The 110,659-nt window shown below is 36.7% G+C and overlaps 3 protein-coding genes across 11 annotated transcripts in view; all 3 read right to left on the bottom strand.

Annotated features, from left to right (window-relative positions):
• Nucleotides 1-10,883: 10,883 nt before the first annotated feature.
• Nucleotides 10,884-52,258, bottom strand: LOC310893462 (macrophage mannose receptor 1-like). 6 transcript variants are annotated; one of them, XM_083822497.1, is made up of 31 exons: nt 52,025-52,257; nt 49,586-49,984; nt 48,665-48,838; nt 46,914-47,078; nt 45,996-46,109; nt 43,539-43,685; nt 42,436-42,618; nt 41,710-41,867; nt 41,222-41,332; nt 39,517-39,632; nt 38,937-39,085; nt 36,794-36,993; nt 36,350-36,477; nt 35,465-35,552; nt 34,761-34,896; nt 33,610-33,648; nt 33,347-33,510; nt 32,154-32,221; nt 31,588-31,688; nt 30,796-30,938; nt 29,524-29,629; nt 28,524-28,720; nt 26,520-26,622; nt 25,617-25,849; nt 24,262-24,427; nt 22,492-22,644; nt 20,957-21,073; nt 20,549-20,713; nt 19,303-19,338; nt 17,151-17,286; nt 10,887-15,559 (listed from the first exon to the last, which is right to left on the bottom strand). In XM_083822497.1, the coding sequence occupies exons 1-30, from the start codon at nt 52,092-52,094 to the stop codon at nt 17,165-17,167; spliced, it is 4,251 nt and encodes a 1,416-aa protein (XP_083678623.1). In that variant the 5' UTR covers nt 52,095-52,257; the 3' UTR covers nt 10,887-15,559; nt 17,151-17,164. The 6 variants fall into 6 exon arrangements, with proteins under 6 accessions (XP_083678622.1, XP_083678623.1, XP_083678625.1 ...); XM_083822496.1 differs by having other exon boundaries at nt 10,884-17,286; XM_083822495.1 differs by lacking the exons at nt 10,887-15,559; nt 17,151-17,286 and adding an exon at nt 17,302-18,956 and having other exon boundaries at nt 52,025-52,247.
• Nucleotides 52,259-53,899: 1,641 nt separating this feature from the next.
• LOC310893464 (macrophage mannose receptor 1-like) lies at nt 53,900-89,635 on the bottom strand. Of its 3 annotated transcripts, none has more exons than XM_083822504.1 (29): nt 89,453-89,635; nt 88,182-88,355; nt 86,831-86,992; nt 85,803-85,916; nt 84,537-84,683; nt 83,539-83,721; nt 82,534-82,688; nt 81,171-81,284; nt 79,917-80,032; nt 78,904-79,052; nt 77,854-78,053; nt 76,406-76,533; nt 74,961-75,048; nt 74,219-74,363; nt 71,627-71,662; nt 71,363-71,517; nt 70,548-70,630; nt 69,544-69,644; nt 69,066-69,205; nt 67,576-67,690; nt 66,043-66,224; nt 65,169-65,271; nt 63,436-63,665; nt 61,884-62,049; nt 60,318-60,464; nt 58,980-59,096; nt 57,404-57,571; nt 55,608-55,637; nt 53,900-54,995 (listed from the first exon to the last, which is right to left on the bottom strand). In XM_083822504.1, the coding sequence occupies exons 1-29, from the start codon at nt 89,511-89,513 to the stop codon at nt 54,754-54,756; spliced, it is 3,951 nt and encodes a 1,316-aa protein (XP_083678630.1). In that variant the 5' UTR covers nt 89,514-89,635; the 3' UTR covers nt 53,900-54,753. The 3 variants fall into 3 exon arrangements, with proteins under 3 accessions (XP_083678630.1, XP_083678629.1, XP_083678631.1); XM_083822503.1 differs by having other exon boundaries at nt 71,363-71,526; nt 89,453-89,634; XM_083822505.1 differs by lacking the exon at nt 85,803-85,916 and having other exon boundaries at nt 71,363-71,526.
• A 2,633-nt stretch (nt 89,636-92,268) lies between these two features.
• LOC310893463 (macrophage mannose receptor 1-like) overlaps nt 92,269-110,659 on the bottom strand; it is a 37,267-nt gene continuing 18,876 nt past the window's right edge. For both annotated transcript variants that reach the window (XM_083822501.1, XM_083822502.1), the window contains exons 16-30: nt 110,327-110,362; nt 110,032-110,207; nt 109,395-109,462; nt 107,103-107,203; nt 105,372-105,508; nt 104,168-104,282; nt 103,361-103,557; nt 102,026-102,116; nt 100,549-100,781; nt 99,755-99,920; nt 98,959-99,111; nt 98,415-98,531; nt 96,117-96,278; nt 93,966-93,998; nt 92,269-93,206 (exon numbers count right to left, since the gene is read on the bottom strand). In XM_083822501.1, the coding sequence (XP_083678627.1) occupies nt 93,052-93,206; nt 93,966-93,998; nt 96,117-96,278; nt 98,415-98,531; nt 98,959-99,111; nt 99,755-99,920; nt 100,549-100,781; nt 102,026-102,116; nt 103,361-103,557; nt 104,168-104,282; nt 105,372-105,508; nt 107,103-107,203; nt 109,395-109,462; nt 110,032-110,207; nt 110,327-110,362 (1,940 nt within the window). In that variant the 3' untranslated portion in view covers nt 92,269-93,051. The remainder of the gene's footprint in view (nt 93,207-93,965; nt 93,999-96,116; nt 96,279-98,414; nt 98,532-98,958; nt 99,112-99,754; nt 99,921-100,548; nt 100,782-102,025; nt 102,117-103,360; nt 103,558-104,167; nt 104,283-105,371; nt 105,509-107,102; nt 107,204-109,394; nt 109,463-110,031; nt 110,208-110,326; nt 110,363-110,659) is intronic.

Raw genomic sequence — 110,659 nt, 5'->3', positions numbered from 1 at the left:
ATTCATATACATAACTTCCTTCAAAGTTAACAGAGCCTGTAGGATTGTCTCTGTTCTAGACATCTGTACCATGAAACTACATTTTGCCAGCTGAACCCCTCCATGCCTCTTTATGAATTCCCTCTCTTCTTCCACTACAGTAAGTCTTGAACAATTTTGCCCATTTCAAATATATTTGACAGAGTAGTAGAATGCTCAAAGATATTTCATTTCTGCAAGTTTTGTGCAAAACCAAGGGCTAGACAGAACATTTTACTAAAGTCTGCATATCTGAAAGCTGCAAACTCAGCTATAAACATGAAAGAAATGTAAGAACAGTGTTATGAATGCCAGAAACCAGCTTATTCAAACCAAAGAATCCAAAGAAAAGATGCCATTTGGCAAAATCAATATTCATTAGATTTGGTACTTGATTAATTTTTAATGGATTTCTGATCATTTTTATACTTATGAGAAATACTTCCTTTAAATTAGTGAATTCTAATGGGATATTGCCTACTGGAATACTGGAATAAAACCTACTGGAATAAAACAATCTTGGAACTGTGGAACTAGCAATTATATTAAAGATGATAAAAGTAGACATACAGTAATCGCTACTTGACATGCCATTTTACCACTGCTGCCCTCTGCTGTATAGAACAATTTCCAAATGCTTGTATTTCCTACAAAGCTGGTGACTGATTAGTTTTAGAGGCAGATATTCAAACATATATGACAAGATTGCTTTTGTTCATTCCTTTAACATTCAATGAAAGTTCAGGCAACCGAAGAATGTGAATTTTAAGTATGATTTAAAATTATTACCAAAGTCAATATTAGTTTTGTTATGTAGAAGAAATATATTCTCACATTTGTTTTGTAAAGAAGAATGACTTACCTCATGAGGTAATGTACCTTTGGAAGGACACCCTCAAATGGGTACACATCAAACTACCTTTGTATTTAGCAATGAAAGCCATAGACACCTACATGATGCTTGTCACATATTTTTAACAGAAACAAAAAACTATAAAGTGTTTTGGTTTTCCAGCATGAAGCTTAGCTTAGCCTCATCAGTAAGTTAGCCACAATCACAAATATGAGACAGTTTTTGAGCAAATTATCTTTCTACCCTTTGATTTTCAGAAGGATTTATGGTTTTGTTGAAAACCCTGCTAAAGCCCATGACATTAGTTAATTTTATTCTGCTTAATAAATGACTTTTTGGCTGGATTGAGAATCAAAATGTGAGGTGAACCTTGTGAAGAGAAGGATGGGAAGTGAAATGAAAGAAATAACCAAAAAGACACCTAGAAATAGAACCATAAAGGCTAAGAAATGCCCCACTGGCTCTGAGGAAAAGTTTTATCTGTTTCACTATTCTGTATCAACAGTAGACGATGTTATTAGTGCATGCAAGCCTAGCACCGTGGTCTGTTCCCTTTAAATCCCCTTTTAACCACAATCTCCTACTAGTTTCAGTTAGTATATTATAAAATTGGAACAGTAACAGTTGTGTATCCATTTTATCCACAACCTTCATAGGTTTTTAGCCACCACCAATACCCCTCATCAGTTTTTTCCAGGCTAGAATTATGTATTTTTCTTTCAGTTTCTTAAGACACTTGCTCTATCCCTTAATCTTTGTACCTATTTTAAGCCCATGTACTTCCAAGATGTGGAGACCAACCACAACTTCAGAAAATACTCAAGATGAGGGTAGTACCCCAGTCTTGCACAGCTGAATCAGAATGTTCTTGAGTAGATTTTAGCAGAACTAGCAGAACCCTTTCTTTTCCTTATGTATTTCTTAGTGACTACTGGTAGCTGGCATTTGATTTAGTTAGCTCCTGACATCATTATATTGTTTTGTAGGTCATCTTAACTTTGGTAGTGATGCATAAAGGCAGTAGTCTGCAACAGTTTTTGCCATTCTCACATACATTCTTCAAGGTACTTGCTTCTAAAAACGAACACAAGGAAAATGTGTTTTGAGGTTGGGGTGGTAAATGAATATAGTATGACTTACACTGAAACTTATTACTAGAGAAGCTGAGGGCAGGAAAAAACATACCTTTATTTCCAAGAGTGGAGTCCTACAGCCAGTTCATTGCAATAGAAGCTAAAGGGAGCTGCCTCTTGCTGCTGACATGACAGTAACGTATAAATATTGCTACATCTGTTGACTAGTTAAACATTTTAAAGGAATTAAATGATGAATTCCTACCAAATCTCACCAACTACAAATAAATGATGCTTGGATTCACCACAGTTTTATATGAATAATGCATCCTGTATTCCTGCAGAAAATCTTGTTTCTTAGCATTTTGTTAGTGTCTTAGGACACATTATCTGCAAGCTACTATCAGTTCCACATAGCTCTCAGTTAGCTTGGAAATATTAGAATTGTTATTGCCTCCTGTTGAGTGTACCTGTGGAAAATTACCGAAATTCTTTTGTAAAAATAATTATGTATAATCCAGATATTTTTACAGGACTTCTTGATTTTTAAAAAATAAAATATGATCTTAGACGGAGTGAGAACATATTCATTTCTAAGGGGTAATGTTGACAACTATCAGGTTTTACTTGACAGTGCTCTTTCCAAATTTCCTAAGGAACTGATGCTTGTTTCTTAGGATTTCTAGACTTCTCTCTTTCTTCCCTCACAAAAGAACTGAAGTACTTAATCCTTCCTCCTTCCCGAACTTCCAATTTTTCCACATGCTCCATATTAATATCTAACCTCCTAAATGCAGTCCTTGGTGCACTTAAGAAAAAGTCATGTCCCTAGATTGAAACTATTACATTAATTTGCTTACTTTCAAGCTGTTTACAGAGAAGTAATTTTCCTTGTAAGCTGTTGTCTACCAGGTTTCAGCTAGCTCTATATAAACACAGGATACAGTCTGCTTTTGTTTCTTCTGGCTTTTTTGCATTGTCTTGCATTTTTGACATGCAAGTCACTCAGAAACACCAATAGTCTAAAAGGAAAAGGAATTAAAACAGTGTATGTGTTGACTCATAGGAAACATGAGTACATTGTCTTAAATTGTAGTGACTGCTTCCAGTTGTCATTAGCATACCAATAATAACATAGGAATAATTTAGTGACACTTCTTATATATAAGACATAGCACATCATGCTGACCTAGGGTTGAGGAAAGCTTCACAGATAAGGGAGTCACTACCCAGTGGAGCTGAGAGATGTTACTCATTGCCTCAAGAGCACATTAAAACCTCTTTAGGTATGACTAGTCTTATACTCTTCATGATCTTTGAGTTTGTACCTGAGCAGGAATGGCTGAAGCTAGTACATAGACACATCCTACCTTAGCCATCCTGGCCGATTCCATTGGCTAGTGGTGTGCTAGGGTAATATATCCAATATATTACTTATACTATTAAAATAGTTCAGGAAAGAGCTTCTCTGGAGTGATACAATGTGAGAGAAGACTAGCCAAATATATTAACCTCCTTCATTGACTTATATTTTCTTACTTATCGGCATAAATCTCAGTCGCTATTTACTAGATAGGGGGTAGTTGAACTGCCAGGCACCAAGACATTCAATTCACAGACACAGGCCAGGCTGAGAGCCTTTGAAGCAGTGCATAAGATGGCACATGCCCTACCATGGGGATTTGCAGAAGTGTGACAGTAAATATAGTTCTACATGCTAGAACAGGTGGAAATGCTAGCAGTAGGTAAAGCCCAGCTGCTTGAGGATGCTAAATTTGAGTGTATACATCAACAAAGCCAATGTTTGCTCTGTTAGCCTGCCTAAAACATAATCTTTGCCTCTGTGAAGACACTGGCTGATAGTTTCCTTACCAGTATTCATGTTCTCCATATAAAATACAATATTCTATTGTTTGATAGGGATGCACTGGAGTCATCACTGATGCAATTTTTAAGGTTCATCAAAAAATGGCCATTCATGCTTTTAATTCTGATGGTCCCCTTACAGTGGCTATAAACTTAAAAAATATGTAATAGCATACAGCAGCTCAAAGTCAAATCCTGGCCTCACCCACAGGCAGGAAACTGGAGAGAACAGTGGCAAACCTGGGCATTTTTCCCATTATATTTTCTTTAAACGTTCATATGAAGCATTTCTGAAATTCAATTCCTAGCCTTGGCTATAACTCAAATTGAGAATTTATCCAGGATAATATAACCCAGGACTAAGAATCTTAAACAGAATGTAAAACATCTTCATAAGTAGTTAGTTTAATAAAGAATCCATTCAATTTTGTAAGAATGGAGTTTTTAAATGACGTTTCACAGAGGGCCATACAAAACATTAAGGATGACAACAGCATAATCAAAATTTATCATCAAGACAAAGAATTCATTTAGAGTTTGATTACATACTATTGTACAAAAATGGAAGACAGCTGCAACACTATCACTAAAAACTACCAAGCTTTCATTTTTAATTTGCTAATTGAGCAAATGAATATTCATGATCTCAAACTTGTAGCAGTTCTGCAGTTCATTTCTCAGCGACATGGTTTGCAACACTACCATAAAAATCCAGACTAGCAGAAAATCTCAAAGAAAACTAGCAGACTGTTTAAATTTCCCTTCTCCACACATTGCCTCATACTCCCTATGCAATATAACACTATACTGATGACCCTACTCAGACTTAAATTCATGTCCTTTTTAACAGGGAATGCTACTGACCACAAAATAAATTTATCCTTTAGAGCTCTGGATTAATTTTATCTTTTTCTGATTCCCCACAGCCAGGATAACTGACTTTGTATTTTTTTTTGCTTGAGAGGATGGCACTTGGAGTTGCCCACTATTTTTCTACTACAAGCAGAAAACAAAAACAGTAAAATTACTGAACGTAGCAAAGCTGCAATGATAATTCTGTCTAATGATTGCTTTAGATTGGAAATAATTCTAGATTACATTCTTAATGGATTCAAAACAAAGCATTGGATTAAGGTTTACTATCAAAACCACTTCTAAGAAAAAAAATGTGCAACAAAAAATGAGTGCTTTGAACTGTGTAATTTGAAAAGATTTTTTTTTGTCTGTAAGTTACTCAACTGTCAAATATAATGTTATAGGTATTTATTACCATAGCTTTTTAACCACAAGTTTGTTTTGTTTAATAAAATGTTGTGGGACATGCCAAAAAGACAAAATTACCAAAATCTCTGCTGAATTTGTAAGACTGTGATGAATTTCACTGACAAAAGGGCTTGCATAAGTACAATTTATGCTATTCCAAAACCAATTTAAATATAGAGAATAACTCATTGGTTGGGATTGACATTTGCTGTGCAAAATTCATCACAGCAGATGTCTCAATTCCCTGAGACATTTTCTTCAGGGAAGACAGATAAAGTACACCAGCTAGATACTCACAAACTATTGAACTTGAATTAATTCAGTATACCTCATCTATCGTATTTACATAAGGCTCCAGTCCTGTCAGTCACTGCATGATGTACAGAAAAGAGCACTTGACTAGAGTGAGCAGAGCCTACACAGGAGCACAGAAGAACCCTACTTTCATTAGACAAACCTCCACTTTTGGCAGCAGTGAATTTCAAGTAAACTTCTTAGGGAGCAGCTGTACATGGTTACAGGCTTGTTTACATGTAGGTTTCTCATTTCACTTTTGAATGTGATTTTTAAATTGTTTTTGCTTAAACTGGAAAAAAAGGTTACAGATTAATTTATTGTGATACAAAGGAACTTTGCATTTTTCATTTTAAACGAAAAGTCAAGCTACATTTCAATGAATATAGGCATGTCTATGCAGTCGACCAAACCAATGTAATGATTGATTCAATCTTCTGTACAAACAAGGATAAAATCTGAAACTAATTATGCCTGGCTATAGTCAGCATTCCTCGACTTATTTAGTTCCCAGACAGCAAAAGTATGGCAACCAAAGAGTGAGAGAGTGTATCGCTACAGGAATTTCCGTTTGGTCCAAAGATATTTCTATTGTATTTACAAACAAACAAACAAACAAACAAAAGAATGTTGATGGCTACAGAGCACATAATGAAATATCTACCCACAGAAATATATTCATACCAAACAGAATCCTAAAATCCTGCCCTGTGATTCACTAGTATATTCATGTACAAGCATAATTTTCTCTAGCAACATAATAGATGGGCTCAACTACTTTTTCAATTGCATCATGACTTGTGTTTCACAGCCAGGCATACCAAGAAACCAGCAGTTATGGAGGAGGGAGGTTGTGAGATATGAGGGACTGAGGGTCCAGTATTTTTTCCATGATCTTGCACTGAACAGCAAGTCAGAACTCCTGTCCTGCAATCTTCTAACTCGACTCAGAGATTCCAGTTGTCCAACAGGTTTCTCCAACTCTCCTGCCATTCTAAACCTTCTCTACTTTCCTGCAAGATCCTTCTTCTAGCTAAAGTAATTACCTCCACAAGTTCAGCTGCAAATTTCCCCTCCTTGAGTTTATGTACTTATCTCATAACTAAACACCTTCATAAATCAAACTATTATGCAATACAGCCAGTATTAAATATTTTGGACAATTTAACTACATGAAAATTAGAAATGCTGTGGTGCTGCCCCTGTGGTGTGCATAGTCCCCTTAGCACAGTAAAAACCTGATTCTTCTGTCCCGATTTCAAACCTTTGTCCTAACTTAGAGACAAACTAAAGACACTAACAGAGAAACTGTTATGAGACTAACATTAGCTGTTTAGGAAGCTGTATATTTAGTTCTGAATACCTTAAATACCTTAGCACATATCTTTGGTATAATGTCCAGCTCAAAATTTTTATAACAGATGCACACCTCTTTACACATACGGTTGTGCAGTAGAAAAGCAAAGCCATAGACCTTTCAGTTAGAATAGGAGCTCATGAGATTTCTGATGCTCCTTAGCTTTATATGGGAGTTTATCCTACAATCTTTTGAAAGCCATATGAAAATAGTTCTTAACAAAAGGATACTTAGATGAGCTTTGTTCTTGAGGGAAGTTCTTTTGTACCAAGAAAATGAGGTCAGCTTTTTTTTTTTTTTTTTTTTTTTTTTTTTTTTTTTTTTTGTGGCAGTTCTGTCAATCTCCTGGAAACTGTGGGGACAATACCAACAGAACCTGCCAAAATCCACATGATATGCTGAGAGAAGCCAGTATAGAAAACAGAATAAATGTTTGCAAAATTTCTTTAGGAGTTACGCTACAACTTTCAGTGCAGGTTTCTCTTTACCAGCTGATGAAGGCTTCAGACTTAGCACTGGCATAATCCAGCCAAGAGAAGACAAAAATTGGAGGGATGAGTATCAGGTGCATGGTCACTATCTACTTGTGCTGTGTTAAACACCACAGCAAGCAGGAGGCAGGAAAGATTGGTTGCAGGTATGAACCTTCACTTACAGAAAGGCTACCCAGTTGATTGAATTAATTTACAAGTGTATGTGCATGTATGCACATGTGTTTCCACAAAAAAATGAAGTATGGCTGTGAACCCCTTTTAGATAGATTTCTCTGCATTCAGCAGTTCATCACTCCTATATTGGTATAATTCAATCACTAAGATTTTTTGAATGTAAAGGTGTGATCATACAGATAGAGGTTAAATAGGTTTGCATTTTTTAGACTATCATTTTTCAGATTAAGGCTTTTTCAGGACACTTAAATTATATTGAACTCCAGGAACCTTTTTCAATAGTGGTCACTTGCAAAGTGGGCCCAAATTACCTGGAAGGATTTCCTGACAGGCCATTATCTAACCAGTAAATATACAATCATGTTAGTAACCCTGCAAAGTGTATCCTAATATATATGTTAGAGGATAAAACCCACAAACATTTATGGGAATAATAATAAGAAAAAATATTATGAAATAACCAGTTTATTCTAATCCCATTGAAACCTTTAGATGCAGTATTATAGTTTATTTTACTCTATAGAGTAGGAAACAATTTCTTTAGTGGCTCGCTGCCCTTTGACTGTGGTAAAAAAAAAAAAAAGTAAAAAATAAAAGCATTGAGCTGACAAGCTGACAATCAGTATTCCTGATGACACAGACAACTTCTAGATATCTCTCATTCCCACAACACTAGAAGAAGAGCATTTGTGGTCACATAGCTAGACACAGAGTACACTTTATTTCAGGCAGCTGTAGGTTTATCAGTTAATGAAAGCTGAAGTTGATTTCCTCTTGAAAAGACTGTTAATTTAACAGGACAGCTGGCTTCCTCCTGTAAACCCTGAGAAATGACAGAGATGACAGAACAGCAGAAAACAAAAGAAATCAGCGGATCAACTAATCAAAAGACATATCTCTGAATAAGATGTTTGAATGGCTGCTATGAAGGCTGCTATGCAGAAAAGCATTATTTCTTGCCCTGTGCTTGGTCTTTATAGGTTAAGCAATGGGCATCCTGAGTATCCTTTGATTTGAAGGATAAATTAACTATGCTGCTCTGTATTTCCAGCATAGTTCAAAAGTAAAGATGGTGCTGAACATTCATTATTTAGTCCTAAAAGCAAAGATTAAAGGATGTTTTAAAAGTAAGTCAGGAGCAGTTAAAGGCACAGAAAGGAAATCTTGCAGGAATTATACTTCAGCATATTTCTGAAACAAAGCTGACACTACAAAAACAAAGTTGGGAAATTGTTAAATATTTGTTTCATTTGTTGATGGTAGAGGGAAAATATGTAATCTCTTTATAAAATAATTAAGAGATACAGTAGAAGAATAGGTAAGTTTTACCATGTCTGGGCTCTGATTAAAGTAGGCAATTACTATGGTGCTTTTTGGCTTTTCAATGTATGCATTACCTGTACCATACAAATATTTCTTTGAATACAAACTATTTGTCATAGCCCTACATACCTGCTAATCACCTGAATCAATGCAAAAGCAGTATCTTGAAGTATAACAAAGTCAAACACCCAACATCTTTCAGAACACTCGTCTGTATTGCCTTCTACTCATGTTCTGAGCTCCAATTATAACACTAATATGGAAATTCTCAACATAGTGTATTAGTAAATAGAGCTAGAAGTCACTCCTGATGAAGTGGCTTTCAGTGTTACAGGAAGTGTTTTCTGTTTGGTCAGTAAATTCTATCTCCATAAATGATTTCATACAAATAAACAGATCGTATTTCAGGTTTGTGCTTCTAATACTGGAAAATCATTAAGTAAACAAGCATGGAATATGAGAGTGTATTTTCTTCAGTAGAATACACATGGCAAGATCTTATAAAAAGCTAAATTTTCTTTTCCAAGACAAAATTAAACGTTGCTATAAGCTTTCAGAATTCTTTAGTGACAGACAAATGAAAGCTGGCTATTTTAGACAGTAAAAAAAATGCTTTGAAGGAACTAAATCAGTGGACTCATGCAAGAGAGAAGCACATTTTAAAGACCTCCTGAGCCAGCAGTCACATTTGGATAATTGTATTCTACAGCCACATGTGGACTTATCCTCCAGAAACATGGGAAATCCATTTTTGATGCTATGATATCCCATGGCAATTAAAAAGCTCATGATTTTATATGCTTCCATAATATTTGCCCTTTATCACCTTGTTTTATAACTGAAAGCTCCTAGTGCATTTAACCTCATTGCATGCTATAACCCAGTCACAACACTGATTACTCTGATAACCTTTCTCTTCACCTTTTATAGAGATCCTCTGTCTTCTTTTTGACTCAAGAGACCTACACAGCATAAAGATATAGTTGCATATTTCCTAATGCTCTTGATTGTTTTGTGAATGTTACAGGGGACTGACCAAATGCTTCTTAAATGCCTGTCACTGCACATGTTTTTGATATATTTTTTTTTAGGATTATTTTTCCCTCACATACATCATTTTGATTTTCATAGCTGTGCTTTAGCTTCCATGTAATTATCTCATATTTTAGCAGTGGACAAATCTTCTGCAGGTCTTAACAGTCAGGGTCTAATTTTGACAAATATGTATAATTTTGAGTCATTGCTAAATGTCCCCATTAACTCTTTCTTCCAGGTGAGATGCAATAGCACATGACCTATGATCTCCTCCACATGTGTACCAGGTCCTTACGATTCTAGCAGAGTTGTGGGGCATGATTTTCTAATACAAAAAAAAAAAAAAAGTATTTATTCTTCTATAAACTATCATATACTTTTCCTAATTTTCTTATTAATTTATTTACCTCAGAGAAAGTCAGTTTACCTTGGAGAAAGTTAGACTATCTATTTTGTAGTGTTCAGGAAACACAGATGGTTTTACAGACTGATGAAGTATTTGTCACATTCTTTCCTCTGGCACTGAAGATTTTTTTAGGAATAGATTACGTACTAGAGCAAATAGTAACTTCAAAGTTCTTTCTTTCTTATGTGATCTGTATTACTGTGACCTTCCTTCCTTTACCCTGACAAGGTCTTTTGTTCCTGGGATTAAGCTTCTGTTGTGAGTTTTCACTCCAAAAAGCAGTAATTTATTAAATCTTATATACCTGCTGTCTGCATGTTTGCCAATAGGATAAGTACAAGTCTATTTGCAGGCAACTGGAGTTTTCCATTATTCCTGCTTTCTGTGTCTGAAGTCTCTCATCTGTTGCAGTCTCTAGTCTAGAGCATATGAAAAGGCAACAAAAATAGAAAAAAAAAGAGAGAAGTACTGTTAGCAATTACACTGATGATCTCTGATGTGTCAACGTCATTGCCTCTAAGTGCAATCCCATTTCACGTTTTTGAAAAATCTGCAAAGAAACTAATGTACCTAATGAAAGTCTGGAAAAATATGAAAACACCAAAATGGGCATTTACTGAAAGACAATAAAGAACAATTACTGAAAGACTAGTGATGAAGTGAGATATCTTCATCCTGACAGTGAGAAATAAAAAGAAAGTTGGAAATAAAAGTGGCCATTAAGTATTCCCCAGTGGGCCAAGTTTGGTGTGTAAATAAGTTTCTGAAATTGAGCCAGAAGAATTCCTGACAGTTCTGTGTCACTAATAAGTTAATGTACTTTACATTTTTGTGGACTTTTCAGTTTTAAGATTCAAAAGCAATTAACTGTTCTCTAGAATGCTTCTGAGAGCTAAAAACACTTTATCACTGAAGGAGAAGCTAAGGAAAATGGTTTTTGATTTGTCACATAATGCACAAATGCCACCTGGAACATTAAAGTGAAGGTCCAGGTCACACAAGACTTGCAAGGGGGAGAAAAAAAGAAATAGAACCAAGAAAATTATTAATATTTTACAGTGTTTGCTTTATTTAAAAGTTACACATAAGAGCTACGTGAAAAGATAAAAAATAAAAAATAAATCCTAAACAATTCTTTAGGCTAGTAAGAGTACTCCAACTGGAAGAAGATGGCCAGCACATTATCTCATTCACCAGCTAAAAAATTAATTCGGAAATCAGAACCAATTCCCTCTCATCATCTCCGTAACGGTTCATTTATTTGCCTCGAGGTTCTGCTTCTCAGTGATGCTCAGGGCCACATCTGGTTTGCTCAAAGCAAACCCTGTGTCTGTGAGCGCAGCCTGCCTGTCCGTGGGAGTAAAACCTGGACAACTCCAGCTGAGGTAATTCACTCCCCAGCAGGGATGAAAGTCCGCTGTTATGTCACAGATGTCATCGATGGCTCCTGAGCTTCCGTCATCGTTTACTATAGGTGAAACTGAATAAAGAACAGAACCTAGAGCTCCCTGCCGGCCGCAGCCTGCCGCTCGCTCGCTAGATGTCGCCGCCGGCTGCCGCGGAACATGGCGCTCCTGGCGCCGGCCGCCATGTTGGGCGCGAAGCCGGCAGCGCGGTTTCGCGGGGAGCCCAGCCGCTCCCTGGGAGCTGACTCGCTCCCTTTTTTCTGCCTCCCGCTGCTCTGCTCTCATCGCCACCATCTCGTCTCATGCACCCCACCTTCGATCTGCGAAAAAACAGATACACACAGAGGCCGGGTGGGGGCCCGAGCAGCTCCCATGCAGGCAACTTAACCAGGTGTAGGGCAGCAGGCAGTTGCTCCTCATGAGAAGGGGCCGTGCCCGACGGGGAGGAGTGAGGTGCAGATGGAGGATTATGGAAGTCCCCCTCCACTTTTGGGCACTGTTGTTTTGTGAGGTTTGGCCTGCCACATTGAACGCAGTCATGGCAGCCACTGTGATGGCCAAGTCACAGAGGCACTGGAGGGTTTTAGTAGCTCCCAGCCTGGAGACTCCACTTACATAAATTAAATTAAATTCTGGCCAGATTTAGCTGAACTAAAAATTGAAATTTGGGGATTAGACTGGACTGGACTTTTGTAAACGTTTTTCCTCAGCTATATGCATCTCTCAGGAGCATCACAGCCCTCATTTCTGATACTCAGCACAACTTAAACTTATCAGGGGTTCACTGGTATATTGTACACATCAGCTCAGGGCAACTTTGAATAAAAAGACTGCATCAGGACTGTAGGCAAGCACACTTCACTGATTTCTCACCCATTCTGGCAATGAGCTGGAAAGTGTGCGTGAGAATACAAAGGCAGGTGGGCGCTTATTGAGACTGATTTTAATAGTTGTTTTGTGGAGTATCCTGGAGTTCTTTCATGAATTAACATTAGATATGATCAAAAAAAAAAAAAAAAAAGATCAGCATGGGCCATGCCAGGCATTGCATAATATATCAGTTAAGAACTGGATTCTTAGGTATTCATTTTTTCTCATGGAATATGTGCAGTATTTCCAACACCACATTCCTGCACTAGTTTTTGAATCTGCCATGCTGTCTTTTTAAAAATGCCTCCTTAAAACCCTGACAGAAGAGCTAGTCACTGTATTCACCAGTAGTCATTCAGTTTTCTTGTATCTCTTTTTCATCCCAAGCCATAGGCCATGAGCTTTGGGACAAGAACTAATAAAACACACAAAATAACAACAATAAAAATTCCCTTTTATTACCACTAATTTAATCACACTCTCCCTGGATTTTGTTTGTCCACAATGATTCTTCACAGTGTCATTGGATGTGTCATAGCATTGTCATTACTCAATTCAAATATATGTGAATCTTTCATTTGTTTAAACTTCAAACTCATTGATTGGCACCGTGGATGTATGTAGGTTATTAAATCTACACAGGCAAATAGCTAAGTCATATTGTATAATGAATTTATCATAACAGTGGAAACTGTTATGCATATTTAAATACTGTTTTGTGTTTGCTCCAATATGTCCTAAAGAAATAAAGGTAAGAAACACCAACAAGAAGTTAAACCATTTGAATGTATCTGTAGTAGCTACATTTGAAATAATTGGTGTAGGTTTTCTCTGTTTCGGTGAGAGTCTAGTTCTCATGATTCTCTAGAGCAGATCAAGTAGTTGTACCCTGATGTACCTATTTCTCTGTATTGATCACAATGGGGACTGTGGGTGAGTAGTTTAGCTACTACATAGATATTTACATATCTAAATTATGTGGGATGAATTCATTCCATTCAGTTGTCTTAGGTGATTGAGCCTGTGCATGAAAGAGATTATGTTGTCATTGCAAATTATTATAATGAAAAATGAGGGAAAGATTATGTGAAAATGATTTTTTTTTCCGGAATTTTTCTTTTTGTGACAGTTGTTGCTGGCCTAAAACCATTTCCACAAAACATGTTTGCCTGTTTCTTCTTAAGACATGCTAGGTTTATTTGTAAGTATGTTGTAAAGATTACAAGATTGTCTTAATAACCAATTTACTACCTGGATTAAGTCTTCATACTTTGCCCAAGTCTAAAGCTTTAAAATATATAAATAGGAAAAAATAAATAAAGGGCACACTTCTCTTTACATTCTGTTTAAAATGCTTGAAATAAGCAAAAGGCTGAAAATATTTTTATAATTGTAATGAATGAATTTGCATGGTACAAATTCATATTATTAATAAAGGCAATGAGTAAACCACATGGCCCAGGAGTGATCCAGCCTGTTACGTATTAGATGTTTATAAAGGTCAGCAAAAATAAAAGTAGGCTCGCTGATACCTTCTGAAGGCTATTATAAACAAAGAGGTAGCAGAATATAAAATAATTAAAACTAGTTTGTGTATAATTGATGGGAAAAATAACAAGATGAATTGTTTCATCACTCCTTTTGTGGTCTGCTGTTAGACGGATACCAGAAGGGTGGAGGGAGAGAAGACTGAATTTGATCATCCTGGGCACTGTATTTACTGTCTCCAACAGCTCATGATTCACTGTGATGCTACTGGTACTGCTTGTCTTTCTCCTGCAATGCATGAACATGACAGTCTCTGCTGGCCTCAATTGAGCAACCAGGAAAGTGAAATTACTGCCCTTATTGTCATCTCTTTCCCTATAATTCTTTTTTCTTCTACATCATACTTCTTCTGTTTCCTAGTATTGAAATGATCCATCTGTTTAAAAATTATCTACTTAAGTGAATCAAGACAGCATCTCTGAAGCATTGCTATAAGGAAAGTAGAAGCAAAAGTTTAAACTGCTGAATGGTATTGTAGATTTGTTGGCTCCTGGAGTAGCTACAGTGATTATATGCAGTAACATTTTTCGTCTTTCATCTTCTCTGCTTTTCTTTTGTGGGCATGTTTTTCTCTTATATTAAAGCAGTTAGGAATGCAGTTGAATAGCAGCAGCTGCAGCACATCTCAGATAACTTCCTGATTTCCCAGAAAGGAAATCTGTGATCATCTTTAATACCATATAAAGTCTTGACAAGCTATTTTTTTTTCCTCCCTATAAAAAATTGTTCTAAGAAGAGGAGTAGAGAACAAGGGGAGCTGTTAAAAAGTCTTACTTAAAATTTGTAATAACAATTGTTTGTGAAGGGATCTCAGTCCATTAAAATCCTAAACATTTTTAATTGTTGTGCAGTGAAAATAATAATAATGATAATAATTCTGTAACTGCTATTTATTCTGCAAGCATTATCATACTGGGATAGATTTATTTTTTTTTTCGGTCACCTGTGATTAATTTTACTGACAACATTAAAACAATTGTATGTCCATTTGATCCCAACTTCAGAACTTAAAAGCAATGTAATGTCATAAAAGGCACAGACATACTGAGACTGCATGCTGCTGTTTCTGGATACATCCTGTCACTATTCTTTTTCCTGTAGTTACAGTAGCATATCGTGCCTTTCATCATCAGTGTTCATGATTTGACACAACTCTTTCCTTCATGTTCTTTTACAGATAAAACCTACCACGTCCAGCAGTGCCACTCCAATTGTCTGTACAAAATTTTTCCATTGTGTCAACAGTTTAGTCTATATGCAACAGCAGTCTTAGATACATGAAAATGTTCCAACAGGTGCAAAGCCAAACTAGCACAGAAAACTGAAAATATTAATTCTCAGAATTCTGCCATTGTAATTTTGAGACAACAAATGAGTTGTAATTCCATACTCACCCCTGTTTTTGCTCTGATATTTTGAATACCATATAATTTCAGCTCTTCTGCAGCCACAGTTACATAATAAAACATCTCTGGCTGCAAGAAGACTAAGAGTTCTGTATTTCCATTGTTGAATGATATTTTCCTGTCACGAAATGATCACGATCTAGTTGCAGAGGAGGTTATGTATCCTTCAGAAACTAGTGGGAAAAATCAAGCATTATTTATTTATAAAAATAAGGTAAGCAATCATACACAAATACACATACACACATAGCAGTATAAATGCTTATATTTAACAGCAGTGGTGAAGTGTCTTATGTTCCCCACTCTGAAGCTAATTTAACTGAAACATTCGTAATAAACAGTTTTTTTCTTATCCCAAGATCTGAACTGACAGTGTGTTTTTTAGTATACAGGTCTTTTTGACAAGAAACATGCAGACATCTGACTTGGACACAAGCAGTAGGATAAAGCATTGACAGGGGTAAGAGTCTCCTCTGCCCTGTGCAGCCCAGCCCCCTTCTGTGTCTGAGCCTTGGATGAGGTGCATGGCCAATACAACATTCATCTCCAATAACCAGTCTGAAAGACAAGTGTAGAGGAGTCAGAGGGCTTGGGCACAAAGATCTCTGTCCAGTGGCTTGTCTCATTTGATTGAATGACCTTTTTCTTTGCTATAATGATGCTGTCCCACACTGCAGTAAATGGGTAAGGATGACAGTGCCTGCTTCACATGAGCAGGTCTGGGGCAGGGCTTTGGCCTTCCTCTCAGACCCTTACGCAGGTATGGGTACTGCTGCACTAGCTCACTCTGCCCTGTTTTCACTGCTGTTCTCACCAGGGTGCTTTCTGTCTTTCCCTTTTCTGTAAGTCAGGGATCAGCCTTTGCAGTTTCTTGGTTTCTTGCAGAGGTATCAGCAACATACATTATGCCTAGCGCCATGATCATGTCCATTTCTTGTTCAGACATGATGCTGAACTGAACTACAAAATATCTGTACATAAAAATGTATAAAAATCTATATCAAAAGATATTCATGTGAATACACAGATAGCTGGCATAAGCAGAGCAGCATGTCTATCAAGCTCTTCTTTCTTCCCACGTGGTGGTGATACCAGCCAGACTCCTTCCCTGGAGCTCCCAGGCTGTGCTGAATTTGATCACCAGAACACCACTACTATGAGCTCCTAATTTTCACAGGTACAGACCATAAAACCTGCAAATAACTTAAAAAAAAAAATATAGCCCTATAATATACATTTCTTAAAAACGCTTTCTGTCTTTTGAGAAAGATAATTTAAATTATGGGGCTCATTGAGATGGACATATATACTGTAAGACCCAGCAGCCTATATTGTTTTTAACTATAGAATAGGAAAAGCACTTTCCCTATTTGCTCATCCAAAAAGGCAAGTGTAACTGTATTCCCAGATTGCTGTAGCACATACCAGGAAACAATTTAATCTTCAGTCATCTAAATGGGAAGCAGGTGGTGTTTTTCTCATTCCAGTTTTATCCAAAGTTCTCTGAGCTATTTCCTATTTCCTCCTGAGAACAGCAGTGAGTTGGTATTATGGGATTTGCTGTAGTAATTTAGGGAGTTTGTTATTATTTTTTTAAGGGTTTTTATCTCAGAGTTTTACAAAGTGTTCAGAGGGTTTTAATTGTAAAATTTACTTTTTATTTACTGCATTTTTATCTTTACTTTAAATAACCTATAGTTTTGGTGGTTGTGGTGGCAGTTTTTTTATCATGTCTCTTGGTTAAGTAATGTCATGCAGACGTACCAGAAAGGGAAGAGTCATACAGTCTTGAGATGTCCTTCAATATCTGTGATTGGAAAGACCCCTTTACAAACGTAGCCAAAGCTGTAGAGTAACGTGTGTCCATCCAGCAAAGGAGTGCAGGGGGAAGAAATGAAAGCTGAGAAGGAAACAAGTTAGCAGGGGCACCCCATGTTTTAAGACTACTCATGATAAAACAACTCAAGGAAGTATTCCTGATGGAGCTACTTCCACTCTAAGTTGCTAACAATAATATTTTTACTTAGGGGACTTTATTGTTTACTGGCTATCTAGAGAAAAGGTAAATAATAGAGGTAATAAAATGTGTTCTCAAGCCAATCACACATAGGCACGTATGTCCTGGTGTAGAAACCTATTCCACATATACAACTTATTCTCTTTAAAAGAGAGCCTTCATTGCATCATCTTTTTGTCAGTCAGAGACTTTAGGCATAAGAAATCCTGACAACAGCTCTTACAGATGGGCCTAGGAGAGCATCTGTTTCCCCTTATACATACTTGGTAGAAGCTCCTGTGCTCTAGCCCTCTTCCTCCAGACACTTCTTTGCTGAGGCTGCTAGTGCCAGTTGTCCCCTAAAGCTAGGAGCAAGGTGTTTCCTTATCTCAGCAGAGATGTTGCATGTCTTAAAATATGACATAATAGACTGCCCCTGAGGAAAATGCTGCTATTGTGTACAGTTGAAGAAACTCTGAATCTTGTAGAGCACATTATCAAATCATATTACAACAAAAATTTAAGAATTTAGTTTCAAGAAATACACAAGTTATTTTATTTCTCTAAACTGGAGAGTTCTGTAATGCAGTATAAGATAGCCATTTATTATACATTCTTAGATTTAAAAAGGTGCATCTTCATTGCATACTGCAAGCATCATTACCAAAATAATACTCAACAGATAGAATCATCTAATATTGTATTTTTGTTATTAAGTTGAACCAGCTGGAAAAATGCATATATTTACAGAAAGCTGCAAAAATGCAAGGCTGTAGAAAATGACATAATTGTTCTCAAAGTTCAGACTAGAATTAGGAATACAGGAGCCTTTTCAATTATTTTCCATATATATATTTATTTTCTGGTAACAAAGTAATATTGAATTAATCGAGGCAGGTATTATAGTGGGTTTTACATGAATGAAAAAATAGTATAAACTGAAGCTGCAAGTCTGAAATGAGCATTTTCTCATCATATCTGAAGCAATACAGCAGGAAAATATCACGTAAAGATATGAGTAATGATTTCCTCTGTGTACAAAAAGGAGAAATGAGTTAAAGAAAGCAATTTCATATATTAAACATCAGTCAGAGTTTTGCCCTGACACCTCTGGAGCCAGCTTTTTAACCATGCTCATTTATGTGAAAAATGTATTTGTACTCCCGCTTAAAGAAACAGCAGAAACTCTAACACTTTGGAGGGCATTTTGGAGGGAATGTATATATGTGTGAGTGTGTTTAAATAAATCCATGAATTTTATATCTGTGATGGGAGAAGACTATTATTTGGGTAGGAAAATACAAAGTTGGCCTAAGATTCCACTGGGAAGCACAGATTGCTTTTCGTTAGTTGGAACATATGGGTATTTTGTCAGACTACGTCGGTATGTGCATCTTTTCCTTGGATATCCACAGTTGGTTCTGATCCACCCAGTCTGGTTAAAATATATAGTTGGTTTTGTCTTTTTTTCCTCAAGTAGAAATAAACTATAATTCCAGCTACAACTATAGAAAGGGCTAGTACAACAAGCAGCCATATAATGCCAGTGGAAAGTGCTTTCTCTGTTTTCTCTCCTGTAAGTGGATGAAATAGAATCAACACCTTTGATTTTAAGAGACTTCAGAATCCAGAAAAAAAAATATTTATTTAACTAAAAGTCAGAAGAATGCAATAAGTTTGTAGAATTTCCCTTCAACGAGTTGTTGTTACCAACAAAACTGAATAAAATATAATTAAACAAGTCTAATCATAAAACAATTTAATTCAGAATCTCTTGTATTTCCTGTACCAAGATACAGATAAAGTTTATGAACTTTTTATTTTTAAATACTCTCAAAAACAATATTTAGAAACTATATAATTATTTTCTTGTTATATTTGAGTTTCTCCTTAGTTCTACTTACAAGGAAGTTTACTTACCTGTGTTTTCTGGTGACATCTCTGTCTTTTCAGGAGCTTTTGGAAAGAAAAGAAAATGTTTATTCTGAATGCTTTAGAAAAAAGTGAGGCAATTTAAAATTTCAAAGTCTGGATGCTCCTGAGAATTCCCCCTAAATCCACCTGCTTTCCCAGGGCAATGGAGCTAAGCATGTGTAACCTCTAATACAATGCTCTTCTAAGAGCATCTGAACTCCTCAGTCAAGATACCCAATAAGAAATGAAATTATAGTCAGTTTTCTGTTACTTCCAAAAGTGTTTTCAAATATGTTTGTTTCCAAGAAACTGCACGTGAGATCTATATTAAATTTTAGGTGTTTTCTGGAACAGGAAATATTTCCTGAATGAAGGTGTTATAAGTTAGAAATGTATCATGAGGATCTTTACATGAGCTGAAAAGGATCTGTGAGTTTAGTTTCTTCTGTTGGAAACAACCACTCCTTGTGGATTTGGTTCCCATTGCAATTGTACTTCCTAAATGCATCAAGTAGGGGAAAGATGAACAGAAATATGTAGTTTACCAAACAAAATGTTCATGTTCTCGAACACTTCCATTTAGTCTCATTAGGTAATCAAACCCTTGAATTTTCTTGCAGGTGATCATTTTGGTATCAATATATTATTAGCATTTTATTAAACATGATTATTAAACTGATAAGTGTCACATATAATTCTACCACGTGATAAGTGCCACAAGAAGGTATTTAATCATAGTCCTCTAATCATCAGTTCAAACGATAGTAATGAAAGTAAGCACCAAATCCGGCATTTATTATCAGACAGAGTTTTTGTTGCACTCATCAGAACAAGATTTTTCTGAGAATATGGTCAGTTGAAATGAAACAAAACTTGCTGCTTTTGAACTTAGACTACATGATAATTAATGGAAAATTCTAAGGAAAACTGTCTTTTTATTAAAAATGAGTGGTCTCCTTCCATTCTTTTGGCTAAACATAGATACCTGAGGTACGCATGAGAGTAGCACGGGGCTGATGGTGATTTTATAGGACTTGCAGGAGCTGCAGCCTTGTGAGGAGGCAGTCAGATGCCACATGGGATATCCAGCTGTTCCCAAGGCCTCAGTATTTGACAACTGAATGCTGCTATTGTAGTTTATTGTTTTTGCACATAAAGCTGTAATATTTTACATTTTTACATGTTCTACAATATACAATTTAAATATATTATGAGACATTAATAGCCACGGTGTATTAGAAATGTTACTTACTTTTTGCTTTTTTACAGATATATCCTTTTCTGAAAGAACACACATTGCTTTTCCAGTGCCCAGTCAATGCACAGACTTCTCCACAGTCTTTATACCTTTCATTTACAGGCTCTCCCGTTTGCCAGTTGACAAAATCCGCTGCAGACTTTGTCCATACCCATTGTCCTGATGTTTAAAATGAGCATATTAACAATGTTTTAGACAGAACAGGTTTTGATAGGAAAAACAAAAAATTATAGTATGAATAGATTAAATGTTTCAGTTACAGTTCTAAGTGTATGTAAACATGCTTTGAAATAAACATATATTTGATATATATTTATATTTTCAAATACACAAGTTTGCTTTCTTAATATGAAGCATAGTCATTTTGTATGAAATAACATGATTAAGTATTGAAGATACTACCTATGTCATTTTTCTTTAGCCCTATCCAAAAGTTCGGAGATTTTCCATGAAGTATCTTAATGGTGTCTGCCAGAAAGTTTGCTTCAGTATAGTCTCCTACTGATACCAAATCAGCAACTGAAAAGTATTAACAGAAAACATCACAATGTCTCATTTTATTGCAGCTTAAGTCAAAAACTCTTAAAAGATATTACTGATTCTTGCACATAATGTTCAATAATCTTATGGTTATTGTATCCCTATAATTGTATTTTGAGCAGTACTCTGAACTGTGTGGATGCCAGTCAGTATGAAGAGAAGAATTTTTGTTTAGCCTTTAGGTAATTCAGAGAAGACAAATTGCTCTCCTACAACACTTTTGGACAGATCCAACCACACCACAAACTGCAGGTAGGCTGAAAGTGATATGTATGATGTTGTCAGCACCATGCATCCTGCTGTCACACTACAGCTGTCACCTGCCAGTGACTGGGCAGCATTTTAGCAGCACCGTGCTATTAGAATTGTGAAGATGTCCAGAAGTTAAGTTATACTTGTCATATATCCTAACAGCACAAAGCTGTGTTGTAGTCATCAGAAAATAATCACCTTCCTGGCCTGCCCCAGCTAGTGTGTAGGCAAAAGCATAGGAATCTAGAATATGGACCAACATCCAACTACGATCTTTTATTCTGGTTATCAGGGTACTTGCAATTAAAAGAATATCACTCAGAAATACGTTGTTGATATATGGGATGTTTCCTATTCTTACTCACACTGAAATGTATTCTGTTCCACAGTAATTCTCAGTTAACAGTGAAATCAGAGATGTGGAGTAAAGTGTCATCTCTCCTCTAATCTACATCTCTTCTCCCCAGATCACAGATAGCAGTGGGGACTCTTCCAGAGAAGGAGCTGAACAGCTGAATGTGTTTTACTGGTTCATGGAAGCCAAGTGATTCTTCTATCTCATTTGTTGTTCAGCCAGTCAAATCCAATTAATAAACTGTGGCCTGGAACTAACAAGGAAAACTTTCCTGGTTTGTATCCTAGTTCACTCTGTGTGTGGATTCCCTCTTGTTTAGGGAAAGGGAAGATAACTGCAGTCTGTGCCTCTGTGGGATATTAAAAGAGTTTCTCTCTACCCAATCCCTGATTCTCATAAAACTAGTAGGAATTTTTCTTTTCTTTTCTTTTCTTTTCTTTTCTTTTCTTTTCTTTTCTTTTCTTTTCTTTTCTTTTCTTTTCTTTTCTTTTCTTTTCTTTTCTTTTCTTTTCTTTTCTTTTCTTTTCTTTTCTTTTCTTTTCTTTTCTTTTCTTTTCTTTTCTTTTCTTTTCAATATTAATATCTTATCTGGTAATTGAGATATCAAAGATGCCTCTATATCTGACAAAGTTTAGTTCTGTTGCGAGACAACATAAATATAGTTTTCTCAGAAAAGCAAGCTAAAAGCATTGTTTGAAGTTTTAAAGTAATCTAAGACTTTCCTAGCAATGTCACCCATTATTTCATCTATTTCATTGCATCTTCAATCTTTCTAAAACACAATACTCACCTAGTCGCATGCATTCCTGATGAGCTTGAGACCAGCTTTTTTTCCTGGTGGCCTCAAAGTAATAGCAGTGACCGTGGAAAGGTACCCAAGATTTGTGTCCTTTTGATTCAGGGCATTTTCCAGGAAGCTGAGGGGGCTCAGTTGGAGCCATTACTGGTAAGAGATCAGGTAGTTGGAATCCAACAATTTTGTAGGATTTCTTTTTTCCCATTATACAAGTATATGTATAATGTATATATGTATATGTATACAAGTAATATACAATTATACAAAACTAAAAAGATTACATTGTTTGTCATCAGAGAAGAAGTGAAGCATGTTGGGTTCATATGGCTTTGTTTGTGAACATATTTTACTTCATATTTATTAATCAAGGTGATTAGGAAGATGCACTAGTCTATAAGAAATATGGTTTCTCTCGTGATAATTTTATAGTGACAGTAATCAATATAATATCCATCTGGTTTTCTGGCATAAATATTTGCCTAATTAGTTAAAACTGCTATTTTTAAAATGGCTTTTGATACTTCGGTCTCATTTTTTGACAGCATCAAAACCTTATAACAGAAACTATGATTATGAAAGAAAGAAAGTGTTGATATGACTTAACATGGCTTGCAGGATTTTTCATTAAACTGCATCCTGAATAAGTTCCATAGTGACTGATATAATAGGAAGATTTTGGATGAGAAGATAAATGCAGATGGAATGAAAATTAAATGTTCTGCCAAATTACATTTTCTTCCTGTGAGTCTTCCACAGTCTATTTCTTTCCCCATTAAGGAACATTCAGCTCTCAAATTAGATTTCCAGAATATTGAAGTAGACAGAGATATTATATATCAACTCTGATGATTTTTGTCAAATTACAGCTTCTTGGGATGTAATTTGGCATGTAATTTTAATGTTTCTAATGGCTCAAGATCTTTCATAGTATTGAAGAAAACATAAGAATACTTAGATGAATTGTGAAATCGTATTTATACTAACTTCCACAGAACTTTTGGGTGTTTGTACTTGAAAGTTCCTCAAAGGTTTATTTAATTCATCCTTGTGCTAACAGGTGACAAGAAGTTGATATATAATACCATCATTTCTAGCAGGTGTTTGTCATGGCTGTTCTTAACAACCTCTAGTCATGGAGACTCCCTGATCTGTTTTTATTTTGTGTTATGTGTATTTTTGTCCTGTGTTAAAGGCTTTTGTACTGTTAAAATCTGAAGGCTTTCCTTCCTGTCTGTTTCCTTTAAGTCTGTCACTCATTTTCCTACTCATATCAGACATAGGGAATAATTTAAATCCATTTCTTTAGGGCTCATTTTCAATAATTAAAATTGATTATCTGGTTGAATTAATTATTCCCAACAATTAATTATCTGGTTTCTCTTAGTCTTTTGTTCCTTAGTCTTTTGCACAAACCCAGTTATAATCTTTCCTTATAATTCTTGTTTCCAAGTCATCTGAAAACCCTACTTTCAAACTTTTCTGTATCCTAAACTGGATACAGAATTTCGTGAAGGACTTTTCCTAGACTGAATAGTTAAGAAATCATTGAGTATTCAATCCTCACTTTCTTAAATTTTTGGTAATGATCAGTATGGGTTGATTTACTTCTGGAAAGAATTCCAGACAATTTTTAGATCTAGTTAGTTAGCTGCTTATGTCTTCCTATAAACTAGTGCAAAACAATTATTTTTTGCAGTGGTTAATTATATGAGCACAGTTGATAAATCTCCACACCCTATAGTTAAAACATATAAAATTGCTTACCATTTGATTTTTTACAGACAGAAAAGAATTTTTCTCTGCACGAAGCTGTCTTCCAGGTTCCATCAGTATCTAGGTAGACACATGCTAATGCCTGTTTTGGTTCTCCGCTGGACCACTTGCTGTAAACTAATCTCCATCTGTCAGTCCATTGATACGTGCCCTTTGTCTAGAAGTAAAATCCATGTCATAATTTCAAGGTTGCTGATGGTGACATATCCACTACACAAGATCCTCAGAGGACTGTCATATAACCAGCATGTAATCATATGCTTACTATTGCCACCTTTTTGTGCTTGTAAATGCTAATTGCAAGAAGATGTGCAGGGTCTGTTATACACAAATATGAACACAAACAAATTTTCTTTCTGCCCTCCAAAAAGTATCTAACATTAATTCAGAACACTTTTTCAAGTTTGGGGAAATGGAAGTGAATAAAAAGGGGACATGAGTAAAGGCATAAATTAGTTTTATGTTCCATTTACCACCGTCATGTTGGTACCACCATGAAAAGGCCTGGATGCTGTGGGTGGAAGTGTTCTTAATAAGCAGTGAAGATCACCATTGCTTTGGTTGTAGTTATCGTGACTGTGATTCATGGGGAAGAGTGTAGCATGACAAAAAAACCACCTACCATCCAAATGTTCACCTCCCCTGTCATACAGCTGGTCTATACGTCTCAAAGATGGAAAAGTTTGATGTTCTCTTTTTTTCCCGTAATATTCTAAATTTTTCGTGGGAGCAATTACACCATGAAAAAATATATCCATTGCTTAATATGTGCAGTTATATCATATAGGCTAAAGATTCCCTTAATTAATTTTGCCTTTGATTCTGTCCAGAACTGTATTTTTCTATTGCGACTAGAAATAATGCTACTCTAGGAGAATTATTTGTGAACATATATACACATATCAAAACCATTCCTTCACAGATCTCTCATATGCAACCAGAGATATTATGTCACTAATGACTCAGGTAAATAAACACATGAGAAGAGGGCAGGATGTACTCATACATGTTGTTCCTGGTATATCTTTTAGATTAAAATAAACTGATAATGTTGGAGTTTTCACTATTTATCATCAAGACCCTCTAAATGACTACAAACCATACAAGCATACAAATACCAGATTGAAGGAGTATTGCCTTGTGCTAAAGCACTTAAAGAGTTCTTAGTTTGTTAAAATCTCCACTGTATGTATCCTTTTTGGTGAATGCCAGCGTAGATGGGTACTGCACTGATACGCTGCTTTCAGCAGTATGGTGGCAGAAATTCCTATAGGTTTCAAGATGAAAGCATACAGTAAGACCAGCCCCTGTGTCAGCTTGACTATCTGTATTACATGCGTTCTTACCACATTGCTGTTAAGACCAATCCACAGAGGTTCTCCATATTCCTGTGCAATTAAGAACATCAGTGACTGGCTATATGCATCTAAAATGCTAGCAAGTTCTGAGGCATTGTTATTGCAGGATTTTTGTGCTTCCTCCCAGTTCATTCTAGAACGAGTGACAGAATAGCTAATGCCATCTGAATGGTCAAAAGCAAAGTCCAACACTGTTGCTGAAGACTTAAAGAGTTTAGGGTCTGGAGGAATAAAGGAAAAGAAAAACGAAACACAAGAACAGTTATATCTGGAGAATATATATTTGACTTGAGCAACTGAATAACAATATTATTTATGAACCTATTAGAAAATTGCTAATTTGAATAGAACACCTCATGAATTCTTTATAAGAAACAGATAACTTCAAAACAGCAATGAGATTTCTGGATGAAAGAAATACATTTTCAGCTTTTGGGAACTTCGTACTGTTGTAAATTCTCAGAATTTTACATAGCAGAGGTAACTCCATACCATGAGTCAAAAATAGCCCACCTACTCTGCTTTTTCAAAATACTCTTTGTGACTTAGCGTCTTCATGACTGTCAGTTTTATTTGGATAAACGTAAAACTTACTTACCACGTACATATCCGTAGATTATTAATAAATTGTGTAATTATGTTCATGGTTTTTAGCTATTTAATTGCACTATTTAAAATAAGAGCATTTTGCTTTCCTAACTTCTGATTTGCTTTCCTAAATTCCCTTTTCCACAACATTGCTAAGTAGCACTGAGGTGCAAGAGGGGCTCTTGTTTTATTGATATTTTACCTAAAAACAAACAAACAAACTGTAACATAAAATATGTTAAATAAGACAAGTAATTTTAATCTTTGTGATATAAATCCCACGTTTAGTGTTACAGAACTCACCACTATTCTTCTGGCATATATACCCACTGGATTTATAACATGGCTCATCGCTCCATTTTCCTGTATCATCAGGAGGACCTCTCTTCAGAGCACCACAATCATACTGTTGGAGAAAGGGGAGGAGTATGAGCATACATTGATATTAGAAGTTATAAAACAAAGTACTCTAACCCTGTGAAGTTTCATCCTTTTTTTTTTCTTTGAATTCTGACATTGTGGGTTTTTTATTACAGCTCTGGAAACACCCTCCTTTTTTCCCTTTCTCTCCTTTCTGGCCTCCTCTGTGGTGGCCAGCTCCACCTTGGTACTGTCTTGCAAATCTTTTCAACCAGCTTGTTCATATAATCATTTTCAAGAAGACATATTTGAAAGATGCTGTTATTTTCAATAACTTTGTCACACTTTCTGTCTCAATGAGCAGCTCTAATATTTTTAATAAAAATGAAAAAATAAAATAAAAATGGAGGCCATGATTTGTATTTGGCTTGCAAAGCCAAATAGTGGTTATTCTTTACAGATGTATCTAATTGATGATCCTTGACAGAGAGAGTTATCATCAGCTTTAGTTCTTAGAATATCTCTTTTATTTATAGCAGATCAGGTGCTGAGTGCTTTAGAAGCTGGAACTTCAAATTAGTTACAATCTGCAACAGCCTGCTATGCTGCCATATAAAAAGTTTAGGAATGCCTGATTTAGTGGGTTTTGTGGTCTTACTCTGAAGAAGATTAGGTAGAAGAAAAGAAGCCAATCATGAAACAGTAGAGAAGATGGGCAATTGCTTTTTAAGCTTGAGCAACTTTTTCAATAATATTTCATTCCTTTGGAAATCATAGAATGAAAGAATAACCTAAGTTGGAAGGGACACAAAAGGAGTCCAACTCTTGGCTCTACACAGGACCACTCCAAAATCAGACCATATGTCCAAACACTTCTTGAACTCCAGCAAGCTTGGTGCCATGACCGCTTCCCTGGGGAGCCTGTTCCAGGCTTTTTCAGGATTCACTGAAGGAGATAATATGTTCAAGCTGAAGAAGAGAATTAGAATGTAACTTCATGTTTTCTGTTTGGTGGTGGTGGTGGTGTTTGGTTGGTTTGTTTATTTGTGTGTGTGTGTGTGTTTTTCTGGATGTTTCCCAGGAGCATTATTAGAGCTGTAGTGAAGTTGAGTCAATGTATTGTGCTGTATCGTATTGTCTTTCTGAACACCTTTGACTAGAACATAATGGGCAGGAGCAGAATTAATTGGCTGAGGTGCAGATTTAGCTGCTTCTCTAGATGTATTATTTCTGACTTCTCTGCAGGAGTGAATAACAAAATGAAGGATGGTTGGACTGCAAGTAGAATAGTGATATAGAAAGTGAAAGGTAAGTTTTGAAAGGAAGGTATGGAAAAAAATGTAGTTCAAATATGTACAAGGCTATTTTGTTTACAACATTATGGGTTTAATTTCAGTGGTAGCAGTGAAGAGGCTTTGATTGCTTTAGAAAGTTGTTGATACCTATTACCTAGGTAATACTTGCTTTAGAAAGTTGTTGATACCTAAAAATAGTTGATACCTATTAACCCTTCACAATTCAGTTACAATTTTAAATATGAAAGGAATAGAAAAAAAAATTGAACTTTTGCATGCTCTCCTTTTTCAAACATGATTTAACTTATCAAACGTGAAAATGTTTCTAACATGCTAACTTCTAAAATTTGAATTCTACATTTACATTTTCTCCAAAATGAACAGAAAATTACTATGGAAAAGAAAACTATCTGTCATTCTGTCCCAGAATACTTACAAATTTTTGGCAATCTTGCAGCAATATCTTATTCTCTTGTGCTCTGAGTTAGCTCGTAGACTCCAACATTAAAACACTGTATTCCTAATCCCAGTTTAAAGATAAACATATAATTTGGAGAAAAGGCTGAGGCAAAGTCTGAAGCAACATGAGATGTTTACTTGAAGTGATATTGCTCTCCAGATTTAACTTCATGGTAAACTGAGTGATATTTACCTGTAACCGATTGTGGCCATCTTCTGGATGTAGGCTGTCAAACAAAATGGGTTCTACAAGTTTTGGAGAACCTGGAGCCCAGTTTGTATAGGAGACAGTACTTCCATCAGCCCAAACAAAGTTGAGTTCACTGAGTACATCATTCAAGCCAATCCAGGGATCATAAAAAACACCCTTCAAATGGTAAGTGAGAAAAGCTGGAAAAAAAAAATAGAAAAAAGGTGAACATGTCATGTCACCAGTCAAGACATCAGCTCATAAACAAATCTTTAAGTATTTTGTTTGTTTTGTTGAAGTCATTTAAATGCATTTAAATTAGCATTTGATCAGAAATGTACCCAATTTGATTAAGTCAAATGTATTATGTCAAGATTATACTAGTCCTTTGCCCATGTAAAATCTCAAAGAGTCAAAGTATTTGGAACCATAAAGCAAGATCAGAAAGACGTAAGATACAAAAAGCTGCCCGACCGCCATTTTGTCTAATGAGTTCACTTATTTCAACCCTCAGGATGAGCTGACTGACTGACAGAACTGCAAATGGAAGCCCAGAAACGCAGTTAAGGTGAAAAAGTGCCCTCATTTGACATTGTACTGCTGAATTAATTTGCAGAATTTAGGCAGTCATTTCAGAGAGGTATAATAAAGTATCCCTTTCTGTTTCTGGCAAAAGCGGACTGTGGGTACCTTTCTTTTTCTCTGTGTCAAACCCTAAAAGCACTACGTCTGGATCTTTTATTTTGTGGTAATTAATACCCTACAAATAATGTAAAGCAGTTTGCATGGAATGGGAGGAAGCAACCTTTAGCATCACTGGAATGAAATAGTTCTAGTTCTTCAAAAAAATGTTTTGTGCTGTGTCTATATAACCCATGTTAAGTATGTGTATTATAAAATACTTATATTTACATGCTGTCTCTTTTTGCCATGTTCTTCTTTGCAGAAAATGACCAGTGTCTACAGAATAAATGCTATTACCTAAAGGGTCATTGTACTATACCTTGTACTTGTTCATTTGTTATGGTAGCCAGGTGTCCTCCAAGGCTGATACAAGTTCTACTTGCAGCATGCCAATATTTATAGGAAGAACCAAAGAATTTGTAACACTAGGGAAAAATAAGTTAGGCCATCAATGAGCGACACCAAAAGGAATTTAGGTTTGCATTACACCAGTTTAAGTAGAAATTAGCCCCATCAGAACAGAAGAGAATTTTGTAGAGCTAGCAGGGACTCAGATCTATAACCGGGTCAAAACCATTCACAATTTTTAAATTTACTCTGTATCTTTCTGAAAGGAACTGTGAATGTCACAACAAAATTCAAACAGAACTTTATAAAGTTTATAAACTATAAACTGTAAACTAAACTTTATAAACTATAGTTCACAGTAGGAGCTTGATGAGCTTAATGTGTTAACTGACTCAGTTCTGGAGAAGCCCAGCCCAGGATTCCATGCGAAATCTTCGGAACTTTCTGAAAAGTAGTTTTGGCCTATAGTGTTCTCATGTGTGTATTCAGCCTTTCCCATTTACTAGCTCTTTTATAAATGGAGATATATGATGGCTTCTTAAAAATATATGTATAGCATGATTTCTTTAAAAGTGCATAGTCACATAGTCACCACACTACCAATACACATTCACCCTGGTATAGTTTTTTGGCAATTATGAGTGTGCCCCATGTGCCCTCTCCTCTCTATGCAGTACCAGTAGCACTCTCAGAAAATGCCATACTCAGTTTGTGGAAAATAACTCTGACAACTGTTATAAAAACAACAACAACAACAACAAAAAAAAACGTACTGTACTGGCATATGGGTGCTTTCAACACAATATTCTTTATGTTAGAAAATAGAACCCTTGCTTAGTAAGCTCATCAGAGTTTGTCCCTTTTGGGAAGAGGAAAGTATATTACATTGAAGCTAGTTTGGAAAAATCAGGCACTATTTCTGATTTGGCCCAGCTCAAATGACTGACTGTACACTACAATTGCTGCTTTCAGTTGAATTCAGTTGTGGGATTTTTTGTTTTTTGTTTGTTTAGTATATACTATGTAACAGTTTTCTAGTGTATCTCAAATTAATACTCTTCAAAAAAAATAAAAATCTATAATTATGATTTAATTTTGTAAGAATTAGGTAGCTGGTTAAATTTTTAATGTGACTTTGGATAATCACTGTCAAAAGATATTTGGGAGACAAAAGGCCCCTTGTGTAGCTTTAGGTACCTTCTCAAGGACAAATATCTTTGCACTTAGATGCATGTTACGATACCTGATTTTTAAATAAAAGCCAGTCTTCGGAACATCCTCCTGGAGGTGAAGTTACTGCTGGAGCAAGTGTTGCATTTATAAAACTCCTATGCCTCTCACAGATAAAGCCATTTGAAAAACCACAATTGACATCATTCCACAAACCTGAAATCAGTTTAAATATAGATAATAAGACATTGATTCAAAGACAGAAATTTGTGGAAAACTGAACAGGCTTCCATGGTTGTAGCATGGAAGGCACTCTGCCTGGGAAGGTAAGACTGTGTGCTTCAGCTAGACTCTAATCATTGCTTGCAAGAGGACTTTGATCCTGCTGTGACTGTAGGAGTAGTAGCCATAAGATATGGCTGACATGGCGACTCTGAGTGAACCCACAAACAGCCTTGTTATATTCAAACCTGCTAGTGTAAAGTAACACTTTCACAGTGAAAGCACAACTAAATGTGAAACTCCATATGTCTGTTAGGTCCTTGCTTATATGTTCTATTCCTTTGCTAAATACTCCCTGATTATTTTTTTTGAAAGAAAAATTTGCTATTGATTTGAACAGAATATACTGCTCCTACAGCTGAAAAATTAATTACCATTTTATCCTTGCATCCCCATCAACGTCAATCTCTTATGGCAAACGTTATCCCTGAACTAACCTCAGTTATAATGACTACACTTTATTATGTATATTTTGCCTCAGATTACTGGGAAAGAATGGATTAAAGTTGACAAAATATACTTAGCAAACAGGGGAAGAATGATACCCATAAAAAATATATTTTTTAAAAGTTGTGTAACTCACCACTTTTTTTATTTAAGACTACACAATTTTCTTGATGAAGAGCAAAGTTGGGCTCCTCTGCTTCCCAAGCTGCATAGTACACTGGGCTCCCATCCATCCAACTGAAAAAAAAAATAAAAAAATCCACACAGTAGCTGTTGATCAATGTTCATAGGCAGTTCAGGAAAAACAAAAACAGACAAAAAAACCTATTACTATTTTTATATGCTAAAAATATATATTTTAAAATATTTACAGCTGAGTCTGTCTGTAATTTGATTTTAAACTAGGATTAAAAGAATTTAGATTAAAAAAAATCCTGCATGCCAAATCCAAGAACGAAATTACCTTCATATTTAACAGATCTTATCTATGTATTTGTAGCATGGATATTCCTTATAAAAATGTCATTTAAACCTGTGATTTTACAAAGTAGTTAAACCAAGGGGGAGCACACATTTCAATATGCAATATATATCTCCGGAACTGCTTTTAACTCCCTTGCAGGTGTCCCTGAAGGAGGAACTCTGGCAGGACAAAACTTCTGCTCTGCTTTTTATGAATCATGATGTAACTTGATTACCTACCTAAACTGCTGATCAGCATTCCGAATTAATCCTATGAGATATGACTCCAATTTGCCATTTTTTAAGATCTAAACGTAAAAATGTACTTTTTGTTAGTGCTTTCTCTTACTTAGTTATCTGGTATTTAAAAGTGTATATTTTGTGCTATTGAAGCAAATAGATGAATACGTGTTTTGTGAACGATCATGCCTAGTCACCGGAGAGGACTCCTGTTGAAATAAATATAATAAATCACATACTTCTGCTTTGTTGCTTTTACTGCTGATTCCCTAGTTTATGCTGCTGTACTGGTGGTATGATCAAAGCTTTCAAAGTGTGTTTGTGCTTTCAATTTTGAAAGACACACAGAAGACTTGAGAAAATAAATAAATAAATAAAAAGTATAAAATAATTTGGCACTTAGCAGTAAGTAAATGTACATTTTCCTGTACTTAGGCAGCTGTGTAATTCCTGTGTCTCAAGCTGTCTGTCCCCTACTCCTTTCATATCCTTTCCCACACATAATAAAAGAAAACATCTAATTACGTGACACAGAGAGGAGGTTGTGGGACTACTTTGGTATTAATAAACCAAACAGAGTTATGGCAGAAGTCTGAACCAATGTCTGTGCTACCTGATTGTTAGCATGACCCTGCCATGGCCCACCATGTGCCCACCAGCATCATCTCAGCTAATGCTCTTGAAATACATAGGTGGTTTTGATATGTTTTGCATGAAAATTAATTCATGAAGTTACAGATTCTTCTACAAGTCAGTCCCTGACATGACAGATAAATCTTTCTTTGGTATGTAACCATCAGAATGACCCTGGCAGTAGCCTTAAATCTGCACTTAACACTGCACTTGAGAATATGGTATTCAGATGAGAAGCAACTATCCTGGCAAAAGGACAGTTTTGTCAACATCTGCCTGTTCATTGCTCCTTATACACATTTGGTCATGGGCAAAACTCTGTTTAGATTAGAATATATAAAAATATGCCCACCCTAACAAAAGGTAAATTCTTTTCTATTTATTTTCCTAAAGAGAAGCTCTGTTCTGTAGTGTAAAAGGTTTTTTTCACTGAACATTGAAATCTACTGCTGATAAAATATAGTAATATTATGCAAGCATGTCCTTCTGTACTTCACAAGCATATGCAGTAGGGTGCATATATGATGTATATGGTAAAATATAACTAAATTTCTCCTTACATATTTCCACAAAAATTTTCTTTGATTATTATCCCCAATAGTAGCAAGTTCTCCATGATTGTTTCTGCAGAATGTTCTGGCTTTTTCCATAGAGCTACTTTCTGTGCTGAAGAAATACTGTTTGACTCCTTTTATAATCCATCCATCCTCTGTGACTTCATACACTGCAACACAGAAGAGGAGTCTCTGTATTCTGCACAGTCCTTACAAAAGTTGCTGTTGTTAGCACCCTTTGGACGCAAGGAAATAAAACAGAAGCTTACTGGCAGAAGGGCCCACAGGTTCTGGCTTTAAGGGTGTCCCTGTAATGAAATGGGAAAGAAATGACGATGTAAAATGTTTCCCAAATGTTGATCCGGTGTTAAGTGTTCAATTAGTGGAAATGATCTCAATGACATTCAAATTTCTATCAATACAGAATATATTTATTCAGTAACTTTGGTTCAAAGTAAGAAGGAATGTTTAGGATGTATTACAGCCCTACGTCTCTGTCTTGGTAGAATTTTGGTAAGTGCCTTTTGAACGTTGACTAAACTTTCTTGTTTCTGAAATAAAACAAGTAAAAATACTTTACTTCAGTGTTGGTGTACTCTGCACAACAATAAAAGATTCTGTATAGATGCTGTCAAATTTGAGCAAGAAAATCAAACACTAAACAAATTTATCCTTCAAAATGGTTTTGTTTTGTTAGTTTGTTTTTGTTTTTGTTTTTGTTTTACTATTCATAAGTTGGTGAAACATTTTTTTCAGTGACATTACTTTGTGGAGAATCACATTTGACTGAAAACCCACGAACCATTGAGAAATTATTTAAATGGAAAAATCAAATATAACATTGAATGGGACACTGGAGCAATGTATCTAAACATGCAAGGCCAGGAGTTACACAAATGTAAAACAAATATCATCTTTGTAATTTTTTTTTTCCACAGAAGTTCATCATAGTTTTTGTGTTGCTCTATCTGTAATTGTTTTAAATGAAGTGTGTGACATATATGCTTGGGTAAAAAACATCATGTCACCTTATAAAAATATTCTTTTGCTGGTTGGTTAAAAGATTTAAATGATAATAACTACATAAAATCTGCAAGTACAAGGAAATTCTCTCCAAGTAAAAGAGCCAAGAAAAATACAGTTTAATGCTAAAACAAAATTGATAGTTATCAGTTGAAGCATTGCATTCTGAAAAATATTGATATATTTTGGTCTATTTTTCCTTATGTAAAATTTCTGTGAAAACAATCGAATTTTCTACAAGCATGCAACTTGCAAAATTTCCTATTTTGATACAGCATGATGCAACTTAAATTCTTTTTCTAAGGTGAACTTAGAGTAAAAAATAGGAGTTGGACTCGATGATCCTTGTGGGTCCCTTCCAACTCAGGATATTCTATGGTTCTGTGAAATAGCCTACCTTTCTTTATTTCACAAATCCAGTCATGACTGTATTCACAGTGCATGTTAATCCATAACCTGAAAGACTCTTCATGGATTACTCCACAATGTTCAAATCCAGTTTTGTAAAAAGAAAGTTTTTCTGTATAATTCACCTACAATAGAAACACAGCTTTGATTTTTATTCTTATCTTACAGGTAAAAGAGCTGAACTCTGGAAGGAAAAAGAGGTAGCACCAATGTTTCAAACCACTCCTTACTTTCCTCATGTGACTTCACATGAGTTCATGTGGGCTATTAAATCAATATAACATTTTGTAAGAAAAAAAGTGTCTCATCTTACACAGCATTTAATAGACTCCAGCAGTCACATGAAACCTCTTTGCTGTGGTGTGGAATTGAATGAGATTATAAATCAAACACAGGGGAAAGGAACATGGCAATATATCACCACAGACAAATAAAACCATTCTCATATATTTGTCACCTAGAAAATTGTCTCTGTAACTAGTGCTCCATGTTAACACTGTTTTGATGGTTTTACCTCAGTGTTTATTGGTCTTTTTCTTTTCCAAACCGGTATGAAGAGTAATGACTGTGAGTTACCCAATGGTAAGGCAGCCATTTCTGGGAATTCTTATACAGCCTTCATCTGTGCCAGTAATGTAAACAACTCCAACAGTGAAAAAGCCAGAAGAGAAACTGGAAAGTCTGATCACTCACCGGGGATCTGTCACTCCAGGAGTACCCTCCATCAGGATCCAAATGATGTAAACCTATCCAGAAAGGCTGAGATGATGGAGATTTTTTTCTAGAGTGTGAAAAAATATATTATGGAAGAAAAGGACACATTAGCTGTGTTAAGTTTTGCAAGTTGCATGGGACAATAACTCACACTTACTGAAGGTTTTGGGAAGTAGTCAAAACTTTGAAACCAAGAGTATAAATGTATGTAGTAGCCACAAGTATTGGCTGATAAGAACTCGGTCTGTAATGGTGAGGTAGGATAAGTGCTTCTGAGGATTTTAAGACTAAACTGTTGAATTACTAAAAGGAAATTATAGTTGAAATTTTAAAAAGAAAAAAAATGCTGTTGGTCAGCAAACTCTCATTAGCAAGTAAGTGCTTACCACTTAATATTTTCCACTTTGCAAATGGGTTTGTTGAATATACAGCATATTGATTTTATTCATTGATGCTGCAATTATTGTGTTCTTTGAAGAATGAAATGTTTCGGTTTACTTGAAGTGACAATTTATTTTCAAAATGGTTCCATGAATAAACTTACAAATGAGTCTGAAGGAGAAACTTTCAACTGATTTGTTTTTTTATTTTATTTTTTTTCTGTTGGTTTTGTTGGTTTTGTTTGTTGTTTCTTTTTTTAATTTTAATAGTTTATGGATTTTGATGAATTTTAGGAACTCCAAAGATGTCTTTGGAAATGGTACCTATACAATTTTTTTTCTCAGCTCTTTTTCTTATGGCTATGACTATAAACAGATATAGATTTTCATCTAATTATCTCATGAGCAACTCAAGAATATATTTAATTCTGTACAATATATTGTTACACCAAAATATCAATTATTAGATATTTATTTTACTCACATTATTAAGTTTTCTATCACTCTTTGCTCTTCTTCACTATTAATGGCAGCCAAGTCTCCTCCTATTTCTCTGCAAAAATCTCGGGCTTCAAACCATGTTTTCTTTTGGTTGTTTTCTCTAACAAAAAGCTGTAGATAAATTTTGTTTAGATAAACATTATGTTTACAGTGTGTTAAAAATAAATCTGCTGACTGCCATGTATGACAAAAGTAGGGAAAACATTCAATTAAAAAGATCATATATAACATTAGTCAAACAATATGCTACTTGGATAACCCTACTGATGCAGTGATACGGTGATCATTGCAGTGATTTCCATGAGTAGTCTGTGTAAAAGCTTACTACATTTGTACAATAATGTGCCATTCTCTGAAGTTCAGACTTTCTATGAATTTGGAACTCTTCTATCTCATGAGCAGGATTATTGGAAAAAGTAGTACTTACTCTGAAGCACGAATTAGTGCTATTGCTTGTATCCCAACCCAAGGGACATTTGGAATAAGAAACTCTTTCAGGAGCAAGAGGAAGAGCCATTTTTTCAGCTAGTTTTTTGCAGATAAATTTTGCCTTTATTTCACAGTTCTGAACATCCCACAGTCCAGCTGCATTTCCAGTCCTTAGGGCAACACAACCTGCTTCATTCCCTTTGTGAGATATGAAAGAAAATTAAAATGTGTTTTAAAGTGCTTCCCCTGCCATTTTTACAGCTCATGCAATTCATCTACAAAAATCTTTGAAATATTATATGTAGTGTCTGCTTTTTAAAGAAGAAACCAGCAAGCAGAGTCCTTCACCATCTTCACTGCCCCTTGAAAAGCTTTGTAGCCCAAGTGCATGAACACTCGCTTGTCTAGCTTTTTCCTATGCCACTCACTGCAAGGATTTGGCAGCCTGTTCCACCAAGGAGCACGCGTCCTTCTGAAATGCTATCTCCATGACCTGATGAGTTTCATTCTCTGCTCTCAGAATCAGTGGAACAATAGTCTGTGATTCTCCACAAAGCAACTGTGGAGCTGCTATTAGTGTATTACTTTCAATCTTAATATCTAAGATCACTGCATACACCTCAGTGTTAAACTCCTAGCCTAACCAAACTGCTAGATTCCCTACCTCTGTATTCCCCAAATGTGCACATACAGAGAACTCATCCCACTTCCACTTGGGTGGAAGTTTTGGAGTGGAGAAAAGAGCAGGTAGACCTGAGAGAGTTAGCAGGTGTCCAAGGCTGCCACATCAACAGGGGAACACATATTAGCCATGTGTCAGGTATTATGAAAACAAGGAGAGCTTTTCAGGGGCCCAGCGGGCAGGGAATTAGTTGCAAGTGAGAAAGTCCTTACATTGCTGGGTTCAGAGCCAGAGAACAACAATCTGCCTGCCAGCATGTGGGGAGCAGGGGGACATCTGACTGCCAAGCCGTCCTGTCACATTCTTCATTTTCTCTATTAAAAATTGGTCCTTATAATGTAGATTAAATAAAGCTAATTGCAATGAAAAAGGAAAAAAAATGAAAAGGAAAGAGAGAGAGAGAGAGAGAGAGAAAGAGAGAGAGAGAGAGAGAGAAAGGGAAGGAAGGAAGGAAGGAAGGAAGGAAGGAAGGAAGGAAGGAAGGAAGGAAGGAAGGAAGGAAGGAAGGAAGGAAAGAAACCTATGCAACTAATCCTCTGGTGCTTAAAGTGCTTACTTAGAGGTGCTGGCAGGACACCTCCAAGCCCTGACTGCCTCCAGGTGCTGTCATAGCAGACTAAACTGATGTCACCAAGAAACAGCCCAGGAGAGTCCAGAAGCAAACCCAGAGCTGGAAATGACACTAGCTGAGACATATTTGTGATTATCCTACTGTAATTTATGACTCTTTATGTTGATTCAATTACTGAAATGTTTTCATTTGCTGCAGTAACTCAGACGGTTGTCTGGGATAACAGGAGGGAAGCCCTGAGATAGTCTCCTTTGACCAAAACTTTAAGGCATGACTACTGACTACTTGCAGTTGCAATTTCACCAACCTTGCAGGCTGACTTCAGGGATGGCTAAGTGCAGCATCACAGGAAAAGGATTGGTCTTTGGGGAACAGTTACTGGCAAGACCAGACAAAGATCTCAGTCCTCAGTGCCTACTCTGTCTTTGCTGCTATTGAGGAGTGAAAAGGCATGGGAAGGGCAAAGGTGTACACCTACTTTGTGTAAGTCTCTTTTCCTTTACATTTTTCACACTGTGAAATAAAGCAATGCCTGAAGAAGGCCGTTGTGATGACCATATGTCACCAAGGCTGGGTGCCAAGGGAAAGATTTACAGCTCGATGCTGTCACACAGGGCAGGGGAGCCAGCAAAACTGCAAGACTTCATGCCTTAATTTCCAAAAATATATATATGTGACACACCCCAGGCATGATATCTTGGGGACAGAGAGGAGCACTTGTGGACAGATCAATGAGGATGCAAAGGTACAAAGATCTGCCTAACCATTACACCATTTCCTACATGACATTTGAAAGCTTGTAACTGCTGTGTCCCTCTTCTCCAGCACAGGACTTTAAGATCCTGCTTTTAAACACAGACTACAAAGACTGCACGTGAAAAAGAGTACCAGGCATTGCTGAGTTCCAGTTTGTGTAGAAAACGCCTTCACCAGTCACCCATTTGAAGATCCCTTGCTCTTCTGTGTCTGTGAGACCAATCCAGAAGTACTTCTCAGAGCTCAGACCAACGAAGCTGGTCAGGTAGGCTTGCTCATATCTGAAATGAGATGAGAAGTTAGATGGGGATAAAACTTAGTTATCCTTTAGTTTGCCATTTCTCAGCATCCTAAACCACACAAGACTAGAATGAATGGAGTCCCCTTTAGGTTTCCTTTTTTGTGGAAATGCCTCACTTAAGTGGATACCAGAGAAACTAGCTTCAACAGTAGTCAAGGCTGTGATATACTGAAAAACTGCTCCATGCAGAGCAGAAGCAACTGTGATCTTTTCTTTGAGTACTGGAAAACATGAAGGAGTAATGAACATTTGGTTAGCAAAGATGTACTGTATTTATTTAATATTTTTCTCCAGAAAAAAAGGTCATTCTTCTTTTATGGTTCCACATTTTTTTTCCAAAACATTCTCAACTATTTTATAAAATGCCATAATTATTCCACCAGCAGTACAATGTTTAGATTCTTTTCATACCTGTCTGCTATACTTGTTAAATAACCACCACTCCTTTCACAGGTTTTCTTTGCTTCTGAAAATGTTAAAGGTGTATGTCCAACTAGATAGCAGTAAAAGGCATGCCTTTCCCAGCCCTGTCAAGAAGAACATGTGTAATACACTTGTAGATAAAGAGCATATGTTTTAGTACTTGAATTTCAATGTACACTCTTAAATCCACATATTTTTAATATAAGCTAGTGCGATAATATATTCATTTGAAATGCAATAGACATAATAATTAAGCTTTGTGAGCCTACGGAGAGAGATTTAATGCATATGATTCCCTCTCTTTCAACAACTAATAAATCATACATTTTAACTCAGAAAAGTCAGAGGCACGTAGAACAGGGAGCCTATTCAGATGTAGATGAATAAAACATTTCTTTGCTCAGAACCACAGAGAATAGTCTGTGTTATAGTGAGATACTGACTCAAATGTACTGACATTTCTAGGCTAAAAGAACTGTAACTAGGCTAATTAATTGATTTAACACATCAGTTCACTTAAAAAGTCTAACTGAAGATATAGCATAAAACTACCAATGATCAAAGGTCTGGAGCACCTCTCCTACGAACACAGGATGAAGGAATTGGGGTTGTTCAGCCTGGAGAAGAGAAGGCTCTGGGGAAACCTTATAGTGGCCTTCCAGTACCTAAAGGGGGCCTACAAGAAAGCTGGGGAGGAAATGTTTGTCAGGGAGTGTAGTGATAGGACAAAGGGGTAATGGCTTTAAACTAAAACAGGTGAGGTTTAGATTAGATAGAAGGAACAAATTCTTGACTATGAGGATGGTGAGGCACTGGCACAAGTTGTCCTGGACAACAGAAGCTGTGGATGTCCCATTCCTGGAGGTGTTCAAGGCCAGGCTGGGTGGGGCTTTGAGCAACCTGGTCTGGTGGGAGGTGTCCCTGCCCATGGTAGGGGGGTTGGAACTGAGTGATCTTTAAGGTCCCTTCCAATCTAAACCATTCTGTGATTCTATACTGAGACAGAAAATATTCAAAATTACAGCTGAATTCCAGTTTCTCCTTCTTTACCAGCTCAAGGTATGCTTGTTGCACCCAAGAAAGCCAAGAAAGGCTAATATATATATATATATATATATCTGTGCTCAATATTTGATATCTGCCTAGTTCCAGTTAGTGCAATGAGCCTCAGCTGTGTTCCCTGTATAGGGCTGTGAGAAATGTTACTAATTATTGAGCACTAGTAAACAGGAAAGTAAACGGAAGAAATAAAGAGAAGAATAAAAGCAGTAGGATACAATAACTTGTTCTGAAAATAAATTCATTTATAAAATCAAATTGATTGTTTTGATTTTACTTCATTAGCGATTAGATTTGTCATCATCTTACATCACGTCACTGTTCAAAAATGGTTCCCAGTTTCTACTACATCTTAGATAACCACAGATGGTTAGTAGAACAATATAACATATGCACAAAACCACAGTAATGGCTTTAGCCTTTTTCACAGACAGTTCTGAAAATAATGGGGATGACTCATATTAGCAACAACAAAATTAAAAATAACTTTACTGTAAGTAAAGGAATATATTGAAAATTATCACTCTTGATTTACAAACACACTTACTAGAGGAAAAAGATAATCTCAATGTCAAGTGGACCTTGTGAAGACAGTGGGTTTCTGTTAACCAGATTATTGATATTTTATTGTTACCTTAAGACAGGCAGGATCAGCCTTTAGGGTCCCAGAAACTCCCTGTAGTGGCTTTCTTTTGCAGATATAACGTAAATTCCTATCACAAGGACTGTCTGCCCAGTATCCATCCTAGGTGCAATTTGGGAAGAGATGAAAATTAGCCAGGCAGGATCTGTTTCCTTTAGAAATTTTCTTGGTTATTTTTTTACAATATTTCTTCAGTGAGAAAATAAAGTTCTGTGTTCTTTGAATGAATTCCAAGTATTCGTGCTTAAATGTGAGGTTATGTTAAATGTCATAGGCAATCTGTTAAGGTTTGCTTGGCATATAATGTACACCCACGGTCAGATATGAGCATTTATCTAGTTATCTCTAATTTAATTTTAAATTTAATTTAGAACAACCATCCTTTGAGTGAATAAAGACATCATTCTCTAGTTCCTTGCATTCATACTAGAAACAAAAATCAAACAGTATAGCGCTGCAGAAAGGTGGGATCATTTTACCTCTCCTGCCATAACAACGCAATCTTCTTGTCCATTGATTGCATGGGTTGGTTCTCCAGGCAACCATTTGGTGTATGTTACAGGAGTCCCATCACTCCACTCAAAATACATGTGCATGCTGAGGTCATTCAGGCCAATCCACAGCTCATCCGTAGCTTCTAAAAACAAATCCACCTGTATGAGACACCTGTTGTGACAGTCTATAGGAGCAAGATTTCTAGGAGATGAGCTGAAATTGTCATGTTTCAATACAAATTCATCTGGATTAAATGACAAGGAAGTTTATTTCAAGATCTCATTCACATTTTTCTTTCAAGAAGCTAAAAAGTGAGATACCAGCAGGAAATGAGATTCCTTAGCTTTATCGGTAAAAGCTGCTCCCTGTATCTGTAGCTACAAGGTGTCTGAGGCAGATAATCAGCCCAAACTGTAGCCCAGATAGAGCTGTTTTTTCCTTAAAGTGATTTTATGCAGTCAAAAACAAAAGAAAATTGAACTGAAAACAATGAAAAATAAAACAGAGAGTGCTAAAGATTCCTCTCGTGTTTGTGGGGATTTTTGTGATTTTATTTATTTTTTTCTTTTTGTTTATTTTTATCTATATATCTGTATGTTTCCCTATAAATATTCATATAAAACAAATAAGAAACTTTTTTAAAATGCTGTAAAATTTAAAATAATATAATTTCCCATTTGTTGTGAACATCACCCTACAGAAACACTCACCGTAACCAAGCTGAGATAGTATGAAGCCATGCTCTTCAGGATTGTGAATACTGACCAGGTTGCCATTGCTGTCATTGCAGGAAGTTAAGGCTTCTTTCCATACCCTGGGCTCTCTATGAACCACATAACAATGACCTGCATAGGGCAACCATCCTTCTGGGCATTTAACTGGCGGTGCATCCCCTCAAAATAAATACATATTTCAAGTTTTTAAATGATGCAAACACTACAATGACATTTGAAATCAAATAATAAGCTAATTAGAGTGAAAACTGAGTGATTATAAATAAGCAGTACTTCTATTCATTCCTCAGATGTGTAAAACATTTTAGTCTGTTTGCTGTTGCACATTGTACTTTTACAGAAAACATGCTGTATTTAAACAAAAGCAGAAAATAATGGAGCCCATGGTAACTGGACTTCACTTGTGTGAAATGTTCACTTTTGGATGGGGAAATATTTTGAAATTGCACGTGATGTTTTCACACAACATATCCCATCCAATTTTATTTTGCAAGTTTCATACAGGCATTATTACTGCAGCACAAGTAATTCCATGGCTTTCCCTGATAGTTGTCATTAAGTTAATCACCAAAGAAGAAAAAAATAAAACAGTGCAGTGGAAAAGTGGTCTGAAGGAAGTCGATCTATTTTGCCATCTTTGCAGGTCACATACAATCCCACAGAGAAGGGCTTGAGCCTATTGGTGCTGTCTCCCAGATTTCAGTGAGAAGCCTAGATCTTTTCATTAGAACACACCTCAGGGATGGTGAAGCATACCTAACTTTATTTTCTTTCACACTAGGATGTGCAGTCCATGGTACTTTTGTGATAGCGCATGGGTTAGATCATTGCCTCTGAAATCATGAATACTAGTATGAGTTAAAAATTGCTTATGTGGTTGCTAAGTTTCAGGAATATTTCCAATATTTAAATGTATTTGGTTTAAGAAATAAAACATGCTTTGTTCTGTTGTACTCATCAAAGCTGAACAAGTGAAAATGACCTTTTTTTCCTTTTTTTTTTTTTGAAGTAGCTGTGGAATTTCATCTGAGTGACACAAATTTTACTTTTATCAAAGGTTTTCTATTCGCTTGACATACCTGATGGAAGACTGAAAGGATCCAGTGTCAAGTTTTCCTTTTTACAGATATAGCCAACTTTCTTCTCACATGGCTGGTTTTCCCATTTAGCATCTCTTCTGGGATTTAGTACTGCACAGAGTTTCTCAGGCTCAGGAGAAGGACTTCCTTCATAAAATGAAAAACAAATTATTTTTATGTAGCACAGGTTTTATGTCAGCAGCTGAAAGAACTATTTACTTCCAGCCTTTTCATGTGTCAATTATAGACTCATGACTTCATTGCTACAGTTATTTTTCTACTGCAGATGAGGAAATGTAATTTGAAAGCACCCATCAAAACATTTTTTTCAATGCTTTTTGCATAATTCACATTTTCTGCCATATTTGATTGCAGAATTACAGTCTCAAAAATTAGATGGTCCTGTAAGTTTTGTGAAAGTTGTCAGTTTGCACAAAAGAGAGACTAAACTTAGAGCCCACACTGATGGAAAAGGTGCAGCAAGTCCTCTCCTTGTCCCACTGACCATTTAATCAGCCTGTACATAGCTGTCAGCCATAGATCCATTAAAAGCCATTAAAAGTATAGCTCACAACCAGCTGCAGCACACCTAATGTTCTTGCCCAGTCAGTAGATGCTGGACAGAAGACCCCTTCCAGACACTGAAGGGGTACCTGATACTGCCATGGTAGTGATGCTGCACTGAGACTGGAGGAAATCAGAGCTCACAGTTTCATAATTCATGAAACATCTTGTTTTGTGTACATTTTGCAGTCAGGACCCTGTTATACTAATAGAACTAATTAGTAATGAGCTTAAAGACCTCAGTTACATTCATGGAATTAAAGGACACAGTTTGAGCTAATATTCTGGGGCAGGAAGACAGTAAGGCAGCATCTTAATTTATATTCAGGCAAGGAATTTTTCAGATGATAAGAGAGAAAAACGTTCTTCAGAGTAAGAGCCATCAGCTGCTAGTGATAAAAAGAAGTTTCAAAAAATGAAAATTAGAATTCTAGGTCTGTATTATAGAACTAAACCAAGTTCATTGAGTGAATATTATTTTTTTAAAATATGAGAGAAAAAAAAAAAAGGAAAATTTAACTGATCTGTGGGATCTGTTGTCTAGCAGTTGAACAGAGAGTGATGGGAATTGATCAAAGTCCAGCAGGGAGTGATTCCTCCTTGAGGGAGCATGTTAAATGGCTTCAAGTTCCTACAACTGTGTTTAGTGGAGCACAAAAATAATAATATGGAATTCCTAAAATATAATATAAGGTAAATCAGTTGGGTGAGACATGCCAAATCACAAAATGGGAAAGCAAATCTCCCTGTTTCCACATTGCCCTTACAAGGTAGTCTTTCCTTTCTATATTAGCTTCCAGTCCAGCAGCTTTCAGCATTGTGCTGGAATGAAAAAGGTCCACTCAGGCCCTTCGGAAAGGTCCTTTCTGCATGCCCTCTCAGTGAGAGCTGCAGATTTTTTCCTTGCTGCAAGCAAGGCCTTCTCACGTGCCCTGCTGCTGGGTGCATGTCTCTGCCCTGCCTGCCTCTGCATCCTGCCCTCCAGGAGGTTCTCTAGGACCACCGTGTTAGGGGAATGAGCATTGTTTTCCTCTTCTCACGGAGGTTCATAGTTCAATGAGTCACAATCTCTCCCCTCACAAAAGATACGATTTACAATAGTTATGCATTAAACTGGAACTTTATAGATTAACTCGTCACAGTAGTCGTCGTGTCTGGATACAGGAACTCCAAGGTGTGGGCTGCTTGACCTGAGGACCAGCTGCTCCTCTTCTCTGCAAGCCTGAAGGGATTTGACTAGTGGTACAGAACGTAGAAAACCCTCTGTCAGGCTCAATGGCACTGGGCTTTCCCCCCATTCTTTGTGCCAGACAAAAACAGGTGGTGCAGGGGGCCTTTGAGACATCAGGAGGGCCAAAAGATGGACTCAGTAAGCGAACATTCGGCATTTGCTGCACACTGCTACCATGACAACCATCAGGAGATCTTCAAAGACAAACTGCCAGTGCTGTGAACTCCATTTACAGGCTTTCTCAAATTTTAAAGAGGAGACTAGAAAGGTGTAGAAAAGTGTAGGAGGCGAAGGGGAAGGCTAATGTTCAGAGAGCTGAGTCCTTGCAAGCAGCAAGGTCTGATAACCCTTATGGGAGCTGGAGACACAGGTTTTAGCTTACTTGAAGGTAAGTATGGTATGCTACAGCTCAGCGCTCTTCACTTTAGCTACATCCGGTAGAGCATGAGTTTACTTAACCCTTCTGTTTGAAACTCCTTTTGATACACGGTGAAAAAAAATAAAAATCTTCATTCTCAGTTTTTTAATCTCATGTCTTATAAACCTTTCAACCTTATTTCCTTGTATTCATGGGGAATACTACAGTTCTGTAGTTAATATGCATTCAACATTCTGTCAGGAAGGATTCATTCAAAAAACTGTTAACAAAATAAGATTACAACCTGTTGCCCAGTTTAAGTATCTGAAAGGAAAGCCACCGCTCCACTGCCAGCCGCTGTTGAGATTCAGACTGTTAAGCCCAATCCAGAGGGGGGATCTCTTGCTGTCAATCAGATCTAGGTAACCAAAAGAGTGGGAATTCTCATCACATTTGTTATGAAATGCTCTGCAATCTCAAGTTTCAGAGGAGGATAATAAATGTCTGCTAGTGATTTCCAAGTTCAGCACAGAATCTGTGTTTACTAGTAATAAATTCAGAGACTTTATTCTGCAGCTGAAAGGTAGAGAATGGCAAAAGACTAGTTTGCATATTACTTTATCTGGATTTAATTTTATTCTATGGTTGTATGTAAGCAATAAGGCCTAAAAAAGTGAAACACTGAATTGCAATTGTTAATATTTACAAGTTTAGTAAAGTTTGGTGAAATTAATTCAGGGCCTTCATTCTACAGAGTCCATGCATAAAGCCACAAAGTCTTTATGCAGATTTTCACTGGCGTTTTATACAAAATTTTTATGTTATTTTAAAAAATCTATTTTATTAAGTCTACAAAAAGAATACTGATTTCTTAATACGAAAGTCATATATTGACTATCTACTATAATGATTTTCTTATAAGGTCCTTTTCTTGGACTGGTATGTTCATATTTTCTGAATATGATCCAAATCTTGCTTAATTAACTGGAAATTCTTAACTTATTTGCAAAGAAGAATAATAATAAAAATAATCTCAAATGACAACTCAACAGCTTTTATAAGTTCCACTTTTAAAAAGTGTAATTTACAGTAATGTCAATACTTTCCTAGCAGTGGAAATGCTAATAATAATTTAATTATTCATTTTAATGTGATTAAAGCACCAAAAGATTTTTATCAGACAAAAACTCTTTGACACTCTTTTTATTGCTTGTTTGCTCACCTCTTAGATACATTTGCTCGTGTATCTCTGTGACACTCAGCATCTCTGCATTCTGTTGTTGGCAGCTCTGCCTTGCTTGGTGCCATGTGAGAGCTGACTGGAAGTTTATCTGGTAGTAGGTTCCTGTCAAAGGATCTATGCTCCAAAATTTGTCATTGTCACTGCCTGTGTGAGAGAAAAGAGATTTAATATTGCAATTTGTTAGAAATATCTTATAAAAAAATGTTATGAGAAAATTTAACTACAAGCTTACTTGTGAAATTAGATCATTCTTGGGTAAATAAGCTTAAACCCCTAAAACCCATACTTTTCCATTAGTGTGCTCTTTATTAAGTAAAAGAGGGTTTGCTATTGACATTAACAGAGATGATCTTTCATCCTTCATTTACAATTTTTCTGCCAAATCTGATACTCTTCAGATTAAAAAAAAAAATCAATAAAGCAAAACTGCACCTTAGCCATTATCTAGTCTGAAAATCTTTTCAGATTTTCAGAAGCTCATAAGCTATATCTGAATTAATTCTTGGCTGAAATACAACTGAAATGCAAAGATTTTCAATGATGGAAACTTTACTCCTTAAGGTATGTCATCATTAATTTAATTTTATTTTTTTTAACATCCTATTTCTAGTCTTCATGGGTCACTAGAACTTAGAAATTGTCTTCTGGGAGCTTTTTGTTAGCAAAACTGTTCTCTGGGTATGTGCTAATACACTGTGATTAAAACTTCCCTTAGCTTTTTCTTTTGTTAAGTAAAATAAGTTGGATTTCTTGAACCATTCTTCAGAAGAAAAAATGTTTCCTATTTTTCTATTGTGTTTCTTTCTTGCTAATCCATTTCAATATCTAACATTCATTTTAAATTGTAGATCCAGGTATTGATGACAATGTCCAACAATTCTATAATGCCAAATACTTCTTGTTTCCCTGTTTATACAGGAAGGGTGTTTTACCTCTTTTAAGCTCCTGTGTGTAATATTGCACCAGGTAGTCATTTTCAGTAATGTCAGTGAAAAAGTTGTTGGTGGTTGTTGGCTGATTACGAGCTGAATCTTGCTTCTCCTATCTATCAAAATGACAAATTTGAGTCTGTGATATAGCACTGAAAAATTAGGTCTGAGGCAGTATTTTCATTATTTTCAGTAACACTATATTTTGCTGTCCTTCAGAGTCTGCTCTCAGATGCACATACATTTATCTGTTGGCTTTCAGTGCAGCATGAAGCAAAGCAAGGGAGAAGTCATCATGTGGGAAACATCACAGGGGAAAGGCTGATGATGCAGCTCTTCCACTAAGACTTGTGAACCAATCTTCTTCCTTTTTGTTTTCAGAAAACAAACTACCTTCCCATGGACTGTAGACCAAAATTTTCATGCAGAACAGAGATTTGCATGGATAGAGATAGTTGTACTACTGTTGCCACAAATAGCAATAAGGTAGGGAAAATTATAGACTGTGAGTAGCATCTCGATTTTGAGATTTGGCTAAAAGTGGTCATATTTAAAACATATTGGTCTTTTCTCAGGTATTAACTACTGATGGACATACCCAGACAACTTCAGTTTGACTGTAGACTCACAGGAAATTTGTTTTGTTTCTTCTGTAAGGAAGACTGTCATGGCAATACATCTTTTAGTAAAATAAAGCCACCACAAGAGTTTTCCTTTCCATGTTTGTAACAGCATTTCAGTATTGATGTATTTACCTAACAGAGCTGTGTGATAGCACCTATTTCAGCATTCGAGACTTACTGACAGTTGGACAGAATCCGTACAAGTGGTCCACATCGAAGTCAGGTGTTGTTGCACACCAGAGCAAGCCATCTGACCGGCCAGCAGCCGTGCACCCGGTGTACCATTTACCATGGAGCTTGAAAGGGAAGGCACACGGAGCTCCATTGGCATTTCCTAGCAGTGTAAACAGATCTGAGGGGACAAAAGAGAAATGATAATAGAGGTATAGGAATCTCTACATGTCTGTACTCTCCAAAAATAATGTGGAAAAAGTGTCCCACATGTTACAGCACTGTAACAGGAGACCTACTGTCATCAGAAGGTTCTTCCTCAAAAGTTCTAGGTAGATCTTGCAATTTACCGTTCACTGATGATATCCTCAGCTGTAACTGCTGGAAATAGAGCAGCTACTACAGGGAGGAACCATTTTTGTCATATATTTAAAAGTGGTTTTCTAAAAATATCTTGTGTAACAGAATGGTAGCATGTATAGAATTATTTCTTTACATTTACTATTGGCAAAAACCTTAAAGATTTTTGTCTTTCATCCAAGAATGCTAGTACAATTTCACTAGTACTAGTAAACTACTCTAGTTTATTTAATTAAGTTTATTTAATTAAGCTTGTTTAATTAAATAAAATGCTTAGAATAAAGATAATCACTAAAATAACTTAGATCCACCTTTGCTTTTAAAGTAAAGAAAAACAAGAAAAAATGACCTTTTTTTTTTTTTTTTTTTTTACATACTACACTCTGTAGCCAAGCACCTCTGCAACTCTGGATGGAGGAATGGCAGCCTGAGTGTGTGAACTGATCATCCAACATTGCTTCAGGGGGAACAGCTGCTAAGACTAAGGGGAGCAGAAATAAAAGGGCCCTGTCTGTGATGGCAAACAAGTGAGTACATGACGCTGTCAGGATTAATCTTCAAACATTACCTTCATGGCCTTGAGAACACAAGTCATCCCTGGTTCCATAGATCTTCCATTTATTTGTTGTACCTGACACCTTGTTCAGTGCAATATTGTCTTTTTTCCTTTTGCCAGCACTGAGAAACAAATCTTCCCCTTGGATTGCCAAGCTTGCATTTCTGCACTCCCATTTTTGGAATTCACTTTTCTTGTTGCAGGGATACAAAGAAATTTTAGCCTGGTCTTGCTTGTAAGGCACTCCCAGACATTGTGCAAATGCCACGCTCATCACCTGCTGGTCAGACACCCATCTGAATTTTTGTAATTCGCTGTTTTTGTTGCAAGCAGCTGTTGTGACTTCATGAGATCTCTGAGCAATTAAGCACTGCTTGCTATCCTCATTGTATATTAAAAATATTTCATTGTCTGTAAAACAAAATAATCAGAATTATGTATTTATGGTGAACAAATTATGAGGGACCTTGTAAGGAAAGAGATGTATTTTGTTGACAATTCTATGCTAATCTCCTGACTCGTGTCAGGAGACAAGATCTTTCGCACTTTTGCAAAGATCAGGCAGCATTTTCAAGCCTTTTCTTTCCTTCTGGGAAGGAAAAATAAGTGCATCTCATATAAATATAGTGCAGAGCAATAAGAACACATAAACTGTATTATCATCAGTATAATGGAATTTTCATGAGTATACTGGATTTTAGTTTTCCACATCCATGATGAAATATACATTTCTTTCAAGATTTCTAAAAGAGGCCCCACTGAATATTCAGAGGTCTGCCATCACTTCCTGCATTGTGAATTTAGCTCATTTTACATACATTTCCACCAGACTATATTTGTGGTTAATAAAGCTAATAAGCGAAGTTGCCAGGAGCTGGACTTGATGATCATTATGGGTCCCTTCCAACTTGGGATATTCTATGATTCTAAGTTTATTTGACCTTTGCCTTCTGTAATTGACATGTTCTGTTTTTGTTTGTTTGTTTGTTTGTTTGTTTGTTTGTTTTTCACATGACCTTTGTTTATTTGTTTTTTGTTAGTTTGTTTGGGGTTTGTTTTTTAAGGATGAAAAATGGTGACACATTACCTTGCCCTGTTCCAGTATCCTCTCATTAATTCATTTATCATCAGAAATCAATACAAATAAACACAACCAAATCACTCAGAAATTTTCACAAGAACCAACACTGGGCAGTATATAAAGATACCATGCATGTCTGTGCATTCCTGTAGCATCCTTCTATTTGTCCAAGAGTAACTGCACAACAGAATATGCAATACCCTTCCGAACACTAAAGTAAATTCCTAAGCTAGAGATAAGATATTAGGGCACTGTCAGTGTTGAACTGTGAGCAGAATAGGAAGTGCCAGAGAAATTTTGATTAATGAATTTATGACAATTCTTGTTATATTTGTCTTTAATATCCTCTCTCTCCCCAGAAGGCCCTGTGTACTTTTAACGGCTTTTTAATTTATGAAAGTTTCACTTCTTCAAATCTGGATTCGGAATTACAACACAGTTTCTTCTTTCCTTTAGACAGAAAGTTTTAAATTATATCAAATCTTTTAATTATTACAGCTTACTACGGAAGTGCAAAGTGTAATATACAAAATTTCAGCAATTGCCCTCATAATTGCCTCATATTGGGTCTAATAGTAGGAATTCTCACTGATAATTGTGATGCTTGTGATTGGGCCATCACATGGGGTGGGTTCCATCTGGCAGACGCCAGGGTAGACGCTCTTTTTTCACTGGCTGGTGCTGGCACAGCTCACATGACACAGTATCCACTTTCAGAAGCTGTAATTCATATCCCAATCCTCCACAAATTTAATGAATTGAAGGATGGATAGGGAAAATATCCTTGAACCTTATCACCATTTTAACATCAACAGGGAGAGCCAGCTGATGTCTGTTCACAGTCAGCTTCAGAGCGTGCACTGCATCTCTCTGCCTTACAGTGAAGGTTGCAGTGGTTATTCCTGGGCATTCCTGGGCCATTCTTGACTCTGACCTTTACAATATTTTTTCAATTGCCCCAATGTTACAGCACAGACTCCATTGCTTCTTACACATTGTCATCCTAAGGACAGGATATACACATAAAGCACTCTTTAATTCCTTACACTTTCTTATTTTTCACAACTCTTTCCATTTACTTCACAGAGTAAACATAACCAGTAATTAAGGTGCATCCAAAAGAAATCATTAGCTGAATGCATGACTGTCTTGACTTCTAACTCTCAGCTTTGTCTTATCCAGACTTTTCCTTTCTCTTTAAAAGTGAACCAATATCTCTATCTGCATCTGTTGTAACTCCAGTTAGGATGAATACGAAATAAAGGATAATCAAGCTGCATGAAAATCTTAAAGAGCTTAAGAAATGAGCAAGAGAACAAAAGCTTCCACTTTCACATGTATTTTTGCAGAGGATAAAGAATGAAACTCACCGAGTGTCTGAAAAGCAGTATGAATGAAAGACAGGAAAACTAAGACTGTAGAAAAAGTCAAGGGTTTCATTCCTTTCTTCTTATTCACAAAAAGATGAACAGAAATTCATTGTTGAAGTAATAATCCAGAAAGAATTGTTGGTGCTGGGTCCTTCTAAAACTCTTCCTTGGAGAGTTTTAATTGAAAGAGAAAACTCTGGGCTGTAAATAAGGAAATATCCTGTCACGTGTGGTATTTTGAATTCTACAAACGATTACAAAATTCAAACTTTGCATCTGAAAATTAAGTTTCCTTCCATTCAGATGCAAGTGACAAAGTTTGAACAGTTTGACATCATTCTGCTATTTTTTTATTATTATTGTTGTTGTTATTATTATTTAATTAATTGATTTTTCTTCTCTGGGATTTTAAAATCCTGGCCCTCAAAGGTAAATTAACAGAAGGAGCCCTTTAAATGCATTTACTTTAAATCTCATGCCTGTGAAACTGAGAGAAAAAAAAAAAAAGAAAGAAAAAAAAAGTTCTTGACCAGGTATACTGGTATATATAGCAGGTCACTGCAATAAAGGATGTATTTAATTTGGTTCACCAAGCAGTGTTAACTATCACAGTGTGAAACAGTTAACTGGAATAAGATGATTTAATTTTGGTTGGAAAGTTGACAAAGAGAACGCTATGTATATACGTTCTTTTTGTTTTCTCCAGGTTATCAATGGGTGACACTATTGTGTCATAATTTCATGTGAATTTGACTCAGGTGAACCAATGCAAATTAGACAAATCTTTACAAATCTTTCTGTTTACTGGTGATTTTGACAACAAAACAGATTGAAAACTACCTTTCAAAATTATTTAATACATAAAATATGAACGAATTTTAACACTCAAAATTCTTTCTTTGTACCATGTATGAGACAAGCAAAGAGAAATATTAAAAAAAAAAAAAAAAAAAAGAGCTGTAGCCCTTTCTTAAGCAGAAATCAATTCTAGCTATGTGGCAAAAAAAAAATACATTATTTGTTTTGAAGGAAAAAGTGGAAAGATGTTCAGCAAAAATTACCTTTAGAATTTTGTCTCAGTTTTCATAGCTTTATTATGAAAACAAATCTCCCAGTATATTCTGCAAGAGTGATGCATCACTTGATGTGCGAGAAGAAAGCCATTTACAGAATACAGGTTCTTACAGAGCTGTGTTAACGATATCAGCTATCAAAATATCAAAATTATAAATCATGTTATTAGTTGTTATATTTATGGGTTTTTTTCTTCATCTGTTTACTCTTTTCATTTGCCTTGGCTTTATCACTAGCCACCAAAGAGTGCTGGATTCAGTTCAATGTCAGTATTTACAAAAACATAAACATCGGTACATTTTGTAACTTACATGAAGGAAAAAAAAAAATAAGTTTAAGATCAAGGGGACTGACAGTAAAAATAGTTCGAGCACAGAATGCCCTTCATTTCCTGTCCTCTGAAATATTTTCTTCTTGACTTCAATATCCACCAACCACCAATCCAATGTCATGTGAATCTCTCCTTCCCAACAACCTCACCTGTACAGTTCCTACGCACTTTTTAAGGGTCTGTTTTTCCCAGAGATCCTTGAGATCTTTTTTTTTTCTTTTTCTTTTTTTTTTTTTTTCCCAGTCTTGTATAGACAACGTAGAATTTACAGAAAACAAACAGCACAGTAAACCTGATACACTACCAAGATGCTGTTCTTTGCCCCACTGCCTTACTGGCCTGAACCGTCTGAGGTTAAGCATGAATACAGTGTCCTGTCATCAGTTGAATTGTCAGAGAGATGGAGGTTAAGAGAAGGCACCGAAAAATGAGATGTCAAGTGAAATAAAACAGGAAAGGATTCTTCCAGCTTTATTTGGCATTCACTTTATTTTATAGTTTATTTATATTTATTTTTATTCATATGCCTTGTTCATGTTTCTGTGTTTCCTTATAATCTTATAATGTAAATGACTCATTTGGTCACCAATCCATATAACATAGTTTAGCATTAGCATGCTAATTCAACAGCACTGAAGTATTATTATGTAAGATATAGATCCTTTATTGATATAATGTAATATTTAATTGATGCAAAATATCCATTGTCAAAGAATATGACTAATCTAAATTGAAGCTCTGAAACTCCATGAATGAAGGACAAAGATTTCACTTATAGTTACAATATTATGACAAGACAATATGGCAAGTTACAATATTATGGCAATTTTATTTGTGTAGAGTGCAATAAAGGTGCGATAATGGAGGAAAGCAATTCATGTAAATCTCTGGTTATTCCAAACACCATTTCATTTGAGTAGCAGTATGCACTCTCAAAAGGCAGGCTTTCGGGCTGAGTGGTGTCGAACACTCAATGTATATCTGTACTTGGTTCTGTATGTGATGGTGCCACAGATCTCTCAAAAAAACAAAAACAAACAAAAAAACCACTAGGTTATTGATCCATATCTTTTAAGTCCAGGTTCACACTGGACCTTCTATTTGTCATGCTTGTTTAATTAGTGATTTTACACAGTACTCTGAGTCTTAGTCCTGAGAAAATGTCTTGAAAAGCATTGAGCAATAGTTCTTAATCCATACCAAAGGAATAATTGCTACTTTAGTTTATAATGTAAGCTGGTGTATGTAACATTTACTATGACTTCTTTTGTTCTGGCTAAATTATTTTTTAAGCTTGACCATATAGCTTAGCTATGTAATCACATTAGATGACGCTGTGTTCATCTTTTTCTTTGTTGCTGGCAGGATCATTATCTTTGTCCCCTCCAGGTAGGTCACTGCTGTGCTCTAGCAGTGTGCTATATTGCCTCACTGCTCTTTGAGTCTCACTTTGGTTTTTGATTTTGAGTAAGAAATAAGCCATGAAGCCCATCGCTACTAAAATGATGAGGACCAGAGTAAGTGTCCAAACAGCGCTCTGACCAAGTTCTTTGTCTTCTTTGGCATCTGTAAATAAATACAAAGTTATTAGAAGTGTGTCTATTATAGCCATAAATATGTAGACTACTGGACTAATTTTCCCCTTAGTTACTGTGGTGTTAATCAGGATCCCATGTTTATGAAGGAAGTGGAATATAACTTCAACATCCCCTGGCCTTCTTCAACTGCTCTCTTGCGGCAAGTATGGGAAGTTGAAAAAGAAGCTGTGGTCATTAAGGTGTAAATATGCTCACATGCTTTTTTAGGATAAGAACTGTATTAAACATCTATCATGGTGCCTCTGTGTCAGCCCCCTCGCAGACATTAGTGTGCATAAGAAGGAGCAAAGAGAGGGTGATCAGTTTACTGAAGCATTTAGTTTTCATGGGACGCTGTGCATGTCTTCTAGGTACTGCTAAGTCATTATGGTAATTAATTCAATGGCAACTAAGTAAATTAAACACATAAAAATAAATATATAAAAGACAAATTACATATTTTGTAAATTTTATATTTCATGAAATCATAATCTTATGAAATTATAAAAACTCATAATTTCATAAATTCAATACATTAAAAAATACAAGTGTTTGTTTTCATATCACTTTGAATTTATTGGGAAGGAAAAATAAAACCTACCTTTCACATTTGCAGTTACTTTAAGAATAGCTGTCAAAGAGAAAGACAGAAGTTTCGTCAAAATTGCATTCCCATCCTGACAGTCCCATGTTCAGCAAAAGATCTGGTAACCTGCACACCAAGGTTACCTTAACATGTCTTCTAGAAACACATTTGCTAAATTAATGAAGAAAATGTGTGATTGATCTCAACCTGATATTCAATGTAATGAAACTACAGTGTTTTGCATTTCAAAGCCTCCTTCTTGACTCTTTTATTAGTAACCAAATAATCTCCAAGCACAGATAGCTCCTGACTGCATCAGGCTGGTTCTCTTTTCCCCTCTGGCTGATAAATCTTGTCATTATTGGGTCTGCACATCAGCAGATGGGAAACAACTCAATCAAATGCTAAGGCTATAGGACAATTTTCCTGTGCAGCACTGGGTCTCCCTTGAGATTTTAATTCACCGTAATCCATTCGCATCTGTAATTATGTTCATCAGCTCAAGCTTTCTTATGCAGTTTTTCCCAGCTGTGCAAAGAGGGCGCCGTCTGCAAGATATTTCCCCACACACTGGACAGCAGCTGGGTGCAAGCTGGCCGATGGCCTGAGTGTTTCAGCGAAGCAAGCAAAAGGAGCAGTGCAGCCACAGCAGAAGCGCAGCACCACATTAAGCTCTGGCCTGTTCATGGGCTAGGAGGAAATACAACTGTTAAATTGTCCCTTGGGAGGATGCAGGGCTCGCTGTGTTGTTAAGGGTGCTCGTTCAGAAAGAATGTTCTGCTGGAGAGCCTGTTGTCAAGGGAATATTAAGGGAATACTGTCGGCACTTTGGCACGGCACTAAAGGGCCACTCCCAGTCAAACCCCCCCAAACGAATTGTGTGTAGATGTGTTTGTGCTTTCTGATATAACCAATAACAAGGAATTACCTTCCTGTAGTGTCTTTTTTTCTAACTACCCAAAGAAAACTAGAAGTTGCCCTAAAAGAGGAATTTTCCATTTCAGAAAATGCTCTGCCACTACCAAAGCATGTGCAGCTGTTTGCCACACCAGCTGCAGCTTTGCTCTGCTAGGAGAAAGGACAGAACCTCAGAAATGTGCTGAAGCCTGGAGGTTGCGAAATAGGGCAGGAAATTGTACTTTAAAAAAAAAAAATCTTTTTCAAAATTAACAGTTGAACTCAAAAATACCACATGGCTGCTTGGCTCACTATATTCTGATATTTCTACTTCCTGACCAAAGCAGATGGTGCTCAGTTACACAGAAACACAACATTAAAAAAATAAATGCTAACCAAAACACTTCAACTATTTTCAAAGGTCACTATACGTGCTCTGGATTCTGCTTCCGTTCTGTTATTATTTAAATGAAATTGCTTCATCCATCTCTTGCTGGAACAGCATGTAACAGTGCAGCAAGAGGAAGAAAAGCAAATAATTGATGTAACTCTTGTTCCATAGAACAGGAATTAATGTTAACAGGAAAATGTGTGTGCGTGTTGGAAGGGAGCAAAACCACAAAGGAGCTTAAGCATTTTCCGGAAAACATTGATAAGCTTTAGTTACTAATTGAATATTCATTACAGAATGTGAGAAAATCTGAAGTTATAAAGTAAAAACACATGAACAGTACATACAGCTCTATGTATTTGTAATATTTTTGGCTGAACGTTGAAACAAGTGATAAGGAAAGTCTGTAAATAGAGCATTTTATTTGACATAAATTGTGGGTCTTTTGTAGTAAAGATATTATGTTATTACTACTGAAATAAAGCCATAACCATCAAGACCAAATATTAAACAAGTCACTTACTCTTTGGTTTCTTACAAATAAACCCTTTTTCAGAAGAGCAAGGAATGGCAATCCAGTACCCAGAGGAGGCAGACAGTTGCACGCAGTAATCAAGCTGTTCCTCTGAGGGCTCTCCTTCACCCCAGTTGACAAAGTTAAAGGCACTGTTGTCTTGCCAAAGCAGCTGCCCTGGTGGTGCAAATGTTAGTAGCAATACTAATAGTTTCACATCAAAGATCTTCACTAATATTATTTTTCCTCTTCAAAAATCCCCTCTGTGGTTATTTTCTAATGCATTTCATTTCTCTTGATTCTCATCTTAAAAAAAAATATAATTGCATTTCAGCTTTATGATTTGTGATTTGCTAATCATAACAGTTAATTTACATATCTCCATGTTTTTTTGTCTAGTGGACTAAATTTTCAAACAGAAAAGTGAATAAAGCTAGACTTTTTTTTTTTTTTGAACCTTCTGCATTCTTTTTTCAGCAGCACTCGCTGAAAATTAAGGAACTTTTATTGTAAAGCTTGAAATACACTTATTTAAAATTAAAACATGTATTTTTAGCATAGCCTCTAAAATAAAAATATTGAATTATCAATGAGTTAAACAGAATCTAAAAAAAAAAAAAAGAAAAAAGAAAGAAAGAAAGAAAGAAAGAAAGAAAGAAAGAAAGAAAGAAAGAAAGAAAGAAAGAAAGAAAGAAAGAAAGAAAAAGAAAGAAAGAAAGAAAGAAAGAAAAAAAAGAAATCCTTTCTGAGCGATTGTGGGCTGAAACTAATGTTGTTTTTTTGCAGTTACATGTTTTTTAGTGGATGATTTGCCTCTTAGCCAGAAGCCTAATTTTCTCCATTCAGAGAAGTGTGATGGAGCTCCAACCAGACACCCACAGCCCTTTCAGTGGGTACTGCCTGGCCAGGAGAATGTGGGGGCCGCTGGGACACATTCCCAACTGGACCACAGAGCAAGCAGGGCGGGCATTGCCTTCTCACAGACCAGGAGTGGGAGACCCTTCCCCAGGGAGGGTTGAGGACAGAGGGAATGATCAGTGGTATGCGTCAGGGACAGGTATCCTCTGTGAAGTCTTGGTTACATGGCAACCAATTAGCAGCCATGCAAAATTGTCACAGATTACAGCACTTCCCAATCAGTGCAATTTAGAAATGAGGCCCAATCATTGTCTCAATTACACATTGCATCCTACTTTCCCATAGAACAGTGTCTTTTGTGTTTTGCCTCTTGAGAGATATTCCCAACACCTGTCCACACCTTTGCTACTAGACCAGATATACAATAAAAATATCGGAATGGAGGCAGTGCCCATGCTGGCAGGAATGTGCATCCCCTTTGGTGGACCCAGGGAATAGCCAAGATCCATAACTGAAGCCAAGCTGACTTCTTTTCTACAGCCTTTCACACCTATTGGATAAACCCACACACTTCCAAGAATTTTTAAATTAATATGCTATTAATCTATTTTTGTTTGGTTTTAACTACCTTTTACCTTGAATTAGTTCCTCAAAAGCAGCAATACATCATATTTCTGTTCATTCATGAATCCTATTTATGATTATATGTAGAAATTAAAATATTTACCATTTGCATTTCTGTATATTCCTATCCAAAAGCCGCTTGTCTTGCTTGTGTATAAGTCTGCTTGTTCTGCTAGAAAGTTTGATTCAGCCAAGTCTTCTACAGAAGCCAAGATGCCACCTATCACACATAAGAAAACAAACAGAAGATGGTTGGAGGTATGCCCTGCTGTAGAAGTCAGCCAAAGTTTCAGCCTTTGACATAGGACAAGATTAATTATAAAAACTGCTTCCTGCTGGTAGGAGTAAGCAAGGGTTTAAGCAGAGACCAGAAAGAAGCATAGGGAACAGCACAGACTGTGAGTTTGTAATAAAAAACATGAAAACACAATAAGGATGGCAATTTTGAAACATCAGCGGAAAAAAAAAAAAAAAGCACGTTATTTTTCAAGTGTTTGGATAATATTTTTCATATTTTTCATATTATGGATGGTTATTTATTTCTTCTTCATGGACTTGACAGGTTATTATGTAGCAGGTAAAACTGCACAGCAAGCAAATTTGTAATTCAAACTAGGATTAATTTTTCTGAAAGTGTTTGCAAATTAAAAGTGGTGGAGGAAGAGGGCTAAGAGGATCTAATGAGATGTGAAACAAAAGGACACATTTCATTTGGCCAGCATAATGTTTGCTTTTCTTTTTCACAGCCTTCTGAAGGCATAGATGAGGTACCTGGGTACCAGACAATTCAGCAGTGTCGGTGGAGGACGGACAAGGAGCAGTTCATGGTCTTGGCCAGGTCCAGACACCTCCAAGAGGAGGGAGGAAAGCATTTGCTCTCCCCTGGCTCTGCAGGCTGCCAGGGATCCCATCGCTGGTAAAGCGAGGACTCTCAGGCAGTACTTGCAATCCTCTTCAGATCACACAGCCCAAGTTAAAAATAAGTGATTGGTATTATAACATTTACTTCTGCCCTTGCATAGGAAGAGATACAGAAAAGAAGAGATGAGTCCAGAGAAGTTTACCCACTTTAAAATCTCACTAAAAGTAGAAATTCTGTGAATAAATATATATGTTTGTGAACAAATATAACAGTGTTAGAACTAAGCACAGCTGGTAAGAAAAAAAAAAAAGAGAAAAAAGAATCAAAAAAAAAGAAGAAAAAAAGAAGAAAAGGAAATGGAAATCTAATCACCTTAATTTCAGTATAAGTGGAAAGCAAACAGCATCAATGGTGAAAAAGAGACATTGACTTCTTTTTATATATGCATATATACATACGTGTGTACATACATATATACACGTGTAGATATTGCAGCAGTAGTTTTCAAGACTTTTTAAACATGATTTTCTTTTCTATGTCAAGATTGAAATTCCATCTTTGAGTAAAACTAATTATTACCTGACTGAATGCACTGAGTCACAGACTGAGCCCAGCTCATTTCATTGGCATTGAAATAATAGCAGTGGCTTCGAAAAGGAATCCAAGCTATGTGATCAGATTCAGGACATTTTCCAATATCCTGTGGGGGGTCAGAAGGAAGTATACCTAAAAGAAATGAGATATTATGGATGCTTTCATTCAATAGGCGTTGCAGTTCTTCAGATATGAAATCAAGTTTAAAAAAAAAAAAAAAAGCTTTCTTAAAACTACTTAAAATATTCTGAATTGCTAGAATTATTGGTGACTATGGGGAGAGTGATAAGGAGAAGAACTGCTCAGTTGCAGCTGAGCAGTTCAGTATGAGCCTGAACTCTTCAGTGTTACCAGTTAAATGAAACTTGGACAGTCCAAAGAATATATGAGTGTTCAGGTTTTTTTTTTTTGTTGTTGTGTTGTTTTTTTAATTTCAGTTATTTCTTATGACTGTCAACTTCATACAAATAAGAGATACAGTAAAAAGAAGAAAAAGAAAAACTAGAAAACTAGAAAACCCTCAAGAGTTTCAAATAACAATTTGATTTTTAATGAGTTGCCACCCAAATCATAAATTACTATGGAAATTTCCAATCTAATATTCTCCTTGAGATAATTCTTACATAAAGTTTCTGAACAGTTTGACAATACATGGAATAATTGGAAGCTCATTTAATATTTGTGTAGTAGGTTCACATTTTCCCACAATCAATGACATTATGGGGTGAAACAGTGACATTATCAGTCAGTACATACATTTTAAAGTAAAATGAAAGTTGCAGATGAATGGAGATGAAGCTTAGAACATGTCCTGGAGAAGAAATTAAAGCTGAACTACACTAAAGCAGCTCAAAAGAATCTCTGAATTTCCATTAACTCTGTTACTAGAGCTAACAGCAGTTGATCTAGGACAAATGAAGGACAAAAAGTTCCCATCCTAGAGTTTGCCTGTAGTGTTTTAATTTGTAGCATTCCTCTGTGAAGTCCATAGAAACACTATGAATTGAGAACTTTTGTTTCAGCCCATAACAGACTTTATTTTTCTAATACTGTCATACATGAACAGCACTCACCAGACTTCCTATTTCATTAATAACCAAACATAACTATTCCTCCTTTCCCCAGTTTTTAGAATACAATGAAGCTGTTATTCAACACTGCTTACATGGAAGGAACAAAATTTATTTTATATTTCATGGGCTTTATTGACTCTAATCCTTCCCACAAAATCTCTGTCAGCAAAAAGTTTCACGTTTTATACTCTAAAGTAGTAAAAAGTTTAGTATTCTCACAATCTCTGTTTTCTGTCTGCCTGCAACATTGAAATCCTACTGCAGTTATCACCCAAGTCCAATAAAATGGCGCGATCTCTGCCTGTGAATAGCAACTTCTTAAAAATAAAACACTCTTCATGCAAAACAAAGGTATTGACACTGCACACACAGGGTCATTATTCTGTAATATTTACTTAAAGATATGTACTTTAGTTGAAATAGATCCAGCAAGATTTCTTCCTTAAAACCAAAAGTCATCATCCCTCAATCATCTTACCCTCAGATATTTTGCAGACAGGAAAATGTTTTTCATTACAAGGTGCTGTTCTCCAGGTCCCATGGACATCTAGGTAGACACAGGCTATTTTCTCTTTTGGTTCTCTGTAGTGCCAATTAGAAAAATCAATTTTACTTTTATCGGTCCATCTGTAATATCCATAACCCTAAAATTGAAACAGACTTTTTAATATATTTTTCTACACTGTAAACTCAGATAAGCTGATTTGTAAAATGCACATTCTTGCAGTGATATTAGAAGCTCAGTTTGTATTTCTGTGCTAGCCCTGTTAGAATATTAATCAAATCCTAATTTGATTAATATGTAAAAGCAATGTAACAGTACAACAGCAGAACACCACCCATGGAGGTGTTTTGAAAGCTAAATGGGGCTTCCCAGGTACTTCTGGTGCTCAGTCCCTTGCTGGGCAATGTTGAGAGGTAGAATCACTGTTGCAGAAGAGTCAGGTCACCACAAAGAGCAACATGAGCACCAGGAACACAAAACCTGTAGAGAGCTCAGGGGAACTGGAGCTCTGAAGCTGGCGGTCAAACAAGGACTCTAAGCTCAAGTACAGTTTGCAGGAGAAACATCCAGGAGTAAACCACAGCTGTTCCTATGAGAATCTCAGAAAAGTGGAAGTTTCTTAGGAGCAAAAGAAAAACACAGGAACAGAAGCCTTAAGTGTCAAAAGGACAAGTACACAAGCTCCTACTGAGCTCGGCATAATCAGAGAAAGATCACTGCCCAAGGAACGGGAAGAAGCTCAGGGCCTCACTCTGCACCAGCAGGGCCAGCTCATTTATAGAATTCTGGTGAGATGATGTCTGGTGATCTAAACTTGATCACAATAGAATTTTGACTGCTTTATAAACCACATTTCTACAACTGTTATGTCAGCCAACTTTGATATTAAGTGTACTTAAACACTATTTGTTTTGGATAGACATCTCCTGTGGAGTTCTGCAAGTGGGAGGATCTATGTCAAGCATTTATTGCAAGGCCTCCATAGGGATGCTGTGTTTCAAAGATATTTTGCTATGTTATATATCAGCGCGGAAACAAAATTAGTTAAAAAAAAAAAAAACACTAGTAAAGAAAATCATTACTGATGGAAGAACTAATTTTTAATATCAATGTAATTTACTTAGCTCAAAGATGCAATAAAAACATGATAGTACATAATGTAAGTACATTGGACAATTATATATTCATCGGAGAAGCTGAGACTCATTTTGGCACTCAGTCACAGAGCTGACAAGGCTAGTGCTCACTCAAATGTTGTGGTGAGCCTGGATCACAGGCTGGTCATCTAAAAGTTAACCAGGTAGTTTCACATAAGTGTCTAAGATTCCCAGAGTTAGCAAAGTTACCAGTGCTGTCCGAGGTTCCCATCCTTCTCCATTGCCTGGGATGGTGTTTCATGATTTTAAGATGGATAAAGTTAAATGGACCCCCAATCCTAGGTCCCTATTCATGCTACAAATCTCCCTTCTGGTAGTAATCCAGCCATAGCATTTAACCACACCACCCTTCAGTTTATTAAACTTACCACATTGCTTTTGAGCCCAATCCATAAGGGCCCTCCATATGGCACTGCCTGCAGCAGCAGGAATATATTACTGTAATAATCTAAAATGCTGGCAAGGTCTGAAGATTTCTCTTTGCAGGCTTTTCTTGCTTCTTCCCAATTCATTTTAGAAGGAATGATCAAATAGCTGCTGTTACTATAATGGACGAAATCAAAATCCGGAGCAGTTGTGGAATGAAAGAGTTCCGGCTCTGCAGGAAAGAGATATAGATTTGAGAGGAAGAGGAGAAAACTTTTAAGTAATGGTTTAATATTGTGTGGCAGCATAAACATGAAGTAAAATATTTTGTATTTAAAATGCAGGAGACACTTTAAAGATAACCGAGAATTGTTTGTAACTATAATGTATATAGTGCATTCAGAAATTAGGGAGAAGCAGAGGAAGTGTTGTGCATATTTGTAGACATACACTCTCACCAGATAAAATTATGTGAATACTCATCACACAGGAATTCTCCTCCTATCTCTAGGTTCCCTTCCTGCAGTGCAGGTAAAAACATGGTGCAGAATCTCCATTCCATTTGAGTTTCACAATAGGATTAATTTTGTGATCAAATCAACAGGAACAAATTTCATTCTAAGTCTAAGAAGACTCTACTTCTTCTTTTCAATGAAGAATAAAATGTAAAAAGAAATTATAATTCTGCCTTAAATGTGGAAGTAGAAGACAAAGACCTAGAACTGATGATGGGTACAGAAAAAGGACATACATGTTCATGTTGTGTTGAGAATGCCCTGGAAAGTGTTTTTGCTAGTGATGCCTTTGTGTAGCTTCCTGCACTTGCATGGGACAGAGCCTGAAGCATGTGGCCCAGATGTGCCTTCTTCCTGTATTTTCAGTTGCAGAACATGACTTGCTACCCAGCAGTTCCCATTTCTCTTCCTGCAGGCTCTGCAGTGTAGCTATGTTCCGGATGTGTCTCCCACCCTGAGGATATGTGAAGACAACTGGAACTTTTGCCCTTCTGATCCTTAGTCTTGTGATACAAAAGCATTGCTAGGGAAGGGAGTGATGCAATAACCAGTTTAACTGACCTTAACACACACGCACGCACGCACGCACGCACACAATCTCCTCCCAAGGGAATATGTGTGAGGGAGGGTTTTTGGTGAGAGAGAAGGGCTGATGTCTGGAGGTGGGGGCAGCCTTTGCTGTATTGTAAAGCTAGCTGAGATACCTACGGTGGGTGTTACTGATGGACTTTTCTCCATGCTTTCTATTTACATTTGCAAAATCACCTTATTCAGACACATATATCTGGGCCTGTTGACTATCTCACAGATGGCTAAACTCCTTTTTATGTCAGCAGATAGAAACAGGATTTTGAAGGCATAGGTCTTCTAACCTGTGTTAGATGAATCTCAGCCTTCAGGATGAGATGAATCCTGCCTCCAGAGTGTCTACTTGTCATGTATGGGCACCAGATCTAAATGCAGATCTCTGACGTGTAGGTGTATTCAGACTCTGTGAATGCTGGTAGGTATGTTGGTAGGGGAGCGGCCATAAAGCACAAACATTTCTGTAATCCTTATCCTAGAGAAGGTTTCATATCTGGAATTCTTGAGTTGGGAAAGGAGCCCTGCTTCCTTCACCCCAATTGCTACAGACACAGACAGGCAGTTGTAACTGAGGACTTGTATGCTCACATTGTTCAGTAAGTCTTCCAAAAAAGAAGGTGAAAAATAAAACTTACTGCTGTCCATCTGGCAAACATAACTTTTTTTATGCTGACAGTCAGTGTTTTCCCAGCGCCTTGCTTCATTTACAGATCTTCTTGTCATGGCAATACAGTCAGTCTAGGGAAAAATCGAAAAAGGAAGTTATAGCAGATAAAGTACAAAATGTCTGGCAAATTAACAGAGGAAGTTCTGAGGAGGCAAAGTTAATAGCTTTCTTCTCTGATTTTTTTTTTTTTTGGCTTTTGTTTTACTCTATCATTTATTGGAAAAGAAATGTATCATGGTTTACATCTTAAGCCAATGTATTTTCCCTGGCAGATTGCTCTAAGAACTTTTGTCACATTATTAAAATTTCTTGAAGTGCACCAAAGCTATTTTTGCTATATAGTTTATGGTAATCCATACTTAACTTGTTGAGCTTAATTTGGATTCATGCTGTCAAGAAGAAGTAATAAAATGAAATAAGAAACCCAGCGCATTTAGTAGAATTTGTATTTTCAGTTAACATATTATAGATATTGATATATTAATATAATTTATTTCATATTAAGTTAATATATTTTATATTAATAGAATGTTTTCATTTAAATCTCCTAAATCTAATAATTCTAAGTAATTCTAACAGTAATTATAGTACAGTATTCTTTTTCTGCAGTTCTAAACTTCTGCAAAGGAATGAAAATAAGTTCATGTTCTTAACAGGCCAGTTAATCACTGGGTACATCTTTAAAGACTTGATCTCTGAAATATTATTCAGTTTTTTTCCACTTAAAGACATTAAAGTATAGAGGTCCTAGCTGAGAGAGAATTCAGAATTCAGGTCAGTTACACTAAGTTAGAGGATATTATCTAAGTTATGCACTTACTGATTTTTTCGTTTCTGTTTACCTGTATTGTAGTATACCTCCTGTTAACTTCAATGTATTCATCCCTAAAAGGGAATTGTCTTGCCCAATGTGAATAGTCAAAAGAGCTTCCATCTGTCCACAGATAACTACCCTCATTATTAATATCATTTAATCCAATCCAAGTTTCACTGGAGACATCCTTTAGATTGAAGGTGAGGAAGGCTAAAACAAAATATATTTTAAAATGGGTAATTTAACAGAAGCATCTTCATTCTATTAAAAATACGAAAAGGATAGTTTTTAAGGTAAAAATGCTACTCACAGTGTTCTTGGAAATATTATAGAAATTAAGGTTGGAAGGGACTTCAAAGGATTAATCAACCTTCCTAAAGGTAGCATAAATTGTTCATACGTCATTTCTGATGGATGTTTGTTTACTGTCAAAACTCAATTTCTGGGGGCATTTCAAGCCATTGCTGTTTATCCTATCTTCCAAAACCATAGTGAACAGATCATTCTGCTCTTTCTGCCCTATTGTTTTGCCAAGAGATGAGAAGTGCCATAATAGCTCACTCCAGTCTGCTCTCTGGATCAAGCAATTCTGGGTCTTCCTTCACAGAAGCTATTTATATGTGGAGTCTGTTTTGACTACATCATTAGATGGGCCAAAAACTCATTTAGTGGCCGCAAAGAATGAGTTTTATAGGAAAGGAAAGGTGCTGGGGAAGGTCAGAGGGTTTCAGGAGAGGGACAGGTGAGGAGGAAACAAAGAAGACACTAAGATTTTAAATCGATGTGAATAGTAGGTTTCTCCTACTGTTGCCCCCTTCTGCCTCTATACCCTAACAATAATGGCTTGTGTTCAGCTTGCAGCTCAGCTCCAGATCTTTTTCTGGTTACTCACATCTATTTTTGATGGAAATTATTATTGCTGTGTTGGTGTAGAAGTTTGCACTTAACCCTATTCAATTACACCTTTTTTTCCCCCTAAAAAAAAAATAAAAATCCCAGATTTTTCAAGAACATTTCAAATTCTAACCATGACCTCCATCATGTCACTATGCCACCTGCAAATGTGACATACAGGTTGCTGGTTGAAGTGATTACAGCAGCCAAGGCAGAGCTTTTTGAAATATCATTCTCTGTATCCTTATCCTGATGAACTACTCATGACTATTGCGTGGTTTGCTGTAGATACCCCTGAGCTTGAGAAAACATCGAAGATAAGAAAGATGGGGGGAGGGGGCAGGGGTTATCTTGCAATGGAATCACATGAGTATTCATCTTTATCATCACTATGTGATTTATTTTACAATTATTTCCCCAGAACCAGCATTGCTACGAGGTTCTGTGCACCGTCATCAGTATATACAGGACCTAAATGTTGTGATCCAGTGCAAAATAAGTAGTTGAGATATGTCACTTCAGAGTGCTCATATATCTAAGTTGTTAACCTCTAGAAGGACTATATTTGGTCACCGCAGCCACTGTTACAATCTTAGCTAATAATTATGATGTTTTTAGTGACATTTATTGGCATCATACCTAGCACCAAAAGGTTGGGATTTCATACCTTGCACTTGATCATTATGAATAGAGGCCAAATTTCCCCCTAATTCTATACAAGCGCTTCTTGCAGAGTGCCAAGTCAGTCTCTCTTCTTCTCTGGATCCAAATATTTTATAACACTGTAGGGAGAATAAAGGATTAGGCAAAATTTCAGGTGTCAAAGCGAATTAAATTTGATTTGATTAATTCAGTTCCAGTCCCTGCATGCAAAGAACAGCAATTTGTGGAGCTGCTGAAATACCAATCCATTCAGCCAGCAAGAAGTTGACAGAGCTAATCACAGCATTGTACATGCAGAGCTCACAACCTCCCAAAGCTACTGAAACATTTAGCAGACAATCAAGGCAGAGATTTTGGGTCACATTGCTGAAAAGTAAAGTTTTTGAAGGACAAACTGTTTCTGGATTAAGACTGTTACTTGGGACAGATAACTCTCAGATCGAGTTCTCAGATCGAGCCACAGACATTACTAAACCCTGTGCTTAAGTCAGCATTCAACATGAATGAAGCAGCATTGAGAACTGCTGTTTTGTACAGTATATTAGTATCACATAGTGGTTTTTTTATTAATACTGGTGTAAAAATTGTTTCCATAGTTGTGTATGTTCTGAGGGACATATTTTTAACTGACGTATGCTGCTTCTACATTTTTCTTTTCCTCCTTTGAAAGGAAAAAAAAATCCTTTTCCTATTGATTGCATTGTGGGAGTGATTTTTAGTTTTGTTTTATTGTCTGTTTTGTTTTTCTAGTGTCTATGTGTCCAGGTGTACTTATGCCTGACTTATTGAAAAACAGTGTTTGCTTGTATATTACTTTTAATTTAACATTTATTGCTGCTTGTGTTACTCAACTTAAGATGAAATGCTGTGGTAACTGATTATGTATGACAAGTCTGTTCATATATTCAGCTTGTTCATATTTTCAACCCAGATAAAGGGGGTTACAATTATACATTGGGATAATGGAACAGTAATTCTGTACAGTACATCTAAAATAAACAGGAAAAAAATATAGAAACTGTGAAAGTTTATGATTTGCCCAGGGAGGTGGTGGAGTCACCATTCCTGGGGGTGTTCAAGGAAAGGTTGGACGTGATGCTTAGGGACACAGTTTAGTAGGTGACATTGGTGGTAAGGGGATGGTTGGACCAGATGATCTTGGAGATGTTTTCCAACCTTAATAATTCTATGAAGGTAAAAACATAGACACCTAAATATTTCATAGGATAGAAATGAGCAACTCCCACAATCCATTCCAGGAACAGATGCATTTCATAGACCTTCAAGATCATCTGGTCCAAATTATAACAAAACATTCAAGTTCACTTTTTTGAGATTTACATACAGACTTAAAAACATGAAAATTCACTTTTAGAATACCACTTAAAAGAATGGTATATAAAATAAGAGCATTTATATAGTGAGATAAAAGGGATAATTATTTTCTCTACTTACAGCAAATCTGCTAAGAGCTACTGAGATTTGTTACTTCACCTTATTATGAAACAAAAGCCAAGTTTCAGAACATCCTCCCAAAGGTGGAAGTACAGTAGGAGCAAGTCCTGAGTAAGCTGAATTGTGCCTTTCACAAATGAAGGCATTTTTCAAAGCACAGTTTATATCCTTCCAAAAGCCTGTAAATAAACAAAATACAGAGAAACACTCTCAGAAATTCTTGTACCACCATTACAGAGGATAACTCAGACAATATTCATAAAGCACAAATGAAACCTTCCAGAAGCAGGTGAAACAGTTGCCATTAGCCCAAATACAATCCTTCCTCTACAGTGTGTTTGTCTTCTAATAGTGAAGGCATGCTTTTAACCTCAATGTAATTGTTATGAAAAACTGTCCCTGCTGTTCAGCTATGTGGGGAGCCTCAGATTTAAATAAGTGGCAAACATATTAGCTTTTGATACCATTATCTCCTCTAGATGTTCAACCAAGTGTTTCATGTTGCTATTTTACTCACCAAAATCTTTTGACATTATCACACAATTTTCATCATTATTTGCAAAATTGGGTTCATTTGGAGCCCAGGCAACGTAGTTCACTGGGGTCTTATCCAGCCAGCTGAAAGAAAAAAGGGCAGAGTGGTTGCAGGACAGATATCTCCAGCAGCCATTTACAGATATGAGGTCTCTTTAGCAAATGGGCTAAACAAGGTATCAATAGTGACTAGAGGACAAAGGCTCTAAAACTGAAAGGACTGTTCCACAGCAAATGCTACTGCCTCTCACCTATTTAGTATTATCACATTCAAGTCCCATCAGTATCCCATTTTGTCAAAGGCTAGATAAACAATGTCATACTCAACAGCTTCTTACAGTCTGGATGAGACTGTAACACCAGAGCTTGAATTTCTCTTTCATCCCAGAAAGGTGTCCTCCAGAAAGAAATCTATTTGTAGAAGGCTAAAACAGGTTCTCTGCCAGTAATTTCAGAAAGCTTTTGGGTGAGATTTTGCTCATGCTTCAGGCTCACATAATTTGGGATTTATTTATGAATAAGTGGAATTCATATGGTTAAATGCTTATGTCTAAACCTCTGGAGCTTTCTACATAGCCATTAGAGATCTAAATCAGAGTTAATCTCATTTTAAGGTTGATGTCTAAAGTGAACCAGCTGAACAGCATCCTAAACTTAGCTGCTTATCCTCACTACCTATGAAGGGTTGCTTGGGTCTTTAATTCAGATCTCTCAGTGTAAGACATCAAATGAAATGAATCTTACCCATGAAATACTATTGGTTTTGTTCACCCAGATTTAAAAACTAAATAAATAAATAAAATTCTTTGCTTAAATGTAGGAAAGCTTAGTACTTCTGATCTCAAACTTCTGAAATCTATCTAGAGGACAAATGCATAAGAATTATTAACTTGTAAGATGAAAGCTCACACAAATACCTCCGCAGAGTGACATGAAATTGCCATCATTGTTGTCCATTACTAGCTTTAGTGTTCTTCTTTTACTCACCTGAACTTACGATCAAAGCTGACAACTAAGCCAATGAAAAATGATTCCACTGCGCGAAATATTCCACTCTTTTTTGTGTTAATCTAAAACAAAAGTGATTTAATCACTAAACAGTTCCACAGTTGTGCTTTCCTTGTTTCTTTGTTTGCTTGCTTGTTTTTTACATGATTTGAGCCTCAGGCAATAATGTTGTAGGTTCAGACCTGAACTGCAAGAAGGCTACAGAGAAACAGATCCTGGAGGAAGGAACCCAATGGACAAGAAAATAATAGTTACTGCGCTGTAGGCTACATGTCTTAGCTACTTAGCTACTTTTGCTACAAAGTACCTTTGCTACTCCTTTAATATTCACATGTATTTTTTCTCTACTTACTAAAAGTTAGTTCTTGACAGGTCCTGAAAAAATATACCATTATGTAAATAAGTAATGTAGGACAGTAGCTCAGAATTTTAGCCTAAACAACTAGACCATTCTCTTTATTTTTTAAGCTGCTCTTCGGTCAAAAGTCAGCATTGGTGGCAGCTGACCTTGTCCCTACAGGCAGGCTGCAGTATAGTCACACTGCCTATGAATTGCCTGAGCCTGTGGGGTGCAAATTACTGTTTTGTATTGGATGCTGAGAGGAAAAAAAAATCCAAGGGACAAATCCATGACCTATGCAATCTTATCAAACTGTTTACTTGTAAAACAGAGTGAAATTCATCATGGGTTCAGAAGTGCCCACATTCATTATGCTGAACTAATAATTAGGACATAAATATAAATAAATAATTAATAGATGATATATGAAATAATTAATAGACTCAGTGCTTACATATTTCCATATAAATTGTCTTTTGCTTTCATTCTCAACGACAATAAGATCAGCAAAGTTCTTCTGGCAAATTCTCCGTGCTTGTTCCATAGGGACATGTTCTTTGCTGAAATAATACTGTTTATCCTCATGTATAATCCATCCATCATCAGTGGCTTGATATTCTGGAAGATAAAGAAGCATATACATTACATTCTCATCTGGTCTGTAAAAAGTCTAAAAGCTATACCATAAGCCTTCCTTTGAAAGAGGAAAAAATCCTACCAAGCTTGTAGTTTGGTTCAGGTTTTAGCGGTGTACCTGTAAAATAAAACGTCATAATGAGAAATAGTCTAATAATAATAATAATAATAATAATAATAATAAATGTTTATTTTATTAACAGAGAAAGAAAATAGAAATATGAGTTATCTAATAAACTTTTCAAGATTTTAGGGCATATACCACCATATCAAATTAAATGGTAATTTAGAAACATTTAGCTAGTGAAAAATACATATGTTTAATGCGTACATAGGTATCTCCAAAAGCACTATATTAAATGTCAGGATATGCAGCAAACCCTTTGTAGATGAAACTTACGTCCATTTGAAAATGTATTTCATATTTTAAGCCTAGCATGCTATTGATATTTTTTTACAATCACAGAACAAGTACCAGACACCATAATCCATCTATTCAACTCTCAGGCTTACCTATTGAATAGTAAACTACTCAAAAGTTCTGAAAGCATAATTTTCTTAACACCACACATCATTTCCAGTATCTAGATACATTTCTACTATCCTGATGGCTTCCCTTTTGCTTGGCAAGTTTGTTTTTAAGAGAGTCCTGGACAGAGCCAAGCAATGTATGGAGAGCCAGTAGATAGATACCAAACTCCACTTCCTGATTACAGTACAGACCAGGAGGCAGCAATGTAGCTGATGCTATACCGAGGGCTAGCTATAGCTCCTCAAAGGTAGCTCTGCTAGGATGCCTGTTTTTTTGTTTTTCTTCACAAACACCAGTAATTCTATTAGCTTTCTACTCATTCAGTTATTAGCCTTCCTCTTTTCTTTTGAGCTTTGATATAGAGGAACACATTATTAAAGAAAGAAAAAGAACAGTTTACATGAGAGAGAAGCAAAAAAATAATAATAATAAAAAAATCGGTTGGAAATTTCTAAATATTTTCTCCTTAAGCAGATAGTGAAGAATAGTACTAGGATTATTAAAATATATTCGTAGTGAATTTATATTGTTCACCTAGTTTGGATTTTATTTTTTAATCCTAATTAACTCTAACTGTCCTTGCTTTTCAAAAAGGAAAAAAAAATCTTAGTTGAATATGTACCCTTGTTCTCATCTCAACGAAAAATTTATATGTCTTCGTGAATGTCATACCAACTAAGAGACTTTAATAGAATGGTCATAAATTATTGATTTTTTTTGTTGTTGTTCTTTGTTTTTAACTCCTTGAGAAGTTGAATGCAGGTGGAAAATACTGGAAAGCATGAGGTTTCCAGGTGAACAGCATTGCTAAAGGTGAGCTGTTGCTGATGGTGCAGACAACAGTTGTGTAGGCAGCACCCACCAACATGAGTGACTGGTGACTGCCCCTGTTGGACCCAGCTCCAGTTGTGCTGACTTTTGCCTGCTGCCATTTGCAATGCTGTGGAAGTGACCAACAGTGAACAATTTATGAAAAATATGCTCAGCGCAACTCCTTCTTTCAGGAGCAGTATGGTAAGACATTTAGTGAACAACGTTATGCATGGATCTCAAGGCACACCAGGTCAAACAATGGGATTAAGTGCTGAAAAATGAGAGAATTAGCAGCTGAGCTTCTCCCCTCTCATGGGGATTATCATCTAATCTATACTCACAATAACGAGGTCTAATTTATGTATTTATTTGTTTATTTTTAACTTCTGAAAGATCACCTAGGGTCAGGATAAACTGATCAGAGTCTCTCTGTCACACTTTCTGAACTCCCCCTGAGTAATCCCATCAAGAGCAGAAAGCCACATCTGTACGAAGCAGCATGCTCAGCATGCCAGAAAGGGCTGCACAGAATGTGGTGCTCCAGGCTGGTGCACAGAAGTCAGGCGTTTGGTGGTGTATTTGCAAGACTAATCTACCCACAAGGGAACAGTAATTCTTCCTGTTTGCATAAGTAATTTTTCAATTACTCAATAAGCAATTTTTCACTGTTTAAGGATAGCTGTTTGTTGGCAGAAGTATATGAGGTATACCCAGTTCTCTCTGTGCAGCTCCTTCTCCCTTACCCACACTATCATGCCTCCTACTCATTCCCTGTGTGAAGCCAGCTTTCTTTTAATTTCAGGGAGCTTTTAAGGTGGTTCTAGGAGTCCCTCAAGGCTACGCTACCTTCTGGTTTTGATCAGCTTTTCAGAGTTGCTTGTTCGTATAGCAACATCTCCCTCTGTTTGGCTCCCATTGTTAGTTTCACAACGGGAACCAAAGCTTTTTTTATCTTTTGTACAGGGAACTCTTAGTCCCTTCCATCTTTAGGTCTCCTGGGTAAACCCAGAGCAGATAGAAATACAGGGAGGAGATAAAAGCAGAGAAATCCTTGCTAAAGAGATAAGTATCTTTGTCTTGCAAATTTATTCAACTTGCGGCAGGAAGAGATAAAGCCAGAGATAAAGTAAGAGGGATATCTTTAACTTCATGCATCTGAGTACAATTGAAATAGCACAGTTCATTCCTCTCCTTTTGTGTTGCATTCATTACTCTAACTTTCAAATGAAAAATTCCAAATATATTTCTTCCTTTCAATTGGTTGAAATCCATACAATTTGCTTTTGAACTTGTGCTTATCATTCCAATTAAATGGTGAATTAATCATACCTTTTTTTGTTTCACAAATCCAATTAAGTAAGTGTTCACAGTACAAGTCATTCCAGCGCATTTGGGGTGATCTATTAAACATAACACAATGTTCGATTTCTTCATGGTTGTTGGGTTCATCTTTATCCCAGTTCTCATAAATTACCTGCGTGGGAAATACATCTCAATTACCATTTTGAACTGAGTGGAAGTGACTGTGTTTGTCATCATCACACAATTTCAGGGTCTCATCATTCCAAGCACCTCATTTATGGGATTGAAAGGAGTTCAGAGAGTTCTGAGAGGGTTGTGGAAGTCATGCCAATCAGCTCACTTTACCCCTTGCTCCCCAGAGAAGGTGAAAAAATTTCACTTTATAGAAAAGCATGTTTCTGATGGAGGAAAAATAGATAGATGGAGAGAGTCATGTTTATCTGGCTTTGTAAGAGATGGCAAACTGACTTCTCTGTACTGTCTGTCACACAGCACTTCCTAGTCTGGGGTGCAGCAAAGATCTAGGAGCTTGTGCTGTGGAAGATGGGGTATAACATGGCACCGGGAATGACAATACAGAGCTTCGTACTTCCATTAGAGTGCTAAGATAGTGCCATCACTTAGCACTGCAGCTGTTCAGCTGATGTGTTCAGTGCTGCCCTGCACCTGCCAAAAGTTTAAAGAGATTGGAAGAAAAGCATAAAAACATGAAAATCTATATATTCTAAAAGTCAGAAACGCAATTAACCTTCAGCAAATAAGTACTCACAGGAGAGCCATCAATCCAGGCAAATCCTTCATCAGGATTTAAGAGAAACAAACCCATCCAGAACCCCTGCATGTGCACTCCTTTATCCCTAAAGAAATTATACAATAATAATGCATGAGTGTAGAAAAAAGAGCTATGGTGTAAGTGCTAAAAAACATGAAAACATGCAGTTTTCTGTCATATCTCAATTGGGAGCTGCTCCTTCACTGCTCGCCCGTAGCCAGGCTCACTGCCTGCACCCTTTCCAAGTGCACTTTGTTGAGACAAGGCATGTTGCACTTGAATTTAATTTGACGGGCAAGTGGAGTGGCATCCCATCCTCGAGTCAGGAGCATAGAACTTGCTTGTAGCAGGAGTTCATAGGAAAGGTTTTAGTAAAAGTAAAGCATGAATAGAGAGATGTAATATGATTTAATGAATGAAAATTTAAAAAAATATATTTTTCAACTTCTCTGATTTCCTTCTTGACGCTTCCTTTGAAGTTTATTTAAAAGTTTCTGCTTTTTATCTCCCCATATCTATGAATCATATACAATAGGTTCCTATCTCACTCACTATATAGCAGGAAACTTTCCCTTCCCAAAATTTTAATAGGCTGAATAAAAGAGCTTTAGCAGACGAAGAAAAATATGTTCATTTCTTCACAATATTAAAAAATAATAAAATGAAAATGGATGAGATCATGAAGACTTTTCTATACAATAGTTTTAAATGTTTTTGAAAAATTTTAGAAATTACACCTGAATTCACCACTATGTGTAACACAGTTTTTTGTTTAAATATCTATATATTATTTATCATTGAGATGTCTTAATATTAAATATGAAATGCCATCAAAAAGTAGTGGTCTGATTTTGGGGGAAAATGCTATAATTTCTATATTGTGTGTAATGTGGCATTTACAGCATTTGTATAAAAGAATGAAAATGGATTCTTGTTTGTTTGGTTTAAGTCTTCAGTTTATAGTCTGAAAATTTCCACATTAATTTCTTGCATTTCAGTTTATGTTACATATTAGCTCAAGGTTTGTTTTTTGTTTTGTTTAGTTCAGTTTTTTTTTTTGCTGTTTTTTGAATGTGTGTCTTAAAATACGAATCATAGCCATTTAAAAAAAAAAAAAAAGGCACAATTAGAGCCAAACAATTTAATGCCTCCCTTTTGGAAGAGGGCTAACATACACAGTTGAGCAAATTTGGAGAAAACCCTTGATGAAAAACTTATGAAAATTTCAGAAATATCAAAAACATTTTGAAATATTCAAGTTGAGATATACATATTTTTTGAAAATATAATTCAGTGTGATATTCCCAAATTATATCTTTCCATTTTCTTTTAAAAATTGCTTGTTTTTATTTGCTCACTTGCCTAGTTCCCAATACATTTTGATAGAATTCTTATTTAGTATAGCATTAACATGAAAAATGAAACATTGTGCAAGTACTCACAATGCTAACCGCCATATTAAAATTTGATCTTCTCTTGAATTGATTGTGACCAGATTTCCTCCTATTTCTCTACAGAATTCTTCAGCTTCAAACCAAGACTTCTTTAGGTTTCCCTCCCTCACAAAAAACTGTTGAGAAAAAATGTGATAATAAATTACTAAATATAATATAACATATAATTGATTATGTAATTAAGATCAGTATCACTTCAGCATCACTTTATTCTTGAGTAAGGCAACATAACATCTCTCAAGATCTGTAATATTAAACATTAGTAATGTAGACTGTATTTTTTTCTTACCTTCCTCTATTTTGAAATAATAAGGGAAGAGTAGTGTAGGAGACTAGGGAGAACAAAGGTCGTCACAATAATTTATCACTTAATTGGAACTTTGACCACTGAAAGGCTCAAAGAAAAATAGAAGAGTCCTGTCTTAGCATTGTGCAGTAGAAAGCAGGAAATTATCAAGAAAAGGAAGGTGGTGGGTAGTTCAATATGTTAGAATAGAAAAGATAGATGAGCAGAAAGAGCTATAATACAAGGTGCTGTTACAGGGTAAGGAAGAGATTTTTCTATTGTGCAAGCATACATATAGCTCTGCTTCCTGATGTGAAGTACACACATTCACGAAGTAAGGAATTGGATGCTTGACATTTTTGAGAAAGGATAAGCAGCAATTTGGTAAATGGCAAAATCAATAATGTAACAGTAATTAACTGGGTGTGACATAAAAGTCGAGACCCATTTAAATACAGAGCTAAAATCATCTCTGTCCTTCGAACAGGCAGAAAGTCTCAAGAGAGAAAGTGAGAGGAAACTTATGTAAAGATCTGGAAGAGCAATGTTTCAGATTATTGACCTTTCCTTGTACTGTTTTGCTTTTACTTTACTTTTTTTTTTTTTTAAAAAAAAAAAGACATTTCTAGGCATTTTCAGCTAAAACAGGAGAATGCACAGAATTTTTACTTGCTGATGTGTTACGAATGGCAAACGAAGTCTGGATCTAAAAGTATCACATTCTCTGGGAAAAGGTTGTTGAAGGGCCAGGCTCTCATAAATTTTCTCTTAGAAAATAATGTCATAGTCAAGTGACACTGCCAACTCTTGAGATATATTTGTTTGAAGTCCCAAATTCTTGGAAGTAAACAAATGGAGTGAGGTTCTCACCTGTCATTTAAATAAAAGAACATTTTTAGCTCTCTGTTTTCATTGTAGCAAGCTTTTTCATTGTTGAGTTTTGTTATTTTTGATGGCTATGTCTCACAGGTTGTTTTGGGTTTGTTTTTTTGCTTGTTTGTTTGTTTGCTTGTTTTTCACTAGAATTCCAAGGAGAAGATAATTCTCCAAAAATGTCCCAGCACTGGGTCCCTGCAGATCAGGGTGAGCAGGGCACTGACCCCTGGGCTCCCCCGTGCTCAGGCTTGCAGGGAAGGAGATGCACACTGACCTTGTAGCACGAGTCTCCCTGGGAGGCTCTGTCCCAGCCCTCGGCGCAGGCGGCTGCAGGGACCTGCGCAGGAGGAGCAGGGGGTGGAACTCCTGCTGCCCACTGCTTGCAAAGAAAATTTGCTGTCTCTTGGCAGCTAATGACATCCCATAATCCAGCATTCGTTCCAGTTCCCATGGCAACACAGCCTTGTTCTTTTCCTTTATGATATATAAAAGAAATGAATGAAACCAAAGTCTAATTGCTTTCTAAGAAATGGGGTTTTTATTCATACAAAATTGTGAAAAGGAAGATGCAGATTATGCAGATTAAAAGCCATCCTGGATATAACATTATTCTAAGTATCTCCTGCTACAGCCTAGATAGGGGTCAATGAGTCTCAGAGACACACCTTTCCCAAAAATGGATTTAGGATACAAATCTTCCTCATCTTGCCAACCCCAGGCAGATCACAGGGCAAATAGCACTTGATTTTATTTACATTTACAGCAGATGGACTGTCAACTACTTTGTGGTTCTCAATATCAGGTAATTCAATTTCAGGAAAGGTGATATCAAGTACAGCAAGATTTTCTTGAAACATAACTAGCTACAGTGAAAGCAAGGGTTTCCAGTCATATGTTCTGCAGAAATGCAGAACAGCTGGACATTTGCTGTCCATTTCTCACATGGGCACCTTGTGGGTCAAATACTCAGCCCATAATCATTTTTCTTAATTTGATGAGTTGTTGTTAAAAGGTGTTAAAAATGCTGAAAAAAACGAGACCCATGGACCTTATTAATTCCTCTACATGGTTGGTTTTGGTCTAGCTCAGGATAAATATGTTTCTATCCAACTTCACAAGTAATGAGTTAAGCAGCACCTGGCACTCAGCTGTGACTGTATGTGCTACACCAGGGATAAACACAAGATCTGAAAGTGTTGGTCACCTACAGCTGTAAATACAAAAGTACCTGCTCTAATTTCCAGTATGAGGAGGTGGAAAGCAGAAACCTGCCTGAATTTCAGACAGACTCCGATCACAAGGGATGTGCCCATGGAGAGCTTACCTGGCATTGCTGAGTTCCAGTGTGTGAAGAGAGGAGCTTCACCACTGGTCCACCTGAAAGTCCCTTGTTCTTCTGTGTCAGAGAGACCGATCCAGAAATATTTTTCAGACCTCAGCCCAGTCAGGCTAATCAGAAAGGCTTGCTCATTTCTGAAGTGGAAAACAATACTCAAAACACAAAATACTATTTGCAATATAAATCTGATTGATAAAAATAGATGTATCTCTATCATGCCAGCACGGTCCCAAGGAAACAGGTCCTCAATAAAGTTCAAGCAAAACCTCAGCAAGCTCTTAAATGTAGTCAGAAATATTTGGTGAAGGACAACTTTTCCCTTTTAGGCAAAGGTATCTTCTTTCCTTTCCGCCCGGTTCTGTGAAACGTCACAAATCACAGCTCACATCAGTTTATAATTGTATACTACTATTGTCCAAGACTTTGTGATGCCTCAAATCTACCAGCAAGTCAGGACCAAACCACTGTTAGCTTTGCTACACATTGTCTCGCAAAGCACTCATCTTCCTCAGAGGCCATAAAGCCTGCAAAGACCATTTGAGGTATGGATACGTGAGATGACACATTCTGACTATGGAAGGAATGTATGTGAAGCATTCCTATATTTGTTCAAAATTTGGCTTAGATGGTATTTTAGGGAATATTTTTGAAGATTTCCTATAATTAGATAACATTCGTCAGTAAATAAAGGAAAATAGTAGTAACCACTTTTCAACAGAAAAGCAAAAATAAAATAAATGTTTCTTTAATTAGGAATTGAAAATTAAGAGACAATGGAACTCAAGAACCCTCAAAATCTGAAAATTGTTATAGTTAGTTAAATAGAATGCCCTAAAATGTCTTTTTTTTTTTTACTACATAGATAATTTTATTTTGCTGAATATTTTTGAAAAGTGTTATTGAAATGGTTTGAAAAGCTTTCAAAAAGTGACTTTTTTTTTTAGTTTTTTTCATCAGAAGTACTAATTCAGAAGTAGAAAGAAAGATATTTTTCCTACCTGGTTTCCACTGTGGCTAGATAAGCTTTACTTTGTTCACATGTCTTATTTGCATCTGAGAATGTTACAAGGGCAGAACCCACCAAATAACAGTGAGAACCATATATTTTCCAACCCTGTGAAAAACATGAGGTTCTTAATCTGAAATTGAATTAAACTTCAATATAGAAATTAGCTCCACTATTTTGTATGTAAATATTTGATGTTTAGTTTGTTGCAGATAGGCTTAAAAACAAGATGAGACTAGGCAAATCTGTTAATAAAGAAAAGCTGTGTTTTGTTGTTGTTTGCAGTTTGCTCCTTCAAAGACCTTTTTATTTAAAGGGTAAAATTATGATATTACTCTTCATCTCTTCAAATTTTCAAAGAAAATTTTGACTCTGCTATCATATTCCAATGTTCTGTAAGGTTGAGATTATGCAAACCTCACCATAATAAGCCAGTGATCCAGAGCTACAGGATCTGACATAATGAAGTGCAAAAATATTCCAATTCTGAAATTAATTCAGCTATAAACACAGCTCCCCAAAGCTGCCCCTGCCACCCTTGGAGGAATGTGTAAGGAGACTTTCTAAGCCAAGAGGAATCCAGCCGGTGCTTGTTTGTGGGGAGGGTGGAAAGAAGGAATATCACCAAAACACCCATGCATCTTCCTGTTGTTAGAGAGATTTATGCTGGCTGGTATAGATTTAATGATTCTCTGGAAAGGTGAATTTTGGAAAAAATACTAGTTGGGAAAAAATAACCTGCTGATATCACTGAAAGGACAACTAAGTAGTCCATCAGTAGTAACATGGTACAGAAAAGCTAATCTTATATTTTGAAAATATTTTATTTCTTTTATAGTTCTTACAGTAGAGTAAAGATTTTGCTATGGGGACTGTAAATAGTAGATCTGAGAGAAGGGACAAAGTGCCTTTTGGTAATTTTGCATGTTTGGCTACAAGCATAAGTAGAGAGAATAGTAATGTAATGATTTTAAGGATATATGTGATTTTGTTACAAGGTGGGTCACCTGGAAGTGAAAGGAAAGGAAGTATTAATATACACGTAAGTGAATCTTGACATTCTGGAGTATTTTCAGAGTAAAAATGAAGTATGCACATATATTAGTAATTTGCTTATGGGAAAAGACTAAGTTTCCTCAAGAGTAGAAGATACAAACAAATGCAAAGACTCTAAAAGAAGAAACAACAAGTAAATTAATTCCTGTTCATTTTTCCCAACATAAATCATTTGTGAGAGAACATTTACTTTTTGGCAGCCTGGGTCTGTGATCATCTCTTTTTCAAGAGATTGTGACGAAGACTTCTTTTTACAGATGTAACCAAGTTGCTTATCACAAACGTCAGTTGCCCAGTATCCATCCTGGAATAGCAGGAAGAAGAAACGTGTAAAAATATTGGGATTCATAAACATAAGAAAACTGCTACTTTTCTCCTTCTTCACTACAAGGTCCACTGAAATATATTACATAAGAAGACTGTAGGATTGTCAGTGGAGATTTATTTAAATATATATATATATATATCTTTGAGGAATGGTTTAACGTTCATTTGAGGATATTTTGGGATGAAAGAAGGAAATAAATTAAATCTTGAAGTGTCAGCACTATTGCCTATTATAACTATCTGTTTCATGAAAGGATTTGTAAAGATATATCTCATCTGGACCTGATGGATCTGCATTTACAGAGGCATTATTTCACTATACTTATGGACAAGAGATCAATGAAACTGAAATAATGCATATCTAAGTGTGTGACAGTAAATCCTATTATTTCATTCGTCAAGGAAGAGATTCTGAAAATGACTGCTTTCTTTTAAAAATGGAATTATGTAAAAAATAAAATTGAATGTAAAGCTTTTTTTTTTTTTGTATAAAATCTGGTTTAGGGTCAATTCTTTTGTTGCCTAATAGTGACAAACATTAATAGTGTTCTACACAATATCAGTTGTGCATTTTCAATTTATTTATTTTTTAAAGTTCATGACACTTTTAGTATGTGTGTTTGTGTGTGTGCGTATGTGTGTACTTGTGTGTCCACGTGTCTAATAAGCTAAACAACCATATGTGGCAAGAAAATAAAGTCTGACAGATAAACTGTGAGAAACACTATAGGGTTTTAGGTTAGATTATTTGGCAGATATGTGTAAATGTTCTCATTACGTTACAGCTGAAGAACCATGCTCTAATGCCAGGTCTTCATGTCTTAATGAAATGACACTGAGGAACTTAATGGTCTATCAGACTGGAAGATAAGTATGCCAATAGCATCTTTGATAACCACATAACATATTACTTGCTCATTCCCCTCCCTCTCCAGAGCTACAACCTTTTTCATTGCTGCAGCCAGCAGAACAAGGCTAATGTAAAGCTTCTGCACTTGGCTTTGTACCAGGTAATAATTTCAAAAAGTAGCCCTAGGAAAATAATGCCTTTCTGTTTCTGATCTCCCCTATACTCTGAAGTCTCATCTGGTTGATGCCAAATTTATGGGGGAAATTATTTTAAGCTAAGATATAAAAAGTTTCCTGAACAAGTATGTAGGGACAAGTGACTTCAGCTTGAGGCAGTTATTAGCTTGCATTTCTACACAATGGCTGCATCGTTATACCTGCCCCTTCATAACAACACAGTCCTCTAGACCACTCATGTAGGTGGGATGTCTGCGCTGCCATCTGGTGAATGTCACAGGAGTCCCATCGCTCCACTCAAAATAGAAGTGAGCCTTCAGGTCATTCAGACCCAGCCATAGCTCTTCTGTTGGCTCTGAAACATGAAGAGACAGGTTTGCTTATGGTCTGCTACGCAATAGCATGAACACTTCCAAACCCATAACAAACAGTGACTGATAAAAGCTGGGATGTGGTACACGAGAGGTGATGTTGTGCTTCAACAAAAGCGCTGGTTTCTGTTCAGATCTGTAAGAGTGTATGTATCTTGGCCTCAGATGCCATCCAAGAATCCTGAAATTAATAAACATATGGCGTTTTATGACCGGCAAAAGATTTTTGCAAACTTTCTGAGTGCCTATGACTTGGTAAAACAAAATACTTGGAGCAGGGAGTGTAGGACAGGGAGAGGCTGTGTGTGTCCTACCAGTCAGGAGATCATACTGAACACAAGACATCAAGGCATTTGTCAAAACATGTCTTTAATAGAGGAGCATGAGAGGGTCTGTAATGGCCAATCAGTGGTGGTCTCCAAGTCCAGCAAGTGTCAGGACTGGTTGCTACAGATCCAAGGAAAATCAAAAATATTATTTTCTTGGAAGAAGGTAGTAGCAAGAGGTTAACCTCAGCAAGAAGTTAAATTTCTTTTAGATTTGGAGCTCATTTCTGAACCAATTAACATAGCAAAAAGGCAAAAATACTGTGATTGTTGTAGGTTTTTATGTGTCTCTTTTAGGAATAGATTTTTTTTTCTTTTCCTGCTTTAAAATGTTTTAAAATGTAGACTATATATTGATAAATATATATCATTGTTTACGTAACTGCATCAACCAGAACACAAGTTAGATATGGCCTTCAGCTCGTGACATTTCAGAGAAAGCATTAATATTTAACGAAGTCCAGCTTTTGTATTACAGACGGGGCAAAGAAACTACATGTGTACTCACTGTTATCAAGCTGTGACACTAGAAAGCTGTACTCAGCGATGTTGTGGACACTTGCCAAATCTCCATCTTGCCTCTTACATGAAGTCAGAGCATCCTTCCATGTTTTGGGTTCTCTCTGAATGCTGTAACAGTAGCCTGCATAAGGCCACCAACCATCTGTGCATTTAATAGGTCTCAGTTCCTCTAAAATAAAAGCACACATTTTCAGCATAATTTCATAAAGAGGAAAATAAAGAACACTAGAATGAGGTCTCTCTAGCACTTTTTACAAGTAGTACTATATGAATAAACATAAAGCTGCAGTTAGAAATGCAAATACATTCAAATGAAAAACAAATGTCATTAAGGCACAGTATGCTCAATATGCAAATAGAGTGATAAGAATAAGTCTTCGTATCTTCAGTAGAGCATCACTGAAAATTGCCCACATTATGTCAGAGATACAATTTAAAATTATACTCTGGGAGGAAAGAGAGACCAAAGCTCTCTTTTCTTCCTGCTATAAGAGTAGTTTTTATAACATTCCCAGATGACAGCCTCTGGCAGAGCCCTCCTGCATGGGGCATGTCCATAGACACAAGGTTGTGTCATCAAAGCCGTGGCCCACGGATGAAAAGCAGCCTGTATGAATACTGCTGCTCCTCCTGCTCTGTGCGTATGAATTCATCAAGTTGCATACTGCTGTTGAGGAGATTTTTTACATAAATATTGGAATAATGGTAATTGCTAATTTGAAGCAAATGGGAAGCGTAAACTTCCTACTGTATTTATGCAAATGTGATTGTTGACACTGGTTACTGTGACAGAGCAGCTTCTATCAGTTTCACTAAAATTAATGATAGATTGAGGGAACAAAATAATAATATTCTCCTATGGATGATTAATACATAATGAGAGGTTGAAAAATAATGTTGCGTACCTTTGTGTCTTGCAGGTCTTTATAGATTGTTCTTTCTGGAAGTTAGAGAAGAATCTTTCTTTTTATTTGACTAACTTACCCTTGGGTATACTGTCAGGTTTTGAACTGAAGTTTCTCTTTTTACAGATGTAGCCAAGTCTCTGGTTACATGCTTGGTTTTCCCATTTAGCGTTCTGTCTGGGATTCATCACCCCACAGATTTTCCCAGGGGCTGAGGAAGGATTTCCTTTGAGTAGGAGAGAAAATAGAATCTTACAACAAATATAAACAAAAAGATCAACAAAAAGATCACATTATCAGTAGAAACGTGAGGTTATTCTGATTTTTTCTGTGCTTGATATGAAGAAGCCCTCCCCCACAAGATAACTGCTGTTGTAGTTTGCAGGATGCTGTTTTTGGTTTATGTTTTGAGAGTGGAGTATATACACTGAGTGAGATGAATGACTCTCTTGATTTCATCCTAGGATAATGTTGGGAACTTTCTAGATCTTTTCATGATATCCTGGTGCTCATAGACAGAACAGCGGAAACTAGGCCTTTATTCTGTTTCAAAAACTTCCTAACTAAAAATATTCACCTTTAAATGATATATCTCCAGTATATCTCAAGAATTTCCAGTTCTACTTTCCTATAAAAGTTTTTCTTTTTTCTGTTGTGGTGTGAAAGAACATCTATAAGCAGCAGAGGAAATTGCCTGGTACATAATTTTTGAAAACTCAGAGTTTTCAAAACATGAACATGACTGGGTAGTGGCCAAATTGCTGTCCTCACTGCCCTGGCAGTGGCAAACCCTGCACCAACCACCCACACATCTGCCACCAGATCTGGGCTGCTTCTCCTCCTCTCTGGGTGATCTTTCTCCCCACGTGTGAGGAGCACCACAAGCCCACCCTTGTCTCTGTTCTTACAGGTGGCCCAGTGCTGCTTTGCATGTAGTGTTGAGGAATTATGAGCTGGCTCTCAATAATATTTAGAATTTGTCCAGACAGCATAGTGCCACTATTTCCTAAACACTTTTCTACTTTTGGAAGGCTTGATTTAAATTTATACTCTTGGATACGATGTTATGGAAAAATTCTGATCTCTGATCTGCAGGGTTATACATCACTCCAAAAGAGACTCTCCATTCATAAACAAGCTATTTGTTTATATGAGAAAATAAAAGAACCAGCTAGAACGGATGTCCACAGTGAACTTTCTAATTTGAAAGTGTACTATAAAAATAAAGGGTTAGGTCTTTGGCTATTGAAAATCAGCATGGACTTCCCTGTAATAAAAGCAGCTGGGGTAGCTTTTAGTTGGTTTCTTATCAGAATCCATTCAAAGATTATAAAACAGTTCTTACCTGGAGCCCAGTTTAAATATCTGAAAGGACTGCCCCCAACCCATTGCCATCCACTGTTGAAATTCAAAGTGTTCAATCCAATCCAGAATGCAAAACTGAATTTTTTAGTTAGCTCTAAATTAGAAAAGAAAGTCATGGTACCTCCCTATTCTCATTATTAACAGTACATTTAAAAGAAATAAAGTCAAAAGTAATTTACATTTTTTAGTTTAAACCAGTTTAGACCAAAAATACTGCTTTCCACATTAATGAAGTTCACGGATTAAAAAAGTAAGATTTGCAAATGAATTAATGTAAAGATTGCAAAGATCTCATCTTGGTAGCAAAAATGGAAAATCAACATCTGATTTTACTACTTATTAAGTAATTACATCTCTCACTCTGCCACAAGTTCCTGTTTCATTACAAAATAAGAGATATTAAATAAACAAAACAAAACAAAAATATTTTCATGAGTATTGCACTAATATATTTCTGTAACAGATTTCATGGAGTAAACACATCAAAAAGCTTAATAAGACAGTGTGCTAGCAATGTTTTTGTATGTAAATGTATCCACAAATCTAGCCACCATCATATGTTACCATTTATATCCTCTATATTATTAAAAATAATCCTCGAACCACAGTGGAAAGAGGTACATTTGAGGAACAGTCAACAGTCCTGCTTGGGAATGAGCGCACCAATGGGGAAGTGGAGGAAACCTTCTCTGATGGAGCAAGCTGCAGAAGATGTGGTAACTCCTGCCTGCAGTGCAAAGGTGGAATCGGGCCTCTTTCTTCCCAGAACTGATTCAGGATCAGTCCTTCCCCCCACCCCAAAAACAAACAAAGAAACCAAAAAAAAACAGCTAATGTAAGGGCACAGATCACCTCCCTTTTGTCTCCTGCTGAACCACCCCTGACAGCCTGTCTTCTTCACTGAGCTGGAAGAATACAAGGCAGCCAACTTTTTCCTCTAGAGCTCTGGGGCAGCACAGCTCCCATGCATAACTTAAGGTTTTACAGTCCTGTTCTTTACCATTTTACCTCCTATATATGCTTGCTCATGTGTCTCTGTGATGCTTAATAGTTCTGCATTTTGCTGCTGACAGCTTTTCCTTGCTTGGTGCCATGTTAGAGCCGATTCTGAATTTATCGGATAGTGAATGCCAGTTGAAACATCTTCTGTCCAAAATCTTTCTGTGTCATCTGGAAGAAGAAGTGAAATTGAATGCTGCTCTTAGGGGATTGGCACTGCATCAACTAAAAGCAAATGAAGTATGTGAAGCTGCAAAATCTATAAAACTGCACTGTATTAACTGTATGGTATCATCAAGTCTAAAACACCAGAAAAATTGAAATCGGATTAGTCACCAAAAAAAACCGTATATTTTTTAAATGAAAAGCTTATTTAAAATTTGTAAGTTTTTAGAAGGTATGAGACAGTATGCAATATTTGTTTTTATTTACAAAATGGATACTAATACTAGGTAAACCAGGCACATCTATACATTAAAGAAAAAAAAATCATGGATGAAGTCAAAGGAAGAACTATGACACTGGAGGCTCTCCAGGAGAGAAATTCCCTCTTAGTTCATCATCAAAAGAAGTAACATCTTCAGGCATTGGAGTACCTGGCCCTTGACAGTCCAAGGAGCTATAAAAATGGTCTGTGTAGCACCAATCTGCAGATCATCTGCAATCTTTGTTTGCAGAACAACTCAAAACCTTGTGAAACTGTTGTGCTATTGGGAAAGCAGTTGGCAAGGAAAGCAAAGCAGTCGGTGTTCTGAGGTAGAGGAATCCCAAACATAGGTTTAGTACAAAGATGGCAGAGGTGGATAACTTTAGCAGCAGCATTTTCATGTAGGCTGGCCTTAGGAGACAAAAACAAAATAGGATAAGTATGTTAAGGGAGAAAAAAAATATATATATATATATTTGTGTAAGTAAGAATTGATGTACAGTATGTGCCTGAGGAATAAAGAGTTATGAGAATTTTTAGAAAGGATGATAACAGTCTAGATTCAAGCTGGTCATGCTATGCACTTAAGCCACAAAATGAGACATCTAAGAGCCTCCTCAGTTCTTTGGTCTATGAAGAGAAATAAGCACCTCCAGCAGGAAAGTCAGAACCTGGCTGGGCTGAACCATGTTCCGGAGGGACCTCTTCCTCTCCACTCACTTTAGAGGGAGCACTTGGCTACTGGGGCTAACATTCAGACAGTTGGTTTTCATTGGGGTTACTCTGAAAAGGTTTGATGTGAGGTTGTGAAGCTTGTATCTGATATAGCTCATTGCTAGCAATGAGGTATCAGGCATACCTCATTGCTAGCTCAATAGATGGCTTTCTCAACACCATTTCATGACAAGTTAATGAATAAAATTCAGCACTTACTTATTAGTGGGCAAAATCCATACAGTTTATCAGCATCAAAGTCTTCAGTTGTTGCACACCACAGCCAGCCATCTGACCTACCAGCATCTGTGCACTCGTTGTATTGTTTGCCTTCATATTGGAAAGGGAATACACAAGGCTGTCCATTGGCATTTCCTTTTAATGTAAAGGTTTCTATGGGGAAGAAAGAGTTAAGAGAACATATGAAAATGATCATAAACTCATAAATCTGATTTCCTAGCAACAGATCTATCAGTCTCTCTGCCTATCTAAATTGAGGGATCATACCATCCTTTTTATTGATTTTTGTTCAGCTAGAGATTTTAAATAAAATGTTGCATTAGTCTGCTTTGGATTTTAAATGTTGTTTTTAGAGTTTGATATACACCTTGTAGGAAAGTCTAATTCTGCTCTGTGATGATAAGTTGTGGCTCCTGCAGACAGAAAAGCCTCAAGTATATCTCATATATAAAGGAGTTCATTGCATGGTAGTAGTCTGTGTAGCTCAGTAGGTCAGGTTGTGAAAGGCATCCCTACACAGTAAAAAGTTTAGTTTTCAGCTGCACATTTCTGTACTTATAGAGCTATTGCAGATTCACCCTCAGCTCAGATTCTTTAAGGGTAGCAATGCTTCATCATTTTAAATTATCACAGTATTGCAGAAGAGTTATTTTATCCTGAAATTTCTGACACATGATCCCGATGTCACATTCATGCAAACACAGCCATCCACTTTTTTCTACACACGTTATTGCTTTACTGTTTCTCTCTGTAGCTATACCCAATGACTGACATATGCCTTTAGACTAGGACTATTCTTCTAATTCGGTCAGACTGGAGGGGAGGAGCCAATTCTTTCTGCTCTCACCTCACTTCTTGAAGTAGAAGAGAAACTTCTACAGCTAACATGAATAGAATATATGGCTCTAAAAACCTGTGATTGATTACTGCAACATGGAGATTATGGGGAGGGTAAATGGAGAGAGCTTCCCCCATCTCCCAACACCCTCCTGTTCACTGCTATCTCTTTTATTATTTTCACAGAAACACCAGTTTAAATATCCTGCTCTTATTACCTGCTTTCCCCTCAACATTCCCAAATATCCCCCCTTTAATTCTCTGAATCCAGAGCCACCAGTATAGTACCTAATATACTCTTTACAACCCATATCAAATCTGATAACAAATAAAAATTATCAACAACACTGTAAAGCTGACCAAGGAAAAGCATTTTCATATCTAGTTTAACACAAAACCAGCATGAGACTTACCCGGTGACTGTAATGTACCATGCATGAGGGAAAGAAAAAACAGGAACTGGGTGAGAGTCATTGCAAATTTTATTTTCCTTTCATTCTTCTACCAAAAGTAGTGTATAAAATCCTTTTGAGTGAGGTTAGTGCAAGTCTTTCTCTCTGTCAAAGGGCTGATGTACTCTGAATAAGGAAACATCCTGTCACATGGCACTTTGAAATAACTGAAGTGCCCATTGCAAACACTGCTCTCTTTGAGGAGTAAGTTGCTTCCAAAACTAGTTTCCATCCTTGTTACTAGAGGTGATAAGCAGAAGGGAAACATTTGGACATTTGGAAAGGACGTTTGTCCTTTCTGTGACTTTGCAAATATTAAAAATGGTTCAGATGTTGAGGTGCTACAAGAGCCAAATCTGTAAAAAGCAACTTGTGATGAAAAGTGTTGATGAGGAACCTGCAGCGAAATATCAAGGATTAAAAACTCAACCTCTGCTTTTACCCTTACACCTCAGAAGAAGAGGGAGACAAGACCTCGGTGGTTCAGTACATCACTATAGTGTCACAGTGAAAGTCTAGAAGACAGCATATTTTACAGAATCTGCAGTATTCAGTGCATTGTGCATTATTGCTTATTTTGAGGGCTAAAATTGTGGGGGTTTTGTTTGTCTGTTTGCTTGCTTTCAACACTATTACACTCCGTGCTTTGATCACAGTTTGATCACAGTTGAGGCTGGGCAGTTTATAACTACTGGTTGAAGATCAGAAAGAAGTGAATATGTTCAATGCCATAGGCTAGTGATAAGTTTTCCTGTATCAGGAGGAAAACTTAGGCCTGCAGTATTTCTGTCAAGCAAAATTATGTATTTGTTTATCTAAGAAATTCCCACCAAGGGAGAAAGCTTGTTCTAGAACTAAATAAAAGTAAGCTAAAATCAAAAATGTCCTTTTAATATGTGCCCAAAGTCCTTACCTCAAGACTTATATTGGCCTGGCAATTCTTGTACAACTATACTAACAAAGTGCTGTTGGCAAATATTCACATGCAGACAAATCCTGCTGTTCCTTCTGCTTATTTGTATCAGTGAAATGTAAAGAATTTGTGATTTCTTTAAAAAATACTGAAAAAAGTGAGAAGTAAAATAATCAGTCTACACATAATGAGGTCTCATAGACAGAAGTTGAACCGAAGATGTCACAGAAGGAGCTACCATCTTTGCTTTTATTTATAAGGTGTTAGAAAAAAATAATAGAGCTGACTGAAGTTGTTGACTTGATTGCTAAAAAGTACTAAGAAAAATATATCAGAAGAAATCTTGTTGGATTTCAGTAAAAGCAGGAAGGAACTCGGTAATTTTTTAATAACTATTTTATTTGCAGGTGACATTCAAGGAGAGCATAGTGTCAGCAAGGCATGCAAGAGCAACCCAAAATGGTAAATCTGAGTGGTATCACAGACAACTTGAGACATCAAAACTGAGTTTACTGAGTGAAACTACATTTCTTACACATCTTAAATCACAAAATGAGATGGCTCTGAGAGAGGGGTTTTTGAGGGAAAATACCCGGAGGACGCGATTTCCAACTGGTTCCCTCCTCTGCCTCATAAAGTGCAAGTGCCAGCTGCACTCTGGTCCAAAGTGGGCTTTAACCTGCCTCAATTGCATGGATACTTGTAAGGGTTCAGCTTCCCAACACTGCAGAATGACTGGGGAAGTTCAGTACAGACACTGAGGCAGGCTAAAAGTTAACAGAGTAACTGATGCTCATTACCAGCGCCTCGGGAAATGTTCCGCATGCCACATTGTTCTTGTGCCAGAGGCTGGTGACAGCAGTGTGCTAAACTCTTGATTTTATTTATGCTAAGAAAACTGGGTTCCATTGCCTAGAAAGGCAAATTTATTCCTTTTTATTATTATTGCTTTTAAATTTCCAGCTTGCTCTCCACAGCCTAGAGAAGGCAAGTTGTGTGTAAAATGGTAAGTGCTATGGCTAAGCACTACTCCCCACAAAGTGGTTAGTGTCTAATTGGTATTTGCAGCTCACCTAAATTCTATTTTGTACTGATTTCTGCTGTTGAATGGCTTAAACTTTGTTTTCTTGCAGATTCCTCATATAATCTGCTGCATTACTCAATTTTCAGTTCCTTTTTCTTGCATTTAAAAATGGCAAGTTGGTGTTTACTCAAGCTGACTGGTGTTCACTCAAGCTGAATTCAAAGATGTGGGGAGAGAAGCCCTCCTTTAATTAACAAGTGATTGCTCAGATGGGAGCACCTCCCTTCCCCTTCCTTCAAATGGCCACCAAGGTGCTTGGGAGCAACCATACCTGTCATATTGGCACTCAGCACCTTGGCTGTGGCTTCCTGCCGCATCCACATGACTAACAAATAGTCCTAGTGATGGTCCTGGTGCTTTGCCTGTTGGTAACGTTCAGCAGCATTCAGCTGAAGTGATATTCTAAGTGTTGCCACTTTTTTTATACTCTACAGTTTATTTTCATTTCCTGTTTAATATTGTGACACTTCTGAGAGTCAGCCTTTGGCAATCAGTGCCTAACATGATCAGTGGAGACAAAGGTTGGCTCTATCGAGCTAAATTGAGCACACCCATCACATATGCATGAGAGGCTGCAAGGCAAGGTCAGGTTCATGGGAAAGGAAAGTACTGGGAAACTGGGCATTGTACACGTGGGAGGGGAGACACCTACATCCAGGGAAGCAGTGCTGTATGTCACTCAGGATCTACCAGCACAGTGTAAAGCTAAGAGGACTCTTTGAAAATTATACTAATAAAAACTGTATTTTTTTTCTACAACATTAACAGTCAGGAGAAATGCAATGTTAAACCCTTTGGAAAGGTCAAAATATTTTAATTCACATTATTGAATGTATTACTGTTAACAATCATATTAGTAGACAGCAAAAATAAAGAAAAGAAAATTAAAAAAAAAAAAGTCTATGCCTGAGCTTGAGAGAAAGAGAAAGAGAGAGAGGTATGGGGTATGGAATATTTTCCATTGCAGAAAATGAAATTGGCAAAATTTTACATCCCAAAGTTATCTGAGACAAGTATACAAAGCCCCAAGCCCCATTATCATACTAAAGAGGATACAGCTATAAGGAACAATAAAACAGGTGGACAGCTGGAGTAAAGTTTATGGGGCAAAAGGATTTCATTATTTCAACAGAGTTGGGCTTTTCCTTTTTTTTGAGTTCTTTTCACATTCAAAAAGTAATAGAAATCCAGTTCTAAATAATAATAATATTTTATTGAACTTTTATTCTCAGTAGTTTACTTTTATTTTTTTTTCAGTATGTTCATTTTTTCTTGACAATTTATTCACACTGGTGTTTTTGCTAAGATGCTTAAGAGTAACATCTTGACTCTTACAAAAGTACAACATAAATCACTAATTCTGATTTTGTAAAATATGCATGATACAAAAGTCTGCTATTGCAAAAAGAGACAGAGGGCTTGATTTAAAATTGCAGGTGTCCTCACTGGAGAGTTTCAACAGATATAATTTCAGCATGTAACTTACTCCTCTAAATTAGTGTGTGCCACAGGACCCATTCTCACCAATTCCTTAATGACCAAACCCGTAATTTTAGAAGTGTTTCATTGACTGTTTCTCTTGATAGCTGTTTCTGTCTTTTTTTTCTTGTAGAAGTAGATTGCCATGCCAGCTCCAAGAAGAGTGAGAATAGCCAAGACAAGGAGAGGCCAAACAGAGAGATGAACAGGTGGATGAGTCTCTTCATTCCTTTCCTTGTCTGAAATGAATGCATATTACTGTGAGACATCTGAGTTTTTATTTATTTATTATTATTATTATTCTATGTACAACATGAAAAACAAGGAGCTCTTCTCTCCTGTCTGAACTTGGAGTCTGTTCAGAGTATATCTGAGCTCTGAGTTGTTGCTGATCAGTAGCCAGATCACTTTTGCTAATGCTAATGTGGTCTCAGTGGATCTGGACTACAGTGATACATGGAAGTATCACTTCTGCAGTATCTTCCAGTGCCTTAATGAGGGAATGGGGGAAAAATTCAAGACCTTTGGTCCATAAAGAGCAGTTCTTGAGAGCCACAATTTTAACAGTCATGATTTAGGTCATGCTTTAGGTCACGCTTTATATATGGCTAAGGGGTGCTAATTATTTGGAAATCAATTTTACAATATTTTTCTGTCAGATTATTTACAATAATACCTATGGAATCAATTTGCATATACACCTATATAGGTTTTTACAGCCAAGTTAAAGCTCTCTGTTCTCAATGTTAGTCACTAGTTGGATCACTGTTGAGCTTGTCAGACAGGGTTAGCCCTGTGGCAATCCAGTCACCCAAGAACTCATGTTCATGTGAGATTATCCTGAGAGATTTATAACCATGCATCTCAGTAACTGTCAGCAAGGCTTGTTCTCTAAAAAGGGATGATTGGAAAAAACCCATTTTAAGGTTTTTGTTTGTTTGTCTGTTTGTTTGTTTTCCTATTTAAGTTTTCTCTAATTTTCTTATGAAAGATCTTACCTTTCTCATGTAGAGGACTTCCACTTGGCTCAACTTCAATGAATATCAGAAAGAAACAATATAACACTTCATTAGAATTCATAAGTTTGACTGTTTCACTAAAATTATACAGGAACAAAAATAACCCTGAAGTATTACCATTGTGTTAAAGTCATACATGTCTATTATAAAAGGCATCATAATTTAAGCAAAAAATAAGTTGCTAAGGCTTTACCTTCCTATGTAACATTAGTAAACTATTCATTAAAATCTTTATTTTGTTTTAATATTTACTAACACTTAAATATTGACTATTTTTCTATGTTCATTCAAAAATCATTTCATATTCTTCTTCTAATATTAGTTTTAATTTACTAAGAACATGATGCACAGTACTGGAGATTAATTTCATGTAGTATATTCTAGGAAGCTCCTCATGTTCGGCAGGATGCCACTGTTACAATTAAGTCTGAGATTCTTAAATATCTTCCCTAGAAAATACCCTGTGAACCAGGGCTTTAATCAGCCAATGTGCTATCTGTAAGAGAGGAACAGAGAGAAAGAAAATAACTAAAAAATCTTTTGTTGTCACTGTTGTTTAAGAAAGAGGTGTAAAATGTACTAAACTTAGAAAAGAGGAAAAATAAAACATACCAGATGTTCTTAGTCAGCAAGAAAAATTATTCTGAAAGAAGACTTCCTAAATTATCAGAAAGTGTTTCTCCTCAGGGTTCCTTTACATTACAGTTTGAACAAGTTCACTACTGAGGGACAAGTTATGAAAGTGAAATGTAAAAGAAAACAACAACAACAACAAAAAAGCAGAGTTGAACTTAAAATAAATAGATACAAAGGAACAGTAACTCCCTACTTAGTCAGGGAATAGCTATATATTAGAATATCTTACGATTCCATGGATGGATTTTAGTGGTTTCTAACTGTTTTAGTTGGATAAAATGCATGGTTAGCTTTTATTTGCTGATAATATTTATTTTATATTTTTTCACAGAAACTAGGATGTTAACTATTGATACCATTATTCTTTTGGTTATTTGTATACAGTCCCAAAATATCTATAAAAAGAAATCTATTTCAAATCTCAGAAAGGAATGGCTGAATTATAATTCGTAATTTCTTAGTAAAATCTTAATGACAGTTAACTGATTTACTGCCAAGGACAGGCTTATTTAAAAATGAAAATTAAAAGTGCATTGGGGATAACTGCTTCTTGGTTGTATTTTTAATCTCTCTCTCTTTTTTTTATTTTTTTATTTTTTTTAATTAAGCATAATGCATGATTCACTGGCGACTGGCACAAGAGTCCCCACTGTATTACATGCCAGGCCTAGGACAGAACAAAAAGCAAAATTTGCAAAATAAAACCTGGTCTCACAGATACTACAAAAGAAAGTACACAGAGTTAAAGACAGCAACAACCATTTTTTAGGTAAGATGGATTTTAGCACCTAAATTAAAAGAGTATGACAGTGCTTTCTTTAAGACAATTATAGTTTTGTATCTCCACTTGGGAATACAAGAAAAAAAAAAAAAAGGCACTACATTTGCTTTTTTTTTTTTCCACTTATAAGACTTTGGTCTGGCATATCAAATATTGGCCAAATTTTTCCAGAAATACTGATTTGACAGGTTCTGTAGTGACTTTCTTGAAATCTTCTTTTAACAGGAAAGTTCTCTTGATATTGCAACACAACCAGCTGTTCTTTTAGTATTCCTGACATATTTTGAGATTGTTGAATCAGGTCCAATGTTACACTGTTTTTTGATGTTGGGCAGTAATGTAATTTTTGAGTACAATAAGCTTGAAAACGAAGCTTGAATATTCAGACAAAATCTTCCTTGCAAGATTATAACAATTATGACAATACTTAGTTCCTGGAAAAGTTATAAATTTGGATAAGTGTTTAAAAGGTGCCATACTAATATCTGTGTTAGGTATTCAAAAGTCTAAAAGTCTCATTCTCAATCTAGAGTGTATACAGCACATTACCATATTCCCACGTGAGAGCAGACATTACTGCAAACACAGGCAATTACAAATATCTGGAAAAGTGGGATATGCCAAACCGAACCATCAGAAATTACTTCCAGACTTCTTGTAGAGGACTACAACAGTTACTAGTAAACAGATCTGCTCTGTTCCTAAAGATTTACCTTTGGTTTTTTTGCAGATAAATCCTTTTTCAGAAGAGCAATCAGTGTTATCCCAGTAACCAAGTGGTGCAGTCATTTCCACACAGTTGTGCTCCACACTGGACTCTTTCTCCTCCCAGTTAACAAAGTCCACTGCAGCATTGTCTAGCCACAACCACCGGTCTAAAGAGCAACATATAGAGTAATACATTTTTGAAAAACTTCCATGAGATATATAACTTCTCAGCAAATTACTTCAAAAAATTAATGAATCCATTTTTTCATTAGGAGACCACATCATTTTTCTTGCTAGGAAGAAGCCACCTTCTTGAAGGAAGGTAGCTTAGGAAATGCTACACCGAAACAGCAGAGAATTATTATAGGTATAATAGTATTTCATTAATTGGCATCCAAAATAAATATAGACAGAATGAGAAATTCCAGAGTACAAGTCTTCATTACAGTTACAATTGAAAAATGTTTTCTAAGCATTTGAGTTCTGAAAATTGCTAAAGTTGTCCTTATTATAAAAGTAGTGCCACAGCATGGAATATTAGAAATGAGACTGCTAGAATCTGACTGCCATTCATTGTGAGTTCACATTTGTAAAAAAAGACTTCATAAAAAGGTAGTGGATAATTGTAGGAGAAATAATTCATTAATTATTTTCACAGCTAAATCATTTAATAATCATTTAATAATCGTTTAATAATACTACTTAATAGCAAAATAAGTCTTTTGATTGTATGCTGCATGCTTCAGTATCCTTCTTCTAGAAATCTGCTTTAAATTTACCATGTAATTATCTTCGATATAGAATTGGCTGTAGGATATTTTTTGCTATTGGTCAGGTTATCTATACCTGCAATATCACTTACAGGTTAACTAAATTGAGGAATCCCTCCATTCAGTGTTCATCTGGCTATCAATAAATCTCCAGCAACACCATAAATCTTTACTACATGCCCTGAACAGTTCATATATTTTGAAGAAGAGCTGTGCCATATGCATATGGAGCACCCTACATTAGAGTGATACTGACTAGATGAGCAATTTTCCAGCACAGCCATCTTGTAGGAAGTTATGAACAGACAGGCTCTGTTTGGTGCTTTGGAAATATCCACAGTCGCGCTGTAGCTTGTTGGATCCAGGATCTATTCTTCACTCAGAGGGTTGTGAGGCACTGGAAAAGGTTGCCCAGAGAGGTTGTGGATGCCCCATCACTGGAGGTGTTCAGGTCCAGGTTAGATGAGGCCCTGAGCAACCTGATCTAGTGGGTGGCGTCCCTGTCTATGGCAGGGGGTTGGAACTAGGTGATCCTTGAAGTCCCTTCCAACCCAAGCCATTCCATGATTCTGTGATCTATGTGGATGGATGGCTGACCAGCTTCTGACCACCACTAGAAACAGATTGTAGATCAACACAATGCACATAACGTATGTCTAGAGAGAAGGAGAGGTAAAGGGGTGGGCAGAACATTTGTATAGCTATTTATACAGATAGTGACCAAATTTATAAGAGAACATTTGAATCATCCAAGTTTTGATAGCTATTGCACTTTTTTTATTTTTCTCACTTAGGAAGAAGCCTGGTCCTTTTCAAAGACAGGCCAAGTCACCATGTCAAGCAACACTGTTCTTAGAAGAAAGTATACTCAAACAGTTACAATGCCAGTAGCGTCTCATCTTTCTTCGTGGAGACAGTAACAGGTCACAATGATTATTTTGCACTTTTTGACTATTGGGTTGATTTTAACTCACATCCTGGGTCTGAGCTTTTTCTAGCATTTCCAGGGTGATAGAGAGCAACATGATCTGGAAGTCAGCCAGATAATTCAGCCTAATTACAATATATACATTTTTTCACAATGGGAAGACTGAGGTCAAAAACCCAGAAGAGACATCCTGGGTAAGGCACAACTCAGAACAAATCTGCTGACTAAAATGTGGAGATTGTGTCAGAGAGGCAGGAAGTTTCTTTTCTTCCTGGATTATAGGTGAATCATAAGGTTCAGATTAAGGTTCAGGGAGGTTACTTCCTCACAAAGCATTCAATGATGTTCACCGGGAGACAGAAACATCATCATAGTATTCACTTCATTTCATTAGTGTAAATTATCTGCCAGCTCAGGTGGTAGGATAAACTTTTTGTATCAAATAAGGACCATCCTATTGTCATGAATTATATCTCTATATATATTGCTGTTAAGCATTAAAAAAGTAAAATTAGATGCTGCATTTTTTTGTAAAAGTAAAGTTATCCTCATTTTTTAATGTTAGAAAAGCATTTTAAAATTAAATATTGAAAGTAAGACATTACCATCCACATTTCTGTAAAGTCCTATCCAGAAGCCTCCCACTTTGTTTGCAAGTGGTTGTATCATATGAATCAGAAAGTCAGATTCATCCACGTTTTCTACTGAAACCAAGGTAGCACCTGAAAGGCATTAACAAGCAAATAACCATAACCTACATGAGCAACTACTAAAATGACCTCCTCTTTTAAGTCTGTAAAAATGGAAACTTTCAAAAGTTTTATGCGTGCTGGCTTCACCCATTTCTTCTCCAAAAGTTGGACTTGACAATCCTTCTGGGTCCTTTCCAGTTCGGGACAGTCTATGACTCTATGATTCTTGTGGAGGACAGAGCCCTGCAAGTGCTTGGTGGCCATGGTTCCCCACCACTTCACCCAGGATGGAGCCCCAGAGGCCAGAGACTGACAGGGAGCTTCTGTACCCCATCTAAATCTGCAATTTTAGGTAAATAAAGTATTTAAATGATATTTTTAAAACAATCTTTTTACATTTTTGTGTGTTTTGTATAAATTTCTACTAATCTTGTCAGTCAATAGAGAAGCCTCTCACCGAACCGAGTGCACTCAAGGGAAGCCAGGGCCCAGCTTGTCGCAGTTGACGCTTCGATGTAGTAGCAGTGGCCATGGTAAGGGATCCAAGCTTGCAGGCCTGCTGATTCAGAGCAGTCTCCAGGCAGCTGAGCAGGGTCAGTAGGAGCTACAACTAAAGATGACATATGGTCTGAAATTGGTATTGTATTATGAGCAACCCACCAAGCAGGACATGTGCATAAATAGGGTGGGATTTCTCCCACTAAGCATTAACTTCCTAGACCTCTGCTCCTGACTGTTCCTCCAGGCCCCCAGCCCAGACACTGGGGAAAGCTAGGCAGTCAACAGTACAAAACGTCTTACTTCTCCGATCACATTTCTCAGGACAAGGAAGCAAAGCACATCCTGCAATACCTAACTAAGTGGCTTGTAGTACTGTGAGGAAAACAAACCCTGAGAAATGATGACACCCGTCCCAAATCTGTATTCTCACATCACAGAAGGCTCTCGTAGGCTAATGAGTACTGCAGTCCCACATCATACAGCTGCCTGCTGTCTGTGTGTGGTCACTATAGGAAGATGCCATCAGTGGAGCATACTTCCACCAAATCAGTGCAACTCCTATTCACTTCTGTTGGTCTGCAGGTCTTGCACCGCATACAATGACCAAACATACAGCTGGAAAATTTAACTCGGAAGCTCCCTTGAATCTCAAATATGGAACAGTCTATATCATGCAACCTTAAAACCCCAAGGAGAGAAAACAACACACTTCTACAAAATCATACAATTTGTGAGTACATTCATTTGCTTACCATCTGATATCTTGCAAACTGAGAAGTAGCTTTCATTGCAGGATGCTGTTCTCCAGGTACCATCAAGGTCTAAATAGACACAAGCATTTTTCTCCTTTGGCTCCCCCGCTGCCCACTTAGTGAATTTGGTTTTCCAGTTATCAATCCATTTGTAATAGCTCCCAGTCTGAAAACAGTTAAGTTTTGGTAATTTTGGTAAGTTTTTGGTAAAATTGTGTGTGTGTGTTTGTGTTTTCCACATAAAAAGTTCTGACACATAATGTTCCATGTTTATTGGAGTTTTCCAAAAAAAAAAAGGGGGGGGGGGGGGGGAGGAAAAAGCCCTTTAAAACCCTTTGCTGTTTGTTTTTTTTTAAACGCTGTTCGCTGTACTAAGCAATGTCACTGAATGCTGTAGGTATGAGTTACATGCATTCTACATATGAACTGTGCTGTGTTCAACAGCACATTACTTTTCGGAAGGTTTTTTGGAAGTAACACAAATTTCTAAAACACAGGAAGAAAGTCAGATAAGTCCATCTTAAGTTATATAGAAAATCTCATCTCAAGAGAAGCAATTAAAAATAATTCACCTCCTCTAATCTGCTTCATTTAAATTTAGTCTGTGAGCAATTTGATGAGTAAAGATTATTTGTCAGTAAACAGTCAAAATCAGACATAAAATCATTACACACATGGTGAAACCATTAACATGATGATTGTTTCAGCACTTTTACAAGGTGGGTATCCAGCAGGACTATAAGAAGCAGGAGAGCTCATCAAGCACCTGAACTTCCCATCTGTCCAGCACTTACCATGTTGCTGTTAAGACCAATCCATACAGGCTTTCCATATTTCAACATCTGAATCCACAGGAAGGAATGGATATAGGCATCTGAAATGCTGGCAAGTTCTGCATGTTTGTCTTGACAGTTTTTTCTAGCCTCTTCCCATTGCATTTCTGACGAGATGATTAAATAGCTACTGTCACCATAACGAGCAAAGTCAGAGGATGGATTTGTTGCTGGTACTTCAAACTGTGTGGTAACTATGGAGAGAAAGTTGAATGCATGAATTTAAAACATACCATGGCTATCTAACATACAAGAAATTAAAAGAAAAAAAAAAGTGCAAAATAGCACAAAGTCAAAATATTCATTTAAGCTCATGAGCAATTTGTAAATGAAAAACAAACAAAAAATTTTAAAACCAAATTTCTTAATGTAAAAAGCAGATTAAAATCCCATGAAGTAGGCAGTATATTTTCTAGGTGCATGACTCATAAATAGGATATTTGAGGTCCTATACTTCTATATATTTTGACTAAATCTGGATATCTGAGTAACTGGTGCAGAGGTTTTAGGGCTAGTATTTTAAGGCATTTACTGTTCTCTATTATCACAACTTGAGACTTTGATACTTGATGTTAATTGACCACCACTCCTTGTTCACTCTAAGTCATTAGCCTGTCCATAAGGTGAACGCTGTCTGAACATTTGAGCCAAGCAGGGTTTATTTCTACCCTGTGAATCAGTGATGTGTAAAGAACAGTTGTATGTGGGATTATATGAGATAAAAATGCCTCTCTAAAACTCTTGCAAAACTTACTTGCTGTGCAGTGAGATGGGTTTCTCACAAACAAGCTGGCTACATTGAGAGTGAACAAGGTGCAGAAGCTGGTTGAAATGAGGCAGCTAGTTTTTACTAATGGTGTGATAAAGGTGAGGTAAAACTGTTTTGTTATCCATGCTTTGGCTCCTCCATTCCTATTGCATGGCTGGGCTGATGCAATTTGCATGATTACATATCTACAGCAGGAGAATAAACATTCATTACTTGTTTTGGTGTAAAATGTTCTTCAACAATTAAGACACGGCCAAGAGGCTGTACATTTTAACAGACTTCATATGACATTCACAGAGGAAGATTACATGCTCTACTCAGAGATAGACAGGAGTATGCAACTCCATGGTTTTACATTGCACTTAAAGAGGATGCCAAAAAGTCTTCTGTTTCACTAAGAGATCTGTTTTCAAGTATTATTCTCTAGTATTATTTGTGATTTAGGTACATAATCCTAACTGAGATAGTGGATCCTCTCCAGTAATATCTGCAGCGCAAAAAGTACTTTAAAAACAGTCTTCTCTTAAGACTGGTGGTGCTCAGAAAACCTGAGAGACTCAGAATGAGACTCAAATCTAGAAAAAATATCGGTTTTCCATGCATTTCATATTATGCTTGTCTAATTGAGCTACTTATTCCATTTAGGAGACCGGGTTAAACAGAACTCACGTGAATTCATTTGGCATATATAACCTCTCTCATTTTCACAGCTATCATCTCGCCATTTCCCATCTGACTGTATGATGAAAACACAATCAGTCTGAAAAAGAGGACAATGTATGCAGTCATTAGAAAAGGCAAACAGGATGTTGTGAGGTGCTCCTATATTCCTAATGCAAGCCTGATGACATAGAAGAGAGGTGAGAAGAGAGTAGTTTGCTGAGTACCTTTGTAATTAGTTCATTTTGCCAAAGTTCAAATTGGCTTGACCTGGTATTTTTTAACAACCCATTTGACCTAGGCTCTCACTGATACCAGTCAAAGTTTGAAAGAATCGTTTATAAAAACAGTCCCGCTAGTTTTATTAAGAATCCTTTAATGACTACAGAAGTTATTAGGGTACCTACAATATGTCTTCTCAATGTTGATTTACAATTATATACAGCTGCTTAAAAAATAAAAATAAAACAATCCATGTATGAAAAAAATAATATATGAACTATTATTAAAAACAATAGTCTGGATTTATCTTAACAGAAGTAGTCTATCTTGCAGAAAGCATGAACTCTCTTTCAGTTGTTTGCAGTCATTATCAAGTTATCACTATCAGGTATTTTGGGGAACAACCAAAATTTCCCTTTACTTCCTTATTCTGAATTTCTTCAGGATTTCCTTCAGATGGCTCCCTTAGTTTCAGGATTGGCCTTGTCCATGTTTCAGCATTTCCGAACATGTCCAAGTTTCTCCGCTATACTGACTTAAACAAATTTTAATCATAAAAACTCTGACTGATGGCAGTTGTCAAAAGCTTTCCATGACCAGTTGCCTATCATTTCTGCAGAAACTATGCATGTCCTTCCTTTGGGAAGGAGATTTAATTCAGCAGAATGATTTCCCTTTTGTTGAAAATGTCCTTTTGTACCATTAGAAACTAATGAAACTATGTGGGATCATATTATCCAGAAATGGGACACATAGGTAGACAAATACATGTTTCAACAATAACCTTAATTTTGGTTTATTGTAACTTTTCTTTGCTTGGTGTTGCAACTTTAATGTCAGTGGTAATGTGGTTTGTGTGGGAATTGGTTTAATATATTCCTCTCCGGGCTTGTTTTACAGAACTGGTGTTTTACAATAGTTCAGATGAAAAGCACAACGTCCTTCTTCAGAATCTCTGCCAAATATTCTTGGTATATTTGGAACGGATATCAGGTACTTTGCTAAGCCCCATTCTGCTTGCAAAAAGTCCTGTTTCAGCATCTAGTTATTGATGCTGTAGCTTCCCCTTAAGAAAAATTATCTGGTTGCCTAAGATACACAGGTTACTTAAATTTTCTGTACCTCTACAGTGTTGTCTGTCAACCACTCAAAGTCATAATTGTTGAAGTAGGTTTGTGCCTTTTCTGGTGCACCGCTAACCCAATTGGTATAGGAAACAGTGCTCCCATCTGTCCAAAGAAATGTGGACTCTCTGTTGATATCATTCATCCCAATCCAAACATTAGTTGTAGCATCCTTTAAGTGATAGTGGAGGAAAGCTAGAGGGAAGCAAAGAACTCATTAAGGAAAGCTCATCATGACTCACCCAAAGCATGAAAAGATGTGGACAAGTTTGAAACTGGAGCCATATTAAAAGAATAACATTTCCCAATATAGAACCCATCTGCTTTTAACTAACTTTTAGAAAAGCATCTGTAGAAACTTACACTATACAGGCATTAAGGTTGGAAAAAATAGCCAAAAAAAAAAAATATGAGCAAATTAAAAAATGTCCTATTGCCTACTACATATGCACATGTAGCATTTCAGAAAATCGTATTGCCAGTTTGCCAGTGAGAGCAAGAGAGACAGACAGAGAATACAGATGTCAGGTTGAGAGATTTGTGCAACCACACTCAAAACAGACTGGAAGTTTCGTGAAAACTGAGCAGCTGAAAGAACTAGAAACACACATTATTTCTTACATGTAATAATTTAGCTACTGTTTCACACTTCAGAATTAAAACCAAGCACAAACTGACCTGGCTAATAAGACATTTTCAGCTGTTAATTTGCTTATGTATTTTGGAAAGTATAGTACTTTCCTTAGTAGGAGATGAATATTTTTCTTTGAGAGGTAACATGTTTCAGTAAAGCCTGAATATGTACCTTGCACTTGCTCATTTGGTACTGTAGCCAGGTTACCTCCCAGATTAATACAAACATCTCGTGCATCGTGCCACACAAGTTTTCTTGTTATATTGGAAGCAAAAATTTTGAAACACTGGAAAAAAAAAAAAAAAAAGAAAAAGCAATTTACTCAAACAAATACGGAAACTTATTTATGAATAGTATCAACCAGTTATAGGACACCATTTCTCCAGAAAAAGAAATCAGGGCTAAAATAAATGACAGATTTCAAGAGTGCTAAATTAATGGTGTGCAAGATCTTTGCATAAAGTACATACATCTATTGAAGTAGATATTTGGCCCCTCTCTTCACACAAGGTGCAACCCAGGAACTGAGTATCATCTGAATTTATCATAATGACAACAGGTCTATAAACCTGCTTCACAGTTTCTTCTGCCTGCTTCTTACAGGAACAGAAGGATCATTTAAGTTCAAGAAAATGTGGCTTTGGGTAACACAGCAGCAGAAAATTATCTCCACTGCTCCTTGTCCTGCTTCCAATGACTGTGATTATAACTGCTCATCCTGCCAAACTGTGTGAAATATCATTGACATGTTGACCCAACATTTTGAGGATGCAAGTACAATGCAGAGTGTGTAGAGCAGAAAAAACAGCCCTTGGCAAATGGAGTTTCACCTCCAGTTGTTACAAATTCTTATGTTACAGCAATGAGGACTTCCAGACTAGGACTGTATGTGAAATCGCTTTCAAAACAATTGTAGTTTGGCATCATGTTTCTGAACTCAGAGCTTTGGGAACTCCTATACAAGCCAACGGAATTATTAAAATGCTTTCTTTCTAAATCACTCCACCTGAAGAGTTTTTTTGTTGTTGTTGTTGTTTTGGTTTTTTTTGAGACCAACCATTATAAACTTCAGGTCCTAACATAAATATGTAACACAGGAGAGAAGTATTTTAAACAGCAACAATGTATTTTAAGCTTGCACAAGCTACGTTCTCTGAAAGTTATTCAGCATACACCTATTTTCACTGTATTCCTCTGCAAAGTTAAATGTCTAGTTACCTCCAGAAAAGTCCAACTACCTACCCAGCATGTACTGACTGGGTAATTACACTGCAGATTTATTTCATAATCATATTTTTCATACACATATTTTTTACAGTTCTTTTTTTCAGTCCCACTGCCATACATAATTCACTTAAGATGCCTTTTGACATACCTTGTTGTTAAAGAGAAGCCAACTTTCTGGACATCCTCCAGGAGGCAATGGAGAAGCAAACGTTGAATTAATAGAGCTATTATGCTTTTCACATACAAATTTATTGGAGGAACCACAGTTTACATCGTTCCACAAACCTAAAAATAGTTAGATTGAGTAAACAAGTCAAGATGTTATAACATTTGTAACGATAATATATCACTCCCTATTTTGAGTAAGAAAGAGGGTAATCTCCATTTCTCAGACCATCAAAGTGATTAAAAGACATGCATGCTATATTTATGCAATCAGCTATTGCTTACAAACAGAAGGTCTTTATGGACCATAAGGATGATCAAAGAGCTGGAGCACCTCTCCTATGAAGACAGGCTGAGGAAGTTGGGGTTGTTCAGCCTGGAGAAGAGAAGGCTCTGGGGAGACCCTTCTAGGAGCCTTCCAGTACCTAAAGGGAGTCTACAGGAAAGCTGGGGAGGGACTCTTTGTCGGGGGGTGTGGTGATAGGACAAAGACTAATGGTTTTAAACTGAAAGAGGGTGCATTTAGATTAGATATGAGGAAGAAATTCTTGACTATGAGGGTGGTGAGGAACAGGTTGCCCAGAGAAGCTGTGGGTGCCCCATCACTGGAAATGCTCAAGGCCAGGCTGGATGGGGCTTTGGGCAACCTGGTCTGGTGGGAGGTGTCCCTGCCTATGGCAGGGGGTTGGAACTGGGTGATCTTTAAAGTCCCTCCCAATCCAAACCATTCTATGATTTTGTGATTCTATGACTTTTGCCGCTCAACGCTATCAGTTTGTGGGCTACTGCCTAGCAATTGCAAAAAAAAAGGCAAGTGACTCAGAAGAAATGCTCTATCATCAGTTAACTCCATTCCACCCTCCCTACCCACACCCACATCAAGACAACTGAATAGGAGAATTACAGCAGACGGAGGATGAGAAAAAAAAATAAAGATCTGATAAATATTCTTTTATCAGAACACAGTCTACTACATTTTATATCTCAGGTTTCAGCTTGATCTGAGAACAAAGTAACCACTGCAAATCTGACTGAGCCAGTTGAAGTTCTCATATTAGCACAGCTGTAGCACTTTGTGCTTAATTTGAATGTCTGACCCTGCTGCTCTTCTTCCAGGGCTCTCCACAGTGTCTATACCTGTTTATGATTTGTTCAAGCCATGGCATCATTACATTGCAGGCAGCAGTGGTAATACACCAGCAAGCAAATTTGAAAACAGATGTAAAATGGATGAGATAGGAAATTCTGGATCAATCTGAGTGCACATTATAATGTTCGAGTGTGTTATAAAATATTTGATATTTTTTACTCATTGGCTTTTACTTTCAACTCCCTTTCTTCTATAGCTGAATCATAAATATTTTCTCAAGTTCATAGGAGTAAAGATAGGCTCTGCTCATCTATCAGGTTTTTACTTAGAGAAGTAGTAAAAACCCTATAATGCCTATAATGTGTAGTGTCAATCTTATAAATGCAGACACAGATGCCCACATTAAATTACACATGGTGCTAAAGTCTCCCCCTTCTAAAGACATAGACTCTTCCATGACTGGAGTTTATGCCTGTTACCACATCTTGTTAGCTTGTCCCTCTTCAGAAATTTCTGAAAACAGCTGTAAAAGACTGCATTGCAGCTAAAGGCAGAAGTTTGACACCATCAGTTATAATCCACATGAAGAGAAGTAAAATCTAACAGTTTAGACTTGTTACTTACCTGGCTTTGACGACATTACCACACAATTTTCCTCATTATTTGCAAAGTTGGGTTCATTAGGAGCCCAGGCCACATAGGTTACTGGAGTCCCATCTACCCAGCTTAAAGAAAAGATGTCAAAACAGTTATTAGTTAATACAATTCAGTTATTAGATGAAGATTCTAATGAACATCTCACCATGAAGACAATATCCAAATTTGAAGAAGTTTGTGTAAAATATTGCTGGTTGCAAAACAGAAGAAAACACCAAGAATATTTTCCATTGACAGGCAGGAGTGATCAGTCATCATTTAATATCAGAAACCGTTATTCAGTTAGCCATAATAAGTAGTAGAGAGAATATTAAAAAATGTATTTATCTTAATTGATCGCATTTTATCATCTAGATAATATTATGCTCCTCAGTCTAAGTATTCCTTATGTTTCCATAGATGCAATTAAGGACAAAAATGTTCTTCTGTAAATTTTACTCTGAAGAGAAATATTTCAATAGGTTAATTAAGTCATGTGTCCAGAGATATATTGTCAGCTTTAAGACCACTCTTTCTGAAATATCAAAATTATTTTTTTCTTTAGGCCTGCATGCTTTTTACTTAATAAATTGCTATTGAAGGGTGTTGCCCTTAAATCTAAATAGATGAGATGTTCATTGGACCCAAGCAATAGCCCTTCTCCCCTGATTTGTGTCCTAAATCAGGAAGTCATAGTCAGGCACAGGCTCAGTCACTCATAACCTCGTGCTTCTCTTCCACTCTTTCCAGGGTTAGTGGTTTACAGACACTCAGTATTGAAGGAAAAATATAGAAAGGTTCAACTAAAAATTCCTCTAACCCTGCTTCAGGTCAGTTAAAAGCACAGTCTGTCACCTGCCAGAAGTGTCTTAACTAGCAGATGGGAAGGTAGGCACTGTCTGTATTGTGTTCTTTAGTAACTTTTACTATAATTTTAAGTTTATTTGTGTGTTGATGATTTTTGGAAGTACTTGTTAATTTTACTGTAGTGTAAACTTCCACTAATTGTTGCTGCAACAACCCCAAGCAGAGCTACAGGCTGGGAGATGAGTGGCTGGAAAGCTGCCTGGCCAAGAAGGACCTGGGAGTATTGGTGGATAGTCGGCTGAATATGAGCCAGCAGTGTGCTCAGGTGGCCAAGAAGGCCAACGGCATCCTGGCCTGTATAAGAAGCAGTGTGGCCAGCAGGTCGAGGGAAGTGATTGTGCCCCTGTACTCGGCTCTGGTGAGGCCGCACCTCGAGTACTGTGTTCAGTTTTGGGCCCCTCGCTACAGGAAGGACATGGACGTGCTCGAGCGAGTCCAGAGAAGGGCGACCAAGCTGGTGAGGGGTCTGGAGAACAAGTCTTACGAGGAGCGGCTGAGGGAGCTGGGCTTGTTCAGCCTGGAGAAGAGGAGGCTCAGGGGCGACCTCATCGCTCATCGCTCTCTACAGTTACCTGAAAGTTACCTGAAAGGAGGCTGTAGAGAGGTGGGGGTTGGTCTATTCTCCACGTGCCTAGTGACAGGACGAGGGGGAATGGGCTAAAGTTGCGACAGGGGAGTTTTAGGTTGGATGTTAGGAAGTACTTCTTTACCGAACGGGTTATTAAGCATTGGAACGGGCTGCCCAGGGAGGTGGTGGAGTCACCATCCCTGGAGGTCTTTAAAAGACGGTTAGATGTAGAGCTTAGGGATATGGTTTAGTGGAGTACTTAGTGTTAGGTCGGAGGTTGGACTCGATGATCTTGAGGTCTCTTCCAACCTAGAGAAATCTGTGAATCTGTGAATCTGTAATATTCCTCCTGGCCTGGGAGTATGCAGTGACTACCCTGAAAACCTCAATCAGAAGCAGCTTTTGAGTTCATTATGCAGTCCTTCCTAATTCTGGAGGGTTTCTCTGGAGCTACAGTATAGAGATCAAAAGCAGATGAAGGATAAGCTCTGAAGAATCAAACATATTTTGTGTGTGCATGCATATGTGTGTGTGCTTGTAGGTATAAAATCCAGCACAGAAAGACATCCCTCTAGTTTATGGGGCCAATCTTTGAAACAGACCTGAGAAAGCATGAGAGAAGAGATGCCAAGCTTTTCTTGATTAAGTATCAACACAAGAAAAAAACGTTGTTTTCATTTTTCTTTTTGGAAAAAGCTACTGGGACTTAGACTATTCTAGGATCCTGCTTTGTACTTGTTATGTACATCCTTCAGTCTTTGTAAAACAACACATTTAGTACCTCTAGCTACATAAAATACTGTTTGTTTCTACATGTTATAACTGCTGTGATGATCTGAACTTACCTAAACTTTTTATCCAGACTCACTTTTAAACCAATGAAGTATTCACTTGACTCACTCCAGTAACGATCCTAAAACAAAAAACAACTATTTTATTTTTTTATTTAAAAAAAAAAGTCTTTGAAATAAAACAAGCAGAAATGCATATGTTATTAATTACTGAAGTCACCAGCAATAGGCATCTGCTTACAGCTAAACACAGTTGTGTTTACATGCTCAGGGGCAGACATCAGCTTTTCAGCTGGAGCAGCAGAGTTCTGCAGCTCTGAGGACCCTTAGGATGAGGAGAGGAAAGCAGAGTTTGAGGCAGAGACTGGTACTTGTCTTTTCTCCTCCCTCTGTGGCTGCAGCACTGTCTAGTGCCAACCTCAATTCTCTCTGAAACCAACTTCTTCCCAAACCAGCATGGTTTACCACCTCACTCTTTCCACTGCTCTTCCTCACCACCTCAGCATGCCTGATGCCAAACAGGAGAGACCAAACTGCACAGGAACAAAGGACATTTTGGGGGAAAAGGGGGGGGAAATCACCAATTTCAGTTAGAATTCATTAACAAAAATGCTGATGGCTCTATTTCTGAGGCAATTCAAATTTTGCAAGCAGGCTGTCAAAAGCATTTCTACTTTGTATTGATTCTTACATTTTGTTTCAGAGCTCTCTGTAGGAATCTCCTTTCACTGTTACTACTAACAACAGCCAGGTCTGCAGAATTCATTCTGCAAAACTCTTGGGCTTTTTCCATGGAGACCGGTTCTTTGCTGATGTAGTATAGTTTATCTTTGTATATGACCCATCCATCCACAGTGGTTTTATATTCTGGAAGATAAATAAGGTAGCCTTAAATTCTTCATCAATAGGGCATAAAAGCTAATTTTAGAGTACCAATTTTGATAAAAAATAATTAACAAGATGAAAAAATGTGTGCAAAAACCTACCATATGTGTCAGTCGGTTCAGGTTTTAACATCACTCCTGCAAAACAAGAGAACAGAAGGCATAACATATCCCTATAGCATGTTTTTGTTACTGACTGCAAGGAACCAGGTGAGGACCAGGGCAGAATTCTGTACCCATTTGCCATTGACTAGAAAAGAAGCAGGCTTAGTCACACATTTCAGCTACACCTTATGAAATATGCATGGTCATCTACTTATAATTTTGTATCCTAAACTGTGCTTTGTTCCAGCAGAGTCATAACTTTGCTTGGGCCACATACCTGTGAAGAGAAATATAAAGGAAAATCAGTCTTCCAGTCTGTAAGACACAGTA

Source organism: Anser anser (assembly GCF_964211835.1).
Source record: "Anser anser genome assembly, chromosome: 2".
In the NCBI taxonomy this organism is placed as follows: Eukaryota; Metazoa; Chordata; class Aves; order Anseriformes; family Anatidae; genus Anser; species Anser anser.
This window is presented reverse-complemented; position numbering and strand designations above follow the sequence as displayed.

Excerpts from the sequence above, each read along its gene's own strand:
- LOC310893462 (XM_083822495.1), bottom strand. The coding sequence starts at position 52,094 with ATGAAACCCTTGACTTTTTCTACAGTCTTAGTTTTCCTGTCTTTCATT. Across the intron at positions 33,511-33,609 it reads ACCTGTGGGCCCTTCTGCCA|TGTATGAAGTCACAGAGGAT; the intron begins GTAAGCTTCTGT and ends TCTGTGTTGCAG. Across the intron at positions 32,222-33,346 it reads GAAAATTTTTGTGGAAATAT|ATCTTAAAAAATGGCAAATT; the intron begins GTAAGGAGAAAT and ends TTTTACGTTTAG.
- LOC310893464 (XM_083822503.1), bottom strand. The coding sequence starts at position 89,513 with ATGACTCTCACCCAGTTCCTGTTTTTTCTTTCCCTCATGCATGGTACA. Across the intron at positions 85,917-86,830 it reads TGAGCAAGCATATATAGGAG|AGCTAACTAAAAAATTCAGT; the intron begins GTAAAATGGTAA and ends TTTCTAATTTAG. Across the intron at positions 60,465-61,883 it reads TGTCTGCAAAATATCTGAGG|GTATACTTCCTTCTGACCCC; the intron begins GTAAGATGATTG and ends CATTTCTTTTAG.